The sequence below is a fragment of the Panicum virgatum genome, chromosome 5K (assembly GCF_016808335.1).
Source record: "Panicum virgatum strain AP13 chromosome 5K, P.virgatum_v5, whole genome shotgun sequence".
Taxonomy (NCBI): domain Eukaryota; kingdom Viridiplantae; phylum Streptophyta; class Magnoliopsida; order Poales; family Poaceae; genus Panicum; species Panicum virgatum.
The window spans coordinates 1,853,331-1,992,232 of NC_053140.1; the positions used below are offsets into that span (position 1 = coordinate 1,853,331).

The 138,902-nt window shown below is 49.2% G+C and overlaps 12 protein-coding genes and 3 pseudogenes across 13 annotated transcripts; 7 read left to right on the forward strand and 8 right to left on the reverse strand.

Annotated features, from left to right (window-relative positions):
• Window positions 1–650: 650 nt before the first annotated feature.
• LOC120705586 (inactive TPR repeat-containing thioredoxin TTL3-like) lies at window positions 651–5,583 on the reverse strand. Its single transcript, XM_039990016.1, has 7 exons — window positions 4,523–5,583; window positions 3,653–3,848; window positions 3,379–3,563; window positions 2,713–3,046; window positions 2,408–2,612; window positions 1,298–1,404; window positions 651–1,215 (listed from the first exon to the last, which is right to left on the reverse strand). The coding sequence occupies exons 1-7, from the start codon at window positions 5,359–5,361 to the stop codon at window positions 1,063–1,065; spliced, it is 2,019 nt and encodes a 672-aa protein (XP_039845950.1). The 5' UTR covers window positions 5,362–5,583; the 3' UTR covers window positions 651–1,062.
• Window positions 5,584–32,520: 26,937 nt separating this feature from the next.
• Window positions 32,521–35,103, reverse strand: LOC120705588 (transcription factor bHLH30-like). Its single transcript, XM_039990017.1, has 2 exons — window positions 33,494–35,103; window positions 32,521–33,257 (listed from the first exon to the last, which is right to left on the reverse strand). Exons 1-2 carry the CDS (start codon window positions 33,821–33,823, stop codon window positions 32,769–32,771), a joined length of 819 nt encoding a protein of 272 aa, XP_039845951.1. The 5' UTR covers window positions 33,824–35,103; the 3' UTR covers window positions 32,521–32,768.
• An 8,642-nt stretch (window positions 35,104–43,745) lies between these two features.
• On the reverse strand, window positions 43,746–46,975 carry LOC120705589 (protein DJ-1 homolog A-like). Its single transcript, XM_039990018.1, has 7 exons — window positions 46,511–46,975; window positions 46,227–46,376; window positions 45,957–46,139; window positions 45,528–45,608; window positions 44,828–45,031; window positions 44,602–44,742; window positions 43,746–44,234 (listed from the first exon to the last, which is right to left on the reverse strand). Exons 1-7 carry the CDS (start codon window positions 46,811–46,813, stop codon window positions 44,034–44,036), a joined length of 1,263 nt encoding a protein of 420 aa, XP_039845952.1. The 5' UTR covers window positions 46,814–46,975; the 3' UTR covers window positions 43,746–44,033.
• A 3,278-nt stretch (window positions 46,976–50,253) lies between these two features.
• LOC120705590 (transcription factor MUTE-like) lies at window positions 50,254–51,544 on the forward strand. Its single transcript, XM_039990019.1, has 2 exons — window positions 50,254–50,875; window positions 51,000–51,544. Exons 1-2 carry the CDS (start codon window positions 50,324–50,326, stop codon window positions 51,195–51,197), a joined length of 750 nt encoding a protein of 249 aa, XP_039845953.1. The 5' UTR covers window positions 50,254–50,323; the 3' UTR covers window positions 51,198–51,544.
• A 4,073-nt stretch (window positions 51,545–55,617) lies between these two features.
• On the forward strand, window positions 55,618–65,917 carry LOC120705591 (cleavage stimulation factor subunit 77-like). Its single transcript, XM_039990021.1, has 23 exons — window positions 55,618–55,900; window positions 56,024–56,122; window positions 56,202–56,264; window positions 56,342–56,451; window positions 56,577–56,677; window positions 56,765–56,826; window positions 56,941–57,081; window positions 57,289–57,417; window positions 58,294–58,340; window positions 58,785–58,848; window positions 59,401–59,521; window positions 60,939–60,997; window positions 61,082–61,150; window positions 61,236–61,376; window positions 62,187–62,251; window positions 62,471–62,567; window positions 62,868–62,927; window positions 63,487–63,639; window positions 64,247–64,310; window positions 64,388–64,498; window positions 64,758–64,868; window positions 65,014–65,190; window positions 65,503–65,917. Exons 1-23 carry the CDS (start codon window positions 55,889–55,891, stop codon window positions 65,709–65,711), a joined length of 2,265 nt encoding a protein of 754 aa, XP_039845955.1. The 5' UTR covers window positions 55,618–55,888; the 3' UTR covers window positions 65,712–65,917.
• Window positions 65,918–66,557: 640 nt separating this feature from the next.
• LOC120705592 (protein DJ-1 homolog B-like) lies at window positions 66,558–69,320 on the reverse strand. Its single transcript, XM_039990022.1, has 8 exons — window positions 69,173–69,320; window positions 68,874–69,071; window positions 68,647–68,796; window positions 68,366–68,548; window positions 67,582–67,656; window positions 67,289–67,489; window positions 67,066–67,206; window positions 66,558–66,974 (listed from the first exon to the last, which is right to left on the reverse strand). The coding sequence occupies exons 1-8, from the start codon at window positions 69,197–69,199 to the stop codon at window positions 66,774–66,776; spliced, it is 1,176 nt and encodes a 391-aa protein (XP_039845956.1). The 5' UTR covers window positions 69,200–69,320; the 3' UTR covers window positions 66,558–66,773.
• A 4,466-nt stretch (window positions 69,321–73,786) lies between these two features.
• On the forward strand, window positions 73,787–76,034 carry LOC120705594 (protein transport protein SEC13 homolog B-like). 2 transcript variants are annotated; one of them, XM_039990024.1, is made up of 2 exons: window positions 73,787–73,907; window positions 74,783–76,034. In XM_039990024.1, exon 2 carries the CDS (start codon window positions 74,840–74,842, stop codon window positions 75,755–75,757), a length of 918 nt encoding a protein of 305 aa, XP_039845958.1. In that variant the 5' UTR covers window positions 73,787–73,907; window positions 74,783–74,839; the 3' UTR covers window positions 75,758–76,034. The 2 variants fall into 2 exon arrangements, with proteins under 2 accessions (XP_039845958.1, XP_039845959.1); XM_039990025.1 differs by lacking the exon at window positions 73,787–73,907 and adding an exon at window positions 73,938–74,484 and having other exon boundaries at window positions 74,783–75,903.
• Window positions 76,035–76,265: 231 nt separating this feature from the next.
• Window positions 76,266–77,775, reverse strand: LOC120705593. The gene is made up of 3 exons (XM_039990023.1): window positions 77,374–77,775; window positions 77,053–77,270; window positions 76,266–76,932 (listed from the first exon to the last, which is right to left on the reverse strand). The coding sequence occupies exons 1-3, from the start codon at window positions 77,738–77,740 to the stop codon at window positions 76,312–76,314; spliced, it is 1,206 nt and encodes a 401-aa protein (XP_039845957.1). The 5' UTR covers window positions 77,741–77,775; the 3' UTR covers window positions 76,266–76,311.
• Window positions 77,776–78,813: 1,038 nt separating this feature from the next.
• LOC120710408 lies at window positions 78,814–80,587 on the forward strand. The gene is made up of 4 exons (XM_039996099.1): window positions 78,814–78,941; window positions 79,083–79,495; window positions 79,602–79,661; window positions 79,833–80,587. The coding sequence occupies exons 2-4, from the start codon at window positions 79,111–79,113 to the stop codon at window positions 79,964–79,966; spliced, it is 579 nt and encodes a 192-aa protein (XP_039852033.1). The 5' UTR covers window positions 78,814–78,941; window positions 79,083–79,110; the 3' UTR covers window positions 79,967–80,587.
• A 117-nt stretch (window positions 80,588–80,704) lies between these two features.
• Window positions 80,705–82,001, forward strand: LOC120710409. The gene is made up of 3 exons (XM_039996100.1): window positions 80,705–80,821; window positions 81,198–81,376; window positions 81,607–82,001. The coding sequence occupies exons 1-3, from the start codon at window positions 80,776–80,778 to the stop codon at window positions 81,763–81,765; spliced, it is 384 nt and encodes a 127-aa protein (XP_039852034.1). The 5' UTR covers window positions 80,705–80,775; the 3' UTR covers window positions 81,766–82,001.
• Window positions 82,002–82,303: 302 nt separating this feature from the next.
• LOC120710410 lies at window positions 82,304–84,009 on the reverse strand (annotated as a pseudogene).
• A 2,183-nt stretch (window positions 84,010–86,192) lies between these two features.
• LOC120709410 lies at window positions 86,193–87,092 on the forward strand (annotated as a pseudogene).
• Window positions 87,093–95,770: 8,678 nt separating this feature from the next.
• Window positions 95,771–99,229, forward strand: LOC120705595 (protein trichome birefringence-like 38). The gene is made up of 3 exons (XM_039990026.1): window positions 95,771–96,119; window positions 96,603–97,113; window positions 98,357–99,229. Exons 1-3 carry the CDS (start codon window positions 96,004–96,006, stop codon window positions 98,999–99,001), a joined length of 1,272 nt encoding a protein of 423 aa, XP_039845960.1. The 5' UTR covers window positions 95,771–96,003; the 3' UTR covers window positions 99,002–99,229.
• A 5,060-nt stretch (window positions 99,230–104,289) lies between these two features.
• LOC120710411 lies at window positions 104,290–106,400 on the reverse strand (annotated as a pseudogene).
• Window positions 106,401–112,191: 5,791 nt separating this feature from the next.
• Window positions 112,192–114,117, reverse strand: LOC120710412 (GDSL esterase/lipase At1g28600-like). The gene is made up of 4 exons (XM_039996101.1): window positions 113,522–114,117; window positions 113,033–113,403; window positions 112,685–112,958; window positions 112,192–112,572 (listed from the first exon to the last, which is right to left on the reverse strand). The coding sequence occupies exons 1-4, from the start codon at window positions 113,790–113,792 to the stop codon at window positions 112,361–112,363; spliced, it is 1,128 nt and encodes a 375-aa protein (XP_039852035.1). The 5' UTR covers window positions 113,793–114,117; the 3' UTR covers window positions 112,192–112,360.
• Between the last annotated feature and the right edge of the window lie 24,785 nt (window positions 114,118–138,902).

A 138,902-nucleotide genomic window follows, 5' to 3' on the forward strand; every position in this document is an offset into this window, starting at 1 on the left:
TTCCCCATTGGCAGCCGACGCGAAATGTCCCTTGTGATTCTCTCCATTGTTCTTTATGAAAACTCATTCTTTCCATTATTTGCAACATGCATCATAGAACAGCTAAAAGTGCGCACTGTTCCGAGATCTACAAGAAACGACTGCCAAGTCAGCATATGGGCATGGAGATGGTGATGGGACAGAAATTCATGCCCATCTCGACGAGAGGCAAATGCCAAAGCAACCAGCCCTCAACACGCCAGGGCTCGATATTGACATGTCGGCCTCGTGGACTCCGGGCCCACGTGTCCATGGCAAAAGTACAGAGAACAACTAACTAAACGGTCAACAATTGCAGAAGGAATGATTTTAACGAGAACGCAATTGCAGGAACGGCATCAAAAAAGAAGATGCAAAAACTTGAGGATGACTTGTTGGATAGGGCGTGGAGAAAGCCTTTTTTTTTGGAGAATGTCTAGGCGTGGAGAAAGCTTCCATCGGATGACTACGTTTGGAGCACAGAATTTCTTGAGAGTAGCAACTTAATCTGACAGTTCATTTGTCCAGTAATAGTCATAGAGGTGTAACGCGTAGACAATTCCGTACTAGTAATATGTGAATTGCGGTCATTTCAATACGTCGGCGCTTCCACACGGCACAGATACGAACTGTGAAAGACAATGGGGCCCCTATACTTCCATATTACAAGACTGAATTTATAGTGAGTACAAAAATGCAATCTATACCTTTCTTTCCTTGGTTGTCTGGTAAACATGGAAGTAAAAATTTACAGTCGTTCTTCACATGAATCAGGAGATGATGTTTTTGTTCTAAGGAATCTTGCAACAATGATGTACGGACGAGACAGATTAAATGAATAAATTGGGTAATGAACAAATGGAGAAATGGGTGGAAATGTAAGGGGCGCGGGATGGAAAATGTCGGGGAAAGTCGCTCTTTGCTTTTCATGCTTGCGCTCATCAAGATGAACTTCAGTACTCACTGGTTCTGCTCCAGCTAAGCCTGCGCTTGCTCCAGAGAAGCTGGAGGAGGAAGGAAACATCAAATCATCGGCTTCATGGCCTAAATCCCATAATGCCTCACTGAGTATTCCAGCAGCTGTTGGCTGGGGCAGATCATCTCTTTCACTCTCATACCATTTTTGTAGATTTTGAATGTGGGAATGGTCCTCACATTTTCGGCACGTGCAACAGCAGGGCTCTCATTCACATCTACCTGGAGGGAAGAGCAAAATGGCATGTTAATGTAGTCCAGATATGGCACAATGAGGTGGATGGCCATGTATGGTGCTAGTTACCTTGAGGAAATTAACAGATGGGTATCTGGCACACAGCGTGTTCACAAATGGCGAAATCTTGCAACATTGCTGATTTGAAGGCGTCATAAAATGGACGACTGAAACACCTGTAAATTTCAAACAGACCAATAAAATACATCAAATAAAGAAAGGCTAAGAATTACTTCTACAGCTAAAAGCCAGAGCACAAGACTGATAGAGAGCAGGTGACCAGATAGTTAAAGACAAAAAGAGTGACCTTAACTATGTACTTCCAACCAGCATTACAACAATGGTAGGAAAACAAATGCCATGTGAAGATTGCTTGCACGTCAGAAAACAGTAACAAGTACTGCCAACCTGTGGTGCAACCTCACGCCTATTAGAAAAGGTCAAGATTGTCGTACTACTGTTCTTTTCAATAATTACTCATGTGCAAGTCAACATCAGCGGCTGCATGTGCAAGGAATGAGCAGAAGGCGAAGCAGAACATTTTGAAATTCATGTTAACAGAAATAGTTTAATGGGACTGCCTATTCTTAACCCTTGAGTAGCATTACAAACTAGTAATATGACTGTTATCTGTGTCAAGGTAAATCTAATAAAAACAGAAGATAAAATAGAGGAGAGTGCTTGTGCGGTTCAGTTGCCCCGCACCTACATCAACACTATCGCTCAATTTAAACTGAACAAGAATGATAATGAGTTAAGGACCCTGAGCCCACTATTATGTATCAGCCCTTTTGCATCTGCCAAAGATTAGCCAAAGCTCACTGGCTTTTGGTTGGGATCAGCTCGATTAGATTCTGGTAATATCAGGTTGGTGAGCAGTTGATAAGTTGAGCTATCAAATGTAAGGCTAAGCTCTCAATCAGATACTGCTCTCTCTATGGAAGGTTATTACTTGATAGGTTGACGTTCTTATTTGCTATCAGAATTAAAGGGATGAATACATGTTTTAGCGAATTGTAGCTATGCATGGAGCCATGGATACATGAAAAATGATCTTTTAACATTTTGTTTTATTATAGGTAATATAAGATTTCTAAGAAGCTTGTTCGCAGTATCAACAAAAAATAAGACATGAATCAACATTATGAAATAATGAATTCAGCTGATCATAAGACTAACCTGGCAAAGATGTAGCCATCTGGAATTGTTCCATTCCTTTAATTGCTTCAACCTCACCTCCAAACTTCATGTTGGATACCTCCTCACCACGAGATGACTTGAGAGCAACCTGGGTGTGGAAATAGGCCTCAGCAACCTCCGTGTCACTCGGAAGTTCCTTTCTGAGAACCTCATAATCCTTCACAGATTCTGCCCATCGCTCCATCTAACCACCAAAAGAGCAATAAATGAAGTTGCATTTGAGTCCCAAGCTATAAATCAGGAAAAGAGGAAAACCAGAAACTCTTAAGAAGAAAATGCGTTACCTTGCCGTATGATGCTGCCCGCCTGAGCAAAGCCTTGGTATAATTGGGATGAATCTTGAGAGCTTCATTGCAGTCCTCAATTGACTTTTCCCACTGCCCAAGCTTAAATCTACAAGCTGCCCTATTACAGTACAGGACTTTATTCACAGGGTGTTGTTTGAGCCCTTCACCGTAAGCAAGGCAAGCTTCTGAAAATTTTCCAGAATTGAAGAGCTCGTTCCCTAGAGATCGTGCTCTAGCCACAGATTTCACTTTGTTATGCATAGTTACCACTTCGCTATTTCCTGGATCTATTATCCTTGCCTTATCTATGGAGGAGACAGCATGGTCAAACCTGCAAAATGTTCACAAGAGTCAAATTCATATGATATCAAGCTATAGTAGATAACCTGCAGATTGCAGCTAAGTTAAAATACTTTTGAGTACAGTTTTTGAGCTTCCCTGTCCTCTCTCATAGCTAAGCCAAAGGCAACCGAGTGATATTTGACTACAGTTTGTTACAACAGGAAAATTGTATATATAAAAGAAGGAAGAATGAGTTCCGTAGACATGATAACTTGCTACACATCTTTCGCACGCTCAGTCAAGTCGGAAGAATAGGTGCATATTAACCAGTCAACTTATTTGTGTGTATGTAGTGGGAAGCAGGTAAAGTTGAAGAATTACCTTCCCAATGCCATGTCAACTTGGGCATGTACATAGAAGAGGTAAGCGTTGCCGAGGAAGCCGCAGAATTTAGTGTCTGAGGAGCATGAAGAAGAAGAATCCAATTTGGAGGCAGTAGAGATAGCCAGATCAGCCTCATCGAGTAGGTTGAGCCGCAGAAGGGCTTCTGCTCTAGCAGCCAAGAGCTGAAAATGTGAATTAGATAAGCGTTACACCCCACCCTTTAACCAAGAGATGGCTACCATATCGAGTTAGAGGAGGGGTAGAATCTAACCAGAATAGAGGAGTCAGCTCCAGCTGCAATAGCAGCTTCACTTTCTCTTAGCGCACTCTTCCAGTCCCCCGCCTTTCGTGCATCCAGGCATCTCCCCAAGTGCTTCTCCACTGTTTGCAATTTGTGCAACTCTAGGAGGTCAGGCTGTGGGGCTGCAAGGGATAGGTGTTTCAGAGCATCCTCAATGTGTCCTAGCCTGAAGTTCAGTAAGATCCGATAAAAAAAACAGTGGCATGAGTGAATAATTCAAGAATTACTTTAAAAAATTAGTGATCCATGATGGATGCATGAAAGAAACGGCCATGAACAGTATACCAAACAAGGAAAACAGGTTTAAAAAAAACTAGCAACTAGGACTGCATTGACCGTCTATAGGCTTACTATTTGTGGTTTTGTACCAAAGAAGCTTTTTCAAGTTCTCTGGAAACCAGAAAAGCAACTAATTTCGATCTACGAAGGGAATGGAGAGCGACATACAAGGCAGTGTTCAATAATCATTTGAGCCCAGTTCCACATGGATGCCCAGTACTCACAAATGCATTGAGCCTATTGTGGAAATAGTCCCCCATGAGCAACCAATCCTGAACCAACATGCCCCAGGACCGTTTTGTTAGCTCTACTAAAAATAGCAAAGTTTAGATTCGAACTGGAGGTACATTATCGAGGCAAATCACTCATTCACTCTAGTGTGTGATTTTCTTTAGCTGGGCGCGCCAGAGGCTGACTGAGATCGTCGGAGCAAAGAACGGTCCATGCTGTAAAAGAAGCTCCTCCTAGCTGCATTTACCAACACTGCCGAAAGGGAAAGGAAAATGGCACGAAACCACAGATCCGAGAAGCGATCCCCAAGCAATGTAGGAGTTGATTCACCTTATATGCAGGGACGCGAGGCGGTGGTGCGCGCGGGCGTAGGAGGGATCAATCCGGAGCGCCTCCTCGCAGTCCTTGACGGCCTCCCCGAGGCGTCGTAGGCCGATGAGCGCGGCGGCGCGGTTGGCCCGGCAGGCGGCATTGTCGGGGCAGAGGGCGAGCGCGCGGTCGTAGAGCCTGAGGGCCTCCTCGAAGCAGCCCTTCCTGTACTGGTCGTTCCCCGCCCTCTTGACCTCCTCGGGGTCGGCGGCCGCCATGGCGCGCCTGAGCGTGGCGTCGTCGTCGGAGGGGGCGCTGCGCGAGCGCACGATGCTCCCGTGGCCGTAGTTGGCGGTGCCGGAGCCGAGGACGTCGTGGCGGGCGGGGCGCGGCGGGGGCGGGGGCGGCGGCGTGGCGGCGGAGCAGGAGGAGGAGGGCAGCGGCTTGGCGAGGCGGCCGGAGGGGCAGATGTTGCCGGCCGGGAGCGCGTTGGTGAGCGGGGAGGTGGCGGAGCTGGAGCAGGCGCTGGCGGCGGAGGTGAAGATGAGGGGCCCGGAGCTGCCGGTGCGGCGGTGTCCCGGGCGCGGGCCGCGCGGGGGCGCGTCGGAGGGGAGCGGGATCTCGCCGGAGTGGCTGCGGCGCGAGGCGAGCGCGGGCGGGGCGCGGGAGAGGGAGCCGGAGGAGCCCGAGGAGGAGCTCGGGGTGGGGTGGTGCTTGGAGGAGTGGGGGAGCGGGGAGACGGGCGAGAGCCTGCCCGGCGGGAGCGCGTCGGGCTTGTCGGTGGAGGAGAGGAGGACGGCGGCGGCGAAGGCGTCGGAGAGGGTGTCGGGCGGCATTGGCGCCGGCGGGCGGTCGGACATTGCGGATCTCGCGGCGGCTGGCGGGGTGGCCGGAGACGGGGGTGGGTGGCTCGCCCGCTACCGCTAGTGCGGCGGAATGGGGGAGGAGGAGGAACGGGATGGGGATCTCGTGAAGGGGAGGGGAGGGGAGGGAGGGAGCAAGGAATGATGAAGGCTAGCCGCGGAGTTGGGGGTAGATTTGCTTCCTCTCCCTCGCTCCCGAGGCTGGGCGGCGGCGGCGGTAACACGCACGCACGCACGCACGCCGTAACAAGGCAAGGGCGCGGAGGCGACTGGCTGGCTGGGACGACCCAAGCGAAGCGAAGCGATCGATTCCCTTCCACCGGCGCGCGCGCTCGTATCGCATCGTATCGTAATCCCCCCGAAACAAAGGGGGCTTTGCCCTTTCCATTCCGTTCCTTGGCGCCCCAACCCCAACGGAACGCCGCGTGCCTGCCTGGCCTCCTGCTCCTTCCTTCCTGGATGCGCACCAGGATTTTGCTAGGGGCGCCCAATTCCGAGTTCTATACAAGGTAACATGCCTTGTGATTGAAGCTGAAAATGAGAATGATTGAAGCTGTCTCCTAATAACCCAATTTGCATCCTATCTCCTTATTTGTCCTTTCCCCCCCTTCAAACTTAAACTTTGGGTTCTGGTATTGCAATGTTCCTATAATTTCCCCTGATCCCTATTTCCGAACAATGTACAGTTACCTTTTTCGCGAGGAATATTTCCAAATGTGCAAGCCAAAATTTAAAACATCTATCTTCTGTTCGTGGGCTAGTGGGACCATTGGATTAGTTTGCTAATTCCATAGTATTTTGCTCGATCATCCCATCTGGACTCCTTATCCATTCACACTGGACGGTCATCGTAAGGATTTACTCAAACTGCACGGGGCTTTTTATGCAGATTCTTACTTGCGCACCACTCTTGTACTAGCTACTATCTGGCCTCTCAGAGTGGAGGGCCCCACAAGCAGGCAGGCTACACCGATGTGATTCATCTCCTAGCTAGTATCTTTTAAGACTTGTATTTCCATCGGAGACAAATTGAGTGCTCTCTTTCAGAGGTAGTAGCTTGCTGCAATCGAAAGGAATTTCAAAACAAAAAAAAAACATCGGCGGAGGACAAAAACAAAACAAAAAATGCATGCACGACGGCACCTTCCAGCAATCAGACACCATGTGAATCGTTGCTAGCTAGAGGTAGGCCATTTTAGGTGCACACTGCTGTTTATTTATATTGTAGGCGATGGAATTTGTTCCGAGCTTGCAATGTTAAACAAGCACAAGTTGAGCACTGATGAACCCACCGAACCATCATCGTTCAGCTCTGACTCGCGCCTGCTAGTTTATTGGTGCGGCCTAGGATTCACATGCGGGCCTGCCTGCTGCCTGCCCCTTTATCCGGGCTACCAAATAAATAAGCCAAATATATACAAAAAAAAGCAGAATACTCACTCCTACGTGCTTTAGCTAGGTCGATCCAAACAGCAAAACGGTGGCGGGGACTGGATTAGACCGACCGACGACCGTTTAGCTATATGTAGCTGTGAATTTCAGTATTCCAATGCAAGAACGAACCCTAATTTCAGAGCCGTAGCTGGTGTGTGTGTGTGTGTGTGTGTGTGTGTGTGTGATGGAAAAGAGCAATCGATCGATAGGTGTGTGTGAATGGAGGGAGGAGCATGTGAACTAGCTAATTCAAGATGTGTCATGTGTGGTGCGTGTAGGTACGGTCCCTTGCGCAGGAATTAAGACTTTATTCGGATCATGTCAGCAGCAGCAGCAGCAGCATGCGTGCGTGGGCGACGGCGATCCATCCTGAAAAGACTCAAACGAAACATACAGTTGAGTATGCTGTCAATCTTGTATTGTTGCTGGATGGCGTCACCAGTCGATCGCCAGCATTATTAGTCTTTGCTAATGCTGCAAAAGGTTATGGTCCTGGCCTGGATCCAATCAATGGAATAGGGCCGATCGATGATCCAACCTACTGTCAAAATGGATCATCCAGCATTCAGCTCCAGCTGAACTGGGAACTGGGAAGTGAGAGAGCTCGTCTTTCAGATCTCATCAGCTGGGCGTGGGCTGCTGCTGGGTGGTGGTTCCAGCGTGGCGGTGCCAGATGGGGTGGGGATTGCTGGTTTGGGCAGGAAAAGCCGGGAGCGCCTAGTCTCTTTCTGGAAACAAAAAAAAAAAGAAACATGATGCTGTCCTGCGGGGGAATATTTGATGGCGTCAGGCGACGTCACGCACGACTGCCCCACTCACCAGCTGTAGGCCTGTAGCTGCGTGAGGACTAGGGGGGGAGTGTGCCAAATTAATCATGACCCTAGTGTATCATTCCGTAATTCTTGCGGAACCTTATAAACTCCAAACAAATGCGAGTTTTCAAAAACAGTTTTCAAAAACTTTTTGTATGATCGTGATAATAGCTAGAAATAATATAAGGTTGATCTCTTTTCTCAACTCAAATCCTAGTAAATTATAAATCGAGACAAATATAAGGATAAATTGATAGTGTTCTTTATTTGGAGTTATTTGATTTTTATTGGATCTACCTTGTTTATTTGATTTTGATTTGAATTTGTTTCTCTTGTTTGAGAATTATGTGGATTACAAATTTGAATTGAGCCATTCAAATTTGAAATCAAATGCTAACCCCTAACTTTACTAACTAAGCCACTAACTTGCCTTGGGCCAAAACCACCAAACCCGGCCTGCTCACCCCGCAAGACCAGCCTCGCGCGGCCCAAACCCAGCCTCCCGCTCGGCCCAAGCTGACCCCGCGCCGCTTCCCTTTCTGCCTGAGCCGCTGGCACCTTGGGCCCGCTTGTCAGCCGGACCCCTGTTCCCCTTTCCCCTTCACGCGGATGCCGCCGCCGACGCCCACCTGCTCTGCTCCGCCTCACCCACACCTCGCGCGCCCTCTTCCCCGCTCCGCGACAAGGCGCCCAACCGCCCGGTCTCCGCGCCGCGCCGACCGCTGAAAAGCGCCTGCCCCGTCTGTTCCGCTGCCCTCTGCTCTCCTTGTCGGCCACGGCGCCCACGCCGTGCGCGCCAAGTCCCAGCCATGGAGGCCTCCACGCGTCCCGGCCCGGACGCCGAGATTCCCCGGCGCCCACGCGAGCCCTAGACCCGGTGCCTCTATAAAACCCCGTGCCACAGCCTGCGGAACCCTAGAGCTCTCGGGGCTCTTTTCCCCTTTCCGCCGCCTCTACCAAGAAGCAGAGCAAGGGAGGGAGCCAGGAGCAGAGGAAGATAAAGAGGAGAAGGAGGGGGAGAGAAGAAGAAGAAGAAGAAGAAGAAGAAGAAGAAGAAGAAGAAGAAGAAGAAGAAGAAGAAGAAGAGCAGAAGAGGGAGCCGAGGAGGAGGAAATCGGCGCCGCCGCTGTGCCAAGGGAGAAATCGAGAAGGGGAGCTGTACAACGCCACGCCGTCGCCGCGGACCTCGACACCGCGCCGGCGCCCCGTACCACGACATCGACGAACCTGCTCGGCACGGCACAGCCTCGCGTCTCCCCTGCTTCAGCTCGCCACCGCGTCAAGCCTCTTCCTCCTCGAGCCCGCCAGGTGAGCGTCGCCTCACGACCTCGCCGCCTCTCCTGCTGCCGGCCGTTGCCGATGAGCCATCTGTAGAAAGCATAGGCCACCCTTTCCCCCTTGTTGTGTCATTTCTGCAGGAGCCCGACGCCGCCTCCGGCTTCCTATCACCGCCGTGCCGCAGCCCCGGCTTCCCGGGTGTCCGCTCGCACGCGCACGAACCCACAGCCAGCCACGGCCCTCTTCCCTCGCCGCCGCCGCGATCTCGGCTTCCCGAGCACCCGCGCTCGCGCTCACGCCACCCCGTCCTAGGGAAGCTTAGGCGCTGCCTCTTTGGCACGCTGTGGCAAATCCTGTTGCCTCGAACCACGCCGCGAGCGCCCGGACACGCTATGGCCTCGCCGTGCGCGTGCCGTGTGCGTGCACGCCGTTGGATCCCGAGAACGTGCCTTGCCCCTCCCCGCGCGCGCACACGAGCACGCTGCGCACACACGGTCGCGGCCACACCCAGACCCTTGGAACGAACCCTGCCTTGGCCCCGGCACTGTGTCCTTTGGCCGTCGCCCTTGCCCTGTCCTCGCAGCGCCGTCGCGCCTCGACCTCACCTCTACCTGTGCCCAGACGTGTTGTCACTGTCGCGTTCTGCCTTGCCCTTGTCGTGCCCTTTGGCACACGCACGCATGGCCGCCCATGCCTGGCAACGCCCTCTTCCGAGCCAAGCCGTCGTCGCGGTCCAGGAGCACATGGCCTCGCGCGTGGGCGTGAACGCAAGCCGGCCTCGCTGTGGCCCCGCTGTGTGCGAACACGACCACGCTGACCACCGCCTCATGTCTGACCCCGCCGTCGCGGCCCAGGATCCCTGGACTCCGCGAGCACACGATCCCGAGTTCGCCCTGACCTAGTTTCGCCTCGTCGCCGTCGGACCGCTCAGCCGTCGGACCGTGCCGCACGCCGTTGCCTGGCGCACGCACCCCACAGCACACCCACTGCCTTCACCTCCGCGCACGTGTTCCCAAGCTCGCTGGACCAGCCTCGCCATTCTAGACCCCGCCTCCACCTCGCCTGAGTCCCGCCGCCGGCCGCCATGGCCATGCCATAGGGATTTGCTGGCGAGCTCACGCAAACGCCGGCCCAGGGTCGAACCTTTAACCCGTCGCCTGCCAGACCCTCCGTTTTGCTGCCTCCATCCTGACCTGAGCCGCCGTTGCTCGAGCCTGCCATGCGGCCTTGCTCTGCTCTGCCTTGGTTCGGCCTAGCCGTGCCACTGGCCGTCGCCTCGCCCTGACTCCCGCCATGGTAGCCCAGCCCCGCCTTGGCCTTGCTTTACCCAAGACGACGAAGAGCCAAGCCTGCGCCGACCGCCGTCTGCCGCCGCCGAGCCCTCGCCATCGCGCCAAGGAGGAGAAGCTGAGGAGAGAAAGGAGACCGACGAGCGGCGCCCGCTTGTCAGCAGGAGCAGAACGCGCCAACGCGTGGGCCGAACCTGTCAGCGAGAGGAAGAGAGAAGGAGGAGAAAAGGAAAAGTAAAAGAAGAAGATGAAGATGGGCCGCCATCTTCCGCCGGCCCAATCCCGCGAGCTAACCTGGGCCAAGCCGCTTTCACCTGAGCCGGCCTGCCAGTCAAGCTGAGGATCCGAGCCGGCCTGCCGATCCACGAGCCGCACAAGCCTGCCAAGCCCGCCGAGCCGTTCCCTTGAGCCGTTTTCTTAGCCAGCCTGCCAAGCCGAACTTGTTGGGCTGATGAGCCGGCCCGAGTTCCCTTTCAACCCGTTCACCCCCTTGAACCCTTTTCTTTTTCTTTTACCAGACCTGGCACGCGGGGCCCACATGTCATTCTCTCATGTGAGGCTGACTGGGGGACCCCGCTGACCTGGCCGTGGACCTGTTGACCGTTGACTTAGTCAATGTTGACCAAGTCAACGTTGACGTCATGATGACGTCAATGGAGCCTGACCTCGTGCTGACGTCATGCTGACATCAACATGACACGTGGCATGCCCAGAGGCTGCCACGTGGCTGACTGAATGTTTTCTTTTTCCGAAAACTTTTATTTAATTCTAGAATTTGTTTTAAGCTTCAGAAAATCATAATAAATCAACCGGAGCTCCGAAAATTATAAAACCAATTTCATAATTCTTCTAAAATCATGATCTACACGTTAGAGTAGGTTTTGTTATGAGTTGGATCTTATTTGGGTAGTTTTGTGAATTTTGGCACTTTGGCCCCTGTAGTAATTCATAATTACGAATAGATCCTACTGCTGAAGAGAAGATCGACGCCCCGGACGCCCAGAAGACCCAGGAGGACGTCCCGGACTACGAGAAGACCCCGAGGACCCCGGGAGACTATGAAGAGTTGCCAGGTTCACGCCCATCTACGACTTGAATTCCTATTAGGCATTGCTTGCTAGAATTGCTATTGCTTTACTTGTGTGTGTGAGATAAGCCTGCATGGCCTATTTATACTGTATTCCTTGCATCCCTATACCTTGATTGATTCTTGGATGCTTTGGCTACTATGAGAGTGATTGGGTATGGGATTCCATGATATGATAGTCTTGGCATGCATGAGATCCACTTTGTGAGGAGCCAGAGACAGGGCTTTTAGCAGGGGCAAGCGACTTGCCGGGGATGTGTGGTGGGCATATCCTGCGGAGCACTTGTGGTGGGTGCGGGATGAGGAGGGGTGTACCTGTGTGGTTGCCCAAGGAGAGGTGATACCTGTTATGGATGCCTTTGGCGGACCTTTACGGATGACTGCGCGCTTGCCCCGGCAATATAGTTCGAGATCGTGCCCCTGGTGACGGAACTATGTCAAACGTGCACACCACTTACCCTTGTATGGGCGGGGGTTCCAGCCATTTCTAGCTATGCGGTACCAGACTGTGGCTATGTTTAAGGAGAGGGTAGGCCGAGCACGCCCATGGGAATTCGGGGTGCGTCGGGCCCGGTCGGGTGTTCCGACCCTAGTCTCCAGGAGAGGGTAGACCGTGCACGCCCAATTCGGGGTGCGTGGGCCAGGTTGGGTTCTCTGACCCCAGTCTCCGAGATTCTCGAAGCTATGGCCAGGCTAGAGATCCACAGCCCCGGAACATTCGTTGTGGCGAATGTATCCCACCCCGGGAATGCAGGATGATACCGTCATGGTTAGGCAGTCATGGTTGTGGGCCATGTCTCAAGATGGCGACGGCCGTCTTTGCAGCCCGAGTGGGTACAGGTGTACAACCCCTGCAGGGTGAAAACTATATGTATAGCCGCGTACTCGGTCAGGTACAACTCTTGATTCGGCTGCACTTTCATAGAGTAGTGAACCTCAGCATTTCTACCTCCCACTAGTCCACTTCCCCCTGTGGAGTCAGATGAGGTGCAGGGAGAGGGAGTTTCCTGCACCGACCTGGGATGGATGAGAGACATGTATATGGATTTATATGTATATGCTTGCATAGGAAACCCTAACCTATCCTTTGGCTACTTTTTATACCTTTGCATCCACTTAAAGCTTGCATACGGATGGTGACGTGAACCTATCCCGTCCTTGGGGATAGTTTGGCAAGATACAGGATCCGAGCAGGAGTTCGACGCCAACAATGACGGATGGTATGATTGAAGCTTAGAAGCCCGTGCTACGCTTAAGTGTTGCATGTGGAGATGAAGTTCGCGTTGAAGGATGGCCTGAAGACCAGCTACCGCTACTGTTTTCTGTTTGTTCCAGTTTAGCCCAATTGGCTTGTAATAAAAGTTTCGTACTGCAGATCCTCTGGATATTGTAATGATTAAACCCATGGTTGAATCTTTTAAGTGAGTATGAACTGATTTACTGCCTGAAATGAGTTCTGTATGTGATAGCTACTGATCCAGGGACTATCACGACGATACAGGGATTCGGGTTGTCCGTCCGGAAACCCGGGTCGTTTCACCCAGCACGCTTATTGGCCTATTACTTTAGAATTCATAAATAATACCGAATCATCCTCTGAAGAAAAGGGTAACTAGCTAGAGTCAGAGACAACCTTCGTTCGTGTCGCCTCACCATTCGCCCCGAGTCTGTCGTCGCCTCCGCCTTGATCGTCATCTCCTCCGTGCTGACGCAACGGATGGCACACGACCTCAACCGTCGCGCCTGCACCGTATCATTCGCATTCCCATGGCCATTATATTGCAACAATTCAACTATATACGGTAATGACGCCGCAACCAACTACGCCGCCGGCGAGGAGGCTGTTGGTTCCATCTTCGATGACAAGTCGAGCAAGCGCAAAGACGATGCGCCCGCGGAGGGCAGCAACGTCAAGCCCAATGCCCCCGCCAAGAAACAGAAGCGGGGGAGGAAGGGAAAGAAGCCGGTCCCACCGAACCAGCGCTGGTCGGGGCAGGCAGAGGACTCTGAGGAGGCCTTCACTGCCGCCCTGGACCGTCAAGGACCTCGAGGCCCCCCTCGAGGCGGTGGTGGCCAGTTCGACGATATGCTTAAGAAGCTGTGCCCTTTCCACAAGGGCCCGGTCAATCATACTCTCGAGCAGTGCGAAATGCTCAAGAAATACTACAACCGCGTCGCGCGTCGCGACGAAGACAAGATGAAGGATGCTGGCGACAAAGGTGGAGATGACGAGTTCCCCCCAGTGGAGAATGCCTTCTTCATCTTTGGAGGAGCAACGACGAACATGACTTCTCGGCAACGCAAGCGTGAGCGCCGGAAAGTCTTCTCCGTCACCAGGGCCATGCCATCCTACCTCGATTGGTCGAAGGATACCATCTCCTTTGGCCGCGAGGACCACCCCGACTACGTCCCGCATCCGGGATGGTATCCGCTCGTTGTCGATCCCATCATCGGCAACACCCGCTTCTCCAAGGTGCTCATGGACGGAGGCAGCAGCCTCAACATCATGTACGCCCACACCTTGGAGCTCATGGGGATCGGACTGGACAAGCTTCGCCCCAGCAAGTCGCCATTCCACAGCGTCGCGCCGGGGAAGCGAGTCCAACCCCTCGGCCAGATCGATCTGCCTGTCTACTTCGGCACGGCAGCTAACTTCCGCAAGGAGGTACTCACTTTCGAGGTGGTGGGGTTTCGAGGATCCTATCATGCCATCCTTGGTCGTCCATGATACGCCAAGTTCATGGCCGTCCCCAACTACACCTACCTCTAGCTGAAGATGCCGGGTCCAAAGGGCATCATCACCATCGGCTCTTCGTTCAAGCACGCCTACGAGTGCGACGTTGAGTGCGTTGAGAGCGCGGAGGCTCAAGCGGAGGACGAGGCCCTCGCAGCCACCCTCGACAAAATGGCAAGCAAGGCCTTGGACTCCACACACCGACACGCCGGGAGCTTCGAACCCGCCGAGGGTATCAAGAAGGTGCCCCTTGACCTGAGCTACCCCGACGACAAGGCGTTAAAGATCAGTGCCACCCTCGACGGCAAATAGGAAGTGGTGCTCGTTGATTTTCTCCGCGCCAACGCTGACATCTTCGCGTGGAGCCCCTCGGATATGCCTAGCATACCGAGGGAGGTCGCCGAGCACTCCCTTGATGTCCGACCCAACTCCAAGCCGGTGAAGCAGTGCATGCGACGCTTCGACGAGCTCAAGCGCCGGGCGATCGGCGAGGAGTTGCAGAAACTTCTGGCGGCCGGATTCATCAAGGAGGTATTCCATCCCGAATGGCTAGCTAATCCCGTATTAGTGAAGAAAAAGAATGGAAACTGGAGGATGTGCGTAGATTATACTAGTTTAAATAAGACATGTCCGAAGGTTCCCTTTCCTTTGCCACGAATTGATAAGATTGTAGATTCTACTGCGGGATGCGAACTTCTATCCTTTCTTGATGCTTACTCCGGTTACCACCAAATCAAGATGAAAGAGTCCGACCAGCTCGCGACTTCTTTTATCACACCTTTCGGCATGTACTGCTACGTTACGATGCCCTTTGGCCTCAGAAACGCCGGAGCCACATACCAGTGGTGTATGCTCCACGTTTTCGGAGACCATCTCGGGCGCAGCGTAGAGGCATATGTCGACGATATCGTTGTAAAATCCAGGAAGGCGGATGACCTGGTTACCGATCTTCGGATCGCATTCGATTGCCTACGGGCCAAAGGGGTAAAACTCAACCCCGAGAAGTGCGTGTTCGGGGTGCCTCGAGGCATGCTCTTGGGTTTCATTGTCTCCCAGTGGAGCATCGAGCCCAACCCTGAAAAAGTCTCGGCCATCACTCGGATGGGACCGATCCGAGACCTAAAGGGGGTACAGAGGGTCATGGGATGCCTAGCATCCCTCAGCCGGTTCATCTCGCGTCTCGGCGAGAAAGGCTTACCCCTTTATCAACTCTTGAGGAAAACCGAGCGCTTCACGTGGACCCCCGAAGCCCAAGAAGCCCTCGAAAGGCTGAAGGTGTCGCTCACTCGCGCCCCCATTCTCACACCACCCACGGACGGCGAGCCCCTCTATCTGTACGTAGCTGCGACGACCCAAGTGGTCAGCGCGGTGATCGTGGTCGAAAGACAAGAGGAGGGCCATGCTCTGCCCGTCCAACGGCCGGTGTACTACATCAACGAGGTGTTGTCCGAAACTAACACACGCTATCCGCAGATTCAGAAGCTGCTCTACGCAGTGGTTTTGGCTCGGCGCAAGCTGCGCCACTACTTCGAGGCCCATCCCATCACTGTGGTCTCGTCTTTCCCTTTGGGAAAGATAGTCCGCAACCGGGAAGCCGAGGGTAGGATTGCCAAATGGTCCGTGGAGCTGATGGGAGAAACTCTTACCTACGCCCCCTGCAAAGCGATCAAGTCCCAAATCTTTGCCGACTTCGTGGCTGAATGGACGGACATTCAGCTGCCCCCACCACAAATCCAGGGCGAATGCTGGACTATGTACTTCGACGGGTCGGTGATGAAAACCGGCGCCGGTGCCGGCCTCCTCTTCATCTCACCCCTCGGAGAACACATGTGGTACGTGATACGTTTGCATTTCCCTGCGTCTAACAATATTGTGGAGTACGAGGCCATCGAGCTCGGCGTCAAACGCCTCGACGCACGCGGTGACTCTCAACTCGTCGTCGACCAAGTAATGAAGGAGTCTAGCTGTCACAACCCAAAGATGGAGGCGTACTGCAATGCAGTGTGCCGCCTCGAAGACAAGTTCGACGGCCTAGAGCTCAATCATATCCCGCGCAAGTACAACGAGGATGCCGACGAATTAGCCAAGATCGCGTTGGGGCGGACCACCGTCCCCCCGAACATCTTCGCTCGCGACATCACCAAGCCCTCTGCCGAATTCAAGGAGCCAGCAGAGCCGGGGCCCTCATCCACCGAGTCCCCCGGCGGGAACCCCCCGGCAGACGGGGTCGAGCCCATGAACATTGACTTCGAGACCACCTCTGCGGACGAGGCCGAGGCAATGGAAGTTGACGAGGCCCCCACTTCGCAAGATGGGCGCGTCTTGTACCTCGACTGGATGATTCGAGGGATCCTACCCTCAAACCGCGCCCAGGCGCGGCGCCTCGCTAGGCGGGCCAAGTCCTTCGTTCTAATCGACAACGTGCTATACAAGCGCAGTCCCTCGGGCGTCATGCAGCGATGCATTCCCGTCCCCGAGGGCAAGGAGCTGATCCGCGACATCCACGCCGGCATCTGCGGCCATCACGCTGCGCCGCGCACCCTCGTGGGTAACGCGTTCCGGCAAGGTTTCTATTGGCCCACCGCGGTCGCTGACGCCACTGACGTCGTGCGGACCTGCGAGGGTTGCCAGTTCTACGCTCGAAAGATACACCTCCCGGCCCATGCTCTGCAGACCATCCCCATCACGTGGTTGTTTGCCGTGTGGGGACTGGACCTCGTCGATCCGCTGCAGAAGGCGCCCGGGGGCTTCACCCACTTGCTGGTGGCGGTCGACAAATTCTCCAAGTGGATTGAGGCTCGACCCATCGGCAAGATCAAATCCGAGCAAGCAGTTCTATTCTTCACCGACATCATCTTCAGGTTCGGGGTTCCGAACTCGATCATCACCGACAACGGCACCCAGTTCACAGGCAAGAGGTTCTTGGCGTTCTGCGACAGCTTCCACATACGTGTGGACTGGTCGGCTGTGGCACACCCACAGACGAACGGGCAAGTGGAGCGTGCCAATGGCATGATCCTCCAAGGACTGAAGCCGAGAATCTTCAACAAGCTGAACAAGTTCGGCCGAAGATGGCTCACGGAGCTACCCTCGGTCATCTGGAGCCTGAGGACGACCCCAAGCAGAGCCACGGGCTTTATCCCGTTCTTCCTCGTCTATGGCGCCGAGGCCATACTCCCCACTGATTTGGAGTACGGATCGCCAAGGCTCAAGGCATACCAAGAGCAGTAGAACCAGCGAGCTCGCGAAGACTCGCTGGATCAAGTGGACGAGGCTCGAGATGTGGCACTCCTACACTCTGTACGCTACCAGCAGTCCTTACGAAGGTATCAAGCGCAGAGGGTCCGGCGCCGAGACCTCAACGAAGGGGACTTGGTGCTGAGGCTTCGACAGGACAGCAGGGGCCACTACAAGCTCTCACCACCATGGGAAGGACCGTACATAATCGCCGAGGTGCTCAAACCCGGCACGTACAAGCTGGCGAACGACAAAGGCGAAGTCCTCACCAACGCTTGGAACATACAACAGCTACGTCGCTTCTATCCTTAGAATTTCGAGCTATTTGTATATCGCTTGTACTCAGATTTTCAATTTCCTGAAACAATAAAGAAGTATGCTTTACTTGTTTATTTTTGGGAACCTTCCGGACCCTTGAGGGCTCGGACGCGCATGAACACTGAGGTACACCTGGCTTTCCCCTCGGCAAAGCCACGCCTCCCTCGGGGGCTACTACGGGGGGAACCCCCGAATGTCCCCAAAAAATTGCCAATGTTTTTTCAAAATATTTCCGTCTTGACCCTAAGCTTCTCGTATCCTTGGAAAAAATGGACGCGAGGCGTAAGCAACTACGGTACGGGGCCGGCCGAGTCGCGGGGCCGCCTACGCCTCCAGGATACTGCACCCCCCCTCACCACCCCACGCCTACGTTGCTTATGAATGCGAAATTCCTCGCAGACGTTCATCTAAGTCGCATACGAGAACACAGAAATAAAGTAAAGAAAACATAGGCTCGAACGCACAAGGCCTCGACGGGCCACACAGTCGATTTAACGAAAATAAACCTCTTAATTTCATAAGGTACGATTACAAAGTGTGATTATGATAAATACTAATCTATTTACATGGGCTTCGAGGCCCAGATTTCCTACAGGCTACCATCCCCCCTTGCGGGTCTTCAGTGGCGTCGAATTCAGCAATGGGAGGGATGTCGGCTTCGAGCTTCTCAGCAAGGATGGTGGCGAACTCCTCTGCGGCTGCGTCAGCTTCATCCATAATGGCCGACGCGGCATCCGCATCAGCGTCATCGGGAACGACGTACCCCGACGACACCCTCTGGAGATCCATGAGGTAATGCGTCGAGGCCACGGCGAGAGCCCGCAGGACACCAAGGCGGAAGGTGCTCTTGGCGTGTTCGGCAATCCGACCGCCTAGCGCGCGCAGGCGGCTGATCACCGAACTGCCCGAGACGCCACCCTCTCCCTTGAGCCCTTGACACACGCTCACGGTGGTTTGCTCCAGCTCAGCAAATTCCGCCTGTGCCGCCGTGAGCGCGGTGTGAACTGCTTCCTTCGCCGCGGTCTTGTCCGCCACCTTCTGCCTCAGCTCTGAGCAAAGGAAATCAACGTCAGCTACGAAAAGAAACAAACCAACGAAAACTCGAAGGTACTTACCCGTGATACTTTTCTGCGCCTCCTCCCTCTGGGCTCGGGCGGCTTCTGCGAGCGAGGACAAGGAGTCTTCCTTCTCTTTGAGGGCGGTCCCCACGTTCTGGAGGGCCACCTCCTTCTCCTCGAGGGCCTTGCCCATTTCCCGGAGGGTCCCGGTGAGCGCGACCATGGCCACCTCCTTGTGGAGGAGCTCGATCTTTTGCTGCTCGAGCGATGTCCCGAGGTGCTGTAGCTTCGCGCTCTGCGCCTCAGCTTCCTGAGCCTTCTCCTCGAGCGCCGTCCAGAGGCGCTGCAGCTCGGCAGCTTGCGCCTCGGCCTCCCGAGCCTTCTGCTCTGTCGCGGCCCTCTAGACATCCCGCTCACCGGTAACCCGCGCCAGATCATCCTCCAGTGCTTGCTGACGCGCTCCCAGATCCGCCATTCTCGTGTTGGCTTCGATGTTCTTGAGCACCAGCTCGGCGTTGTGCTGCCTGAGCTGGCTCATCTGGGAGTACATCCGGGTCATCTCGGCGCTCTTTTCGTGCGAGATTTCCCTCAGCTGCTACAAATGGGAGGGCGTGGGTGAAGACACGTTAAAACCATACCAAATCTGAGCAATTTTCATGGGAAAGTGTTTACCTGGCCGACCTGGTAATCCATCCTCTGATGGAGCTGGAAGGCACGGTCGAGGGCTTCTAGGATCTCGCGGCCGACGTTAAGCTGCGCGTTCCAGGCCTCCTACTCCTCTTGCTCTTTGCGAAGAAACTCTGAGGGGAGCCCAGATGGGACGATTGCCCCGTGATGAGGCCCCTCGGACATCCCCGCCTCGATCACATCTGCGCCGGCCGATGCGAACTCGGCGACGTGCGCGGCGGCGCTTGCCGCAGCAGTGGGGTCGATGTCCATAGAATCCCCGTATTCCTCGCTGCTGTCCAGCAGCTCCACGACCACCACCATACTCCCTTGCGTCGTTGGCACCGGCACCACCATGACGATACCCTCGTCCCGGGCCTCAGTGGGCTTCGAGACGGGGGGCTCCTTCCACCCCCGCCGCCCCTAGCGCCGTTTCCTCCTCTGCGACGCCCTCGACCTCAGCCCTCGGGGGCTCGAGGATGAGGATCTCCTCCTTCACGTGGTCGGCAGGGCGCTCCTGCGTGCCCCCGCAAGTTTCTCCTCCTGCATCCGGTCGGGCGGCGCTGGTCGCGTCGCCCTGACCGGCCTCAACTTCGACGTCCGGTTGGGCGGCGCCATCTGCACCGCCCCGGGCGGTCTCCTCGGCTTCGTCAGCCAGAGCGGCTGCTTCGGCGCCACTTCGGCTGACATCGCCCTCCTCTTCGTGCGCTCGGGCTTGCTGGGCCGCCTGAGCCCCTCGAGTCATGGCCTCCCGCAGCTTCGCCGCCTCCGCCACGAGGTCCACGGCAGGCAGTGGCTGCGGCGCCGTGTGCGGCGTGCTGCGTGCCCCGGTCTTGAGGGCCTTAGCCGGGGCAAGCTGCACCGCATCCTTGGCGACGGCCCCAGGGCTAAAAATCGAGGAACACAAGTTGAGGACAATAGGATCGAGAAATCGACCAAACCCGCAACAAAAATGAAATCCAAGTCTACTTACCCGGATCGAGCACTCATGCTCCGCTTCCTCGTGGCGCTTCTTCGGGCCCGAGGCACCGTGCCGCCCCTCGAAGACTGCCCCGAGGGCGCCCCCCTCGTGTCGGCCTGGTGACTCGAGGCTGCCAGCACGGACGACTCCGCGCCCGCCGCAGCCTCGTCGCCATGGATCAGCACCTGGGGCACGAGCGTCTCCTCACCGACTGCCGGAGGGGACGACTCCCGCTCCGCACCCTCGAGGGACGGGCGCACCGATGACTCTGCCACGGCCCTTGTCTCTTCTGGCGCCGCCGGCGCCCCCTCGTCATCCTCCCACTGGTAGGTCGGCGGGAGGATCGCACCCGCTGCCGTCCCGTCGCCCCCCAGAGCGTGGTCCTCGGCATCCGAGGCCTCCTCCTCCTCCTCGTCCGTGGACTCAGGCGTGGCAGGCCGCGGCTTCCCCTCCGAGCATGCAATCTTGCATGCCTTATCATGCCTCGCCTTCCTCTTCCTCTTCCTCTCGACCTTTGCCTCCGCCGCGTCCTTCCGCCTTTTCATCTTCTCCGCGTGGAGGCGGTTGATTTGACGTTCTTCCGGGACCGGGGGCTAAGAGGTGCCGCACCTCAACCCCTGCAAAGGATGCCCGAGTTGGAGTCAGGAAAAGGGGTTACACAAGACACAGCGGATTCGGAATCAAAACTTACCAGAGAAATGTACCCTGCCTCGGGGCACATCTTGATTCTCCAAAGATCCTCGGGATCGTGGGGGAACTCCACCACCGCATACTTTGCCCTCCGGGGCGGCGGTGGTGTGGGAAAGCAGCTTGTACGACGTCCTCAAGCCTTCAACCTGGCTACCGAGGGTGAGCTGGAAGATCGGCAGGGCCCTTTCCACGAGAGGGATCACCCTCTGCCGGTGGAAGTTTGCGATGACGGCCTCTGCCGTCAACCCCTTCCTCACCAGATGCGCCAGCACGTCGGTGAGGACTTCGAGCTTGGCTTGTTGCGCCTGGGGCGACACCCCCCAGTCCCACTTCTGCGGTCGCTCCCGGAGAACTCTGTTGGTGAACGCCGGGAGCGCGCCACGGTAGTTCCGAAGGTAGAACCACCCTCGGCTCCACCCGGCGTTGTTCGTCGTCATCCTGCTCGGAATGTAGAAGTTCTTCCGGGAGTGACACACGTGGAACGTCAGGCCACCAGCGCGCGCGAACCGCCTCGGTTGGCCCCGCACGCTCTCGATGAAGAGTTCGCTGCGGAACAGGTGGATCCAGAGATCCCAGTGCACCTCTATCCCAAGGTACCCCTCGCAGACGGCGACGAAGACCGCCGCCTGCGAGATGGAGTTGGGGCTGAAGTTGTGCAGCTCCGCTCCGTAATAATCGCACAACGCCCGCATAAACCTGCAGACGTGGACGCCGAAGCCTCGCTGGTGAAGGTGAACGAAGCTCACAATGTAGCCCTGCGGGGGCTTCGGCTCAGTCTCCTCTGGCCGCGGGGAAATCCACGCCGGCGCCCCCCGCGGCAGCAGCCGGTCGGCGACCAACTGCTCCAGAACCGCCATGGTGGCGGAGGATTTCCCCCACGGCAATGGCTCCTGGATGTCCGACATCTCTACAAGTCGAGGGGGGATGCGGGAGTGAAGGCTCCGAAATGGCTAAGGTGCTCTTTCTCTCTCTCTTTTTCTTTCTCTCTCCTTCCTCTTCCTCCTTTCACTCTTGGCTGCGGGCTCAGGATGCAGGGGAGGCAAAGAAGGCAAAGCGAGACGAAGGCAAACAGCCAGGTGAGCCCAAACACTCCATTTCTCTTCGTTTTTATTCACCGTGATGGGTGGAGCTGCAGCCACAGCCCGAATCTACCGCATTGAATGCGGTAGATTTCGCTGTCGCTGACGGTTGGGCCCCATGACCGCAGAGTCTCCCACGCGCGCACGCAGCAATAACTGCGGCATGGTAACCGGCGGGCGCGGCGCGACTGTTGCGCTATCCCATCCGTCTGCCACCGCCCACGCCGCTTCGTCTGCCCGAGGCTGCCGCCTGAAAAGGCGCGCCCGCACCGCACCGCAAGAATCAGGCCACGTCGCCCACCACTAGCGGAAGACCCGCGCGCACGACTCGCGACTCTGCGTCGTTTTCGAATCAAGACGGAATATTCCTTTGGGGGTCCCTTTACCCTCGAAGGAATCGCATTTCGAGGCCTTACTGATTAGGGGTTCGAAGCCTGGTCCTTCGGAGGTTCGATAGGCGCCCCAGATCACCAGAGTCAGGGACTGCAGGGATGTGCCGTACAAGCCACCCTCAAACACGGAGTTCGAGACATCCTACGCAGTGTTCAAGGCCAGTTGAGGGTGCCTAGAAGGGGGAGCATCGAGCCCTCGGACCCTAAAGAACGGGTCCGAGCCCCGCCTAGCGAACCTTCGTAAGCGCTTTATGTGATGTGTCCATGGACCACGAGCCGACCCTTATCGAATGGGGCACGGACGTCCGCTTGAACAACCCGCTAACAGCTCACCGAAGCAGCCATAGCTCGCGGGGGTAGCGTGGTGCACTTCACCCCTCCTCCCTGCGGAAGGGCGACGAGGGCCGTAATCAAAGTCGAGGGTTCCCCTGAACGCCTTCCCACGGGCCTGGGCTCGGGGGCTCCTCGCACACCATGGTTCCGATCGCACCCTCGAATAAGTCGATGACCGTCAACTACGAAGCTCCACGTGTGTAACCAAATCCTCCACTATTTACGTGCGCTCTCCTGATGGTTAAGCTGAACGCCGGGTCGTTGTACCAGCACGGAGAATGCCGAGGGCGGCTGAAAGAGTGTCGTTGCCGGCTGAAAAAGACGCTGGACGACCATCCCGGTGAAGCAACCCAGTGGGGCAACGTTTATAGCCCTTGGACGGGCACAAATTCTCCTCCAAGGCCTCGGGGGCTACACCCATGGGTGCGCTGACGCGCCCCCGCGAAGGAGACTTCACACACGTTCGAGGACTGTAACCCTCTGTACGCCCCTATACCCTCGATCATACTTCCCGTAAAAAAGAAAGGGGATTTTATTGCTCAATGCAAATAAAGATTACAAAGGGTTACCGGCGCGAAGCCGTCGAAAGATACAAACACGTTGCCACCTACGTGGCAATTTTCCCTGTCTTGGGGAGAAGCGAGCGACGAAGAAAGGCACCGAGCCCCTGGCTGACGCAACGGCCAGGCTGCTAGGGATGCGAGGAACAGCCCCAAGGCCGCACGAGTCCAGCAGGATGCTTTTCTCGCAAGCTTTCTTCTAGCATCTCCTCCACCGAAGACTACGCGGGGGGTCGAGCTGGCGGACAGCACCCTCCGCACCGTCTCCCCGAGAGCAACCTTGTTGCCGCGGGAGATGATGCAAAGAACAGCCACCAGACCTGGCACTAGTGCCATGGTCAGGCGTCTCCATCCCCCTTCAGGCTAGGGGACATCGTAGGAGCTGGACCCTACGGGCCCAATGCTCTTCTGCTGATCCCACTTAAGCTGAGGGATGGTGCGCACGCCCACTCCAGTCTTCCCCCACCGCTCGCAAGCATTCTTCTAGCACCAAAGCCTGAAAAGCCAGGCCACCCCATCTGGGGGCCGGTCACGAAAGGCAAAGGAAAACATTACGAGGCTTAGGCAGTGTTGGAAGAAAGAGCAGGGAGGTTGGAGAAGAAAGGGAACCCTACGACCCCTATTTATAGCTGCGTCGGGCACCAAGCTTCGGCCCTGCCGAAGGGCGGAGGCTTGGACCGCCCGTGATGGCGCGGCACTCCACGAGCAAAGGATGCCCTCGGTCACCGCGCCGAGATGCGACAGAACAAAATAAAGCGAAGCTGAGCCCCTGGACGCTAGGCGGCACAGCATCGGCCCAGGCCGACCGCCCTCGAACGGCGCATCACAAGGCAACCAGGGAAGGCGGGGCCAATACCCTGAGTGCGGGACAGCACGACGAAAGCACCAGCTGCCAAGCAGTGGGAGACATCGTCGCCCTGGCCCCCCTCAGCGCGCAGACACATCTTGTCCTTGAAACAAACAAACAAACAAAGAGGCGCGCACCTCGAAGTACTCCCCCCGCGGGCGCACTACCCCGACCGGCATGTTGTCACATCCGCCGGGCTGGCGCTCAGGCACGTCTGGCGGGTGCGCGGCATTTGACTGATCACGTCAAGGGGGGAATCGCCGAATCACCCTTTGGCCGAATCCTTTGACTCGACCAAAGCCTCGGGGGCTACTGTCGGGTACCACGATTAGGAACACCCTAATTGGGGTACTAAGATCGCTTTACAACGCAAAACACACGTTAAGGCAACCGGGCCCATGAAGGCCCGCGGCCTCCTTCCAACATGGAAGAAAGCAAAGGACTCAAAGAAGCCCAGCTTACGGCCCATTCGCACCCCTCTAGGGCCCACGGGACGATCTCCGCCTCGTTCGAGGGCTCCCGTCGAGACCCCTCGACTGCGCCCCGCATCTCCACCTCGCTCGAGGGTAGCGAAACTACCCTCGAGCCAGCAACGCATCTCCGCCTCGCTCGAGGGTAGAGAACCTACCCTCGAGCATGCGACTCACCTCCGCCTCGCTCGAGGCCACCCCTCGGCATAAAGGACAAACAGCCCCGCCGCTCAACCGCTTGCCGTACGGGGGAATTAAAGGCCAACCACTCCTCCACGGCGCCCAGGACAGACGATGTCAGACCGCCATTCCTCATGATGGCTGCGACCGGAGTCCCATCCGCCGACTTCGGATACTACTCTGCCATCCCGGACGCTGTGGCGGCACTGTGGAACCTGCGATGCAGGACAAGACGCGCTCAGCACAGTCCCCGTTACTATTCTGCCAACTCCGGTTGACCGGACTCCACCTCATCATACGCATGGCCCCGGATCCACCTCCTGCTTGGGAAAGGACCCGGCGATGCCACGTACCCCTCCTCGAGGGATGCTCAGCACACGCAGCTAAAGTCTCGGACCTCCCCCCTCGAGGGGTCCGGGACCTCCACGCATCCCCAGACCTCCTTAGTGCGCACACCGGTACTTTGTCCATAGGGGTCCGGGACCGCCGTGTACCTCGCCACCGCTGGGGCACGCAGGACCCTGACTTGCGGGGCCCAGGGAATGCCACATCTGGAGGCCCGTACACCCTACAGTGACGACCACGCCGCCTGCAGGGACTGGCGGGACGCCGGCGCGATCTCCGCAAGACCGAGGACGATATCCAGGACGACCGCCACGCCTGACGTCATGCCCCACAGTGCACTTCCTACAGTATTCGGCCTCTGTACCCCGCGATTCGGGGGAAAACGACGACTTCCACGCCCCCACTCATGTGCACCGCCCCTCCTTGTGACTATAAAAGGAGGAGGCGGGCTTCCTTTAGACTCTCTCGTTTTCTCTGGCTCTCTCTCTCTGAGGACGCTCAGACGCTTCTGGGCCTCAGCTACTGCGGTCACCTACGTTCACGATCATCGCCATACCCGACTCCTCTTCTAGCAGAGACCTGGGAGCTTCCCTCCCTCTCTCGCCTCGCTTGTACCCCCTACTACAAGCACATCGGGTGCAAGATAATACAGTGCACTCGCACACCCCCTTTGCTGAACGTACGGCCCCGCGGCCGGAACTAGGATAAACCGTGCGTTACTATGTTGTCTCTTGCATCATCATCTGGGACGAGGAAACACGCGACATTTACTAGTTGGGATCCGGGCCCCCGGGTCGGGACACCGACACAAACCTATGTAATGATTTTCTAGGAATAATGTAATGTAGCTCTATGTTTTATGTTTTATTCTTGTTTCTTATTTATGATGCTTGATAGAAATTGTGGGGACCCTATGGCTGAAGCGGAGATCTGTCTTGTAGACAGTGGCACCACTAATAATATACTAAGGGAAACTAGATATTTCCAGACTTTAACAAAGAAAAATGGAAATATTATGACCATTGCCGGAAGCAATGCTCATATCGTGGGCATCGGAAGTGCCACATTGGTTCTTCCCACGGGTCCGCAGATTTTGTGAAGGATGCGTTATTGTATCCTGACTCAAAGCGCACCCTTTTGAGTTTCAAAGATATCCGTTTGAATGGTTTCCATATAGAAATCGAGATTGAGCAAGGTACTGAGTATCTGCTCATCATTAAATTCGACGGATAACGAAAGCAAATAGTGGAAAGACTCCTTTCATCGCCATCGGGTTTGTACTATACGTACATAAAACCCACTGAAGGATATGTTGCGATGAAAACCATATTCTAAAATGCTGAATCATTTCGAATATGGCATGACCGATTGGGTCATCCTGGGTTGAGTATGATGAGAAGAATCATCAATAGTTCTGCTGGCCATGATGTTAATGGTTTTTCTAATCCTGAAGATTTTATTTTCACTGCATGTGCAAAGGGAACTAATCACTAGACCATCCCTCTCGAAGATTAGGGATGAGTTGCCTGTGTTCCTGCAAAGGATACAAGGCGACATTTGTGGACCTATTCAGCCCCTGTCAGGCCTGTTTAGGTATTTCATGGTACTGATTGATGCACCTACCAGATGGTGCTATGTGGACCTTGTTGACGGTCTCTATCGACCCATTTTGACCGTCAACTATCGTGCAAAAGTTGAGCATCAGAAGGAATAAATGTTAGCATAGGATGATTATTTGACGAATTCCACATATACTGGTCTGAAAATGTGTGCAGATGAATTTGGGCCAAAACTGCATGTGACAAGCATATTATCCAAGGCATAAATTCCTGGGCCAAGCACAAGCAAGCCCAAAGGCCAAAAGGGCCCCACTTGGCAGCTGCACATAAGAGAGAGACGCAGCCCATGTGCTGTGACACGTCAGTGATCCGAGGCAATTTCTTCTCGACCAATCAGACACAAGCGCGTGGATCCATGGACCCAAATCCAGTAGCTAAACCGACTTATCATAAACAATACCATGTGCTAAAGACCAAGGACTCCACGTGTCAACCCCTGGACGAAAGCTGGAGACGGTTGGTAGCTGGGCCTGGTCGGCCGACGGCCCAGTGGGCCCCGCCGCCTCAAGCTTCAACGTGGCGCTTCCTCATTGGTGGAGAATGTCGGTTTGGGGAGGATTAGTTGCAGCACAGTGACGCAAGGCCCCTGGCTCCCTCCTATATATATGAGGGGAGGGGATAAGGAATGGAACACAACACAACACACCACACCACACATCACTCACCATCAAGTGTAGAGCCTCTCTAGCTTGTGTCTAGTAGGGGAGAGGGGTAGAGGTACTCAGGAGGGGCACCGGTAATGGCGTTCTTCTCCAATTTGTACCTCTACAAGAGAGTGAGAAGGAGTCGGGAGAAGTGCCGGGCTTGTCGGCGCTCTTCTCTGCTTGTACATCGACGGGTGCTTATTCGGTTGTAAGTGTTCGAGACCTTCTTAATTAGAATTAGAGTTTAGTTATCATCTCTGCCTTATATTACATGAGTGTATGCTTAGAGAGTAGCATTTGACTCTAGAGTTGGGCTCCGGATAGAAAAGGATAACCCTGTACGCCTCTAGAGTTAGTAGGGAAAAGCGTAGACGTGGTGTCTAGGCTGGACTATATCACTCTGTTATCTGATAGTCCCACGGTTCGTAGAGGTAGCCGGCAGGTGGTGACAGCTCTGTTCGAGCCCCAGTAACCCTCCACGTCTAGATATTGGATAGAGCACGTATTATTCGAGCTATTGGCTTGTATAAGCCGGTCGAAACCAGTAGCTCGAAGTATAACGGCGACGTGATCTCTTCTTCGAAACATAGATTCTAAATATTAAGTCCTCTCTTCCCTATCCTCCTACACCAGTGTGTGTGTCCTTGGATAGCCTGAACCCATAGATAGTGTACTCACATTTCCTAGTGGATACGATACTCTGGAATACTCTTGGGTGAAAGCTACAATAGTATCCGTGCGCTTGCGGATTTTATTCATAATGTTACAAAGTACCAACAGACCTATTGTCCACTAGAAACCATGCTTTCTCAAAGCTTATTGCCCAAATAATCAGGCTAAGGGCAGGTTTTCTTGATAACCGCATTCAATCCATTCGGATGGATAATACTGGTGAGTTCAGGTCAAATGCCTTTGATGATTATTGTTTAGCCATGGGCATCAAGGTAGAGCATTCAGTACCACATGTCCACACACAAAATGGTCTAGCGGAATCCTTGATCAAGAGGATCAAGTGGATTGCACGGCCGTTGTTGCAGAATTATAAGCTGCCAACCAGTTGTTGGAGCCATGCAGTGTTGCATGCTGCAGCACAAATTCAACTCAGGCCAACTACATACCATGAAACATCCCCCTTACAGTTGGTCCATGGGAAAGAACCAAGTATTTCCCATCTGCGTATATTTGGCAGCGCGGTGTACGTGCCAATACCACCACCTCAGCGTACATCAATGGGAACCCATGGGAAGCTGGGGATCTATGTTGGTTATGAGACTCCATCCATAACCAAATATCTAGAGCCTATGACTGGGGATCTTCATATGGCTCGGTACGCTGATTGTGTCTTCGATGAAGACCATTTCCCAGCTTTATGGGGAGAAAGGCATCCAGAAGAATCCAGGGAAATTGAATGGAATGCAACGGGGTTGTAATCCTTAGATCCATGCACCAGTGAGTCTGAATTGGAAGTTCAGAGGATCATACATTTACAAAATCTTGCAAATGAGCTGCCAGATGCCTTCACTGATCACAAAAAGGTGACAAGGTCGCATATACCTGCAGTAAATGCGTTGGAGAGAGTTCAGGTACCCCTAAAGGACACCAACTCCACAGTCACTGCCCCTAATCCTAGGAAGAGGGGGATACCTCCGGGCGCTCAGGACAAGGTCCCGCGGAGACGTCCGCAAAGACGAGTACCTGAGCCACTTGCATCACTTAAGGAATCAGTTGAAGAAGCTCAACCTGAAGTTGAGAACGCCCCTGAAGCGGTGGCTCGACCTGGAGTTGAGTTGGTCCCCGAAGGACCCCATCCTGAAGATGGAAATCACTATACGTCACGCGCTCAATATCGCATTGGTGGATCGTAACGCCCCAGCTCAATCGTTATGGGAAATCACGATGAGCGGGAGGATGATCATGATGAGATCGCCACTAATTATGTGGAATCAGAAGAGTCATTTAATAGAAAGACCACTGTTGTCGACATAAATTTCACATCAAAAATTGCTGACTCAATGGATCCAGATCCAGAACCAAAGTCCATAATAGAGTGCCGGAAGCACTCTGATTGGGACAAATGGAAAACAACAATTGAGGCAGAATTGCGCTTGCTTTGTCAAAGTGAGGTTTTTGGACCTGCAGTTCCAACACCTCCAAAAATCATTCCTGTAGGATGCAAATGGGTCTTCCTCCGGAAGAGAAATGAACATGGTCAGGTTGTAAGATACAAAGCGAGGCTGGTGGCACAAGGGTTCACGCAGAAACCCGGCATCGATTATGATGAGACTTACTCTCCTGTTATGAGTGGCATAACATTCCGATATCTCATATCTATGGCAGCCAACTTGAATTTAAAAATGCAGTTGGTGGATGTGGTGACCGCATATTTATATGGGTCACTTGATTCGGAAATTTATATGAGAGTCCTTGAAGGACTAAAGATCCCTGGACCGAATCAAAACCGCAAAATGTATAGCGTCCGCCTGCAGCGGTCGTTGTATGGGTTGAAACAATCCGGAAGGATGTGGTTCAACCGTTTGAGTAACTTTCTCCTGAAGAGAGGTTACACAAACAATGATGATTGTCCTTGTGTGTTCATAAAGAAATCTGCTAATGGATTTTGCATCATCTTAGTTTATGTCGATGATTTGAATATCATCAGAACCACAAGGGACATTGAGGAAGCGTCGGCTTACCTAAAGACGGAGTTTGAGATGAAAGATTTGGGTAAAACCAAATTTTGTTTGGGCCTGCAGCTCGAAGACCTCCCCGAAGGAGTGTTTGTACACCAATCCACCTATACAAAGAGGGTACTTGAAAAGTTTAATATGGACAAGTGCCACCCTCTGAAAACCCCTATGGTCGTTCGATCCTTAGAAGCGGATAAAGATCCATTCCGAACCAAGAAAGAGGATAAGGAGGTTTTGGGACCCGAAGTCTCATACCTAACTATCATCGGTGCACTAATGTACCTTGCAAATTGCACAAGGCCAGACATTGCATTCGTAGTGAACTTGTTGGCAAGGTACAGTGCCGCCCCCACCAGAAGACATTGGGTTGGCGTGAAAACCATCCTCAGGTACCTACAAGGTACTCAAGACCTTGGATTATGGTATTCGAGAAAGGGGGTTTCCACTATGGTGGGTTATGTTGATGCTGGCTATATGTCTGACCCGCATAATGCCACATCACAGACTGGTTTTGTGTTTCTCTGTGGTGGTGCAGCCATCTCCTGGCAGTCTACAAAGCAGACCCTGATTGCCACATCAACCAACCACTCAGAGATAATTTCCCTCTATGAGGCCGCACGTGAGTGTGTTTGGCTCCGTCGAATGATTGAGTACATCCAGAAGTCATGTGGTATGAATGCTGTTGATACCCCCACTGTTATCTACGAAGATAATGCGGCTTGTGTTGCACAGATGTACATGGGCTATGTTAAGAGCAATCTCACGAAGCATATTGCTCCTAAATTTTTCGGGCCCCATGAGCTCCAGAAGAGCGGGGAGATAAAGGTCCTGCAAGCTAAGTCATGTGACAATCTGTCAGACTTGTTCACAAAGTCTCTGCCTGCTTCTAGTTTTCGTAAGTGTGTCCGTGGAATTGGTATGAGACGACTTAGAGAGTTGCAGGGTTCAGGGGGAGACCAGCCCTGAAATTACAGCCCATAATCGTGGTCCCGAAGATCACGGGTCGGTGCCGAAGAACCGACGCAACATCAACTGTTGTACTCTTTTTCCCTTGATGAGTTTTTCCCACTGGGTTTTTAACGAGGCAACAGGTGCAATATAAGCGGAACATGTGATGTACTCTTTTCTCCTACCCTTTTTTTTCCTACTGGGTTTTTGGGGGAGTTTTTAGCGAGGCATACACATGACATTCAATTGGCCAAGGGGGAGTGTTATGAATCAAAGTCTAAGTTACAGTATATGAACAAAGAGACTTTGATGGTGGCCAATTAAATGAAGAGGGGGAGGAGAATTCAACTAGTTCACACACTGTAAAACATTTGTATCCATATGTACCTCTTCCTATAAATAGGAGGTCATTGTCATGAGCTGGAACACTTTGGAAATCAAGCAGTGAATACAGAAACTCTTCCTCTCCACTCTGTGTCATCTTGCGTCTCTCTGTGTGCTTGTGAGATTGTGCAAGAGCTGATTTCTAACAATGCTACTGTGTTAGGTGTAGCGCTTATTCTACACCCAATAATCAGGTTACTGACCGAACTGACTAGAAATTACTAAACTGTGTTAGTGAATTAATGAACCACTTTCAATAAAATGGTGCACACACAGACGGCACGCACGCCCCGGCTCAAGGTGCAGCTGCGCGTGTGTACGCATGGCACTGCCAAGCTGGATTATACCACTAGCAGCTAGCTAGTAGCAGCGGCTGCCTGCAGCAGGAGGGAGCCTTCCCTTGCTTTAAATAATAAATACCAACGCCAGAGACCTGCAGGTGCAGCCCAGCTGATCGAGCTGCCTGCTTGGCTGGCGGCTGGCCTCTACGAGTGTCTCCTCGACGACGCGCGTGCGCATCGCGTCCACCACAGGACAGGACGCACGCGCGGCCGTGCCCATATATCTATCAATCGAGAGCGAGATGCTCCCATCCCGTCCTGTGCTGGACGGACTGCGGCCACTGATCACCTAGCTGGTACTCTTGTCCATCGATCTATCGACTCGTTGAATGAGCTAAAATTTAATTAAAATTTAAAAAAATTAGTTAAGTTACGAGTGCTAGTTGATGCTAAAATTTAACACTCAACGATCTTTAATATCTCCAAACATACCCTTACTCCATGTATGATTATTGCCACTATTTTATGGTTACAAATAATAATTAATGTGATGTACGTGTATATGCATAGCAGGATCATGCATGTGTTGTGTATACACACGCCCAGGCAACACACACATATAGCCATATAGAGCTACTGTTGCAGAAGCAAAACGTACTGGCTAGCAGCTAATGCAGCATGTTAGTGCAACAGTGTCTCAGAACTCAGATGCGCGTGTATAGTACATGCATGTAGAGACTGCAGGTAGTCCTCGTTTAATTTGCAAGATTCGAATTTGAAAATAATCAACGTCGTCGTTAGTCCTAATATAATACTCCTACCATACCAACAATTATGAAGCAGTCTCTTGCATTGTGATGTTCTTACAAAGTACTCTAAATTAAATTACAGCGTGCCGGTCGGGAGTGATCGATGCTAGCTCTTACAAAGTAGAGTAATTAAGCTCGCAGAGATCGATCGAAACAATGCTCGTGTAAATAATTAAGGTAGCAAATAAAAAGGTGAATTACTAACACAAGCACTGCAGCTGCAAACCCAACCAAAACGTAACTTGAGTACTAGCTAGCTAGCTCAAGAAGAGGAGCTTGATGACTCGAACGTGGAGACCCTCCGGCGCTTGTTGAGGAGCGACGCCCTCGGCGCGAACTCGAGCGCGGAGCTGGCCTTGTCCAGCACGGACTGGAGCGCCTGGCGCACGGACTCGGCGAGCCCGCCCACGTCGCCGGCCGGCGGCGGCGACATGAGGAAGGTCAGTAGGACGCGGCCGCCCAGCGTGGTGACCTCGGACCCGACGACCCTCAGCCTCAGCGGCCGCAGCGCGCTCTTGACGTCGGCGAACACGTCGGCGCCTTCGGCGCAGCTGAGCGTGGCCTTTACGAGGAGGCCGCCGCCGTGGGACGGTGGCGGGGACGCCACCGCCGCGTCCGGGGCCGGCACCAGCTCGACGGCGACGTCGTCCGCGTCGGCCGGGACGGCGCAGTGGCTCCTGATGCGCGCCGCGCTGGTCTTGAGCTTCTTGACGTGCGTTATGACCTCGGCGAGCAGCGCGGCCTTGTCCATCTGCAGCAAAGCATTTGGCCCAGGTAGAAGAATATAATTAGGCCTTGTTCCGTGGTCCGTTCACCCTGGGCCGAGGGCCGGATACCACCAATAGGCGGGCCTTTCCTGGACTGGGGTGTCACCCCCTCGCCGGCCGGCCGGAAACCGCGGCAGCCGGAGCGCCGGTGCAACGACGCACCCGCGCCTAGTACAGACTAGCTACACGAAGGGTGCCGGGAGGAGGAAGAAGAACTGACCTTGTCGGTGCAGGGAACCATGGTCCGGAGCGTGGCGAGGTGCGCGTTGATCCTCTCCCGCCGCCGCCGCTCCGCCTCGCTGTGGCTCTTGAGCGCCATCGCCGCCTTCTCGGACCGGTGGTCTCCCTTCCGCTTCGGCGCCTCCAGCAGCAGCTCCGTGGAGGCGGCGGCAGCGCCGTCCACCTCCTCCGCTCCGCCGCCGTCCAATGGGACATGCGACGTCGACGCGCCCACCAGCTGGCCAAGTCCATACTCATCGTATCCATGGCCGCTGAAACCGCCGTAGAACCCGTCGAAGAGCTCCGTGTCACCAAAGGGTACAGAGTCCATGCCGTCGTCAACACCTTCCAGCAGAGCGACGGCACAAGAACATAACAGTTCAGCTGCAACGCTGGACCAACTTTTGCCGGCGAAGAAAAATGCAGCAGTGTGCCAGGAACTTGACGAACTCAGAAGTCAGAGCAGTTTGCACACAGGCTTCTTGAGCTGACACGCCGCAGGACAGGAGAAGGCGATCAGGATATAAAGAAGAAGCCCCCTGTTTCCTCGATCGCAATCCCAACAACGCACTGCAAGAGCGGTTGCTGCTTGTTCCAACTCCCAAGGGATCGATCAGCACGGACAAGACAGCTCCCGCACCCAAGAACTTGCGGTCCGGTCACAAGAGGAGCCAAGAACACGCGACAGGATCGGAGGGAGCCAAGCCCAAGCACCCACCCCTGTTCCCCAAGGCCTCGCAAGCTCCGGCAAGGAACGGCGGCGAGACAGACAGGGAGGCAAGGCAAGGCAAGCGGCGGCGAGACCAACGCCCTGGTTCCCGATCGAGGACACGGCCCGGACACGAGCCCTCCTCTTCTCCCGAGGCCGCCGCCCCGGCAAGGCAGGGACCGTGGGTGGGAATCAGGCAGGCTCACGACGAGATCACACGAAAAGCAGAGCCATGTCGTCGTGGCGGCTACTAGACCGAGGAGCTTGTTGGAGAAGTGGACGAAGAGCACCGAGGAAAGAGGAAGGAGAGGGAGACACGAGGCAGGCGCTCAGGTGCCTGGAGGCCGGTTCGGGGGGCAGGACCAGAAGGGGAGCCTCACGCGCCGCAGCTTCCTCTGCTCCGACTCCGCCTTGCCGCCGGCGGTGCCGGCCCGCCGCGCCCAGCCGCCGCGTTGCAGATCCATTGGTGCCTTGGGTGAGCTCCCGCTGCAGAGCATCATCTAGTGGAGGGAGCGTTTCATCTTTATGAAAGGGATCATCTTCTTCTCCACGCCGTTGCGGGTGATGTGCTCAGGCCTTCACGGCTGTCGACCTCTGAGCTTCCTCCCCTCGGTTTGATTCCTGGTGGTTGGTGTTGCGGCTTTCAAGAGCTTCTTCTACTCTGCGAGGAGAGGACAAGGCAAACTTGAGCTCTCCGAATGCTCTACACCTGGGCTGGAGGAGGAAGACGACTGGCTCTAGCAACCTGGGCTGTGAGTGGAAGGGTTTGAGAGCGAGGGAGAATATATGTAACTTGTGCGTGTTGTAACTTGTGCGTGTTCTTGTCTGATTTGAGATGGTTTTTCCCTGCGATTGACGTAGAGGATAAGGATTTGCTGCATACTCAGTTTTCTATGTTGCTTGCTGGGCTTGCTTTTGGTTTGTGCTTGCTTGGCTCCTTGCACTTCGTTTGGATTTCCTTTTTCTGTCCTGATAGTGCCACAAGAATTTCTTCATGTACAGCTGCCTTGACGGTTACTGCACCATTTCTTTAATTTTCTCTAGACAACAAGTATCCAAACTGCTGCTGATCGATCATTAGGTCCTCGTAATCTGATGTCAGAGCTGTTGAGCTAACGCAACTGGTGCAAGGACTCACTCAAGGACAGCACAACAGCATGGATGATCGATGTAACGTCTGGAACCAATGACAAGATGAGGTAGTTTGTATCCGGAATTTCTACGCTTTAGAGCATCTCTAGCAATTCCCCGATAAACACTCCCCAATAAGATGTTATTGGGATATACCAGTACCATTTTCATGGATTATTGGGAGGGATACTTTTACAATCTCCCAATAATCTTGTCACAATACAACTAATATATTGAGCGAGAATGAGCTTTCCCTTTATTTGAGGGGAGTTGGGGTGAAATATTGGGACAACCTAATAGTTATTGGTGATTGGTGAAAATGAGATATATTAGGACCTGAAGCACACCCTTTTCTCAATAATAGGAGTTTATTGAGGAATGGGGACTGCTGGAGTCTAAAGCTTCTACCCAATATCGTCAAAGTTTTGAGTTCCAACGGTCCAGTTTTACAGAGAAGTTCACCATAACATTCACAAGTTTACACGGTGACATGATCTGATTCATGATGGATACCTTACTTGGGTAAGCCATTATATTCTTACATCGAAGTAGGAAAAAAAAGGAACATAAGTTCAGCCAGGTCCCTGTATTGATCTACAATACTTTGGGAGTTTCATGTAACTGCCGGATTTTTTGAATGCCCTACACGTATTAATTAATTAATTAATTTGTTTATTGTGATGCCAAGTTGCCAACATATCTCGGGGCACCTTGATGTTGCCATTTCAACCATCCTCTTTGGCTCTATATAAGCTATGGCATGAAGTGTCCTACATACGATTCTGCTTCTCAAGTCGTCTACATATAAGCTTATAAATAATTCATGGCATGACGTTTGGGTTGGATGACTTCAATCTTTTATATTGGCCAATAAGTTCATGGATGCCAACACCTGTCCTTGAATTTAAAATTAAATAAACAGAAATGCTATCAACCTATTCTTTTTGTTTGACTTGTAACCCCCCAACAAGCCTGATTATATAAGTATTGCAGCATGGTTGACAACTCCTTTTAAGTTAATATGCATGAACCTTACCAGACAAGAACTACCGAAACAAATCACAGAGCAAAACACTGCCAAATGATTTGATGCTGGGACACATCACACATCAGAAATATTCAGAATTGGATGTCAATATTTATTAAATTTAAAAGGCGGCAAATCAGTCGCCATCTTTGAAGAGTTCAATATTGAAGGCTCTGATGAGGTGACCCTCTAGATTAGGTACTTTAGTGACAAAAGCATTTAGATGTTGCCTGATTGTTATCTTTAATAGATACCTGTTCCCTCTATCCGAAGGAAGCAAGAGACCAAGAGTGGTTTGCTAGACAACTCAAAGGTGAGAGCAACAAGACTTAGCTAATTACTTCAGGGGGGCCAATGAGGAACTAGGGACAATCTTGAACACCTGGAGCTTAGAGAGCCTTGCGTTTTTTAATTAGATAATTCGAACATCTCTGTATTGAATTAAATTTTGCACTTTGATTAACTACAAGTAGTCAAGTTTTTTCCTATTAAACTAAGGGGGCGTAGTACTTAGTCTCTTTGTAGCGAGATTTGTTTCAGTAAGAAATCTTGCTTTTCTGATGACCAAGCGATTGTTCACTATGTCTTGCAATGAACGTTTTGAGAGGGAGGGGGGGGGCTATCTTACAATGAGAACTTTGAGAAAAAAAAAACTAAATACGCTCTGACGTCTTGCACATGCTAGCGTGATATGTTAGAAATTCTAGGAACATCTAGGAGTAGATCGAGTGGGTGTTAACTTTACAGAGGGAAAAACCTTGCCGATTTCCATGACTTGTGGAAGTCGAAATCCGTCGGGGTAGTGGAAGCAGTGACGGCGACGAGCTGCGACGATCGGTATGGTGGTCGCTGCGAGTTGCCGGCGTCGTACAGGATGACGGCGGCGGAGCCGTGGACCAGCCGGAGAGGTTCAAGGTCGAGGGCGTTGGCGACGTGGCGCAGGGGCGGGGGCGGCGTTGCGGTGGTGACGGCTCTCCGGCGATGGTGTGGTGGTGCTTCCTGCCGCTGTCAGCCCTCCCTCTCGATCAGTCTAGGGTTTGAAGTGGGGAACGGTGGCGGCGGCGACGAACCTCGTACCACGAGCTGCCAGTCCCCACCTCCTCTTTATAGGGCTACGTGACGGGGGGCCCACCAGCCTCTTCTAGGGCTGGGCGCCCCTGATCAGGGCGCGAGTAAAGGGCCCAGACATGGCCGTTGAGCCAAGTCTGGTGGAGATCAACCTAACATTCTCCCCCTTGATCTCCTCTTATACTTTCAACTTTATATCTTTTACTTCTTTTCATATTTCATCACAGATTAATGCATAGAGCAGTTTCATCGTCACGGTCGGTTGCCGATAGATTCAACAGCTACAATACATGTCTCTGTTCTGAAATAGATACTTTAACTTTTGGGGCCCTTTATTGTCCGGAAAATATAGGCTATACCATAAATCCATGTCGACTGTGTGTTCTCTGTTCACACTGGGCGGCAAGCCTTTAATAAATGGATCCACAAACACATGTCTGTCATTCTTTTACTCAATGCATTTCAACATAGTTTCGGATTTTCTTCTTTACAACGTATAACTTTGTGTCAATGTGTTTGGCACCACACTTGACTCATTGTCATAGGAGCAAACTATTTAAATGGTTATCGTTGTTGTCAACCATTATCAAACTCCGGGTACAGGTTCCTTTAACCATTTTGCCTGTCCCTCGGCCTCGTATCATGCTATACCATGTCTTTGCATCACATTGATGTTAATTGTTTTATTTTGGAGATTTTCCACACAAAAACTCCAAGTGTGAAAATTAGCGACAATTGTGGATTTCGCTACATATTTCACAAACTCTACTTTTGTACTCATAACCCTTTGAGAGCACTAGTTATTTCTTTCTTAGCATGATGCCGATATTCTCAATTTCATTCCAGTGATCTATATCTGGATTGAACTTTTGCCAAAATGACCCGGATACAAGAAATATGTCAGGGTAAATTCTTTACTTGCGCGCTCATAAAGCTTCCAACAGCTGAAGCATATGGAACTATTTCCATCTCACATTGGCTCCTGAAACACTAAAGTTCCCAAAACTATTACCCTTGACAATAGGAACATGCGTAGGTTTACTCATATGCATACTTCATCTCTTTAAAATCTTTTCTAAGTATGCCTTTGTTGTAACCATAATACCCCTTTCCTTTTATCTCGATGAGTTTCAATTCTTAGAACGAAAACCAAACACCGAGATCAAAAACTTGAGGACAAGAATTCTTTATCTGAAATAGCATATTAACACCACCACTAGTGGGTAGGGTGTTATCTTTAAGTTGTGGAAATAAAATTTCTCATTCTTTAACTTTCTTTAAAACTATTGTCCTCCTCAATCTTTTTAAACCCAAATTTTCTTACTATTTTTATGAACTTTAGACACCACTACCTCAAGGCTTTAAATGGGTTTCTTCTTGTGGTATCTCATATATTTTTTCTTTCCATAACAAAACGTCAAAACATTTCTTCTTTTTGTGTGAAACTTTTGTCACAAGCCTTGCGTTATATCTTTCACCATTCCCTCTAGAGTCACATTTATCTTTGTAGGTCCATTACAACCTACTGTGATGACTCTTTTAGGAATCGTTTTCCTTTTCCATGGACTTAGCCCATAGAATTCTCGTGACTTCTTCAAATGAGGTGGAATCAACATCCATTTCTTTTCTTGGCACATTGTTTTCTATATGTGGCTGTTGTTGCTCTTTGCCAAAAGGCAATGGACTCTATAGGCTCTTGCATAACAAGACCCTTATTTACATTATTCATCTTCTTTAAAAAGCTAACAATAGGTGTTGTATACAACATCAACAAGTATGAGAAACTTATTGCTCCTGAATCATCGAAGTGGACACGCATTCCTACTTCTCTTCAAGGCTTAGGTCTCTACATACCATGCTCCACCAGATTATTCCATCTTATGTAAAGATGACATATCAGTAAATCTCTTATTTGGGTTCTATCTATTAAAGACTTTATATATGCTCTGAAGCACCGTCTTACTATCTTTGAGGGTTGTCCAGTATGAATACTGGCTAACTCGCTATCTTCCTTTTGGAACTGTAAAAAGTGTCCTGGAATTTAGCTATTTCTTTACATAGGGGTATCAATATAGTGACCGTTGTACTCCCCCTGGCGGTCACATATGAATATAATGACCGTTGTACTCCCCCTGGTGGTCACATTTATCTTTGATAGATCAACTTTTGCTTTCAATGCATAGTACGCATCATAAAGTGCAGGGAAGTATCTTTCTTAACTGCTTCATATTTCTCCCCCTCGAAATGTGGCATAAATTTTTCTGCCACAATTTCAAAATCTATTCATAACTCTTGTGAATGAGGGAACTTTTATTACTTCATCCACATGATTACGTCATGCAGGACAAAGTAATTTCTCAATTCGTATGGAAGTACTTTTTCCACATTTCACTTCGAAAACTCAACAGAGTCCTTTATGACCAGTAATTTAGCGAGTCATGCTCGCGTATCATCCTTATCTTGAGGTTCGCATGTAACTTTCCATTCTTCTTATACTCATTAAGTGCTTAATCACTGTGACACAATAGAAGTGCCCGATCAATTTTAGAATAGCATAAGAGCTACTCCAAAAGTTCTCTCCCAGTATGGGATGCACCAAAAGCACATGAGTTATCACAACTTTCCCCACCATGTTGGACAAAAACTATGCCAATTTTAACCGCAATGCGGGTATTATCCCATACTTTTCCTGGGCATAAATGCCAAGATTAAATCGTGTTCAATCATTAATTCAGAAATTAATCCGAATATTCCATAACACACATGCTTAGTCTGACGTTGGTCAAATTAACCGTGCATGCCTTATTACATCTCTGACTGAACTCAAAATAAATTCTTTTTGATAGAAAGTACATAAGAGACATTTCTCAAATTGAACTCTTATTACTCTATCTTCTTTTCTTGGATCAATATCCATGAGTACTTTTTCTTTTAAGCCATTCTTTTACAGAGAATACATTTTCTGATGCAATGACTTTCTTTCTTTCTTTCTGAGTCACAAGTACCCAGTTCATTTTCTTTTATCCCTTCAAGAAGGACTACATGCAAAACTTTGTCTGAAAAGACTATAATCACAACTTTAAGTTCTATTCTATATCACCGTTGGGCAGAAACAGAATCAATGTATGGAAAACACAATTAACTTTGAAACCATATATCTATTCCTCAAAATTAAATTCTTCCGATGGTTCAAATTTAATTAGAGGATGATTAACTTTATTGCAGCGGAAACAAGAAAATACATTTCTTTACTTTAACCGCAGTTCTTTATGTATTCTCTCAAAAAGGTCACTTTGATGCAATATTTACAAAAGACTTTAAACTTTAAGCTATGACTCATAAAATTATAATATTGTTATCATCAACGTTGGTCAGAAAATAACAATACTATAATTAACTTTAAAAATCTCTTCTTTGAGAGCTTTCTTTATGGCTCCCGTTGTTAAGACAAACCAATGCTCAACTTTGATATTTTAAATGGCGAAATGATGCCAAAACTTAACTTTAACTTAAGACACCATAAGCTTTTCTGAGGCTTTAAACTTCAAATGTGTCTTTAACCCACAGGGAAAAAACTCATTTAATAGTTTTATACTATTCTTTTAATTAAATCTTCTCGTTGGTTCTGACTTAATTGAAACATAACATCATTGTAGCAGCGGAAAGCATTTTCTTTATAAACACAATACTTTGTGCTTAGTTTATCTCTAAACAATTTATCTCGTTGGTTCAAAATTGAATGGAGGTAAAACTTACTCAAAGTAGGCTCTTTAATCATGCTCTTAAAATTTAATTGTCCCGTTGGTTCGAATTAAATTGAAGGAGCAACCATTTAAACTTTGCAGCGGAAACATGTAGGAATTTCTATTTTCAGAAACAATACTGTGAACGTTTATCTCTAAACAATATACACGTTGGTGCAAAATTGAATAGAGATCAAACTATAAACAAATGCATTAAAAAAACTATTGAAAATGCTTCTGAAAAAATAGAAAAACAATAAAAAAAGAAAATTGTGCATGCGGCCCAGCGCCGAAATTGGCCCGGCCCATGCCGGCGTGCGGGGCGCCCCCGCGCCCCAGGCCGCAGCGTGGGCCTGGGCCGGGAAAGCGGCGCCCGCTCAGCCCCCTCTTGGGTCGAATTCGGCCCGACCGGTGCCGGCCGCTCCTGGCCGTCGGATCTTGATCCGACGGCTGTCCGTGTTCCCCGCGAGAACAAAACCGGCGGCCGGCCCTCCCCTTGAAACCCTAGCGCCATTTCCTTCTCCTCCTTTCTCTCTCATGCGTGCGGTGGCGGCCTCAGAAGGTGACGGCCATGGCGACCGCGGGAAGGAGATGAGGCGGCGCCGCCGCAGCTTGCTCGCCGGCTCGCGCGCTCGCTGTTGGGTGAGCGCGCCACCGTCGAGCTCGCCGTTGACAGCACCTCGCTTTGGAGCCCGCGCGCGTGCGCCCCGGCGGCGAGCGGCGGCCTGTTCTTGACCGCACCCTGGCGAGCGGCGGCGCAAGACTTTCTCGCGCGACGGTAGCCGGTGGTAAGAGGCGCGCTGAGACCCAGGTGAGTCCGGCCGCCTATCTTTACTCTAGGGTTAGGGTTCAATTGTTTGCTTTTCTTTTTCGATTCGAAGATCGATTTAGTTTTCATTTCCTCTTTTCTTTCGATTCGCATTCGAATCCACACTCCCCATCTCGATCTATGCACTAGATCGGCTCTGGTACCAATGTTAGAAATTCTAGGAACATCTAGGAGTAGATCGAGTGGGTGTTAACTTTACATAGGGAAAAAACTTGCCGATTTCCATGACTTCGTGGAAGTCGAAATTCGTCGGGGCAGTGGAAGCAGTGGCGGCGACGAGCTGCGACGGTCGGTATGGTGGTCGCCGCGAGTTGCCGGCGTCGTACAGGATGACGGCGGCGGAGTCGTGGACGAGCCGGAGAGATTCAAGGTCGAGGGCGTTGGCGACGTGGCGCAGGGGCGGCGGCGTCGCGGTGGTGACGGCTCTCCGGCGATGGTGTGGTGGCGCTTACCGCCGCTGTCTGCCCTCCCTCTCGATCAGTCTAGGGTTTGAAGTGGGGAACGGTGGCGGCGGCGGCGAACCTCGTACCACGAGCTGTCAATCCCCACCTCCTCTTTATAGGGCTGCGCGATGATGGCCCACCAGCCTCTTCTAGGGCTGGGCGCCCCTGATCCGGGCGCGAGTCAAGGGCCCAGACATGGCCGTTGGGCCAAGTCTGGTGGAGATCAACCTGACATGATATTGATACACAAAAACTAATGATATGCAAAAGACACGGTGAAATAAAGCACCAATGCACTTCAACAAAAGGGGAATTCGGGTAAGAGCATAAAGCTAATACCATCACAATACTCGAGCAGTATAGATATAATATAAAACTATTCACTGGTTAGTCGTTGTGGACAACACTACATGCAACAAAACACAAGTGCTGGTTAAACATATCCAATAACTATCCATAAGGATGTTTCCATGAAGCTTCCAAAAGTTACTTGAACGATTCCTGCCTTTTTCATAACCTACTCTCTCCACAGATGGCGCTAAAAAACACTTTAAAAACTAGGCTGTTCCATAAAAGGTACCTTTAAAAACTAGGCTGTTCCATAAAAGGTACCTGTTTCCAAACCATACTTATGCCGATCAGAACTGAGAGGGATGCTAAACCACATATATGTGGAAGTGATATGCAGCTACAATCAACAAGAGAGTTATCATATTGTGTGATAGAGAAGCTCCAACCACTTCAAGATGAATGGGACAGGCATCTATTGCAGGGATCAAGACATAGATTGGTTTAGAGCATGGCATCTTCTTATAGTTGCCAAAAGTAAAAGTGATCAACGTCCACTTATGGCTCTCGATTCATGGACGACGAGAAAGATGCTTTTTTTTTTTGTTGCTTTATGCTTATGTTATTTCCATCCACAAATTGGTATTCCTGATGCGAAAGTGACAATCATAACCCACCTAAGCTTTTCTCAACAATTCTGGAGGATGCAACAGATTCCAAAACCAGAAATACGCTACACAGAATGCTTTATTTGATTTTATAAACATATTCATTCCCTAGTCTTTTCTATCTGAATCCGAGGTCTCAAGCATTCATTTAAACAAAAGAACTGAAATAGCTTTTTTATATATAATTTACTATGACATGAAGACCAGATTGCTGGCACCGTAGAGCACTTTCTATCGATCAATCAAACAGCTTCCCAGTATTTGGGAGTCCAAACCCATAGCAGACACTGGATCAGGCTGCTATCCACGCAGTCATCCATGATGACCAGAGCAGGTGAAAGGTGGGATGGCATGCAACTTCACATCAAGTTTTTTGATCTGACAGAATCACAGAAGTAATTACAAGTTGTTCTGCAACTCCACATTAAGTAAAAGAACTGCACAATAAACTTTCGAATATTTTCCCAAGATGTATATTCCTGGCTTGCAGTTTACAGTGTGATGTAACAGTACTACTGAACTGGAGTGCTCAGGCAGCTCCTGCCTGTCTGCGCATATAGATAGAAGTATCACTAACAGATCCTGACATGTTTATCCACATGATTGTACAGTCCACGCTTGCCAGATCTGTAAAATCACATAAAGATCAACTCCTTTGCTATGCTGATGGCTTTATCTCGACCAAGCAGCTTCTCAACAATGGCTAGGGAAAATTCTGTTGCAGTTCCTGGGGCTTGACTAGTGATAAGGTTACCGTCGACGACAACTCTATGATCACATGCACTCTGATCTGTGAGCAGGTGTGACATGGGTGGAAATGCTGTTGCCTTCTTGCCCTACATACAACAGCAGAGAGAATTCAGAGTTGGTACACCTTACAACCAGGGACAAAGCCAGGAAATTTTCACGTAGGATGTCAAATAGCAACAACTAATTATTCAGAGGTGCCAATAGAAATCTTTTACTATTTTTCATAAGGAATTTAGTGCAAAGTAGAAGAAAACATCAAGGATAAGGGTCCAGGGCTTCTCCTAGCCCCCAATCTCCATCCCTGCTTACAACTTTCTGTACATTGTACAATATCACCATTTCAATGAAACAATAGGTCTTCTGCACAGTTTTATGTATCAATGTGCATGGTACAGAACCAAGGATATATGACTAATTTGGAAAGTGCATGAATTCTGAGGCAGAGAAAAGTACCTTCAGTAAACCGTGGGGCTCAAGGACATGGGCAGGAGAGGCACATATTGCACCATATGGTTTATTTGATTCTGATTGTTTTTTGAGTAAGTCAACAAGTTTCTTTGTACTAGCAAACTTCTGAGCACCTTGCAGACCACCCTGTATACATATAAATCTCTAGTGTCAGTACAAGGCCCTTAAGAACTTTACCTGGGTAATAGAAAGTAACTCAACAGCTAAGTACCGGCATGACTATCAAATCAAATTGTATTTCAGAAGCTTCATCCAGCATCATATCAGCTATTAGATTAAACTTGTGACGACGGGTCACAATTTGTAACTTTTCCTCCACTGATGCAACAGTAACATTTACTCCTGCTCTACACAGCACATCTATCAAATTGATAGCTTCCATTTCCTCTGAGCCATTAGCAACTGGCACAAGAACCTGGAGGAGACATAATAAAGGAAAAAATCAGCAAATGTCAAACTAATTCAGGCTAATAAACAATATTGGAAAGCATGGGTATTCTATCAAAATATTAGCACGGGCGGCAGCCGGCAGCAGCCTAGGTGCTGCTGTTTGAAATATGACTATATTATCCTTTTAATGAATGGAAGAGCTCCTGCACATCTTTTTTAAAGAATCATATCAACAGTCTACCAAAGACTCAATTATCACCCATAACTGATAATGAACAACATTTGCAGGGCAGTAGATTTGCTACATTGTTAATGAGAAATATGTAGTCATAATTGAACGGAAACAAGGTTGCAGAGAACATGTGCACCATGTTTCGAGGGAGGCAGCAATAAGTTACTCCTATCACTATCAGAACCAGTGGAATAAAATTCCAACATAAGGAAGAATACCAGAAAGTAACCTAAATGAATGAGGTTAGCTTTTGTTTTGTTAAAAAATGGAGTTCATTTTCATTTCATACCTGAGGTGTATCACTGCACTTCCACTCAACTGAATTAAGCTCTTCTATGGTATATTCAACTCCATGGTGAGGACGCACATACTGAAAACAAGCCATTTAGATTAATGAAATATGCCAAAGAAAGAAAAATGGAAAACAACTGAATGAACCGCAATCGAATGTGCAGCAAAACCATCCCTACATAGTACATATATCACAAATCCTAATATATATTTATAGATAGTTGTTTCAGGGGAGTGGGAAAAAGGGTGTCACTAAGCCACAGCTGACAGCACTAACACAACTGCTTGATACCAATTTATCATAGGTGTAAATTAACAAAATTCAGCTTCCTTGTGAACAGTAATCATTAAGGCACGCAATCAGTGGAACCCTCATGTTCTTAACACAGCAAAGAGAAACAGAGGAGTTTCATGGCTTATAGCTTACCAAAGGCCCAGCAATCTCCTCCATCTTGTCTTTGCCATATAGACGCTCCACCAAAGCGAGAGCAAACTCAATTGTTGTTCCTGGACCCTGGCTGGTCGCAGCATTCCGGTCCACCACCACCCTTGAGTTCACAGGGATCACCTCTGCAGTGAACTTGTCCATGAATGATGGATAACAGCTTGCCTGCAAAACAAATTAAGCCACCAATTTCTCAGCATTGCACATATTTCCGAGCAAAACCAATGCACAGAATGTTGAACCATGTCGCACCTTTAAGCCTTTCAGCATTCCCCAATAAGCCAGCGTCACCGCGGGCGCAGCGCAGATGGCACCGTAGAGGCCCCCGCCCTCGGCATGGTTCTTGACCATCTTCTCGAGTGCTTTGCAATCTCTAAGGTTAACTGACCCCGGCATTCCTCCCTGCACCAAACTAACCATCAACACCAGAAGAGCAGGCCATAGTTGTTTCGTGCAAGAAAGGCGGTTAATTTGGAGTGTGTGTGTGTGTGTGTGGGTGGGGGGGGGGGGGGGGGCGGTGAGGAACGTCAACGCACCGGCAGGGCGATGAGGTCAAAGGCCTCGCCTTCGAGGTCGGCGACGAGCTTGACCCCGTAGGCGGCCTCCACGACGAGGCCATCGTCCCCCGGCGGGTCGGCGGTGGCGACGGTGACCCGCGCGCCGGCGCGGTTGAGGACGTCGGCGGTGGCCGCCGCCTCGATCGGCTCGGTGCCGGCGGCAACCGGCACCAGCACCCGCTTGGCCGTGTCGCCGCCCGAGGCGAAGGCGCGGGCGTGGAGCAGGCGGCGGGAAGCGGCGGCGGCGGCACGCCTCACCAACGAAGACGCGGCGGCGGCCATCCGGAACGGCGGGATTCTTGCCTTGCTCGCCGGGAAGATGGCTTAAGACTGGGAGGTGGGCTTGAGGGTCCGCCGCTTTGGCTTTCCTTCCCGAGAGATCAGGGCATCAGGCACAGGCAGGCTACTGGATTACGACTGGTTTGGTTCTTGGCTTGTTGCCGCTGCAGCCAGGGCCGTACCGGCAAATTCGAGGGCCCTGTGCGAAACAATGGACTTGGTCCTAGTGACCTAGTGTAGGATCACGAATACCAAGCGATAGCAGCCGGCAAGTGTGATAAGCGCGATGTGCTGTGTGAAAGCATAAATGTTAGAAGTCACACGTGTGACTGGCAATTAAATCATCACAAAAGGTCTAATAACTATTTTTTTGTTCCGGAATAATTTCTTTTATTGCTGGAACAATTGTTATTGTTTGAGCAACAAAATTTTTTTTCCAAAAAAATTTGTTTTAGCAACAAAGCATTGAGGGGCCTGGTTTATTAGGCCGATTTTAGGTTCAAAATATGGAATCCTGGAGAGGTTGTGGTGCTGTGATAGGTCCACTCGAGATCACACATCTGACCCGAGTAGCACCATGTAAAAGGAAGTGATAAGTGATACGCCTACAATGATTTATCTTTTAGGAGCAATTTGGGCCATATTTTGCTACAAATTGGATTAATAATTAACTAAATTAAAGTATTTACATGACTATATCTAATGTATATCTAATATTTTGGGGGCCCTTCAAATTCGGGGGCCCTGTGCGGTCGCACGGCCCGCACGTGCTTAGATACGGGCCTGGCTGCAGCGCCCGTAGCAGTGGCCAGTGGGACAAGGCCGCTGCGGATTTGCTTGGGCGCCGAGCAGCCGAGCTGAGTCAGGGGCGTCAGCTGTCAACAAGTCGTCGCCGTCGCCTCTCGTTGTTTGCTGGCGTAAACTATGCCCGAGTGGGGTTTGCGCCCCTCACTCACTTCATCAGCAGCCATTTCGCTTTCAGTAGTCTAGGAGTACGCGCCCTCTCTACTGTGGATGATGACAGACAGGGATGGCTGGTTGATAACTCTCTCTTTTTTTCGACGAACCATAACTGATTTTTTTTTTCGACGAACGAGACCTGAAAGTGTTGGAGATTTCTTTCAGAAGTTTATACGTTTATTTAAAGTACTGATTCCGAATGATTTTTTTGTCTGATCCAGGATTCCTCCGCTGTTCAGCAACAAATTAAACATGTTTGTTGGGCTAGTCCGATCCGATCCACTAAAGAGCTCAATGTCAGTTTCCCCCCTTTCTTTTTGATGAATTCAAGGGCGGCGTTTTGCTTTTGTTTTTGTTATTTTGCCATGTAATGACATGTTCATGGAAAAATTTGGTTTTCTTAGATGAGGCTCACAAGACAAGCCACGCATCAGTCGTGGCAGTTTAGAAGGATGTGTAAAGCTGGTAACTTTTTGCTCTCTCAACGTGCCCCGATCGACGCAAAACACAAATCATACACCTATCAGAAATTCAGAATCGGTGTAATATAAACCGCTCAAGATCCAAGACGATCCCATGACGCCGATCTAGCTAGCTAGCTCGCTGACGATCGATCGAGGAGCAGCGAGCACGAGATAAAGTTGATCTTGGTTTTCTTTTTGGATTTGTTCTTTTTTGTTTGGGTGGCGCGTGTGTGGCCGTGTGCGTGTGCGTTCAATGCAGATGCATGCAGGCGCAGGCTACGTGCACGCAGTGAATAGGCACGTAACGCGGCCGGTCGCGAGTAAATGCGGCGCACGCCGGCGCGGGCTGCTGTTTCATTGCTAGAGCCCAGCCAGCTGTGTGGTTGGTTTCTTGCTGTCCCCCCTCCCGTTCCCGGCAACCTGTATTCATTTTTATAAAGCCATTGTTTGGATTCATGTAATTAAAACCCTTCGCAAGTACAGTATATTTTAACCTTTTTTATTTCTTTTATGATGTTTTTTTGACCTTTAGTTCTATACAGTACTATGTACTACTGACACCGGCGCACGTTAATCTAAGTTGCATCTATCGTTTCCTATGAGTCGGCTCATGCGTGCAGATTATATATTGCAGTCAATAATGCAACAGTAATGCTAGAGATAGGACGTCCGAGGCACACGCCCCCGACTGCGCCAGCCCGCCCGAACCACGCCTACGGCTCCCCGGCGACCACCATGTTGTGGGTGCTCCACCGGGAGCCGCCCCTAGGCCGGTTCCGCGCATTTCCGACGCTCAAGCGGCTCGACCTCTTGGTCGGCGCCTCGCTCGATGACGCGATCATCGCCGGCGCAAGAGGAGGCCTCGCGGGGCACCATCAAATCCGTCACCTGCGGTGAGCCACTTTTCAATACATCGTCTTGTCCTCTCCTTGACCGATTTGAGCCTTCACCCTTCCGTTTCGCCGCCTTGTAGGCCCTCCCCACGATGAGCTCCGCCCGCTGGTGTTGCCATCCATGGAAAGTCTACTTGACCGATTTGTTTCTGCATATATATTTCCATTTCGAGTGGATGTTGCATGAGACATGATGTACATGAATTTTATATCTCAGAATCAGATGTTATATATAGTCAGGCCTTGTTTAGTTGGGTTTTTTTTTGAGTTTTGAAACTGTAGCACTTTCATTGTTATTTGGCAATTAATATCCAATCATAGACTAATTAGATATAAAGATTCGTTTCGTTGTTTACAGTTAAACTGTGTAATTAGTTATTTTTTCCAACTGCATTTAATACTCTATGTATATGTCCGAAGATTCGATATGATGGGTACTGTAGGAAAATTTTTGGAAACTAAACATGGCCTCAATTTTACGTATAATTGCGTATGTTGCAAGAAGTGATATCCAATGTTATATTAGTGAATTTTCAATGTTGCGACGAAATGTCCGATGGTAAATTTTCCGTCGGACGTCCGCTAGCGCCGATAATGCAAGCATGGACGGCCGGCGTGGTGCAGTACAGTACGTGTTGGTTGCACCCAGCTTGCACACGTACTCCATTATTTATCCGTGCGTGTGCGTGCATGCAAATGCACGGATGATCCAACTTCAGCTGGATTGGGTGGCAACGTACTAACTCCGGCACGCGCACGGTCACGACGGCGACATGCGTGCATTGCATTGCATCGACGGATCGCATGCACGCTGTGGACGAAGCGCACACACACAAGCCAGGGCCAGCCAGCCAGCCAGCCAAAGAGATGGAGACGGAATTAAATATTCAGTAATAAGCCGATCACAGATACGACACCGCTGCATGCAGCAGGCAGGTACGTTCCGTGCATGCGTGGTCCCCACCCCGCGCATCGTACGCCGCCGCATGCAGAGAGACACAGCAGGCGTCGAACCTTCTCTTCTTCCAGCAGCAGCAGCAGATAGCTAGCAGGGACCGTACCGACGACCATGGATGCTACCTATATATAGCTGGGTAGGGTCGTTGTTGCATTGTGTTTGCAGCTAGCTAGCTTAGCTACGACATCGATCACATCGACCATCTCGATCGATCGATCAGAAGCAGCAGCAGCGTGCGATGTCGCACATCGCGGTGGAGCGCAACCGGCGGCGGCAGATGAACGAGCACCTCAAGGTGCTCCGGTCCCTGACGCCGGCGCTCTACATCAAGCGCGGCGACCAGGCCTCCATCATCGGCGGCGCCATCGACTTCATCCGGGAGCTGCAGCAGGTGCTCGAGTCCCTCGAGGCCCGCAAGAGGCGCCGCAGCAGCACCACCAGCGGCTTCAGCCCCAGCCCCACGCCCAGCCCGCGCTCCCACCTCGTCGCCTTCTCCTCCTCCTCCGGCTGCAGCGCCGCCACCACCAGCAGCACCCCGTCCCCGCCGGTACTGCTGCCCGGCAAGGCCCTGCTGCCGGCGGTCAAGGAGCTCGCCGCCTGCTGCAACTCCCCCGCGGCCGACGTGGAGGCCAGGATCTCCGGCGCCAACGTCCTGCTGCGCACGCTCTCCCGCCGCGCGCCCGGCCAGGCCGCCGGGATGGTCGCCCTGCTCGAGGCGCTCCACCTCGAGGTGCTCCACCTCAACATCAGCACCATGGAAGACACCGTCCTCCACTCCTTCGTCCTCAAGGCACGCACTTGCATGCATTACAATGGGCCGGCCTGTTCAAATCCCTTGCCCTACGAACATTGTTGTGGGAAAGACTAGCTGATGATTATATGTATTATTACCTATCCTTGCATGTGATGTGCAGATCGGGCTCGAGTGCCAGGTCAGCGTCGAGGATCTTGCCTACGAGGTGCAGCAGACCTTCGTCTACTTCCGGGAGCAGCAAGAGCAGCAGCAGGATCATCAGGCGGAGCAGCCGGGCCACCAGCTGCAGCTAGCAGGAGAATCTCATGTACTCATGAGCCATGGCCATATGATCGATGACGAACTGATGATGGCATGATGCAGCAGCTAGCAGCTAGCTAGCTATATATTAGACTTTGAGCGTCGATCACCTTGCTTCCTTGCTCTATATATAGCTGGCTTGATTTAGTTTGTCCAGCCGGCACACTTACATACATGATACATGTGTGTGCTCTCTACCTGTGATCTGTAATTCTGTATCGAAAAAAATATGTTTACTCGTGAATTTTATTAGTGGTAAGTAACCTAGCTTGTACTGCCTTTCATGCTTTTGTAAGCCGAAGCACTGGAAAGGCAACCTTTGTTTGTAAATGCTCGCAAGCTGTACGACATCATTTTTTTTCTAGATTTAACAATTAGTATTTTTTGCGAGGTTTTTAACAATTAGTAGAAATGTGTAAGTGCTGGTTTCGATTTCAGCCTGTCGTTCAGGCCTGGAAAAACAGGACACGATTAGGATTCTCGCTCGCTTCTGATTTTTTTAGTCACTCTCAGACTTAGCTTCTTGCGTGCGCACAGTATGGTAACACCTCCGATCGTACAATGGCGACGCAAGGGAATTTCAGCTCCTGATCCTAGCGCTCATGCATGCAAATTAAACTCGCACTAGTGTCTGAACCATATTTCCTACAATCTCGTTCCGCTTATAAGCAGCTTATAGGTGAAAAAACAAGTTATCAAGGCGGAAGACAGTGGCTTATCCAAAAAAATTTCTAGTTTTCAAATACAGAGTTTTATTCTTTCTCCTGTTGCAGCCAGCTCCCGCCGTAAAACCTGACGCTAGGCGCTCCTTCTCCGGCGATCGCCGGCTCTTTTCCTCGGCGCCAGCCCTCTTCGCTGCTTCCCCTCCCGGCCGGTGAGGCGATCTCCGGAGATCGCCGGCGCCCCCTTCCATGGGTGATGCCGACGGTCGCCGCAGCCCCATCGATCAAGCAAGCTTTTCGAAGAATTACTGCTAAAGATACTCCTCGGCGTCAAGATCCAGATGTGGTGCAACGTCGATTCAATTTGGGGGATTTTCATCTCTTCTCCTCGGCAAAGCCACGATCAATGGCCGGCAAGTTTTGGGACTCCGACTCTGAGTCCGATTACGAGGATCTAGGCGATGCCGATTCGCTCGCCATGAACCTCGTTGCGCAACAATCCTCTCAAGACCCGGCCAAGGCGCTTGCCCCGATACCACCTCCTCACCAGCCTCGGCCTGCTGCCATATGTCGATCGGCGGCGGGTGGGACTGCCAAGCAGCCGGGGAGGAGCAAGGTGGATGCGGCGCGTCCAGTGAGACCTCCTTGGAAGCAGCTATGGAAAGGGCCGCTACCACCGCCGAGGGTTACGCCGCCGGTGACGCTCGGCGAGTTTCTCCCGGAGATGAAGAAGACGGGGAAACGTCGGGCTGATCCGATAATCGCGCCAGTTCGAATTCCGAACTTAACGGGTCCGACAATTGCAAATGCGAAGCAATCATCCAACCCGTCAGTGCCGAACCTGGGTCCACCTCGGGGCTTTCCCAAGTTGGGGTTGGGCACGGTCCTGGTCTCTTCGACCACCGCGACGTCTGCAACGGCCATAGGAAATACGACCGCTGCGACGTCTGCATCGGCCAAAGGAAACCCTAGACGGCGGCTCATCTCTCCCACAGTGCCACCACACCTTCTCCCTCCGAAACCAACCTACCGCGAGGTTCTCATGGCCGGTCGAGGTCGGTGGTTTCGCCTCCGGACCATCCCAGGTCGCGGCACGGCGGACCGGCAGGTGGCAGCTGATCGGCAAGTGGCGGCTGACCGGCAAGTGGCGGCTGACCTCGCTGCACCTGGTCAATGGAGGACAGCCAGATCGTGGGCGTGGCAATCAAGCCAGGCGTGGCCGGGCGGATCAGGTGGAGCGGGGGCGCGACCTCCAGGCCGATCGGGGCCGAGGTGAATGTCCCGACCGCGGTGCTCCAGCCGACTGCGGCCGTGGCCGTGGCGCTCACCAGGCCGCAGGGGGCACCGGAGGCCCTAACGCCCCTATTGGCAGGGGTATGGCTGGGGGTAGGGGCGGCGCACCCCTCCCTCCTCAAGCACCAGCAGCAGGGGATCAACCTTCAAGTGGCTCGGGCTCAGGAGCGGGCAACCAACGCCATGATCCGGATCAGGGCCGCGAGGCCATGGAACCCGCTGCTAATGGTGTTAAAAACGGTCAACCGGTTGCTGAAGAGCGTGGCAAGTCCAAGCGGAAGCGCTCAGGGAACCTGGAATGCACGATCTGTCTAGAGGATCACTACACTAACCAATGCCCTTTGTTGCGAGGCCCAAAACCTTCGGTCACTTATTGTGGGGCAGCGGAGGATGGCATGGGGTTTTTCCAAATTCAAGCGGCCAACCTCAATGACATTGTTGCTTCGGACCTGAACTCTGCGGCGGCACAAATTACTGTGGAATCGGGTGAAGTCTCTTCGCGTTTGCTGGTGACAGAGCTTTCAAGACTCATTCCTATTCGCTGGAAGTGGGAGGTACAGGAGTTGGGTCACCAGGTTTTCGTGGATCCTTTTCCCAGTAAGGAGGAATTGGATCGCTTGGTAGCTGTTGGGACGGTTACGACCAAGAACAAGGAAGGTACTATCTTGTTTGAAGAATTTGTTGATGATGTGCAACCCATCAAAGTCCTGGATAAGGTTTGGGTGACGGTCACCAAGGTACCTCGTCTGCTTCGCTCCTTCCTACCACTTTGGGCGGTTGGAACTATGATCGGTGAGACCCAAAAGGTTGATATCTATCACCTTCGTCAGACGGGAGAGGTCCGCATTTTGGTGGCTGTTTTCGATGTTCAGAAAATTCCAAAATATGCTGATGTCTGTGTCAAAGGGAGTATGTACCGGCTTTATTTTAAGCCAGATGAAGTGGCTCCTGAAATTTTCAATCTTGAAGATGATGACCTTCTGGGAGATGATGACAAAGACCTTGATGGTGATGGTGACAGGGAGATGGAAGAGGCAGATGATGCTCCAAAACCACAGGACTTTGAGAAGGGCAAATCTTCTTCTGCTTCCGATTGCACTTTACCTTCTCATTCTCAAAGTGGGGCTTATCATAAACAGGCGGCTTTAATTCAAGAAGCTATGGACTTGGCTTGTAAGCAGCTTTTTGAAGAAATAAGTATTAAAGTCATGGTTGAGAAGGAGGGTGGAGAAGAATGGAAACGATACTCACCCTTGACAGAGGAAGAGCTAGCAACATATAATGCTATGCTAGCACCTCCCATCAAACCTCATCCTTTCATGTTTGCAGATGAAGTTGCCGAAGTGGGAGGGGAATTGAACCCCTCTCTTGGGTTTGACGGGGGGCTGCCTTTGCTCACTTACCCCGCGTCGCCAGTTGCAGGTGTTGAAGAAGAAGTCACACTACACCCTCCAACACCGCCATCCAGCGCCACGCTCGGCGTGGGTCAGCCGTCCGGTACTGGACCGATGCCCACGCTGTTGCAGGAGATTCCGACTAGCGCCTCGCTAGTGGCGCATCGCGACGTGACCACCAAGATGTTGGTGGGACAGCACTATCGCCTCTTCGCCACGTCCTATGGTGGCGGAGGAGAAGGGGCTCGAGGGCGTTGTGCCCCTTGCCGAAGCACCGCTGGTGGGGGATGTTGCAACCCTACCGCCGAAGAACCCTTCCTCAACGTCCTCTCCACGCTCGCTGCATTCTACATCAACGGAGGGCGTCTTCGTGCCCCCCAAGGACCCGTCGCCAATGTTCCCGGCAACTTCCACGGCTCCAACCTTGATCGACATCAACTTATCGCCTTCAGTGGTGGAGGCAATGGCATTAGACGCACCACTACCTCCACCGCCAGCAGCCGAGGATGAGGTGGCAGCCATGGGGAAGGCCACTTCTCCTGCTGTTGCCAAACTCCGCCGAAGCAGCAGGAATGCGGGAAAGGCGGATGAGCACACCCTACACAAGGTAGAACGAATGGTGTTGAAAAAGAACCTTGAATCTTCAGGTTATTTTCAGGGGAGCTTATTGGCTACGCTTCTGGGCCCAGTTGCAGCGTGATGAGCAGGCCAAGGACACCCTCGTTGTGATGAGCAAGAAATTAGAGATGATTGCTTTAGAAATTACCAATAGAGGGTGGAAGCATTTTTTACGTTTGCTTTAGATCCCTTGTCTATGTTAAAGACTATCGGCTTGCTGTTTATTTTTTCAAACTCTGTATTAATTGGCTGTGTACATCCTCGGATGTAGAGGCCGGATTTTATTGTCCATTATCTAAAAAAAAGAAACACGGAACCAAACTTCACCAAAAATCAACCGGCAAGGTGGTTCAGAAATTAAAAATGACCAAGTGAGATGAGGCCTAGGGGCATTGAACAAAACGTTCACCATGTGCGGCCTGCGGGGACAATGTGGGCTCGATAACCGCAGGCCCAATCTTCACGTGGGCCCAATCTTCAATGAATATGGTCTCTTCGTCCTCCTCCGTCCGTCCGTCTGTTGTCTTCGAGCTCCGGCCTCCTCCCTCGCTCTCCTCCGAGGCTGAGGCTCCGACCGCGCCTACTACTACTAGTCTTGTGTCCTGCTACTGCTAGGGGAGGGCCGGAGGTGGGAGACGACCGAGGAGGGCCGCCAGACCGGCGGTTCAGCTTTAGAAGCCCTATTCCCTCCCCTCCGCTCCCTCAAGCAGTCAAGTTCAATCCCCACCGGCGCGGCGCAACTGAACCGTGGTCGCTCGGCTCGACGGCCACCCGATTGCTAGATGCCTGAAGAGGCAAGTGCCTCGGCTTATTCCTCCCGCCTCCTTCCCTCCCTCCTCCTCACAGTTAGGGCCTGGCCTTTGTTGGGGGCCTCGGTAAATCAATCGCTTTACTGAATCACTTGTGGTTGGGTGCAGAAATCAGGAGGAGGAGGCGGCGGCGGCGGCGGCGGCCATGGTGTTGGAGGCGACATCTACAATGTCCAGGCCGCCGAGATCCTCGCCAAGGAGGCCCTCGTCAGTCCTCTACTCTCAACTCTGCTCTAGTCCCCTCAACTGAATTTCACCCAACCCAATCCAATCCTATCGATTTCAGCTGCTCCCCATCAACGAGGCTGCCCCCATCTACGAGAGGCTTCTCGCCACCTTCCCCACGGCTGTCAGTATACTCTCGTTGATCCCTTTCGCTTCCTCATTCGGTCTGCCAAAGTGCTGACACATAATGTGAATGCGCAGGCCAAGTACTGGAAGCAGTATGTCGAAGCCTACATGGCCACCAACAATGACGAAGCCACCAAGCAGATTTTCAGCAGATGCCTGCTCAACTGCCTCCACATTAGCCTTTGGTCCGTGCTCAACTCACCTCCCTTGCGCACAAAAGCTCTATCTATCTGAGTTGACATGCACGGATATCCGCTCTCATGCAAGCACATTGGATCATTGATTCTCTCTGGTCGGACCTAACTTGCAGGCGCTGTTACATCAACTTCATCAGGAGAATTAATGATAAAAGGGGCTCTGAGGGTCTCGATGAGACAAAAAAGGCCTTTGACTTCATGCTGAACTATGTTGGTAAGCAGAAGATTCTCACTCCAAGCATTTTTTTGGTGATGAAGCCACTTTTGGATTAGAATGAACAAATTAGCCTTAAATATCCAGGGAATGATGCTGCTTCTGGTCCTGTTTGGATGGAGTATATTACATTCTTGAAGTCAATGCCGGTCAGTCGTGCTACTTCTTATTTCCTGTTCGATTCCCCATCTTAACAAGTTAACATTATGGCCTTATATTTGTGTTTTGTGTTCTGGGTCATTGTTGGCTTGCAAACTCTTTAGGCTGTGACTCCCCAGGAAGAGTCGCATCGCATGACTACTGTACGTAAAGTGTACCAGAAAGCAATTTTAGTTCCAACTAATCGTGTAGAACAGCTATGGAAGGAATATGAGAACTTCGAGAATTCCGTCAGCCGCACCTTGGTAATTGGAATTTCTGTCTGGATTTTAATATTTCTGCAATGCAGCATGGAAATAAGTCTACAATTTATGTTGGGAAAAAAAACTTGGTTCTTATATGCTTTCTTGCTGTTTTGATTTTATTAACCTTTTGGCAATGTAAACCTGACTTGCCTTTATTTCATAATTTTTACAGCCGTACTTGAGCTGATGATTACTTGTGTTTTCCAGGCAAAAGGTTTGTTATCTGAATATCAGCCAAAATTTAACAGTGCTAAAGCTGTATATAGAGAGCGAAAAAAATACATTGATGATATTGATTGGAACGTGCTGGCCATCCCCCCTACAGGCTCTTACAAGGTAAGCCATTTCTCAGGTCCTAATGCTGATTCATACTAGGCGATTAGGTATGGAACATATGGTGCAAATCCATAGATTTTGACTTAATATTTTTATGTACAATTGTTTGTAGCTTAAGCCTACTTACTTGGGGATAAGAGCTTTGTTGTTGTTGTATGGATGATTGTTTACCATGTTTTAGTCAGAAATATGTTTTAGTGCAAATACCTTTAACTTTATGTCCCCATTGTTGGTGGTTCTTATTTGCATATCATCTCTAGCCTACCCCAACCTACTTCAAACTAAAAGGCTTAGTTGCGTTGTGGTGCTGTTGCTGTTGCTGTTGACTTAGTTTGAAGTCCCCCCCCCTCCCCCCTGCACACGCAGAGAAAGGTAGCTTAAATTGTATGGCATGGAAGTTTCTCTCTCCCCTTGTTGCATCTCAATTGCTTCTGCAGTACTGCAAAAATTAGAAATTGAACGTGCTAAGAAATTGCAACCCGTATAGCTAGATAACTGAAGTCCATTCAGTAGCCTTCCAGTATTCCACAGAAGTTTATTATGTATCTAAAAAATTAGAATGCATCTGCTTAATGTGAAAGCAAATTTTCATCTTGTCAGGTTCATATGCGTCAAATGGAACTTCATATTGAGTTTGGGCTATTTTGTTTCGCTTCAAGTTTAGGCTGTTACTGTCATATTAAACTTAATACAGATATAAATACCCTTCCCTATAAAGCGTAATTTTCTTGTTTCATTTACTGATCTTTCTTTGATTTATTGAAGCTTTTCCTGACAATTTTTTCGATACTGGAAAATTTTGTTCATTTTCTTTTCAGTCTGCAAGGTCCAAATGACTAGTATGACTGACAGGTAACTTCTTAACTTATTTCACAGGAAGAGCAACAGTCTATGGCATGGAAAAGACTTTTGACATTTGAAAAGTGAGTAAACATCCGTGTCACAAATGCTATGTTGCCATGAGTGAAAAATCAACAATGTTTTTTTATCCACTTAATTTAATTTTATAGAGGGCCGCTTAACAGCTAATTCTGTTCTTCATATTCTTCTCCTCTTACCTCCACCTTAATCAAATGATTATATAGTTTGTATTTTATTTTATCTGGAATTTAGAGAGTCCGATGAACATGTGCAGTTGATCATTCCTTCTGAACTTAATGTAGCATTTTTGTTTTCTGTGGTTAAGTGTAATAATTGGTAACTTGTCTTTATGTTCTGTACCTTTTCTATTCTTTATGGTCATTCTGTGGGGGCAAGTTATGCATTAAGCATTAATTCTAACTTGTCCAGTTTCTCACTTTCTGTCACTTACATATATGATCAGTCCCTGCATCTCGGCTGACTGCAAAAATTCTGTTTCACTCTAGGGGGAATCCTCAAAGGATAGATGTTACAACAGCTAATAGGCGTGTTACGTTTACTTATGAGCAAGTAAGCTTATTTATATCTGTATACTTAGATGCTAGATGCCTATGAATGAGATGATGATGAGAGTATCATTTTTTTTTGTTTAAATCTAGTCATGCAGCCTTATACATTATGATCATATTTTAACATGTGTAAGTCTCTTGTTTAGGACATTTGTAAACATATCTGTCCATACACTATGGCTAAATAGCCTATAGGCTGGAGTTTGTAACTTCATATTTTCATCCTAACCCGTCTCTTTCTTTCCTTTCTTGTACTCAGTACGACTCTGTTCTATTTATACACTCGCAGTTCATGGGCAAAAAGAAAGAAAAGAAAAAAACATCTTCTATGTGCTATTACTTTATGGAAGCAAATCAAAGTTTTCAGAATTGTTTCTCTTCTTTAATGTAGTGATACACAGCTTTCCTGCATATTCGAGTTTTTTTTTCTTCCAGATTTGCTATGCAGTTCTTTCTTTTTATTGCTGTAGTTTGTCTAAGACAATTGAAAGTCACTGAAAGATTTGATCAATTTTCCGATTGCAATTGATTTAACTATTACAATTTTTGCCAGTGCCTGATGTATCTATATCATCATCCTGATATATGGTATGATTATGCTATGTGGCATGCGAAGAACGGTTCTATGGATTCAGCAGCCAAAATATTTCAGCGTGCTCTAAAAGCGATCCCTGGTAACATAATTTAGAATTCGTTTGGTCAATTCATTTATGGATACTCCACTAGTCAATTAGTTATTTTTGGAAGTATGCATCTTGTACTCTGTCTGGTCTACTGAAATAACTCAGAAACATGCTCTGTGATGTGGAAGAGTTGTTGGGGGGGAAACAACAACAATTTCAAATCTGCTGTCAAGAGTCTTACGGCCTTTACCTGGTAGAATTAAATGACTGGTTTACTTGAATGAATTTATTAGATGAATTGGAATATTCCCCGAGATATGTCTCCAGGGGGATATGCAGTACCATTTACCATCGGGAGATGACTCTTTGAGGAGGTTATTCAAGGTGCTGCATACTTGCTAGGAGAATTCCTCCACTAGTCTGTGTATCCACATGTTAGCCATGTCCTGTTCAGTTTGTGTTCCAAGAGCAAGCTATCAGTTCAATCCATCAACCCAAAGGAGCAGTGAACCAGTGACTGGGTCCTGCAGGTCAAACATTGTTGAGAGGTCTGCATGTAAGAACTTGGTCATAGTTCAAGTTACATTCTTGATGAAGATGATAGAGCCACATTATTTTACATTCAACCATATAGTTGAAATTAAAAGGCTATCAAAAAGTTGGTGCAGTAGAGATGGCTATTTGACCTGTGTACCCTCATTTTTTAGGCAAAGACTTTTACAGTTTTAATTTCACAGGATTTTGGGTTCCCTACAAATCCTCATGATAATCCTGCAGTCTGAGAGGTTTACCTTTCCCTAGCCTTTCTGCATTCAACGAAGAACACTGGCACATGAGTTTATGCATGAGTGCAATGATGAATTCCGCTCCAAGTCAATGTATCCAAAGATATATATTTATATTTGGATAGGAGTGTGAGGAAATTGGCAATCCACATGCACTGGATTATGAACTAGGATATTTGACCTTATTATAATATTACTATTGCTAATTCTGTTTTACTTTCTTTGCATGCTTTCTTTTGTTTTCGTCTCTAGCTACCCCAACTTGTTTGGAACATAAGGTGTTGTTGCGTTATTTTTGTAGCAAATATATTGTTAAAAGAGAGGTTTGTTAGTATTGTTAAGAGTTTGAGCAAGAATTTGCTTATTATGAATTGCTAATTGTTACCTATTTATCGCTTGATACCAACATCTTGAAGTAGATTTCTTGCTTACACTAAAATTGTACAGCTGGTGGCCTCATGATTTCTTTATTGTGATATATGTATTATATACTTAAATAACTTAAGAACTGTCCTGCTTAAATCATGTTGAGTACTACAGATATCAGAAAATGACATGTAGTTCTTGACTCTAATTATGTTGCATGCAGACCTGGGACATTTCTTTTATTCATTTCGAGTTACATTGTTACATCAGGAGCAGCATTTCTGGCCTATTTTGACCCCTGAAATTCTCTTTTTTAGATTCTGAAGTACTTAAGTATGCTTTTGCTGAAATGGAAGAGTCCAGAGGGGCAATACAGGTCCATTACCTGCCCTTCACCACTAACAAGCCACAATCCCTCTTAGGATAATTTTTATTTTCTCATATGCGCTTTTCCGTGCAGACTGCGAAGACAATATACGAGTCTCTTCTAGGTGAAAATGCTAGCATCACCTCACTTGCACACATTCAGGCAAGCTGGCATTATCTTTTGATGTACTTATTTTCTATTGTTGAGCGCTTTGTGATAAATTTTGGGCTGTGGTTTCCTATTATAGTTTATTCGGTTTCTAAGGAGAACTGAAGGCATTGAAGCAGCTCGTAAGTACTTTTTGGATGCTCGGAAGTCACCAAGCTGCACTTATCATGTGTATGTTGCTTATGCTACAATGGCATTCTGCCTCGACAAGGACGCAAAGGTTGTGAAAGTGATGCCATCCTATATATTTTTCTTTCTTTCTTTCTTTCTTTTTCCATAGGTTCAATATCTGTTTTTACAGTAGTGGAGAAGACAATTGGAAATAGATGTGTAAGTTTCATAGGGTCTAATATGCAGCTCACGTTTCAAAAATCATTACAAAATCAGATCTTCAATACCATTATAGATTCACCCTGTAGCATCTTTCACTTTAGCATTCATCCTTTTTGAACCTTGTATCTGGTAATCTGCCATGCAGCAACAAAACACTCATGTACTTTCTGGGCTGTTACATAAAATCTGACCATCCTAATGAGTAATTTGGTCGTGCAGAGAGGACAATAATGCATCCCATGATAGTTCTTTGGGTCGTACAGTTGTATGCCATCTATTTTAAGCTGCACAAGATTGGCAAATAAAGTCTAGGAATTGAATCCTCCTTAGAGTGGTGAAGTTTGCTTTTAATAAGCCAATGATGGCGCACTGACGTTTTTTCACTGGCCATCTTGTTTCTGTCATAGGCCAGAGTATATGTTTTTCATAAAGTTATGCTGGTGTTGAACAGAAAATTGATCCATAAAAGTTGCATTTAGATATGATAAAGAAGTTGATATTGTGAACTATTAATAGTAGTTTAGTTAGAATTCTACACTGAACTCAATTCTAGTTAGTTCTGAAGACAGAACATTTGATACTATATACATACTGATTCTTGATTTCATTTCTTCCTTCAGTTTGCTATAGTTAATTCATTATTTTTTTTGAACCGGTAGTTAATTCATTATAACATATGGGAAGTATTCTCTTATAGGTGGCACAAAGTGTGTTTGAAGCAGGTTTAAAGAGATTTATGCAAGAGCCAGGATACATCCTTGAGTAAGTGTTTTTGACCTTTTCTTTGACTCAATTGGCAATTCTTCATAGAACGTTTGGTGTTTTATGGTCTATCATGCTCCCATTCACAGTCATACCGAAAAGCTCTTGCTCCACTGATTAATGTATGACAAATGTTACATTCGTATAATGGGGATTGAGAAGGGTTCACAGTCTCTGTCATACGATAGTAAGATTACTGAAACTGAAGCTATTTTTCAGATATGCGGACTTCCTGTGTCGTTTAAATGATGATAGAAATGTGCGTGCTTTGTTTGAGAGAGCACTGAGCTTACTTCCTCCTGAGAAATCCACAGAGGTAAGTCTTTTGTTTTATTGAGATGTCCTTTCAGCATCACTTTGCATTTTCTTAAGCAAGATCGAAACTTTGACAATACCAATAAGCATTAGCTCATAATTTGTCTATTTCCACCTTTTAGTGAAATTCTTAGTTGCTTTGGGAACTAATGTAGTCATCTTGTTTGATATTTGTTATAGAGGAGTAAAATGCATATCGATAGGTATGTACAATGTAGTTTACGCCTGTCTGTGATTAGCGCAAATACATTCATCAACCTGTTTGTTATCCGAACTAATATATGTTGCTATTCTCTTGCAGGTATGGAAGCGGTTTGTTCAATTTGAGCACACTTATGGGGACTTGTCAAGCATGCTTAAGGTATGAGCTCTGTTTATTGGTTTTGTAAGTCTGGGCAAAGTTCGTGTCAACATGACTGGTCTGTTCATGCTTAAGGTTGTCACTGGTCACTGTGCAATGAAATATGGCCTTCTTTTGGAAGTGCGTACTTGTGGTCCGTATTTGTGGTTTGAATGTGCCACCCCTGTTGCACCTTACAGCATAATTTTTGTAAGCTTCCCCGTAATGGATTACATTAGAAGTTTAAAACCGTACTGCCCATTCATAGTTTATGAAACAGTGTTGGCAGGTAGGATAGCTAACATTAAATCACGGTGTATGGTAGCTTTATGCTCTTTCCTTTACTTTGTCCAACCCATTATACGGTCAATTGCATGTTTGTTGCTAAGTAGCATGTGTGCCATACTGCTTTCTCAATATCATTTGCACTTCCTTCTCTCCATCTTTCAGTGTTCCCTTCTGAGTCCCAATCTTCTCTTTTAGCCTTTTCATGTTCCCCAGTCCTATAAGTATTTTCATATTTGCTCTGGAGATCTACATTTTTTGCCTGTGTTATAACTAAAAAATTGTGTTTTCTCAGGTTGAACAAAGAAGGAAGGAGGCTCTATCTAGGACATCAGAAGATGTCCTATCTGCATCAGAAAACACACTTCATGACGTAGTTTCTCGATACAGTTTTATGGATCTTTGGCCATGTTCATCAAAAGAATTGGATTATCTAGTGAGACAAGAGGTTTGCACTATCCAACTTATGCTTAAGCTTTTGTGCGATCTATACATAAGCGATTGTGTTTGCATTCTTGTACTGTCTGTGATGTTAATGTGCTAAATGACCAAATTAAATTATCTGCTTGTGAGTCTGAACTTGGTGATATTTGGAATCCACTCCCAAGCTAAACTATTATTTGAGTAAAAGAAAATTAACATTCACTGATCTTAGTGTAATCTTCAGTACTAAAAATTTTGAGCACCAATCGACATCTGCAACTGTTTGGACTAAGTTCTTGATAGAAGTTGAATTAACAAGTTTGCCTAAAGTATATATATTTGTATGTGTGGCATCAGCAGTGATTCTGCAAGCTTCTTGGAACAATCGGAAGGTACAGACAAGTGATTCCAGGTGCTAGAGTGTGTGTGCTCCCATAAATTTAAAATATTTGAGTATATTTGATGTACCAATAATATGATGCAACTTGGATGCAGCCCTTGAATTCTCTGTTAATTTGGGCTAGAAATGAATTGTTTTGCTGGTTGATATTTCTGATGCAGTCTTTTCACAGAGTTGCTGATTAGTTTCCATGGAGAAGCTCACTTATGCTTTCTTAATTTTACTATTGCAGTGGCTTGCAAAAAACACTGTTAAGGTTGACAGATCAGCTACGCTGAATACCAGCAGTATGCTAGGTGAGTTGCTTTCTTTTAGAGGACGTCTTAGCTTTATATGGCAAAGTTACTGAATGTGTATGCTGTTTCTGGTGCAGATAAAGGTACTGTGGGAATTAGTGCAAGGGCGAGGTCGCTACCACAATCTGGAAAAGTTGTTCGTCCTGTGACTTCCCAAATGGTTATTTATGATCCAAGGCAGATGAAAGGTATTTGCACGGAAGAACTTTACATTATTCCAAGTTTTTGTGTGTGAGCTCATTTTCCTTGTGACAAAGATAAGCAGGACTCCATTCCTTTCTGTGTTTTAGATGTCCTACCTGTTTTTATCAGCCTGGGAAGGGGAATGATTTTATAGAAGAGTTTGTGGTTGGATTGGCCATTTAACATTGCTTTTTAGACTACTCCAACCCCTTGGTTGGCAAGAGTGGAAAATCATTGTTGAGGACATCATTGTTGATTTGTCAGGCCCAGAGATTTCGCCGGCTACCAGTGGCTACACGAAGGAGGTTGAAGACATGCTCAAAATGCTATCTCCGTCGACTACGTCTTTCATCAAGAATTTGCCTGCTATTGAAGGTCGTCACACCTCACTCCTCTCAGTTAGACTATTGCGTTCGGTGTGGGCTCTTGAGTGCTGAGGGCTTCGTATTTGGCTTTTGCATACACGCATAGCTGGATGATCTGTTTTGAGTACACGCTGAATATATGAACATCTTGGCAGGACCATCGCCGGATATTGATGTGGTGCTCAGTGTGCTGCTGCAGAGCACATTGCCAGCTGCACAGAATGCTCGGAAAGCAGGTGTCGCGAGCGAGCTCTCGGGCGTCGGCAAATCTGGACTAAACCAGAACGGATCTGTTCATAGACCTCCAAGAGAGAGGAGGAAGGATGCCGGAAGTAAGTAATCCATCTCTATCTATCTGTGTGATGAAATGGAATCTTTTGTGATCTAAGGGTGTGTTTAGTTGGTGAAAAGTTTGGATTTTGGTACTGTAGCACATTTCGTTGTTACTTGACAAATAATATCCAATCATGAACTAATTAGACTTAAAAGATTCATCTCGTGCTAATCAGTTAGACTGTGTAATTAGTTATTTTTTCAACTGCATTTAATGCTCCATGCATGTGTCCAAAGATTCGATGTGATGGGTACTGTAGGAAATTTTTTGGGAACTAAACACGGCCTAAGCTTGATGGACTGGAATGCAGGGCACACTGTGCAGGAGGAAGAGGATGCGACGACGGTACAGAGCCAAGCCGCAGTTCCAAGGGACATATTCAGGCTTCGGCAGATCCAGAGGAGCCGTGGGTTGGGCGTGGGTGGTGCCACCGCTGCCTCACAATCTGGATCCTCGGCATTCTCCTTCTCCGGCGGTGGAAGCGCCTTCTCCGGGGACCACTCTGCGAGCACAGACTAGTAGTTACTAATATATGTTTTTTTAACAAATCACAGTACATCCGTAGATATTGTGTTTTAGTGGAATGTATCTAGTGGCTGACTTGCTGTATTTCATAATTTGCATTGCTGTAGAGTAGTGTAAGAACCAAACCAAACTGTTGGTGCTAACTTGCTAAGCTTTGAGTTAGGCTAATCCCAATGGGGTGTTTCATTTTGTTGTTTCTATTAGTGCTTTGAGTTGATTAATGAAACGACCCCACCAATTCAGTGTCAAAGCTGGGAACTTTTGAAATTGTTGTTCTCCTCCAAATCGATGAAAATATTAATTCTGTAAAATGAAACGACGTCCGTGGTGTATTTCAAAAATTTCTTGGATTTGAGGAATTTCGTGTCAGATGAAAATGTATTAAAAAAACTTAAGAAGTTCAACATCATTCCATCACTGTTTCGTTTTCAGAGACTAGCTGGTGCGATCGTTCCCTCTGTTCTCTGGACAGTGACAAGGACTTGCACTGTAGACGTTTAAAGGTTTTCAGACTTTCAGTGTATGGGACGAGCAAGAGCAACCACTAAAGTCTTCGAAATCGGCTCATTCAATTGCTTGTTTCCGTTTGAAAAAAATGTGGCCATTAAATTCTCCTCGCAGGTTTCTGCTTGAAAATGATGTTGAAAGTCTTTGTTTGAACCATCACTTTCGCCATAAGCAATGTGTTTTACTACTACATTCAAGTGCCCAACGGCAGTTTTTTCTTTTTTCTTTTTTGTTCGTCGAGGAATTCAATGGCAGTTTCGACGTGTAGCATGCTCGCTGCAAAATTCATTTTATGGATGGATTCGGTGTAGTTCGTCCGCAGCCGTGTCAGGCTGTACTTGTAACGGTGAGTGTGCGTGCATTATGCGAGAATCTGCGTACATACCGTTTGGTAAAAAAAAAATAGATAGCAATCAACTTTATTACTCGCCGGCGTGCCAACGCAACCTCTTCTCCCCCAACCCCAAGAGCCAACACGATCACTCACTCACACGACACGGGCACAGGCCCGGAGCTTTCAGCCTGTCTGTCAGTGTCAGGGCACACGACTCAGACGAAGAGCAAGCCTTCCGCCACCTCCCGCGCCGCCTCGCTCCCCATCAGCTTCTCCACGACGGCCACCGCGAACTCCATGGCCGTCCCGGGGCCCCTGCTCGTGATCAGGTTCCCGTCGACGAGCACCCTGTTCTCGCACTCGCCGGCGTCCGCCAGCAGGCACGCCATGGACGTGCCCGTCGTCGCCTTCTTGCCCTGCGATCGCGCAGCAATTCAGGACACGCCGTGCAGGTCAGACAAACCGAGATTATTGATCTTAATTTCTCCGGCGTGCACTGAGGTGTACCTTGAGGAGGCCGTGCGGCTGGAGCACCTGAGCCGTCGCGGCGCCGATGGCGGCGTACGGTCTGTTCGCCTCCGCCTGCTTCTTCAGCAACGCGACGAGCTTCTCCTTGCCGGCGAGCGTCTTCGCGCCGGGCATGCCGCCCTGATCAAGCGAGGAACGAGAGGAGGTTTTCATCAGTGACAGACCGATAGACATCCAGCAGTAGCAGAAGGTTGGGACTTGCCGGCACGATGATCAGGTCGAACTGCTGGTCGGCGGCGGCGTCGAGCAGCACGTCGGCGACGATCCTCGTGTTGTGGCGCGCGACGATCTCGACGCCGTCCTCGGCCGACGCCACCACGACGGCCGCGTTGGCCCGGCGCAGCGCGTCGATGATCGTTATCACCTCCATCTCCTCGTTCGCGTTGGCGAGAGGGATCAGAACCTGAAACAAATCAGACCGAGGAGGTTTCAGGAACTTCTGATGGATACAGCAGCGGGTTTCAGATCAGGCCAGGCACTTGGAAATGCGAGTACCTTGGGCGTGCCGTTGCATTGCCATTGGATCGGGTTGAGCTCCTTGAAGGTATACCCAGGTTCATATCTGACAAGCTGATGAGCAAGAACACATACGGTGAAGGATCAGTAGCTAGCTCATGTGTTCTGCAATTCACTAGCAGATTCAAGAAAATTCAAAACTTGTAGCATTAAAATTTGTTCATTTTGCTGTAGTGCGATATATAAAAAATACATACTAAGCATTAGTGTAAACTTGGGGTTTGCAGATAAGCATCATCTCCGAGAGTAATGAGTTTGTGGACAAACTTCACTTGATGAAAGCATGGGCAATCAACAATCACACCAACTCCCAACAGCTGCGAGGACCCATAAGGACTCATGCCGACCAATGATTGTGTCTTGGGCTTTCCACACGCTCTATCCTTAGCACTAGGCAAAAGTTTTCACTGAAAATGGTGCTCGTGATCTCACAAAATGACACAATCATCGTGCACCCTTTTTTCAAGGAACCCCACAAATTATACCTTCCCGTCCTCTTCAATCTTTTTTCTTTGGACGAATCGTTCATATGCTCCACATCTTTTTTCATGACCAAACTTGGAACATAGAAAGTTTTCCGTTTCTGGTAAAGTTGAACGTTCCCGTATGAAATTGTACTCAAACGCTTGTTAATAAATCTGTATAGTCGAAGCAAAGCGAGCTTACACATAGCTCGGTTAGATTTGTTGTGATCTAATAATATGTCCATTCTGTTTCAAATTAATCTTCGACTTATCAGTTTCTCCGGTTTAGGCAGACGTACCATTGGTTTGGCAATCTGGTCAACTTTGTCCTTCCCGTAGAGCTGTTCCACCAAGGCGAGAGCGAACTCCATCGCCATCGCCGGCCCACGGGCTGTGACGACCTTGCCGTCGACCACCACGTTGGCGTCCACGGCGGCCACCTCGGCCGGGAACTCGTCGACGAACGCCGGATGAGCAGTTGCCTGCTGCACAAAAGCAAATTAAAAGCCAGCGCAGTTGGGTGTAAACTAATAAAAGTTGATCCAACACTGGATGAGACAGACGTGGCATGGATTACCACCTTGAGGCCGTTGAGCAGGCCCCAGCGCGCCAAGGCCAGCGGCGGCGCGGCGCAGATGGCGGCGTAGAGCCGGCCCTTGAGCGCGTGCCTCCTCACGATGCTCTCCAGCGCGGCGCAGTCGCCGAGGTTGGCCGCGCCGGGGATCCCTCCCTGCACAACCTCCGAGCTAGTGTGTCAGAGAAATGCTAAACGGGAGCGGCCGGCGTGGCCTTATTGCTTGGTCTTACGGGGAGGGCGACGAGGTCATAGGACGCGTCGGCGCAGTCGGCGACGGTGGCGTCCGCGCCGATCTTGACGCCGTACATGGCGTGGACGAGCAGGCCGCCCGTGGCCGCGATGGTGACGTGGGCGCCCGCGCGGCGGAGGACGTCGATAGGGACGGTCGCCTCCACGGGCTCGGAGCCGGCGGCGATCGGCACCAGCACCTGCGCAGCGCGGCAGCGGCAACGGGACATGACATACATGCATGACGGCAAGAAGCGCGGCAACGGGACATCAAATAAGCAGGCCGGAGAAGAAGAGTTACCTTCTTGACGGGAGCAGGAGACGCCATTGACGGATCGGGACGCTCGCCTCGCTCTTGCTTGCTCGACTGCGGAGTACTGGGGAGCGGGAGTGGTGGGCGGCCTTAAATACGGGGCATGGGGGAGCAGAGCTTGGGAGGGATCGATCGAGGTGGCGCGCGAGGGCGACAGGGCGGCGTGCGGTGCATTTGACTTGACGATGCAGCACAGTGCTCAGGGTGGTACTGGTGCTGGTACGGGCCCGCCGCGATCATTGACCCCATGCTCCCTCTAGCTCCAAGGCGTGCCCTGCTCCACGCATCAAATTTCATGGAGTCACTTCACTTCACTTCACTCCCTCCGATGATGCCATGCCACCACCCGGCTGCCGTTGCCTGCCCTGGGGTGGTGGTTGGAGCTTGGAAACATGGCCACCAAGATGGTCCTGCGCCCTCGCCGCCAACCCTCGTCGTCGACGTCGTACCGTGCCACATCGTCAGAGGTTGACTGAATAATTGGAGTGTTAGTACCCTCCTCGTGAAATGTCCTCTCTTTATTAAACTTAATTAATAATCTCTGCCAACTGAACCTGCGGCTCTCCGTACCCCGAATCGCCCATCATCATCTTGGGCGCCTTTTTTATTTTTATATTTTTCGAAAATATTTTTTACAGAAATATATTTTCAATATCACAATTTACAGTTTTGTACCCCTACCGCCCGGCAGGGGGGCGGCAGGGGGCCTGCCGCCCAGCAGCGGGGCGGTAGGGACTTATATGTAAATTTTAAAAAAAATTATTTGCGCGGAAGCCCTTGGCGGGAGCCTGCCGCCCCCTGGCGGGCGGCAGGCCCCCTGCCGCCAATCCACTGGGCGGCAGGGGGCCTGCCGCCCGCCAGGGGGGCGGCAGGCTCCCAGCTGTGGACAGCTTCCTGTGGCCATTAGATGTGTTTTAGATATGGATACAAATAAAAACCATTAGTAAAGAACATGAATATGAAACGTATAAGCTAGCAATTCACACACAAACGCAAATGAGAACGAAATAGGTGATGTATGAGAACGAAATAAGTATAACATGATGACATGTCCATAACAAAAATACAGAAACAACTAGAAGCACATCCTAACCACCCCGGCCACCCCGGCCATGTCGACCTCTTTTACGCTGAGCGTGGACGTGGTCTGTAGAGTAGGTGTGTCGCTCTGGAGGCCCTACGTCTCTATCTGGACGTCCGGTTGGCACAGGTGTCTGGAAGGTAATATCGGCCTGCGGGTTAGGTGTAGAAAATAACCGACTCCAATCTTCGAAGTTCGCCTCAAAGGTATTCTGTGTGGGCCCTATACAGTAGCAATTAAGATATCTTAATATCGTCTTATAAGTCATATATTTTGGTATATATTCATCATACGTACCTGGTGGTGGTGGATACGAGGAATGACCCATATCAGGAAGCTGGTGGTGCGATCCTGTAAACCGTTCAAATTATTTAAAATATTCATAGAGATAAGAAGCACATGATAAATTCGGGCTACAGATTAGGTATTTACCTTGCGTTCCTTCTGCTGTCGCCGTAGGGTAATACGAAGAAGGTCCAGCATCATACCCCTGTTGTGATCCTATATGTAAATACAAAAGGAATTAGACTTCATACCACAATTAATTGAAATTAAGATATTGACTATATGTTTACCGAAAGGTCGTGGTGGTGCCTGTGTTGGTTGAAATGACATCCCTGCAGCTGGTGCCATGGTACTAAACTGAGTCCCTCCGTGAGGTTGGTAAGGTGGGTGTGCATCACCTGTATGGACTGAGAATTAATTGTTGGCTTCAAAGTAGGAAGTTAGTAAGTATCCTCACGTACCTGGATAATGCTGCTGAGACCAATAAGGTGATTGGGAAGACTGCTGTTGTGTGGGACCACAAGGAAACGACGTCGAGGCTTGAGACGAACCGTACGAGTCATCGTACGATGTCCGGCTACCAAAGGCTTCAAGCATGGAATGAGATCTTTGTGAAACTCGGGTCCAGGCCGACTCTTGCTCATTCCTATCCATCATAGATCCCCCTCGAATCCTCATCAAATTCGCCCTGGCATCTAAGTCCATCAACCTGCACATTTCAAACTGCAAGCAAGAAAAAAAGGCCTAAACAATTTAGTCAAATATGATTAGTTAACTATACAATGCATAGTCACTGAAATAGTATATGAATTGTTACCTATGGTCATGGCGTTCGACCCGATCCAATGCTGACGGCACAGGATACAACTGCCTTTGACCGAACTGTCTCCTGACTCTGTCCGGGCAGTGAGCCTCAATGTAAACGTCGTACACCAACGCTGTAGTAGTCATCCATAAGGCCTGGTCCTGAAAGCAAACCGAAGATATCCCGATCGGTGCACGAGTGTTTATAGCCAACTCGGAGTAGGGCTCCCACACGACGTCTTCAGGTGTCAACCGATCAAACTCAGCCACAAAATCAGGATAGGCCCGACGAGACTGTACGTGGGCCCACCTCTTCTGCACAAAATTAATAATAATATGTACAAATAAGAAATACAAAGAGAGTAAAACAAAGCAACAGATTTGCCAACAGAATAGTACGAGTAGCAGTTATTTCCGTACCTGACGAGCGTACCAGAGAGTCCCCATGGTGGGCCTATCGTCCTCGGTGTCACCGTACATATCCAGCTCATACGGTGAGTGGTCGACAAGCGGGCGACCAATTGCTATCCTCTCGTACGACCAAAGCTGTAGCAGAATTGGACATCCTGTAAGAATTGCATTGTGCTTATTTTGCACCGATGCCTTGCAGAGGCCACGGTACGTGGCTGCAAGTACCGCTGCACCCCAACTATATTGAGGCATTTCCTCCACAGCTGCCTCTGCGATCTCCAGTGCGTAAGGCACAAGCACCCTATCCACATAGACCATGTGTGAGTTGTTGAACATTATGTATCCAAACAACCACAACAGGTATGCCTCAAGGGATCGAGTGACGCTATCATCATCAGCATCATGTGCCAAATTGTTGGGCTGCATAGAAATGATGAACATTTATGAGTACGAGATCAATTATAAAATAAAACAATAACTGCACTAGTAAAAAGCATAACTCTAACATTAATCGTTCCATAACAAGGTATGTACCTGGAACTGGAGGATCCATGCCTTGGCAGGGCCTGTTGCTTTTGGGTGCTCTTCTACATCAATCGTGATGTCAATATTTACAAAACGCTCTTCTAGATCGTCCAACCACGTAGGCGGGACGACACAAGGCCCTACGGCATCCCCACTGATAGGAAGACCCAGCAGCATCGCAACGTCCTGTAGGGTCGGTGTCATCTCCCCACAAGGGAGGTGGAAGGTGTTTGTCTCAGGCCTCCATCTATCAACTAGAGCCGTAAGTAGAGATCTGTCCAGCTGTACTAAACCACTCTCAGCAAGACGACCTATAGTAAGAAGACCAGCCTCACTCAACTTGAAAAATAGAACGATCAAATGTAAGTACATTATGTACGAAACATATACGAAACAAACGTATTTTTAAAAACATAATCCGATGACATATCACCTGGGCACCCATCGTGGCTCAACAGGAATAAACTCCGCTGGTGGACGTGGACGCAGCACGTTAAGTTTCACGCGCTGAACCACAGCAAGAAAGGACAGGTGCGACGAGTCTATGACTCCGTCAAGTAGAGCTGGCGTATCTCCGGCCATACCTAACACAAAAAAAATATAAGTTTTCTGCATTTTCTATAATTTTTCTGCATTTTTCTACAATTTATCTTAAATTTTCATAAACTTTTCTAACATTTTCGTGCATTTCCTACAATTTTTTACAATATATTTTTATAAATATATTTTTCTAACATTTTCTAAATTTTTCTGCATTTTCTACAATTTATCTGAATGTTTCATATACTTTTCTAATATTTTCTACAATTTCTGACTATTTCTCGAAATTTTTTCTCGTATTAAACAACTAATCAATATCACAAAAGTTGTTGGTAAACCTAATTGGTTTTTCTAAAAACTAATCTTAATTCTACCTAAATTATATTAAAAACATTACCTAAATCGCTAAAATATCATTACTGCTGCATACACTAATTATAGAATTAAACATACAATAAATTTAGATTGAGAAAGTTGAGAAATATTTATTACCTGCGGTTAGGATCCAAAATCCGACAGGGCTTCGCCGTTACAACTCTCTCCCTCCCGCTCTCTGGATGTCGTGGAAAGCAAATGAGGGGGGAGGGGGAGGGAAACCCTTTTATACAGGACTGGGGAGCCTGCCGCCCGCAGGGGCGGCAGGCTCCCGCCAAGGGCTCCCGCGCAAATAATTTTTTTAAAATTTACATATAAGTCACTACCGCCCCGCTGCTGGGCGGCAGGCCCCCTGCCGGGCGGTAGGGGTACAAAACTGTAAATTGTGATATTGAAAATATATTTCTGTAAAAAATGTTTTCGAAAAATATAAAAAAAAAGGCGCATCATCTTGGACTAGGAGTAGATTGGGCCAGCCCGTCAGCATTCGGTGTTAGGCCTGTTGGGCCTACAGCTGCTTGATGGGCTTGGGCCCAGCCCGAGGAGGCGACGACAAAGCTGTTGCCTGTTGGGAGGAGGGTGCTCGCCGTCGTCGCCAGTTTCTTTCCGCCGCGGCAGCCGCAAGCGGCGATCTCCACCTCCTCCTCGCCACCCCCCCCCCCCCCCCCCCCCCGCCTCGCTCCTCGTCCCCTCCGTCCGCTGGTAAGCAGGACCTGACTCTCCGCCCCCTCCAGATAGTCGCCTGTGGTTTGCTACCGATGGTATGCGCCGGAATGGATCCGAGGAGCGGCGATTGGGGTCTCGATTTCATCCCCTTGGTTTGCGCGTCCGGCCGGGCTAGCCTAGGTCATGCCGCCGCGATGCTGGCGTTAGGGAGGGATTTAGGGATGGCGCGTTTGGTTTCATATCTTGGGGTTCCCTTCTTGTTACACCCATTCCTTTGCTCCGTCAAGTTTGTTTACGCTCTTGAGGATCTCTCCTCTCTTTTTCTATCTAGTATTATATAGTTCAGAGCTTAACTACGAACATACATGGTCTCGAGCGGGTTGCAAAATACTAATTACCTGAAGAAAAATGAAAACGATGCTATTGTACCAAATGTGCTGCATTACACTTTATATGTATCTGCCGGACTATATGGCTTTTTAATTTGAATCCAAAATTATTCCCAGTCACCAGTCGTGCTACATGATGAATTGCTTTTATTTTCCTGATGCTGCAATAGATATGGAATCCCGCCCGCTGTATTCCAAGATCTTTAAGCTGATTTGTATCAAAGGTATTGGTCAGAGATGTATCCTTAACCAACCTATTTCCTTAGTTAATCTGATGAATCATGAATTTTGCCTTTTTGTGGAAAAGGAACCGCAATAACAAACTAGCTCTTGTATTGGACCATCAGTGTTATAATGCTGTTGTAACTGCAATAGTTTTTTCTTGAGGGCTGTTGTGATTGTAACCTTAATATTGCATAATAATGAACTCCATGTGATTTATAACTTGGCCTTATTTTTCAGTTAATTGTAACGCATTATATTACTGTTGATTGATGCCATCACATTTGTTTTGTCAAATAGGAGTCTAACGTTGCCAACACCGAAGAGTTGGTTGTCGTGTCTTCAAGCTGATGAACAATGCCGCCCCATAAGATTGAGACTGGGCATCAAGATGTGGTGCATGATATCGCCATGGATTACTATGGGAAGCGTCTTGCTACAGCCTCCTCTGACAACACGATAAAGATCATTGGCGTAAGTGGCACGTCGCATCAGCAGCTAGCAACTTTGAGTGGACACCAGGGCCCAGTTTGGCAAGTTGCATGGGCACATCCTAAGTTTGGTTCCATGCTTGCATCCTGCAGCTATGATGGCCGGGTTATCATCTGGAAAGAAGGGAGCAAGCCCGACGAATGGGCACAGCTACACACCTTTGTTGAGCACAAGTCGTCAGTGAATTCCATTGCATGGGCGCCTCATGAGCTGGGTCTCAGCTTGGCATGTGGTTCATCTGATGGGAACATTTCAGTCTTCACTGCTCGTTCTGATGGAGGTTGGGACACGACACGCATTGATCAGGGGCATCCAGTAGGAGTGACCTCAGTCTCTTGGGCTCCGGCGATGGCACCCGGTGCTCTAATCAGTGCAGGACCTTCTGGCCAATATGAATATGTTCAGAAACTCACGTCTGGTGGCTGCGACAACACGGTCAAGGTGTGGAAGCTCACCAACGGAAGCTGGAGGATGGATTGTTTCCCTGCACTGCAAATGCACAAGGACTGGGTGAGAGATTTTGCGTGGGCGCCAAATCTTGGCCTCCCAAAGTCCACCATCGCCAGCGCCTCTCAGGATGGAACGGTGGTTATCTGGACATCAGCGAAAGAAGGTGAGCAGTGGGAAGGTCGGGTCCTGTATGATTTCAGAACCCCTGTGTGGAGGCTGTCGTGGTCGCTGACAGGGAATATACTGGCTGTGTCTGATGGCAACAACAATGTGACCCTGTGGAAGGAAGCTGTGGATGGTGAATGGCAGCAAGTTACTACTGTTGAGCCATAGATTTCTGGAGCTCTTCTCTCATATATTATTGCAATAATGTAGTTTTCCTGTAATCTGAGTCTATGGCACAGTAGCAGTTAGCAAGGCACAGACGTGGTGTGGGAGATGGTTTTGGCTCGGACCAAAGTGATAAATTGAGTTCTTATCTGGATCATTCCGTGTCTTTATTCCAAGTTTTCTCGTACTATGTCTGTTATTCTATACAGGATATTGGTACCTGCTAACAACCAATTTGGTTTGTCATTATTTCACCTATCAATAGAAAAATACAAAGCCAGATTGTTTTCTCCAAAAGTTTGGCAGAATGAATGCTTCCCGCACTGCGTTGGTGATGCTATGTTCTGGTTCTTTGCTGCTGTACAAGAGCATCTCCAAGACTAGAGTACCCAAAAAACAGAGGCTAAAAATTCTGGTTCTCGGACCTTGCCAAAAATTTATTAGGAGAGAAAAAAATCCACCCAGAAGTTCCCAAAAAAATGGTTGTAAAAAACCTGGAAGTTCTGCGCAATAGCCTGCTGACATCACTTTATTAAATTTGTTCTACAAAATAGCATTCACCATAACACTTTAGTGTCACCAATAACCTTTGACTCAATGCCATGTTGTCTAAAGACACCCTTCCAAATGATCTTCACGTGCAGCCTGTAAGTGCCTAGGTTGCAAGTACGTTCATCCACATCATTCCCTATAACAAACTTAAGGCGTCTAAACTTATCGTAACTATCACGAACAGAAAAATATAGCAGCAGGTATTCACCCCTTCTGACAGATAATATACGACGACTTAATGAAACAGACCCATCACTTCCAAATTCTGTCTTGGTGCCATCTACTTGACTGTCATACAGAACCATTTTACTTGTATCACTTTCAGAAGTAGAAGCAAATATTTTGCCAGTGAAAGTAGATTTTCCATTCAAAAAGTTGACTCCAATAGAAGCTTCCAAGGCATTAGAGACAGGCACACACACCATATCCACAGTACTCAGGTAACTTTTGAGTGAAAATGTGTAGGGTATACCGGACTTATTCATAAAGGCATTGAGCACTAATAAACCTTTGCTGAAATCTTCGTCAGCTGCCCCCTCACCCTTAATCTTCAGATCAAACTCAACATGCAAATCAGTTGTGCCACCAAGTGCTCGATATGGACCTGTCAAAGCTAGCATACGGTTCTGCACAGGGATTTAGGGGAGGAAACATGTAAGAATTACACAAAAAGAAGGAAATAAGCTGAGAAAGGCAAATGTAAATTCAGACCATAACAAATGTTATGTCATGATAAATTAAATGACCTTCCTAGTGATGACCTGAGGTTCATCCCTTCCACGCTTGAATAAGTAGACGCATCTGTAGTCGTTCCTGTCCCTCGCCAATACAGTACCATATATACTGATGGGGTAACGAATGTCAGACTCAGCAACCTTGATTGAGACTAAATTGAAAGATGTATCCAACCGCTCATAATGGAAGGGAGGGATGTCGCGAAACAGTGGTCCATGCACAACCTTAGCTGAAAAGAAAAATTCCCGGAGACCAAAGCAAACTAAGAATATTAAACAGATTACATGTATGTATAGAACTATATATATATTGCTTGTATATATAGTACTCACACTCTTTGTCGAAATCAAACAAGGCTATGTTGAATAAAGAAAAGCGGCAGGGTTGGCAAATGCCTGTCTTGGGATTGCGTTGAGTGAATTCTCGACAGCGTACCACATGAAGAATCCGCACCACCTTCTCCTCCCATGTGTGGGTCTGAATTAGAAGATGTCTATACCGACAGTCTTGAAACATCTGCTCAAGAACCCGGCTCTCGTTTAGATCCAGAATCTGCTTCGTCAAGTCCTCCACGACTTGATTCATGTCCTCATCCAATTCCACAATCTTGCCGCTGCTCCTTTGCTCTGCGATGTCGCAATCTGTTTCTGTCGAGCAATAGGATGATTCTGGTTTATCCTTTCGAGTATGATGATCCATATCGATCGACCCGTTCGTTGCCGTTTCGATTGGTCGTCGGCGTACGTGTTCTAGTCCAAGTGGCCCTTGAAGCTCTCTCTTTCCTTCCAGCGCAACACGTTGGAGGGCCCTTGACGAGTCCGGTTGCCGTACGACGCGGCAGGTGTATGCGCCAAGGAAGGACACGTGCCTCTCTCTACTCTGAAGTTGCCCGGCCCCTACATACGCGAGCCCCGCAGCCCTGCTGACGCCGCCGTCGCCTCATCCGACAGCGACAGGCTCCAGCCGCCGCCGTCTGTCAACTGCGGCGTGTGGATCCGCCGTTTCTCGAAACTGCCGGAGAAGACTGCTGCCGCCTGCCAAGGCCGTCGTCTTTCGTTTTTCGCCGCCGGTGAGCACGTCTGCGCTTTTGAGACTAGACTTGTTTCGATAAACCCTGCTGCAACTAACACTTGAACAAGTCATATCAAACATGGAGTGCGTTTGGTGTTCAGTTCTGGCGTTAAAATCATCCTAGTCCCATTATGTGTAAACTTGGATTTATACAACTCAGTGTCAATAAATAATTTCATGCAAATCTAGTAAACATACAATTCACGAGCCGCCCTGAATTGGATCAGATGTCTCCATCTTATTTCGAGAATCTTGGTAGAAATTGTGTATGCCACTGAAAATACTATATTGCAACATTAGTGTTTTCTGGTACTTGACTTTGAACTTCCGCTGTGCAACTCTGAAACAGGGTATTTCCATCCTTCTGTTGACAGCAGCCCGTTTAGTTCACAAAAATCTTCACACGCTACAGTAACTTGCAACATTTAATCACTAATTTAGAGTATTAAATATGGATAACTGATAAAACCCATTTCATAACCCCCGGGTGAAATCGTGAGACGAATCTAATGAACCTAATTATGCAATGATTAGACAATATTATTCTACATTAACTAACCACTAATGATAGATTAATTAGTCTTAATAGATTCGCCTCGCGATTTCCCGTCCATTCATGTAATTAGTTTTATAATTAATATATATTTAATACCCCTAATTAGTGGTCAAACGGTCCCAAAAATTTTTGGGAACTAAACGGCCCCAAAGAAAAAAAAAACTAATGGCGAGAAGCATTGATTCGGATTATATTGACTTCTCACATATGGGTGGATTCGACATGGGCATCAATTTTGATGGATTCAAGGAAAATGTGAGAAAGTTCATGGAGGTAGTATTAGTGCCTTCTCCTAAATTTGATGTTAAACATGATTTTTTTTAATCTTGTTTTGGTCATAAATTTAGATATCTAAGATAAGATAGGATTTTCTTGACAGTGCTTTGCATCTGTTTCTCGCATTTCTTTTGACAGCTCCCGATCAAGTATCTAGATTCAGCTCATGATAAGGCTGTTGAGTTCATTGAAGATGTCCAAGGCAATAATTTTTGCCCCCTTTACTGATGATGAGGTGTCAAATGAGGAGGAGGAGCAATCTAGTAGCAATGTCATCACTGGATCTTTGGAAGCATCTGTTGAGACGGTGCTAGTTGGACCAAATACTGAAGCCTCTACTCCTGCATCTCTCATAACGGTGGAAAACAGATCTACTGGCTGTGTGGATACTGATGCTCATGGAACTGAATCATTTTCAAGTAAAAGTACAGGTTTGTCCTTGAGGAATCATATGTACCCAGAAAATACTTCTTCTGAAGGAGGTCACACTGAAGCAAATGTTCAGCGTCTTCTGCCAAAGGCAGAGGACACCTCACCAAGTGGAATATGTGGTACTGATTTTTTTTTCTAATAGACACTCTATTTCTCTTTATCGACATCTTATCACCTAACTAGTTTTTTTTGTACCGTTTTCCCACCTTTTCCCCCCACTTTCAGACAGCTCTGAGGAAGTCATTCTATGGAATCCAGAGACTTCTGTAAAACCACGACCACGTGGTTCGTATTTTCTCATGAGATCATTGCCACCTTTTATTAAATAGTGTAAATTTATATTATTATTTTGCAAAATTGCACTTGAATTTCATAGCCAGATCATGGACTATTGCATCCATTAATTTTGATCTGTCTTTACATTTGTTTAATGGAATTTTTTAATTAACCTGACAGGACTTACCGCCATACCCCAAGATGATCATGCAACTCATGCTCTGGAAACAGATCAAGTGGCAGAGCAAGCCGGACACTGTTCTGGACATCCAGGCAAACTCCTTACCTCGGCTTATCCTTATCCATTAGAGTGATAAAGGCGCATCCTTAATTTATGTTACATATTACTCTGCTTTTCATATTCTTGGCAGATTCTTCTGTTTTTAATAGAGAACATGCTGAATATTTGATTTAAAAGATAAAAAGTGTGCCCTACAATGATTTTGATTGCTCCTGGGAAAGAGAACAAGTCATTGAGCTCGCTTATTGAACCCATTGTCCACCAGCCATCAATATATGTTTATCTATTTTTACATTTATTTTCATTGAAAATTGATGTACATGTCCTGACAGATTCCACTACCGTTACCCAAGATGATTATGTACCACACATATTGCACAAGGATCAACAAGCTGGGCTTGATTGTTCTGTACATTCTAATTATAACCTCACCTTATTTTCTCCATAAGAATGATAAAGGCACATATAATTCATTTTTTATGTTACTTACTGTACCTTCATATACTGAATTTCACAGATATTCTGGTAGATTCTGCTGTTTTTTTTCAAGCACTGCTGCAAGAAGATTCTAGTGCAAATTATGAAGATGAAAGGGTATCATACAGTGCAAACGGCCCTGTGGAAGCAACCCAAGATAATTATGTACCTCAAGCATTGAACAAGGAGGAACAAACCGGACTTCACTGTTCTGGACATTCAGGCAAGCTGCTTATAGCCTCAGATACATTTATTGATATAAGAATGATAAAGACACATATAATTTACTTTTATGTTACTTACTGTGCCTTCATATACTGAATTTTCACAGATATTCTGGTAGATTCTGCTGTTTTTTATGAAGCACTGCTGCTAGAAGATTCTACTGCTAATTCTGAAGAGCAAATGGTATCACACTGCGCAAACGGCCCCGTGGAAGCAACCACGCATGGTTTGTATCTCTACACTTTTGAAATATGACATGCAGTTCTGTTCTTTCCTGCTGTCTTTTAAGTTCTGAATCTTCCCAACTTCATAGTGTTTGGTCATAAAGTTTGCCTGACTTGTGCACCCAAATAGTAAAATAATAATTTTATGTAATACAAACTTCTATAGTTCAGTAAACTAGATGACGATCTTACTTGGGATAGTGTTTAATAATTAATATATTTTATGGCCCATTAAAGGCATTATTTTGATTGTTCATAATAAAATTACTTAGCTAGCGCCTTTAATCAATTCTTGTATTTATGAATGGTTTAAACATTTCTGGGATATATTTTTCCTCATGACTGCAAATTATTATGCTTCCTACGTGATCTTTGCAGGAACTAGCATTTCACATGAATCCAGCTCAGATGTGCCTAGCTGTGCTGATGTTCCAAATTTGACAACTGGCACCATGGTTAAGTCTGTTGATATAGAGGACCTAAGGGATGGCCAGGACCACATGGAAAACGACGAAATTGTGCCCCCGGTCCCTCAGCGAAACAATGCATCATTTCAGGTAATATTATTCGAAACATGGTGGTGCTGTTGTTGTAATGGAGAACGAATTATGTTGGTGGATTACACCATAATGTCCGCTTCATGTAATCTAGCTAGTGAGAGCAAGTTTCAGCTCATGATTACACCACTTCAAAGAGGTGCTTGGGGAAATTTAAAAGGGAATAATGTCATACCACCAAATTTTGTCTCTGAAGAAATATGGCAACTGATGTTTCTTGCTGCTTGCAGAAAATGTTTATGAGGAGCTTGTCGAGTAAACTCCGGTGGTCAAAGAAGCAGATGAGTTCACATCAGGCCATGCCTGCTGGATCAGAGGATGCAGAAAACACTGGATATCAACTTGTTTCTTCATCAGTCGATCTGGAGCATGACTGGGAGGTCTTGTAAAACTGCAAGAAGCTGCTCCATGTCTCTGGTTCCAGGGGAAAGCATATGTAAATTACAAATCTCCTTACTGAGGCTGTGTCTAGCTGCTGCATATAATATTATAGAAGGATGAGAACGTGAGGTGTTTGCATCTCTACGTCTCTACACATCCACCGGCATAACTGTAAATTCTACTTGAGGCTGTCTGTTCAAATTTTCTCTTACTGACCTGAAGTGCATGCAGCACACTTGATTTTAAACCGTTCGAAAAATCTCGGTCTTCTTCGTGGCAGTGCTTACTGGTAATAGTGGTATTGTTAACTGGATATGCTGAGCGTGACGTTGTCATTACTCAATCCGATGCCGGCAAACGAAACTGATGGATGGTCTTATTTGCATTGTTAAGCCATCCAATATTACAATCGTACAATTCTCAAGCAGGAATCAACTATTTCTCAAAGAAAAAACATCCAAACAAAATGCTACATCATGCATATGCATCACAATATTATACTCACATTCCAAGCCAATCGATTATTAATTCTAAGACCTCAGCTTCTTAACTAGCGTTCGATGTTGCATCCAATGCTTCACCCTTGCCTTCCATATACATCATCGCTAAGGTCTGTCCTTTAGCTTTTAAAAGTTGGTCATAGAATAGCAATACTGGACTTCTGGACTTCTGGTGCAATGTTTCTACAAATTAGCTAGTGTAGGAGCACCCTTCTTCAAGGCAAGGCAATGCTAGAGAAATTGTTTACTGAGATTAAGTTAAGAAATTCAACAGGATAAAGCAATTAAACAGCATCTGCTGATTCAGAAATAATGTCAACTGAAATACTCTCTGCCTTGTGCCTTCACCTGGCACAGGAGAAAGCATGTATGAATTCACAGTCTATGCCAGTATGGCAGTCGCACAGGTAAGACACAGCAGAAAACTTAGTCTCAAACTCAGAGAAGAGCAGAAATAATAAAAGGAATCTTATTTCTCAAACTTTGCCAGATGCTTCAAACCTTCAACTAGCTTGGTTGGGTAGGTCAGAGGCAAACCTTGCACCGAACATCAACACGCACAACAGGGGAGACACAGCTTCCTTGCTCTGATTGGGCATGCATCAACCTCCTCATGATTGAATGTAATATTCTTCGTGATGAACTGATCGAGACCATAACCATAGCAACAGTGTTACTGTTACCACAAGGAACATCCCCAACTGACTCTTGTTTCTTTCCCATCCAGATAACAGTACGCTGGACACTCAACATACAGATCCTTCTGACCAGGGAGGGACGTGTTCAGGTAGTTGGGACCCATGGTCCTGACCTTCAAACCAGCAGCAACCTTCCCTGAGAAGACATGAACAAAGGCAAAGAACCTGTCTTCATTGGATGCTGGAATCATCTCTGAAACATAGAGCAAAAGAGGTGGAATATCACCACCTCAAGCAGTGCAGTACCAGCTGGAAGCAAGTCAGCATAACACTCTTCATTGAAGTCTTGCCACCAAGCCAATTCACTCTCATGTCTTCATGGTAACATTAAGATTTTGAAGCATTGGACCACAACTTATCCTTCTGGTTATTCATGCAGGTGTTTGATAATTCGCTTGATTGGCTCATAGGCTCATAGCAGAACTGAAAAAATCCTCTCTTGCAGGTAGCAGAGCCTGTGTTCATGGTGGTCCACTTCTTTGTGGCTGGGTCAAAGTAGTTCCCACCCCAGAGCCTCTCCATCATCTTAGCTTCATCAACTCCAAACTTGGATTCATTCATCTTGGCAAAGGCCCAGCCGTGCAGACCAGCAGGAAAAGCACAGTTCCCTTTTCCTAACTTGGACGTCATCAAAGAGCTTATCTTCGTATGTTGCCACAATGAAATTGCCACTTTCATTGACACGGGAGAAAGTCTGGTAGGCTTCCTCACCCTCAGCCTGAAGCTCAAGGAAGCACCTGTGCATCTTGTTCACAGTAAGGACTGACATAATCTCTTACCAAGAGCCTGGCAGAGCACAGTTTCACTTTGCACACAGACACCTTCAATACAGTCAACCACCACTAGAGAACCATTGGTGAAGAGCAGCTGTGACTTCTGAAGAAAAATCAATATGCCCAGGTGAGCCAATAAGGTTGATCAAGTACTCGTTACCATCTCCCACCTTTGTAATTCTTTTTTTTTTTGGCGAACGTGCCTGAGCACGTATTTCAGTAAGAGGAGAGCACATTTGTAATTCTTAAGTGACTCATCAGTCATCTCATAGAAAGGAGAGAAAGGAGAGATACCAGTGGATTTGATTGTAACACCATGCTCTGCTTCATCTGCGTATCAGTCATGCAAACATCACCAGTGACTTCCTGGGCAATAATCCCATCAGCTTCCACAAGGGAATCTGCAAGGGTAGACTAGCCTGCAACAATTAAAAACGTAAGAAGTGCGGAGAACTTCAGCGTCAAACTGAACATGCATCATAGACTAGTAAAACATTATGGTTTATGGATAGACAACCTATCATAGGATAATCATCACAAAAATACATTACAACCTAAACACATAGTTAAAAGATACATATAGACCACAATACCTAGAGAAAACAAATACGTTAAGTACAAGATAATACAGCATGAATCGTGTTAACTGTGAATCACAATACATAGCTTAAATATTGGAAATAAAATAAGTGTTAAAATCGAAAAAGGCTTGAAAATGTTATGGAACACATTTGTGTGCCAGCTAATGAAACACTGTTCTTAACATACCGTGATCCATGAGCAGTAACAGACATTACAAATGTTGTTTTTATCCATGATGTCATGGAGTTCTTCCGCCATGAACTTCACAATCTTGGCTTCTTATGAAGATCACACTACAAATATGTACAGTTCTCCTGCCACTGAAAGGTAGAAAATACTAGTAAGAATCCCAGCAAAAATATAAGTAACTTCAATGGAAACTTTGGTACCAAACTAATAACCACTATAATTGTCAAGATCAAAAGAGATGCAGAAATTGTTTAAATGTCGTTGGTGTCAACTGTCAAACATAATCTCAATGAATGCAGAAAGTTATTAAAAATGTTTTGACTTATCTTTATCAGGGTAAACTGTTCTAATGTTTGCACTACACCTAATGGGCCTGTAAGCACATAAAAGTTAAGAAAAGATAAATTGAAAATTATCTTAATTGAACACAGGGTGCATCCTCATTAAACTAAAATACCCAGGACACCACATCTTAAAAAATCATCTAAGTTATTAAACTAATCAATTCAATAATCATATAATAGGGATTCTAGCATGGCCTCAGGTTCAACATGAATACATGATTACACATCGTACACATATAAGAAAGCATCTGCGGTGAACAACTAGAAGTGAAACTAATCCAACTTTAATGCAAAATACAAAAAAAGGAGAAACAATATTAGACATGCTTAAGATATTCAGCTAGTACACTGCCCGTTGGTGCCTTTGGAATCATGGGCCTTGGCCCTGCAACTATGTCAGTTGTATGGCGGCTGCCAGTCCGTCGTTTCTCGTACTGCCTCATGCCATTTGCAAATCGCAAGCCAAGCCATCTTTTCTTCGGAGCTAGAGCAGAGGTACAACTCAACAGGGGGAATTCAAACCATGTCGATTCTCAAGAGCCTAGCACAACACATGTCACTCTACTATTATGTACCGCTAATCGGGTTGTCGCTTAACGGTAGGCGTCTGGCGGTGCCGGCAACAAGTCTGGAGATGAAGCTGACCGGCTTTGGTGGCACCATCGTGGACTCAGGTTCAACAATAATGTTGCTTGTGGAGCCAGCATTCAAGGCACTGAAGAAGGCGGTGTTGGGGACGGTGAAGCTGCCGGTGGCTAACCGAACAGTGGAGGATTACAAGCTCCGCTTCGCTTCAATACGAATTTAATGAGCGTAGGGGCACATGCCCCCCCCCCCCCCTCATCTGACTCAGGCAGCCTAATGTCGAACGCGCCGCATGATCAAATACTTTATCCAAAGGAAATGAATATGCTTGAGCTGAAAACAATGAGAAGCACAATCAGTACAAAGTAAAAAATGTGGCCAATGTTCCATTGTGACATTGGGTAGCAATGTCACCCAATCTGAATCCCCAATGCCCTCCTCTTTGCACCTTTGCCTCCTCTTCCCCAACGGCAACCCGTGACCCCCTTTCTCCTCTTTGCTCCTCCACCCCACCCCGCGGTCAGTTAACCACCAACAAGGCAAGACATTGCATGCTGCGCCACGCCCATCGTCAACTACTGATCCTCCCACCACAAAGCCATGAGCATGGCGCGCCGAATCGACCTCCTCCTCGAGCTTCTCTGCCTCGTTGTCGCTGTCACGGTGGCCTGCGGCTCTACCGGCTTCCGCGCCAGCTCAACCACTCGTACACCGGTAGCTCGTGCTCTACGCACGAGATCATTTGCCGATCTGCCCGTGCGAGCATGGCTCGATTGGAGAGGCTCGACGCCAGCCTCGCGCTACTCCTCTGCAATGTCTTCGCAGCCGATGTGCTCGTCGCTCCACTGAACGACCATGCACACAGGATAACCGTTGGAATCGGCACGCAGCCACAGCCACAGACTCTCATCGTTGACACGTGCAGCGACCTCACGGTGGACGCAGTGCAAGCTATTCCGCGGCATGGTGAGGCAGCGCGAGCCGCTCTACGAGCCCAATAAATCCTTCTTCTTCTTCGCCTTCTTCCTTTGCAGCAGCAGGCTGTGCAAGGAAGGGCCTCTTGGCACCAAAAAGTGCTCCATCAACAACAGATGCCTGTTCAATTATGGGTATGACAGCGCGGTGACAGATGGGCTCCTCGCGTCGGAGACCTTCATTTTCTACGCGCGCCGCAAGGTGGCTGTTGCAGTGACATTTGGCTGTGGCGAACTCACCGTCGGGAGCCTCATTGGCGCCTCTGGAATCATGTGCCTCGGCCCTACAACTATGTCATTTGTTTGGCAGCTGCCAGTCCGTTGTTTCTCATACTTTCTCACGCCATTTGCAAATCGCAAGCCAAGCCATCTTTTCTTTGGACAGAGCTGCATAGGTATAACTCAACAGGGGAAATTCAAACCACATCGATTCTCATGACCCAGCACAACACCCGCCACTCTGGTCGGATTGTCGCTTGATGATAAGCATCTGGTGCTGCCGGAGACAAGTCTAGAGATGAAGTTGAACGGCTTTAGTGGTGCCATTGTGGACTCAGGTTCAACAATAATGTTGCTTTGCAGCCAGCGTTCAAGGCGTTGAAGAAGGCGGTGTTGGGGACAGTGAAGCTGCCGATGGCTAACCGAATTGTGGAGGATTACAATTTCTGCTTCGCTTCAATACGGATTTAATGAGCGTAGGGGCACATGCCCCCCCCCCCCCCCATCTGGCTCAGGTAGCCTGATGCCACACACGTCGCATGATCAAATATTTTATCAAGAGTAAATTCATATGCTTGAGCTGAAAACAATGAGAAGCGCAATCAGTCCAACGTAAAAAAAAATGTAAAAATATTTGTTGTATATTGAGTTAATGCACAAAGATGTTCTGTAGTGTAAGTGTATTTTTGTGATATATTTTTGTTTTTATTTTTTCTTTGGACTGATTGTGTTTCTCATTGTTTTCAACTCAAGCATATTCATTTATTTTGATAAAAAAAATTATCATGCGTGGCGGGCAGAATCAGGCTGCCTGAGCCAGATGAGGAGGGGCATGTACCCCTATGCTCATTAAATCCCGATTGTGGTTCGCGCTGCCAAGCAGCGTGGTTATGGGCGCGGGGCAGGCTCTGGCATACGTGCAGCAGCAAAACTTTGATATGCTCTTTGATGTGCACAACAAGAAGTTGTCCTTCGCGTCGACGCACTGTGACCGGATGTAAGGATTGGGTTGATCAAGGAAGAAGTAGCACTGCGAAGGGCAGCGTGTGGCACGCCTTCGTTGGGAAATGAATAGCATATTTGTATGTTATTGCTTTCGAGTGAGTTGTTAGTTTCATGTAATAGACATCCTTTGGTAATCCAGATTTCCTTTCCCCTTAAATGAATCAGTCCTGCGAGTTTGGGGTGCAACATTTTCTCGGTCTAGAGAACAAAGCTACAATTTGATAGGTAATTGGTTGAATTCAGAAGAACCTTTGAAAACTAACATGCAAATATCACCGAAGAACCTGCATCTTTAGCAATGACATGAATTCAACAAAGTCCCCGGGAATTTCAGATAACACTAAAATCACCAAACCATTGCCCTGCAAAAGGTTTTCAACCTTTTTTACACTCCCTTTTTACTTGAATTCATGAATGGATTGAAAAGGATAGACACACTGCAGCAACAATCAGTCAAAAAGATGTTCTAGAATCTAGATTGCTCCCAGAAAAACAAACAAAACAACAGTTTTTAAAAACTTAAGAATTTTATGCCTCGGATTAGTTGTCACAAAATTCTGCAAAATATTGTAAAATCATTATTTTGAGTATAGTATCTGAATAAATTTTTTGGGGGCACAGTTGCATAGCAAAAATTAAACTTCCTTCATAAGCAAGCAGTCAAACATGGTACAGAAAATAAACAAGCTTATGCAAACATATGCACATAATTTTTCATTATGCTTTAATGATGCTCATGATGACATTCTTTGAGTTTTAATCATGTCCAAATTTTTTGGGGGCGTGCACAGCACGAACACGCTGGTCATGACGCCGCCGTCGCACATCATGATATTGGCTCTATATATATGCAACTGAACTTGATGTTGTATCGGTATACATACAGTCACAACCAGACAAGAAGTGAGCAAATCTGCAATGGAGAGGGAGGGAGGGCTTGACTGCTTGAGCAGCAATGAGGCGGATCGGAATTCCTCGCCGTCCGGCGGCCGTCCCTTATACGAGTACTCTTACAAATTAAATGACTGGCATGCATGGCAGGCCGCCGCTGATTGATGATCGTTTAATTTGACAGCTGCTAGAGTTCCCTTGTTTGAATTCTTTACATTTTTCCGATCCGTTGCACAGTGCTACAATTTAGGAATTCAAGGAAGGGATCGACCGGAAATCCAAAGTTTAGAACCGGGGTGGATTTACGAATTAACTTAGCATTTACTTTAGATTATTCTACAAATCCAAATTTTATTAAAAAATCATGGAAATGCAGTCGAATGACCAGGTGACGACTGTACGGTGGTGATCGCTGGAGACCAGCATGCCGTGCAGCTAGCGTACGGTGGTGATCGAATGCAGATGCGAGGCGCCCGCCATACCAGAACACTGACTACTGGCCATGAGTGACGGCATCAACATCATCTCTGATTGAATGATTGACCCTCTCAGCACGCCATCAACTCCAGACCGGTCACGGGATGTATAGTCACATAGCGCACGCAGTGCGGCGTGGGCTCCGCTGATGGCTAAGGATGGATTCGGATCGGATACGGATGAAATCGGATCCGGATGTCACCTTTTACCACATTTTAATCCGGATACGAATACGAATGCGGATCTCATCGGATACGAATACAAAACGGATAGTTCGAATCCGGATACGAATCCGGATACCTTCTCGATTTGAAACATAGAGCTATCATAAGTATATTTATTTTTTCAATAATTTTATAGCAGATCAAAATCATTATACAAGTAGGGAGTAAAGGATTAGGAGATAGCTAATAAAAAAAGAATATAATTATCTATGCATAGCTTTTATATTAAATATATAATACTAATTATAAATGTAAAATAAATAAATATTTAAATACTTAATAATTACGATATATAAAAAAAGATTTTATCATTAAATAAATAATTAATTTGACTCGTATTAAATAATTTTAATCATGAAATAAATATATTAAATAGTTAAAGTTAATTTTTATATCATTATTAATTTTAATAAATATATTATTAGTTATCTAGCTTTCTAAATAATTTAAATAGTGTACATCATTAAGTAATAGGTATAAAGATAAGTTTAAGATTGTCTCACTAGTCATTTTTTCTTTGCGGATACGGATGGATACGGATGTGATCGGATATTCTTCGAATACGAATACGGAATCGGATAGAGAAAAGTTCTTAAAATCGAATTCGGATGCATCCATATGACATCCATATTAAATTCGAATACGGATACGGATATTCATATTTACGTTTTAAGCGGATACGAATACGGATAATTCGGATGTTCAGACATCCGAATCCATCCTTACTGATGGCTAGCTGCCCATCTGTGCTGTGCTGTGCTGTGCTGCGCGCGACGACGACGTCCACATCGCCGACGAAGCTAATGCGTGGAATTGGAAGACTACTCTGGTCTGGTCACTTCACGTCTTCAGGAGGAGACCATTGAAACCAGCAGATTCATTTTTGTCTCTGTTCGAACTGGCGCCGCCACTTCCAAAGGATGGTCGCAGATTAGTTATAGTTCCTTCCCTTAATCAAGACAAGAATTGCATAATGAAGTGCCATGATTAATCAGTAGGTTAGGTACTACTCTGTATGTGCGGAGGTGGTTCAAGCATAAGCCAACCCAAGGCCTTGGCTGGTTGGTTAGTACAAGTATTTCGTGATGGTTGGTGCTACTGCGCTGCGTGTAGGAGGATCGCAAGACCGGTCCCAGCAACGCGACTCTTCTGGTTCAAGTTTGCGGTTGCGGCGTAGCAGCTTCTGCAACTTGGGAGCTTGGCTGGGAGCCTGGGACCATGCATACCCAGGCTTGGCCTGCTGCGGCCTGTATGTGCAGACGAGCAGACTGGCCTCTGCGATCTCTTCTTTTGCCCACCTCACTTCACGGGTCTTCAGCTGCGTGCCAATAGTGGAGTTTTCTACAGTATTTGCTGAGCTTGACCATTGGTGTTCTGACGCTTGGATACTGTCCCGGTGATCGGCTCCAGCATGTGGTCGTCTGAGCTGATGGTAATTGCGCTTCAGCCCTTGGCCGCCAGAGACGAGCAAGGACGAACAGACGACGAGACGACCTACATGTGACAGGCCATTCCACCTGCATGTTTCTCTCACACCAGATCTCCTCGGTCTGTCTGTACTCTGTACTGCACTCTCTCAATCCATACTGGGTCTGTTTAGTTCTCACTCCGTAAACGCAAAAAAACCGTAAACGCATTAAAGTGAAAAGTAATCTTGCTAAATTGAAGTACTAAATGAAGTATATTTACAAAACTTTTTGTATGGTTGGGTTGTAAATCGCGAGACGAATCTAATGAGCCTACTTAATCTATGATTTGCAACAATGATGATATAGTAACCAACAGCTAATTATTAATTAATCATAGATTAATTAGCATCATTAGATTCGTCTCGCGATTTACAACACATCCATGTAAAAAGTTTTGTAAATAGACTTCATTTACTACTTCAAATTGGGAAGATTCTGACGTGTCGCGGTGTTGCAAACCACGGCCGGGTGGCGGAAGGCACCCGCCCTAGCCCAGAGGGTGTGTACTCGGGGGTTAGCTAGTCTTAGATCGATCTCCCTCCAGAACACAAGAAACACAGCAGGATTTAGAGTGGTTCGGGCCGCCGGAGCGTAATACCCTACGTCCACTGTGTGTTGTATTGCCTTCCCACGAGAGTGAGAAGTTCGCTAGAGCTTGAGTCTGGATTGTGGAGATCATGTGTGAACCTCCTGTGTTCTAGCGGGCGTGCTCTCCCTTTTATATGTCCAAGGGGAGCACGTACACTGAGCGGGGCCCCGACATGTGGACCCGGCGATGTATTATAAACTACACTTTGGCCTTCAATGGCTCAGATCCGGAGATCTTGTCGTCGGCTTCTGTGCGTAGCTTCTGACCAGGGATGGTCTTGAGTTGTCCTGTCAGAGTAGAGTCTAGCCTTTGCAGTCGCGCGTCGAGGTCACGATGAAGCGCCGAACTACTGACTCAGTCTACTGTAGCAGCGTGCACTGTTGCTTCAGTCAGTAGCTGGTCATCATGACTCGTCGCTCATGCGCGCAGCGCTGAGTCTTTAATGCTTGTCTCGGTATCTGGCGATCCACAGTGTGGACTGACAAAAGCTGCCCCGTGCCCAGAGGCAGCAGATCCCGCCTCAACCACTCGCACTTAATGCGGGTGGGTGAGGGAGCTTCCAGCGGAAGGCTGGCGCCCGCGCCCGCGTCTGCGTGACACGTGGCGGCTCCGGACCCCACCCGAGCAGCTTGCTGAGCCGAGAGCTCACGGGGGTCCGGGTAGGCACGTGGAGGTCCCGGACCTGCCTGCGGGAGTCCGGATGGCACGTGGAGGTCCCGGACCCGCCTGCGGGGGTCCGGGTCCGCGGCCACAGGTGCTGAGCATTTCCACCTCTGGGACACGTGGTGACACCGGACCCGTCCCCAAACGGGAAGCGGGTCCGGCACCGTTGGTCCGGTGAGATGGAGTCGGAACCCAGGAGTCCGGCTGCTCAGCTCCTTAGGGCGTAGTTACGGATAACTACGCGAGTCTTGGCACAGTAGGAGTGGGTACCCCAGCTGTAGGGTACCGACAGTGGCCCCCGGGCCCGCCTCGGGAGAGGCAACGAACCCGCAGGTGGGGCCACTACTGTGAGCGACTTGGCTGCTTCTGGCACCCAGCGGTGCGCGCCGCAAGGGTCTTGCCCTGCATCGTCCATCCCTTGGGTCACCTGCTGCATCATCACGTTTGGACCTGCACATGACTCAAGGTAGATGCTTAGTAGCGTGCCCACGGGTCCCAAATCCTGTTGGCTGTAATCCTTTGAGATGGATAGCTAGGTTCAGTGAACGAAGCTCAAGGGGCCGGCCTTTAGGTTAAGAGAAAGTCCGGACCTCCAGGTTCCCAGTCCTAGGTACTACGGCACTCATTCACAGGAGGTGGTGCGTGCAGGCTTAGGGTACGGAACCAGGCTAAGCGGCTACACGGCTCCGGACCTCCCCGGAGAATGAGTGCGCTTCCCTGAACCTGCAGGTTCCCAGGGGTCCGAACCCCTCTCTTCCATGAGGGGTCTCGAGCTAAGTCACTAACTAGCCAACTCAATTCGGACCACAATCACCGCACAAGAGTAAGAAGCCACGTGGGGGTTAGCGCAAACAGAATGCGTAGATCGAAATTGGAATGTAACATCCTTAGAGGCGAACTGAGAATAAACTTTTCCTTTATAACTAGATGTACATGAGATGTGCGATGTAAGCCAGAACACGGGTTTATGAGGCCGGAGCTGTCCGGACCTCCGGGCCCCCAGTCTTAGGTACTACGGTACTCACCCTAGGGAGGTAGAGCATGCAGGCTTAGGGTACGGAACCAGGCTAAGCGGCTACACGGCTCCGGACCTCCCCGGAGGGTGAATACGCTTCCCTGAACCTGGTTCGCAGAGGTCCGGACCCCTCCACGGGGGAGGCTCACCGGACTGGACCACACGGAAGTACTACATAGTTACAAAGGAAAAGATTTTATTCCCTGCTGGGCCTCTAAGAGTAGGACTTACAGAGATGTAGAGTCGGGGGTACGACCGGAGTCGGCTTTCCGCCGGAGAGAGCCACTAGAGCCGGCTTTCCGCCGGAGCGGGCTTGGTGCGACCGGAGTCGGCTTTCCGCCGGAGCGGCTTGGTGCGACCGGAGTCGGCTTTCCGCCGGAGCGGGCTTGGTGCGACCGGAGTCGGCAGTCCGCCGGAGCGGGCTTGGTGCGACCGGAGTCGGCTTTCCGCCGGAGCGGGCTTGGTGCGACCGGAGTCGGCAGTCCGCCGGAGCGGGCTTGGTGCGACCGGAGTCGGCTTTCCGCCGGAGCGGGCTTCCTCTCATGAGTGAGGTATGCTGTGAGCTGGGATTTGTCGCTCCGCCGCTCGCAGCTTGTGAGGGGGCCCTTGACGGGTGCCCTGACTCTTGCCGGCGGGCGGCGCGCGCCGCCGCCAACGGTGGCTGCTCCACAGGCACAGTTGCCCCTGGAGCAGGAACGCGAGAGGCATGTGGCGTGGAGGACGCCACCCCCCTCCGTCATCTCCACGTCGTCCACGCGAACCATGGGGACGAAGAAGATGATGAAATGCGACCAGCTAGCGCCCCTACCTGGCGCGCCAAATGTCGCGGTGTTGCAAACCACGGCCGGGTGGCGGAAGGCACCCGCCCTAGCCCAGAGGGTGTGTACTCGGGGGTTAGCTAGTCTTAGATCGATCTCCCTCCAGAACACAAGAAACACAGCAGGATTTAGAGTGGTTCGGGCCGCCGGAGCGTAATACCCTACGTCCACTGTGTGTTGTATTGCCTTCCCACGAGAGTGAGAAGTTCGCTAGAGCTTGAGTCTGGATTGTGGAGATCATGTGTGAACCTCCTGTGTTCTAGCGGGCGTGCTCTCCCTTTTATATGTCCAAGGGGAGCACGTACACTGAGCGGGGCCCCGACATGTGGACCCGGCGATGTATTATAAACTACACTTTGGCCTTCAATGGCTCAGATCCGGAGATCTTGTCGTCGGCTTCTGTGCGTAGCTTCTGACCAGGGATGGTCTTGAGTTGTCCTGTCAGAGTAGAGTCTAGCCTTTGCAGTCGCGCGTCGAGGTCACGATGAAGCGCCGAACTACTGACTCAGTCTACTGTAGCAGCGTGCACTGTTGCTTCAGTCAGTAGCTGGTCATCATGACTCGTCGCTCATGCGCGCAGCGCTGAGTCTTTAATGCTTGTCTCGGTATCTGGCGATCCACAGTGTGGACTGACAAAAGCTGCCCCGTGCCCAGAGGCAGCAGATCCCGCCTCAACCACTCGCACTTAATGCGGGTGGGTGAGGGAGCTTCCAGCGGAAGGCTGGCGCCCGCGCCCGCGTCTGCGTGACACGTGGCGGCTCCGGACCCCACCCGAGCAGCTTGCTGAGCCGAGAGCTCACGGGGGTCCGGGTAGGCACGTGGAGGTCCCGGACCTGCCTGCGGGAGTCCGGATGGCACGTGGAGGTCCCGGACCCGCCTGCGGGGGTCCGGGTCCGCGGCCACAGGTGCTGAGCATTTCCACCTCTGGGACACGTGGTGACACCGGACCCGTCCCCAAACGGGAAGCGGGTCCGGCACCGTTGGTCCGGTGAGATGGAGTCGGAACCCAGGAGTCCGGCTGCTCAGCTCCTTAGGGCGTAGTTACGGATAACTACGCGAGTCTTGGCACAGTAGGAGTGGGTACCCCAGCTGTAGGGTACCGACATGACGCAATTTTTTTTTGCCTTTACAGGCCTCACGAACTAAACACGGCCTGGGTGTGTTTAGTTCCACCAAAAATCCCAACAAAAACATCACTTTCCATCAATCTCCATCACATCGAAACATTAAATGTAGCAAATGACCCATGCATGGAGTACTAAATGTAGGTAAATAAAAAAAACTAATTGCATAGTTTTGATGTACGTTGCGAGACGAATCTTTTGAGCCTAGTTAGGTCATGGTAGGACAATATCTATCACAAACAAACGAAACGTGCTACAGTGTGCTACAGTGCTTTTCGCCCCCGCTACAGTGTATTTCGTGGGAACTAAACACAGCCACTATAAAGCCGATTCTCTTGCCCACCTGTCATCCGCCTAGTACCTTTTTTCCCTGCTCGAGATGGATGCTGTTCAAGGAGTTTTTTTTTCTCTTCCTTTTAGAATCCTTTCCATCAGCTGACGATTGCATGCTCAAGTAGTAGCAGGAACGTGGAAAAGGGGCGGGAACAGTGAGAGACAGAAAGCCGAGCTCTTTCCAATGATAAAGCAGAGGGATCTCTTCATTCCTTCTTTGCCTCCGACCCCTGAAAGAAAGAAAGAAAGAATCTCCACACATCCTTTTGCCGGCCAGGAAAGGCAAGGAATGAACAGCTAGTAGTGCCCAGCTGCCGAATAACTTGTACAAGGGTAGAAGACTACAAACATTCTGCCCCGCCCTGCACGCCCGGTTATACCATTCCATTTCTACACCTTTTTCCTTGTCTCCCTTTCCCTTTTGGACGTCGACAGGTCCCGGAGGCAAAGAATAATCCGGAGAGGATTGATTGCCGCATCAAATCAGTGCACAGATCTTCTTCTCCTGCGAGGCCCTAACTAAGATAGACCAGGACCAGGAGCACAAGATACTACACGAGCGAGCGAGCTCGCAAATAGGGGAGTGCATCGTCGTGCCAAGCCGCCTTATCCCTTGCTCGCACAAGCGTCCGGACTCCAGATCAGCTCCGTCGCCGGAATCGCGTGCGGCCGCACGAAACGGACCCCTAATCAATCGCGCCGCTACCGCTAGCTCGAAACGTCGCCTCCGTTCTTCATCAGGCGGTTGCCGCCGCCGCCGCCGCCGTACTCGTCATGAAGAACCAGCCGGCGCCACCGCCAGATGCTCCACGAGACGACGCCGGCGGCGGGCGCGGGGCAGGAGGAGCGCATGAGCCGCCGGGCGCCAAACCCGCCGCGCCTCTGCCAAGGTTCGTTTCGTTCGGTTCTGGTCGCTCGCTCCATAGTCGGTACGGTTGGGTCACCCATGGCCCATCAGCCCATGCACGGATGCTGCTGCTGCACCGAAAGGAAAGCAATCAAATCAATCCATGAATGGTCAGTGAATCCGATCCCAAGTTGGTAGTACCATCCAACTGTACGTCCTGCTATGTGCTAGTATCTCCTGGGGCTACGCGTGTTGGCAGGCAGGCCGGATCCAACCAGGCATCCATGGCGCAGGGGCAGTAGCCGCCCACCATTTAAAAGAAGCAGCAGCAGCAGCAGAGAGAGAAACCGCATGACGACGCTACATATATACACCCTCGCGGCCTCGCCCTCACACCTCTCGCTCCTTCCTCCCCCCGGCCCGTCACGCACATAGCAATTAGCAACCCATCATCCATCCATTCTTTCTCCTACCGGCCGGCGGCGGCGGCGGTGCTCACCCAGGTCCGTGTGGTCTGTTTTGCAAGGCCGGAGAGGATGATGAGGCGGCGGCCGGGCGCGCTGTGGGCGGGCGCCCTGGTGGCGGTGCTGGCGCTGCTGGCGGCGTGCACGGCGGCGGCGGCGGTGACCATCACGCGGCGGCAGCACCAGCGCGGCGCGTCGGCGGCGGCGGCGCGGTCGTCGTGCGACGCGTTCGTGGCGGGGCGGTGGGTGGAGGACGCGTCGTACCCGCTGTACGACTCGGCGCGGTGCCCCTTCATCCGCGACGAGTTCGCGTGCGCCCGCTTCGGGCGCCCCGACACGGCGTACCTCCGGTACCGGTGGCAGCCGGAGCCGCCGTGCGCGCAGCCCCGGTTCGACGGGCTGGCGCTGCTCCGGATGTGGGGCGGCCGGACGGTGATGTTCGTGGGCGACTCGCTGGCGCTGAACCAGTACGAGTCGCTGCTGTGCATGCTCCACGCCGCCGCGCCGGGCGCCCGGACCACCGCCTCGCCGGCGTCGGGGAAGATCGACCCCTCCTACACCGTCCGCTTCGAGGTACGTACGTACACTGCTAGTCTGGTGCACAGCACATGGCCATGGCGGCCGTGCGATCCGATTCCCTCTGCCCGTGCCCCGTGTCTTGTTGTTTAAATTATTCCGCGAGGCGCGGGGCAAAGCTTGTTGGTTGGATCCTGGTCCGGTGAAAAGCAAAGCAAAAGCTGGCGGTTGGGTTGGTGGGAGCTCTGCGTGCGGCCTGGGCTGGGCATCATGAGGCGATCGATCACTGGGGCGTGACGCCAAGGGAAGGGATGGTGTCCGGTGGCGGCGTCGGCGAAAAGGGCTGGCGGTGCCCGCCCCTGCGACGGGACCTACGTCGGGTGGCCATGAATTTCCCTTGGTGCGCGGGCGCCGGGCGGGGCCTAGCCGCCGGGGGGCGTTGGTGCCACCAGCCAGCGGCGTGGCGTGTCATCTCGGGCTCTCGGCTGATCTGGACGGAACCCGCGCTGGCCACACGCACAGCACAAGTCAACAGAAAGCTAAACATGCAAGGGTAGGTCGTCTTGCCTTCGGACCCCGGTCTCGTGCCATCAGCCGCCCGCCGCCACCGTTAGCAGCCTTAGCGGCGCGGTGATCTTGGGCGATGGCACGGTACGGTAGTTTAGTTCGTACACGATAACTGCCTGTGCACTTTTTTTTTTAGCATCATAACTGCCTGTGCACTTTAGTACCGGTATAAGTACTGATACCGGTATAAGAAACTCCGAAGCGTGGGTGGATCAGTGGACGATGAGCAGAGCAAGAGGCCAAACCGAGCTCAGCTGGGCTGGAATGGCCGGATCCGGGACCGGGATCCCCCTCCCGCCGCAGATGAGATGACAGATCCGCCGCGACATGTTGGCACCGCACCGGTCCAGGCCTTGTCCACTTCGGGCTCGGTTCATCGGAAAATTACCTGCCCTCGTTACTAGCCGTGTTTTTTTTTTGTGTGTGTCAGCCCGTCAGGTGGTCAGAGCCACGAAAATTGGTCTGACACTGACACCGAGTGGGCGCCGCTTGGCCATTTGCTGGCGGCCAGCTCGGCGTGGCAGTGGCAGCAGCAATGCTCTGGTAGTACTAGTACGCCCGCGGCGTGTTCCCTGGCGCGCCATCGAGCGCCGACACGCCCGCCGCGCGCACGTTTCTTTTCAGTGTCTGCCACCGACTAGACTGTCAGTTCATGTTCATTTCTTCATATAAAAAAAAGAGAGAAAAGATGGTTGTCAACAGTGCCGGCGGTTTGGTTTGCATTGCATCGCAGGACTACAACGTGACGCTGGTGTACTACCTGACGCACTACCTGGTGGACCTGGTGCCCGAGAAGGCCGGGCGCGTCCTCAAGCTCGACGCCATCGACCAGGGCCGCAACTGGCTCGCCGCCGACGTGCTCGTCTTCGACTCGTGGCACTGGTGGCCGCGCACGGGGCCCACGCAGCCCTGGGACTTGATCCAGGAGGGGGGCACGGTGGTGCGGGACATGGACCGCACCAGGGCCTTCACCAGGGCCCTCCACACCTGGGCCGCCTGGGTCGACGCCAACCTCCTCCACACCGACACCAAGGTCTTCTTCCAGGGGATCTCGCCGTCGCACTACAGGGGCCAGGACTGGGGCGCGTCGCCGAAGAAGACGTGCATGGGGGAGACGCGGCCGCTGAACGTGAGCGGCACGGGGCCCTACCCCGGCGGGCCGATCCCGCAGCAGGCCATCCTGCGGAGCGTGCTGGCCGGGATGGCCAAGCCCGTCTACCTGCTCGACTTCACCTACCTCTCGCAGCTCAGGAAGGACGCGCACCCCACCAAGTACGACGGCGGCATCTTCGCCGGGGACTGCACGCACTGGTGCGTCGCCGGACTGCCCGACACCTGGAACGTCCTCTTCTACGCCGCGCTCACCGGACAGATCTGAATCATCATCACACGCCAGCAGCTTCATTCACTGGTATTGGTATTGGTTAATTAAAAGCTTGGCTGTACGTAGCTCAATAATTAATTGACTAAAGGGAGAAAGAAAGATAGCAGAGATTGCTTGATTTATTATTATTATTATAGGGGGCAAAATGATTTTCCACCCAAATTAAAAGGAATATAATAGAAAGAACGTCAAATGAAAAAAATCAGTGCGTGATTATTATTCTTTTTCTTGAATTTAATTAGTTGCAAAAATGTTTTGATTGCCGACATGATCGCAAGTGATGATGATTTACACAAAGGAGAGTTCATCAGTTAGCTGGGCACCATTTCCAGTGAAGTTTGCACGATTTACATGTGGCAAGCGGCCTTTTTCAGAAGATGCTCCATAGTAGCTTTGATTTCCCGGACGATATGGCCGTACTGCCCAATTGCCTCTTCCTGAATACTACTTCTTACTGCGTTTGAACAGTCACTTGCCAATCTGGCCTTTTGGGTAAGAAGATCACTCGCCAGCGCTAGGCCTTCCAGTGTCTCCGGTTCGGACGTGCCGGAGACAGTCATCGGGTGTGTTTGATGCACAGCACCCAGAAAAGCACCAGAACTGTCCCTCGCGACTGCAGCACGGATGAACATGCTAGCTAGCCCATGCTTGGCTCTTGGGCCCGCACAGTCCAAAATGAAGTCGGTCCACCATCTTCTGTGAAAGAAAGAAATCCGCTGGCACATGTAGTCTCACGTTGCGATCGGTTGCACTGCTTGGGCAGGCCGGGCCGATTCTCCGGATGCCATGAGATAATTTATTGTCTCAAGAGACATGCCTGCCGACCCATAACCTCCTCCTCCTCCTCCTCTAATCAACAAGTTTTAGGCCTCGTTTAGTTTTTTCAGCTTAAGTCATGAGTCCAGTCACATCGCATGTTTATTATAAAACTAATTTCATAACTCGTGACTTAATCACGTGAAGAATCTATTGAGCCTAATTAATTTATAATTTGATCACTAATTGCTACAGCAATAATCCACTAATCATGCATTAATTATATTTAATAGATTCCACTATAGCACTAATTGTGTCGGTACCCAGGACTGGGGTACCCTCTCTTACTGTGCCTAGACAAGAGTCTCGTAGTTATCCGTAACTATGCCTTGGTGGCTGAGCGGCCGAACCCCTGTAGTCCGGAGCCCTACTCTCCCGGCAAACGGCCCTGGACCCGCTCTCCGCTTGGGGAGGGTCCGGTGATGCCACGTATCCCGGAGAAGGGAGCGTTAAGCTAGGGGGCGGACCTCCCACCAGGTCCCGGACCCCCAAATACTATCCGGACCCCCTAGCGGGGGGAGAACAGACACCCTGCCTGGCGGGGTCCGGAGCCGCCACGTGTCCGCAGTTGCGGACACGCGCGGGAACGCGGCGCTTCCCCGGAAAGACACGCCCACCTACCGCATTCATTACGGTAGACGTAATAACACTCTGCCACATCAGAGCCCGAGACGACTTTTGCCAAGCTGTATACTATTGACCGCACGTTACCAAGGCGCGTGGTGCAGCCTCAGGCACAGCCATGCCACACGCATCAGTTAGACACGACAGCTCGGCGACGGAGAATCATAACACCTGTGCGGTATACCCAACAGTCTACGCCGCAACGTACACCACCTCAACGGGCGCCTCACCGATGGGACAGGAAAAGACCCCCCCCTCGGTCAGAGAGTCTACGGGACGATGAAGTGTATCCGGCAAGAGATTCTCCATCACTATAGCACCATTAGTATAATATACACCCTTGTTGGGCCCACCTGTCGGGGTCCAACGCCTGTGTACGCGTCCTCCTTGCGCTATAAAAGGGGGACGCTCGCTAGAGAAAGAGGAAGGTCCAAGAAGGGGACTGAGAGGCAGAGGATAGACTCATCCACAGATCCAGAACAATACAACTCTCAGTGGACGTAGGGTATTACGCTCCGCCGGTCCGAACCACTCTAAATCCCCGTGTGTTCTTGTGTTCTGGCTCCGGGGGTAGATCTGAAGAATAGCCTGCACCTCCCGGGTATCCACCCTCTGGCCCTCCTTCCAGAGCTACGACATCTGGCGCCGTCCGTGGGGAGCGCGCAAGCGTTGGTCAGATCTCCGCTCACTTCCTCGTCTCTGAGGTTGAGCTCATCCTCTGCAACAACGACAAGAAGATGAAGAAGGGCACGGCGCCATCTGCGCCGCATGCCCCGACACCGAAGCGGCAGTGTCCTCGGTGCGGTGGCGCATGGCAGCGGCGCCTACTGTGCGTCGCCACTACGACACCTCAGAGCCGGCACAGTGGTGCGCAGGGGCGAGGCCAGCTGCGCGTCGCCCTGCGCCATTCCAATGTCGTCTCAAAGTTTTCTCTCAAGCAACCACTCGGGGTCTCCCGCGGCGGCACGGCGTCGGCTCGAGGTTTCCTCTCAAGATGGAGCCTGGAGCCGGAAGGATGTCTGTCGCCTTCTCCCTCGTCTGGCTCAAGCCACCCTTGGAGCTGCGGCAGACAGGCGTCAGCCTGGGCTTTGCTAGTTAGAGCGCGCGCCAGCAGCCGAACCAACAAACGATTTCAGACAGAGCTTAACTTTCCATTTTTGATTTCCGTGCTATTCTCTTTCCTTTTTTGGCTTCCGCAGCCGACAAGCACCTAAATGCTGCCGCGGTCCACGAGCCCACCGAGCACCTAGTTTCGCAGTAATCAGTAAATTATTGCTCCCTACTTCTACACGCAAAATCAAATCATTCTCTTTCCGCACACATAATAGTTTATTTTCTTTACTGAACTCATTCGGGATCGTTGGGATACAGGGATCAGTAATATTTGGTGCGGGTGTGAAATTAAAACCAAAATTGCGGCGCCAACAGGCTTTTTTCCTTCCTTTTTTCATTTCGTTTTTCATTCAATATTTTTTTTTGTGTTATATCATTTTTGTATGTGTGTACATTGTGGACAAGTTATACATAAATTCTCCAAACAACATTCATAAAAGATAAAAATTATAACCTATAAGTTGTTCATACCATGAAAGTGGTGGCACAAAATTATCGAATAAAGAAATTATCAGAAAGAGAAGTATAAGTTGTGTATATAAGTTACAACTTTTTCAAAAATGAAAAAGTTTTGGAAAGTTTTCTCATCCCGCATTTTTCTACTTTTGGAAATTTATAATTTGTAAATATAAGTTTTTAGTATAACTTTTGCGCGTCTTCAGTGGAGAATAAACTATCATCATAACTTTTTATGATAGACATAACTTTTACATATAACTTTTTTTCTAGCAACTTGAGGAATAATTTCTTAGTATAACTTTCACGATACATATAAATTTTTAGCATAACTTTTACGATCTATACAATTTTAATCCATAGATTTTTTTCAAATACTTATGGAGCATAATTTTTAGCATAACTTGTAGAATGTTGTCTTTATCAGGGAGATTCCTCTTACAAAAATTCTTTTACACAAGTTCTTCAATTTTTTACGTACGAAATTCATCATACAACTTTTGAGTACAACTCTTAGTATACTCTTTTAGATAACTTTTCACACAATTTTGATGCATAAGTTCGTCATACAGCTTGTGAAAATATAATTTGTCGAGATAACTTTTCAACACAACTTCTATAAAATATGTAATTAGGAAAACTTATCGGATAACTTTTTATGTACAAGTCGAGATAACTTTTCAACACAACTTCTATAAAGATGTAATTAGGAAAACTTATCGGATAACTTTTTTATGTACAAGTTCATCATACAAATTCTAAGCACAAATGCTTGACATAATTTTTAGTAGATTTTTTCTAAAGTCTTTGTCAAGAGAATTTCTCTAGAGAAATACATAGTAGAAAGTAAAAACTTTTGTACGCACAAATTTATCATGCAACTTCTAAGCACAAGTCTTGGTATAATTTTTTAGTACGATTTTCATATAAAAGTTGTCAAGAAAACTTCAGACATATAGAAGTTAAAAAGGAAAAACTGGAAAAGAAAAAAAACAACACTTATGGAACGTAAAAGGAAAAACAAAAAAATGAAAAGAAAAAAATAAATACCTGTAACGTCAATCATATGGAGGTGGGTGAAAAAAAAATCACGACTCACTCACGTGGGTGCGTGGAGTCTCACGTCACGTAGAGACCGGACTGCGGAGAGCGCGGACAGCTCGTCGCGCGCCACGAAGCGTCCTGACGCGCGATCGCCATAATGGAATCGCGCGTCAGCCTCCATCACCAGGCGCGGGCTCCGGTTCATACAGAGGTGTGAGGAATTTGTATTTTCAAACGGCTGATATCCACCGCCTCACCGACAAGGTTCATAATGGTCTCACATGAGCAGTTCGTATGCAGGAAACCGAGGCCCACAGTTTCTAAAAAAAATTCTACAGTACCTGTCACGTAAAATGTTTGGACACATACATAGAGCATTAAATACAGTTGGAAAAAATAACTAATTACACAGTCTAATTGATTAGTACGAGATAAATCTTTTAAACCTAATTAGTTCATAATTAAACATTATTTATAAAGTAACAACAAAATGTGTTACATTACCAAAACCAACAACTTTCATTGGTCCGACATGCTGGCGGATGTCGGCCCAAAAACAAGCTTTTCGCATAGAGCATCTCGTCCGTCCAGAGACAATAATCCAACGAGTCGGGGCGTCGATTGACGGATAGGCATGATTTCAATCAGCTGATGTCTAGCAAATCTCTTGTTTTATTCTTCGAAGGAAAGTTTCGAATGAGTAGAACAAACTGAAAGATGAGAAACATATGCATGCATATCCGATCTGGTCAGGGTCATGCAAATTAAAGGCGCGCGCAGCACAATGCAAGCTTTGCTTGCATGACCCATCCATATTGGCCTTGTTTAGCCGTGCTAGAAAACTAGCATGCACGCATCCCGAAAAAAGAATCTCGCATGTATGAAGTACTAAATGAAGTCTATTTGTAAAATCTTTTTAGGGATGGGTGTAACTTTACGCGACGAATCTAATGACGGTAATTAATCGATGATTTGCTACAGTGATGCTGCAGTAACCCTCCTTTAATCGCGCGGTCAAAGGCCTCGTTAGATTCTTTATGGTCACTAGCGCAGGGGTTCTGAAGTTGATTTTGTAAACTGATTTTATTTGACACCGTAATTAGCGTTCAAAATTTTTACTATTCATCGTGTGCTAGAATTCTAGCACCAACCAAACAAGACCATTATTCCATGCATGCATGTCGATCGAAGTAGTAGTTGAGATGAAGCGCGCCATCGATATGGATAGATCAATGCGCCAGACTCCGTATGGGTGGCTCCGCGAACGGGCCGCGCAGCCATGTCCCGGCGATGCTCCTGTACGCCGCCTCCGTGAGGTGGATGCCGTCCCAGTTCACCGCCCTCGACGGGTCCGCGCACGCCGTCGCGCCGGGGAAGCCGCAGGCGGCGATGGGGTTGTAGTTGTACTCGCCGCCGGCCCCGCAGCATGCCACCAGCGTCGAGCTGCCGTCGAAGCCTGCGTCGTCGTCGTAGGTCAATTTTCAGTTGGATCATCGTCAGTTTTCATTCATCGGATCGGATCGGTGATGCCAATGCCAACGCCAAAGCAGCAAAGGAAGCAAAAAACTATGAATCGATCTCACCGAAATTGGCCGGCCTGCTCAGGAAGCTGAGGACGGGGCTGTAGTAGTCAGCGAATGCGATCTTTGCGTACGGGTGGTCCTTCTGGAGCGCCTCGACTTGCCTGCGGAGGAGGTCGTTGTGGTAGCGCGTCAGGCCGTTGTACTTCGACCTGTACATGATCCCGTTACAATCCAAATAACCCGTGCAACTAGCCCGGACGAAACCGTGTCAGCAGCACATGGACGGGTTGGTTTGGCTCCGGTCCCTGTCAGCTAACCCATTCACCAAGCCCGATCCATTGCTTCTCCGCGCATGTGGCATCCTACGCATGGCAAGCAAGCTAGCGCCTAGACGCCCCGGCCCTATGTGCTGCTTCTCCGTGCCATCATCTGACTCCAGCCTCGGCGAGTGTGATGCGCCCCACGTGACTCCCTAGTTGTGAGGAGACTGTCCGCTCAAGGGCGACCCCTCCGGCGACATGCTGTCTAGCTTAGCGCGACTCCGAGCACGCCCAACTGCCATCGCCGTACCTAGCGAATCGTTAACCCATGGAAACCGTGCAACCCGCTGGTTTCTAAACCGCCCAGCTAACTCCCGCACGGATTGGATTGGGTTTTAAGTAACCAACAACCTGTGAAACCGGACCATGATCAGGGCTAGTTGTACTTGGTGAGGCAGCCGTAGCGGTCGTAGTCTGCTTTGTTGGGGCTCGCGTAGAGCGTCAGCATGATAAGGATGCAGCCCGTCGGCAGGATCCCCGGCACCACGATGCGCCTGGCTGGCGCCGAGCTGGATCAGCCTCTGCGTCGTTCGATTGCATGTCATTGGTCAACATCATATACAGACTACGAGTTAGTGGCCAGGTCGATCAGAAGCCAAGCAACAAGCACCACGACACCGATGGCAATGGCGTTGACAACGGTTGAATTGCATTGTCTAGTCCTAGAATTGCATTTATTTTAGGACGGAGGGAGTAGCCTTTGGTTTCGTCCACGGTCTTGTTGGCGGCCAGGAGGAAGACGTAGTCGTTCCCGCCGAACACTCCCATGAAGAAGAGGGGCCCAGGTAATGCTCGCATCCTGCTGTACATTTAATTTCGCAAATTTCAGAACAACACATGCAACCTTTGATTTGATTTTTTTTCAGCAATTATATATCAGAGATCTCTGCCGCGCGCTTGCCTTTCGTGGTGGTACAGAGTGAAGGCCTGAGCTGCTCGAACCACCCCAGCTGGACACTGAGAGAGGAGTTGAACGGAGGCACTGAGGTGATGTTCTGCTGCTGGAAGTAGGCCAGGTCCAGGGCCGTCGCCCCCACCACGGCAAAGTTTGCGCCGTTGCTAAAGTCCTGCCCTTGCGCCAAGAACGGCGGCACCAAGGGCAAACCGAAAGCATCGGCTGCGCGCGTACGTTCCATTCAGATTTCATTTCAGAGTTTGCGGCAGATCAGATATTCAGATCCACCAGCTGCATGCTAACCAATGAAGTCTAGGATGATGCGGCCGTCGCTCGCCCTGCCGGTGGGGTGGCCGAAGAACGTCTCGCCGTAGGGGAGGTTGTTGAAAGGGATCAACGGGAGGAACGGCGCGGCCAGGTTGACGAAGTTGCCGGTGTCGGCGTAAGAATCTCCAAAGCTGAATATGGAGGTGAAGGACTTGTGTGGGTGGCCGGCGTATGCGCCGGGGAGAATGCACGGGACGAGGAGGAAGAGCACGGCGACGGGGAGGATCTTCATGGCTGCTGCAAAAATGTGAAACAATTAATTGCAGGCTGCAGCCAGAGGCCGTGCTGCTTCAGACCTCCATCGACCTGCTGCTTATGTAGAAAGAAAATCTGTTCGCGAAAACTAGTGGACGTTTGGCGCCCAACATATTTGCATAATTGAACCGCAGCTAGTCTAGCCAAAATAGTGTTTGGGACCACATAATAATTTTACAGCTATGAAGAAAAACATAAATCTAAAGCTACAGCAAAAAATATACTAAAGCATATCATATTATATGTTCACTGTGTAGATCTACTCATTTGGAGTCTAACACAACTGGATTTTCCATTTTATGATTTTTCTGTGATTTACTATGATTTTTCAAAACTGCTTTAAGGGGTAATTTGACCGGTATTGAAAAGTTCAGAGGGTGATATAGACTGTTTCATAGATTGGGGGATTATATAGTCCACCCCCCATAGGTGGAGGGTGATATAGATTTTTTTCCTTCATTTTATCGTCCATGTTTATGTTTGGGATTATATATTAACTACTCATTGACAATTACTCTACACACTTTTTAATCCATATCCATATTTTTTTTCACTTTCCACTCATATGGAATATGTAGGTATCCTTAATTTGAGCTAGATCTAAGCATAAAAGTCATCCCAGGCCTATGGGCTAAGCCCGGCCTGATGGCCTAAAATAATTAAAATGTTTATTTTGTCTCTGAAAATGGATTGGAGCTGAGCTTGACCTGACTAAGGCGCGATTTTATCACCCCAATAGAGTTAATGGGCAGGCTTGGATGTGGATTTTAGGCCCGAAAGAAAACATGCAGATTCAGTCTCATTTAAGCTCAGATAGTTTGAGCTATGTATTTAACATGAAAATAGGTATCATTGTCATCATTTCATACATACATATCATGCATGTAAGTCTTAAGTTGGTGTTTTTTGTATTAACAATGACGACAGAGCCTAGAAGTAGCTTCAGAATCACATATTAGTATGCACTGGGATATTTTTTTATAACAACATATTCGTGTAATTTAGATGCCGATTTAAATTTTGTTTTAGGTTATTTTTAATAATTGAAGAGGTGGTACTTTAGATTCAAATTTAGAGATAGATATATGTGTAATGTTTCTAGAAAAATATATCCAAAGTAGTTATTATATATTATCAATGATGATTAGAAGCCATATTGGTGGTATGATGTTTATGTTTTTTTTAAAAGAATTGTCTTCTTTTCTTGTGTATTGCGAGTATCAATGAGTAATAGTAAGAACTTCTCCAGTGGTGATTCGATTCCTGCCGAAAAAAGAGAACACGTGTAGTCGGAATGATTCTTCGACCTCCAGTGATACCTAACCTTGCAGTGGGGTCACCTTGAATAAAAAAATCACTTCATCCTTCCCACCTCATCGCTCGTGCGAGGAGCTGGAAGTTTCCATTCCCCTTTCTCCCTCATCCCGTTCTTCCTCAACTCGATCCCCTTCTTCCTCAACCTAATCCCGTATTCTTCCCTAAAAATTTGATTTACAAGTCTGCAGATCGATGTTGCTACAAGCGATTTGGCGGCGCTCGAAGGTCTTCGGCAATGGATCCGTTGCAAAAGGAAGAGATCGACTTCTCAATACTGCATTTAATGAATATACTCTACCCCCATTTAGGCTGGTCCTTCACTACTCTCCACCAATACTCAAATAGGAATGACTTCTCTGAATTTTCACTTCTAAATACTGCATGAGCTCTCTCCATTATCTGATCATTTGATTCACCACTACTGGAGCATACCTATTCCAATGGTTTTTCAGTTGAATCACTGACCTACGCCCGTCTTTGGGAGTATGATTGTTGTATTCTTTGGCAACTTCCTTCCAAAAGTGGTCATACTTCTTATCAACACCTTCTATTGGATCATTAGAGTTGTTCAACCATGCACTTACTAGTCGTAAATTCTCTGCTTCACTCCAATATCTACGTCCAGATTTATTATTTCCTTCCTCAGGACTGCTATCACTTTCTTCAATAATGACAGGGACTCAGTGTATGGGTTGAGGCATAGAGATTGGAGAAGCTGATTCATCACCACGTGAACCACTAGCGCCCATACCTTCATAGTAGCCAGCAGATTCAACCGGAGATGATGGATCACCACCCATACCAACTCCGAAAGATCCTTGCTGGTATTGCCCCACGCCATAAGGGAAGCCATGATAGCTTGATGGTGGAGCACGCAATTGTTGATAACCTTGATAGCCTGGTTGAACTCCGAATGAATTGAAATGTTGTGGAAAATGCGGCTCCTAACTAGGTCCATATGGTGGTGTTCTGAAATTTGTAGGAAAATGAGGTGGAGGGAAACTCTGGTATTGCTGGAAGTCTGGACTTGCTGTTGATGCGGAGTTCACCAAGCTTGTGAAGCTGGCGGATGAACATGACTCCATGCTTCTACTTTTTTTGTCAAATGGAGACGAGAGCTGAGCAGTTTTGCTCTTTGTTTGTTGATGTGTAGACTGTGTAGGCTTGTAAATTTTGAAGTGTGAATGGATTGTTAAATAGAGTTCGAGAGCAACGAATATATGGGCAACGATCGGCAGTTGAGACGTTGGAAGTGACATTTATAGTTTTTAATTGCTCTTGCATCGACTCCTCTTTGGAGTTCGAATCGTGGCACTGTATAAAGATTCGGAGTACTTCTGCGGTGATGGTTCGAATCTCGGCGTGCCAGCACAGCTCAAAGTTCGCTTTTCAAAGGCCACTGGAGAAGCTCTAAGATAGGTGGCAAAGATTTCAAAGTTGCGTACCAATCAGTAATAGTGTGATGCCAGTCTGCAGTATGTCGAAAGTGATACCGCTCCCACCTCAGGGTGTGTTTAGTTGGTGAAAAAATTTGGATTTTGATACTATAGCACATTTCGTTGTTACTTGACAAATAATGTCCAATTATGAACTAATTGGGCTTAAAAGATTCATCTCGTGCTAATCAGTTAGACTGTGTAATCAGTTATTTTTTAACTGCATTTAATGCTCTATGCATGTGTCCGAAGATTTGATGTGACATATACTATAAGAATTTTTTTAAAACTAAACAGGGCCTCACTGGGATTCCACTTTAGGGTAATAAAGGCATATGAAATGCATTCTGCAAAAAAATGTGCCACTGTTTCTTTGCAGCATGCATAGCAGATTTGGCGGCAGATATTTCCACTCAGGGCGTCCGTAATGATTAGCTATTTAGCTAGCTAGATTTGATGTGACAATAAAAAAACAAAAGAGAGAGTAGTCACTAGCGACGAGCAAATAGCTGATTTATTTCACGTAGTCTAAGAATATGTGAGAGAAATATATGGACCCAACAGTATAAAATAATTTTTTTTATCTCTCACCTCCACATCACGCCAAAAATAGCAGCAATTCTGCAAACGCATAGTGACCTACTCGCTGCATCGACGCTGCTAGCTAGCCTCATGAATGCACGCATAGCTATTTCCTACAAATATGCAGCTAGCTTCCAATTTGAACAAGCATAGTACAATTGCAAACTACCAAAAAAAAATATTAGTAGGTTGGTTTCTACCTAAGACCTACTAGTATAAGTTAAGAAAAAACAATATTGAATACTTAGGTGTGATCAAAATACGGTAATATATATACCTGCTTTTGCCTTCCCAAAAGAAGTACCCTTCTTCAGCACGGAAACAAACTCTTCAACCTTCAACATAAATGGTATAACCTAAGGCTAGTTCTAGTGGAGGTTTTATGAGAGTTTCATACATATTAAATAGAATGTCATGTCACCATTTTAGATGATGTGGCACTATTAATTTAATGAGAAGAGAGATGAAATGAGTTTCGTCTATATGAAACCATGTATGCACAATTACCAACACTTGATGAGTCTTAGAATTAAATAGGATGAGAGCATATGAAATAACAAATATGAAACAATGCATTGTGGAAGTGAGTTTCATCCATAATTTCATTTGTATGGAAACAATAAAATCAAACCACCCAGCATTCTAGAATATAGGAAGTTAGCACTAACTTTAATACCATCGACAAAATTGTTGGTACTTATTAGTGGGACACAACATTATTAGATGGGTGGAAAAATTGAGCCTTCGGTTGGTTGATAGTTGATACTGGTACAGCTCGGCCTCATAATGACTGTAGGGCACAGCTTGTTGGGCATCTTATCTCTTCCCTAAACTCGATTTCTAGATCCAAACCGGATAATATCGTATGGCCACGTCTCTGCAATTCTCGTCCTTCAATGCTTGCTAGGCGGCATTGCATGTTGAAAATTTAATCTAATTATGGGGGTCACATGCTCGAGGAGAGCAACATGAAGAGTTTAGCTTCAATTTTTCTGCATTGACATTTTGGTGGTGCCAATTTTGAACTCTTATTTTTTTTGAAAGGAAAATGACTTTCCATCAACTTATAGGCTCAGCGAGACCATCCCATTATTAGGCACACTAGATCGGAAATATAACCAACCAATGCTTGTTTACCCCGCAAAAAAAACAAAAAAACAAATTCTTGTTTACAGGACGATGTCGACGGAGATGGACCTGGACTGGTTTCTACGAAGGGCGCGGCAAAAGCCACGGCTGGGCTTCTAGAATATTTGGAACAAGCGTTTTTTTATGAAGGAGAATCAAACAAAGCCTTCTCTCTCGCGCAAGAATACGGGCTGAAAGCACCTTGAAGGGATAAGAAAGATGGGCTACATACTCTTGGTACTGGGCCACAAGGCCTAGGTCGTCATCCAGGCTCTATTTTTTTTTACTTATCTAGGCTTAGTTACGAATTATGATGACCTTTGCCCTTTCTATATATATAAAAAAGGGCACAAGCACCGACTACAATTTTAGGCCCTGTTTAGTTCTCTTTACATGTTTTTGCAAAAAAAATTTGCGAAGGAATCTTGACAATTTGAAGTACTAAATGAAGTCTATTTACAAAACTTTTTTGCACAGATGAGTTGTAAATCGCGAGACGAATCTAATGATGCTAATTAATCCATGATTAAGCAATAATTAGCGGATGGTTACTGTAGCATCACTGTTGCAAATCATGGGTTAAGTAGGTTCATTAGATTCGTCTCGTGATTTACAGCCCATCCATGCAAAAAGTTTTATAAATAGACTTCATTTAGTACTTCAAATTAGTAAGATTCCTTCGCAAAATTTTGCGTTTTTACGTTTACAGGGTGGGAACTAAACAGGGCCTTAATCGTCGGCCACACACCGCATTACTGTATCTACTCTCCTCATCAACCGTTCCTCTTCCCTCTCTCCATCCTAATCCCGAGTGATGCATATTGTTACTACATAGATTTTTGGATGTTGCAAGTGCTATAAATGCATGCAATGTTACGAATATGTGCATCCTATGTGATGTTGTGTGATTGATTTTTAAGATGTTTTGCTGCGACCGCTAGCTTTTGATGTAGCATATGTCAATTTTTCATATTGTATTGTCTGTCTTTAGTGTTCCAACTGTACGAGCTCAAAATCACCAACTATATGTTGATTTGCTTGGAAATGTTGCATGAAACAAGTTCTGATGTCGAGGTGAGAATTTTAATCCTAGATAGGGTGTTTATATTGAGATTTTTTTTTACAGATTTTTGATGTTGCAAACATTTTATCTGGATGTTATGGTGAAGCGGTTGAAGAAATCTTCCCATTGGACTTCCGGATGCTAGCAGCGCCGAAAAAAAAGTTATGGTGCCAAGCATGCCATCTTGGTTTGGAATTTGGATTGGTACTCGTTGGTCCGTTGGTATAACTGTACACGCAAAGGCTGCTGAAACAAGCCGCTCCTAAGATATCAATTCAGTCCAAGTCTTGAAGAGGCCACGTTTTATTCTTTAACGAGAGTTGAAATGGATTAATGAACAAAAAAGAAATACACAGGTCAAATCAAAACGAACAAAAAACACTCTGCAATCTGGTGCACGCAACGCATACAACCGGCTCTGAACAACCAAAGGCTCGGTCCAAACCAAAATGTTTCAACGCGCGAGACCCGCAAGCGGGCCCCGCAGCCATCCCCCGGCGATGCTCCCGTACGCCGCCTCCGTGAGGTGGATGCCGTCCCAGTTCACCGCCCTCGACGGGTCCGCGCACGCCGTCGCGCCGGGGAGCCCGCACGCCGCCGTGGCGTTGTAGTTGTACCGGCCGCCGCCGCCGCAGCACACCACCAGCGCCCTGCTGCCGTCGAAACCTGCGTTCCGATCCGACGCCTTTATTAGTTTCATTCCCAAGTTCTTTTTTTATTTTAACCATCAACGGCTTGCAATGCAAGCAAATGTGACGATCGGTCGATCTCATCTCACCGAAGTTGGCCGGGTTCTCGAGGAATCCGACGACGGGCCGGAAGTAGTCGGCGTAGGCGATCTTGGTGCCCGGGTGCTTGGCCCGGAGTGCCCGGACCTCGCACCGGAGGAGGTTGTTGTGGTAGCGCGCCAGGCCGTTGAACTTGTGGAGACACCCGGACCTGTCATAGTCTGCCTTGTTGGGGCTCGCGTACAGCGTCAGGATGATGGGGATGCAGCCCGTCGGCAGGTTCCCCGGCACCACGATGTGCTTGGCGCCCAGCTTGATCAGCCTCTGCACGCACCGCGTTGGTTGCCAGGTCATCAGAGGATGAAGATCAGGGCCCGTGAGTACTCATTGTTCAGTACCTCGACGCCGGCGGTGATGGCCTTGACGACGGCGGGAACGTAGGTCCTGGTCTGCTCCAGGGTCTTGTTGGCGGCCAGGAGGAAGACGTAGTCGTTCCCTCCGAACTCGCCCATGACGAAGAGAGACTTGCCCAGGTAGTCTTTGCATTCCTTGGCGGCGGCGGTGTTGCAGAGCGACGGCTTGAGCTTCTCGAACCACCCGACCTGGACGCCGAAGGAGGTGTTGAACGGGGGCACGGAGGTGATGTTGCGCTCCATGAAGTAGGACAGGTCCAGGGCAGTCGCCCCCACCACCGCGAAGTTGGCGCCCTTGCTGAAGTTCTGCGTCTTGTCCAGGGACGGCGGCACGAACGGCAGACCAAAAGCTTCGGCTGATGTGCGCACACGCGCGCGCGTTGGTCGTCGATGTCAGAGAAGGAAATAAAGAACGTTTGTTCAGAATAGATCGCCGGCGGCAACATCGCCGGTGGCGTGGGATCGGAGCGGTACCGATGAAGTCGAGGATGATGCGGCCGTTGCTCGCCCGGCCGGTGGGCTTGTGGAAGGAGGTCTCGCCGTAGGGGAGGTTGTTGAAAGGAATGATGGGGATGATGGGCGCGGCCAGCCTGACGAAGTTGCCGGTGTCGGCGTACGAGTTGCCGAAGCTGAAAATGGCGGTGAAGAAGGGCTTGGTCCCGTTGCCGGCGTCCGCGCCGTCGAGCTGGATCGAGACGAGGACGAGCAGCACGGCGGCGATGACGATGGAACTCCTCATGGTCATGGCTGTAGATAAAATCGGTGGATGACGGTAGCGAAACAATTACCGAATTCCACTTGAGACCTTGCTGGCCAATGGCCGGCATTTTCCAGGTTATAGAGCCGATCATGTTGGACCTTTTCAGAGTTAGCGCTACTGGGATGTGCAGATTCAGATTTTTTCGACTGCCCACGTCATCTGGCACACCCCACAACTGCAGAAAAGCACCGCGATCTTTTGGAACATTTGGAAGGCACACAACTCCTTTTGTCAACGCGAGCACTTCGTGCTATGCAGGTCCTTCGTGCTATTATTGCTGATCTACAACTATGGTGTCTACAGCCAGCTTCGCATCAATAAAAGTGTTCAGGCCGGCTTCTTGCTTGCTGTAGTTCCTTTTCAAAAAAAAAAAATAATAATAATAGCGCCCACTGGCTGACCTGATACTAAATAAATTGTGGAAAAGAATAATGTTGAGGCCATTGAGCAAGTAAGATGGATTGGATTGGTCTTTCTTTCCTGAGCTGCAAGGGGAAATGAATGTGTCGGTACCCCAGGACTGGGGTACCCCCTCTTGCTGTGTCTAGGCAAGGGCCTTGTAGTTATCCTTGACTACGTCCAAACAGCCGGACCCCTGTGGTCCGGAGTTCTGTTCTCTCGGCAACGGTCCCGGACCTGCCTCACGACTGGGAAAGATCCTGGAACGACGCGTGTCCCGGAGGAGGCGGGCAGCCCGAACAGCCGGGGCTCCGGACCTCCCGAAGGGTCCGGACCCCCGCGGAAGTCCCGGACCCCTCATAGGGTCCCGGACCTCTTGTATGGTAACCGGACCCCTCGCTAAGAGAAGAAGTCGACGCCCTACCTCTGGGTGGTCCGGCGCGGACACGTATACAAGGGCGCTTGGTCTCCATACAAAGCCTCACCCACCACTGCATTTATTGCGGTAGGTGGACGCCCCGCATTGATACAGTGGAAGCCGAGGCGATTCTTTGACCAGGAGGCACTATTGATCGCGTATTACCAAGGTAGTGGAGCCGCTTGCGCCGCCCACGCCGCGCCTGCCAGTCTGCCATAGCAGATGGATACGACGGCTCGGTTTCGCCCATTATGACGCCTACATAATAGCCTCAGCAGGCTACGCCGCAAGCTACGCTACTCCAACGGGCGCCTCGCTGATGGGACAAGAGAAGACCCCCCCTGAGTCAGAGTAGCAGCAGTACGCATATCGGAGGAAAGATTCGCTACCACTGTAGCCACAGTCACGTTGGGCCCACATGTCGGGGCATCAACGTTCTATGTATCCGCTCCCCCTTGATCTATAAAAGGAGGGGGCGCCGCTAGAAAACCTCAGGCTGGGCAAGAGCCAAGGCCAGCAGAGGATAGGTTCATACACACCACCAAGAACAATACATCTCCCAGTGGACGTAGGGTATTACGCTCCGGCGGCCCGAACCACTCTAAATCGTGTGTTCTTGAGTCCTTGTCTCAGCGTAGATCCAGCCCCATCGCCTAGTACTTCCCCGAGTACTCCCTCACTGGGAATAGGCGGGTGCGTTCCGCCACCCGGCTGTGGGTACCCCTAGAACCCCACAACATTTTGGCACCGTCCGTGGGGAAGTCAGGCGCAGGTTGGATCTTCAGGCCTCTGGGCTGTGTTCTTCCTCTGCAACGACGAACAAGAAGATGAAGGAAGGCAGGGCCACACTCTCTCCACCTGTCTTGGCACCGGCGCAGCAACGCCCTCGGTGCGGCGGCGCACGACAGCGACGCCTGCTGTGCGTCGCCACTGCGACACCTCGGAGCCGGCGTAGCGGCGCACAACGGAGGCGCCGCTGGACGCTACTGCCCCTGCGTCGACTCAAGGTTTTCTCTCAAGCAACGGCCACACCTCCTCTGCGGTGGCATGGTGTCGGCTCAAGGCTTCCTCTCAACATGGAGCCTGGAGCCGACGGCCATCCCGGAGGAAGTGGACCGTGTCGTCCTGCCGTCTCCAGCACCGGAGATCCACCTCAGCCTTGCTCGGTGCTGCTGCAGACAGGACCCCGCCGCCTCGCGCGGGGGCCCCTGGCGCTAGCACCAAGGACAAGCCGGCGAACGACCGCACTTCTCCACGCGTCGCACCGGTCCATCTGCTGCGCAAGCGCTCTGGTTTCCATCGGCAACGGCGACGGCAGGGGGAGGGGGCCTCTTCCATTCAAAGCCAAAGAATTTGTCTCATGCCATGTAAGCATGTGACAGCTCTTAGGCAAGGAGGGGTCCCCCGAGCTCCCGAGGTGATGCTGGATGATGCGGTTCAGGCACATCCAGGGCGCCTTCATGCGCTGTATAGCATGCAGCCGTAGGTTACTCCTAAGAAAAGAATGAGAGATTTTCTCCTTTGTAATAGCGTGGCGTCTACGTGTGTGTCCAGAGCGGTCAAGGTCCGACCTTGTAAACCCGACCTCTGGCCCTATCACACAAACAGGCAAAAGCGGTCCGGAGCGGTGGAGGTCCGACCTCGTAATCCCGACCTCCGATGTATACCGTGACAACCACAATAATAAAGGAGATTTTCTTTCTCAGTTTTACCTAGGCTCCACCCTGATTACATTTATTCGCCTTGGTTTAACTATTCTTCCCTCTTGACCGGAGTTTCCCTTATTGCTAACAATCCAAGTTAAGTTGCTGGCTTGTGGTCAGGTGAAGACACCCCTTCTAGCTGGAAGGCAGTCCGGACCCCTAAGGACCTGCTCTGGAGAAGTGGTATTTGTATCCTGGGGTAGAGAAGCTCCGCGTGGCTTAGCCTGGTAATGTACCCTAAGTTTACGTACTTCACTACCCTGTTACAAGTACTCTAGTATCCAGGACTACTGTCTTTAGAGGTCCCGGGCTCTCTTCTAGTATAAGGCTTGGTTTCTTTGCACCTTACTATGAGGTCCGGTAACATGCTTCATCGGATTGTCAGCAACGGTCGCTCCAAGTCCACTCCGGTGGCCCGCTCCGGCGGAGACCGCTCGCCACGGTCGCTCCAAGTCCACTCCGGTGGCCCGCTCCGGCGGAGACCGCTCGCCACGGTCGCTCCAAGTCCACTCCGGTGGCCCGCTCCGGCGGAGACCGCTCGCCACGGTCGCTCCAAGTCCACTCCGGTGGCCCGCTCCGGCGGAGACCGCTCGCCACGGTCGCTCCAAGTGCCGGGTCCGGGAAGTGGTGCTTGCTCCCTGAGCGACCCGAGGTCTGTGTAGCCGCTTAGTTTGGTTCCGTACCCTAAGCCTACACCCTCGTCGCCCTGAGGAGAGCGCTCTAGTACCTGAGCCTGGCGACAAGTGTACCGGCCTCAGGGGTCCGGGGCACCCGCTCTGTGCATGAGCACACCAACGCAACCGAGCTTGCGTAGAAACACATCACGATAGTGGCCCACCCGCGGGTTCGTACCTCTCCCGAGGTGGGCCCGGGGGCCACTGTCGGTACCCCAGGACTGGGGTACCCCCTCTTGCTGTGTCTAGGCAAGGGCCTTGTAGTTATCCTTGACTACGTCCAAACAGTCGGACCCCTGTGGTCCGGAGTTCTGTTCTCTTGGCAACGGTCCCGGACCTGCCTCACGACTGGGAAAGATCCTGGAACGACGCGTGTCCCGGAGGAGGCGGGCAGCTCGAACAGCCGGGGCTCCGGACCTCCCGAAGGGTCCGGACCCCCGCGGAAGTCCCGGACCCCTCATAGGGTCCCGGACCTCTTGTATGGTAACTGGACCCCTCGCTAAGGGAAGAAGTCGACGCCCTACCTCTGGGTGGTCCGGCGCGGACACGTATACAAGGGCGCTTGGTCTCCATACAAAGCCTCACCCACCACTGCATTTATTGCGGTAGGTGGACGCCCCGCATTGATACAGTGGAAGCCGAGGCGATTCTTTGACCAGGAGGCACTATTGATCGCGTATTACCAAGGTAGTGGAGCCGCTTGCGCCGCCCACGCCGCGCCTGCCAGTCTGCCATAGCAGATGGATACGACGGCTCGGTTTCGCCCATTATGACGCCTACATAATAGCCTCAGCAGGCTACGCCGCAAGCTACGCTACTCCAACGGGCGCCTCGCTGATGGGACAAGAGAAGACCCCCCCTGAGTCAGAGTAGCAGCAGTACGCATATCGGAGGAAAGATTCGCTACCACTGTAGCCACAGTCACGTTGGGCCCACCTGTCGGGGCATCAACGTTCTATGTATCCGCTCCCCCTTGATCTATAAAAGGAGGGGGCGCCGCTAGAAAACCTCAGGCTGGGCAAGAGCCAAGGCCAGCAGAGGATAGGTTCATACACACCACCAAGAACAATACATCTCCCAGTGGACGTAGGGTATTACGCTCCGGCGGCCCGAACCACTCTAAATCGTGTGTTCTTGAGTCCTTGTCTCAGCGTAGATCCAGCCCCATCGCCTAGTACTTCCCCGAGTACTCCCTCACTGGGAATAGGCGGGTGCGTTCCGCCACCCGGCTGTGGGTACCCCTAGAACCCCACAACACCATTCTACCACCGCGTAGCGTTTAGCCAATCGGACTATGCGCTCAGCGGACACATCGTCATCAGGGAGGATACCCCAGGACTGGGGTACCCCCTCTTGCTGTGTCTAGGCAAGGGCCTTGTAGTTATCCTTGACTACGTCCAAACAGCCGGACCCCTGTGGTCCGGAGTTCTGTTCTCTCGGCAACGGTCCCGGACCTGCCTCACGACTGGGAAAGATCCTGGAACGACGCGTGTCCCGGAGGAGGCGGGCAGCCCGAACAGCCGGGGCTCCGGACCTCCCGAAGGGTCCGGACCCCCGCGGAAGTCCCGGACCCCTCATAGGGTCCCGGACCTCTTGTATGGTAACCGGACCCCTCGCTAAGGGAAGAAGTCGACGCCCTACCTCTAGGTGGTCCGGCGCGGACACGTATACAAGGGCGCTTGGTCTCCATACAAAGCCTCACCCACCACTGCATTTATTGCGGTAGGTGGACGCCCCGCATTGATACAGTGGAAGCCGAGGCGATTCTTTGACCAGGAGGCACTATTGATCGCGTATTACCAAGGTAGTGGAGCCGCTTGCGCCGCCCACGCCGCGCCTGCCAGTCTGCCATAGCAGATGGATACGACGGCTCGGTTTCGCCCATTATGACGCCTACATAATAGCCTCAGCAGGCTACGCCGCAAGCTACGCTACTCCAACGGGCGCCTCGCTGATGGGACAAGAGAAGACCCCCCCTGAGTCAGAGTAGCAGCAGTACGCATATCGGAGGAAAGATTCGCTACCACTGTAGCCACAGTCACGTTGGGCCCACCTGTCGGGGCATCAACGTTCTATGTATCCGCTCCCCCTTGATCTATAAAAGGAGGGGGCGCCGCTAGAAAACCTTAGGCTGGGCAAGAGCCAAGGCCAGCAGAGGATAGGTTCATACACACCACCAAGAACAATACATCTCCCAGTGGACGTAGGGTATTACGCTCCGGCGGCCTGAACCACTCTAAATCGTGTGTTTTTGAGTCCTTGTCTCAGCGTAGATCCAGCCCCATCGCCTAGTACTTCCCCGAGTACTCCCTCACTGGGAATAGGCGGGTGCGTTCCGCCACCCGGCTGTGGGTACCCCTAGAACCCCACAACACCCTTCTACCACCGCGTAGCGTTTAGCCAATCGGACTATGCGCTCAGCGGACACATCGTCATCAGGGAGGATACCCCAGGACTGGGGTACCCCCTCTTGCTGTGTCTAGGCAAGGGCCTTGTAGTTATCCTTGACTACGTCCAAACAGCCGGACCCCTGTGGTCCGGAGTTCTGTTCTCTCGGTGTAACACACCAGGTGTTAATTACCTGTAGTTAAGGTTAATTATGTGTTTGTTATCGTCATTAACACTAACCGTGCATGCATAAAATATTTTTTTGATTAAATTTTGCTAGTACTTTAACACATGAAATGATGTCTAGGTTTAAACCCAATAAAACATGCTTTAAAAAAAACTTTGAAATTCTTGTTCAAATCAACTTTTGGCTAAAACCAAAGTTGTAGAGTTTGGAGTGGTGAAAAAAAAAACTTTCGTGTTATGATTTTTTCAAGTTTCAGCACAAACTTTGAAGAAAACTTTTGATTTCGCTTTGGAAAAGGACATTAATGAGTTGGTTTCAAAATCTCAAATTTTAAACTATGATTTAATTTTCAAATGAAGTTTTTCCTGAAACAAAAGTTGGAGGAAATTAAATTTTGAACAACTTTCATTCTTGGAATTTTTTGAGTTTCTATATGAAATTTTGAGTTTTGGACAGTCAAAATCAAACTGGGTTTCGTTGAATTATTTTCTCCAGTGTTTATCTGCTCTCGGCGCTCATGCCGCCCACGCGTCGCCGCCCGGCGATCCTCGCCCTCCACGCCACGCGTCGGCCGTCGCGGCAGATGTCGTCGCGTCTCGAAGCTTCGCCGCTCTCCTCGACGTTCGTAGCCTTTTTCCATTCGTTCTCCTCCTTTCCTCGAGCTCAGACGGAGCCGAGGTCGTGCAGCTCATCGCCGAGCCCTGCGCCGGCCACCCCTCACCGTCCTGCCGCCGATTTGTTGCGCCCTAGGCCGCCTCGCTTCGCCCCGCACCTGCTCCACTCCTCCTAGAGCCGGGCCGAGCCCCTGCTCGTGCGCCAGAGGCGCCGCCACACGCCATCAGCGCCGTCGTGCCCCTGCTTCCGTGGAGACCCCCTCTCCGGCCGCCCCAACCTCGTCCGAACCCACCAATGGGTAGCTCTCGACCTCCTCATGCTCATCCACCCCTCCATCGCCGCCGGTGAGCACCCCACGGCCGGAATAGGCTCAGTCACCACCCGCCACCATTGGAGCCGCCCGGAGCTCCTGCTCCCCGTCGACCCTCCCCTCCAGACCACCTCCGCTCGAGCCGAGCCCCGGGACGGGTCCCTCTCGGCCCACTGAAGGTCCCCAACCCGTCCTTACTCGCCCAGCCTCGCCGGACCGCCGCCCCACGCCGCCACCGCCGCCGCCAAGCTCCTGCTCCCGCCGAGGGCCCTCCTCCGGCCACCCCGGCGTCAACCGAGACCACCCGCAGGTAGCTCTCGCGTCCCTCGTACTCCCCCACCCTTTCCTCGTCGCCGGGAAGCCCTCCCCTCGCCTGAATCGCTGCTCTCCATACTCCTCTGCTCAAAAATCGCGACCAGGGACCCCACGCAGCAATAGGGACAAATCCAGGGGGTTTTCTGCACAAGTATAGACTCAAAGGAATAGTGCTGCGAAGGGCTCTTTTGTAATAAATTGGCTGAAACTTTGAAAAATTGTAGTAAATCATAGAAAAATCAGAAAAATGCAAACTAAAATTTGTTGGATTCTTTGTTCTAAGATCTACAACTTTCCTTACAGGTTAATCTTCAGTTTCTAAATAGTTTTTGCTCTAGTTTAAATGTTAGTTTAAGTGGTTGCAAGCTTTGAAAATGCTTAGTAAATAGTAGAAAAATGGTAAAAAGGTAAAACTGGTTGGGTTAGTGTTGGTTTGACATGTATAACTTAGGAAAAATATTTAAGCTGCTGGTTGTTTAATGTTTCTCTGATATTTTGATTTAATCATGATTAATGCTTGTTTTAGCTTGTTTATTTAATATCTGCAGTTTTGGAAGTCGAAAAATTATGAAATTTATGCGATAGCTTAATCCTTGCATGTTTAGTTCACTGTAAAAATTTCATGTCCAAAAGCTATGCACATGTGTGTAAATCTATTTTTGTTCAGTTTGTCTTGTTTAGGCTAAAATAAATGCTTTATGTTAGCAATAAATGTTGGTAAATTGTTTTTACACTCTTTATCATTATCTGGTCATGCTAATTAAGTTGTGCTAACAGGTTCTTGCTGCATGACAAGTTTTAACATTTATATGGTTCCTAGATATAGTTTTTCTTTTGTTATTGCTAAGAAATGTTTTCCTGCATAGATAATTGCGGCAACTTGTTTTGTTCATGTGCTAACCTTGTGAAATCATTTAGAGCTAGTATGTTGGTGGTTTTTATAAAACTTGTTTATGTTGGCTTGTTAGCTAAATAAAGTCTTTAGTTGCTCTCTCGTGCTTTGCATACCATACTTGATGTTCCTTGCTATCTTTCTATGGAAGATTTGAGTAGTATCTAATTAAACACCTTTTGGTGCTTAAATCGGTGTGGTGTGACTCGGTTTATCTTGTATGCCTTTTAAATGCCTCGTGTGTTGTTTTCCTTACGTTCATGCATTTGCATCGTTGCATATCATATAGGTACGCTAGATGCACGACGCGTGGAGCTAAAGGATAAAGTCAGAGCCGAACCCGAAGATAATGTTTGGTTGACATATCCAGAAGATGGATGGATGGATCCCGATGTGCACGACCGAAGGCAGGTGCTCGTCAAGCGAGTATCATCTAACCAACACTAACTAATTCAGTGTTAATCCCAGGCAAGCCCCGGTGCATAACCCTTAATTTTAGTATTCAATAATTGTTATATAATTATTGTGCATTTAAGTTCTAGGAGTTGATTGGAACTTTAGATGCATGATCCCTAGGTTTCCTCAGTCGCTCTACTAGTATACAGGTCGTTAGTACTGCAATGCTTAATTAGGATTCGGTAGAAGACGAGTGATTCCTGTCATTCACGAGATATAGGTTTTGTTGCTTATGAAAAAGTTATTGGAGAACGAATCTTTGAGAAAAAGAAAGGAAAAATGAAGACGGGGCGGAGAGGGATTGATTATGGATATGGAAGTTATGGAAAGTGAGCCTCCGCCTGTGTCGATTGAGGACCGTACCGTTGTTGGCACTATTGATCGAGGATTGAACAGTACTAACCGCATGCCGGGAGTAGGAGGTAGTCGAAACCGGTAAGCTCAGTACCATATGTGCACCGGTAGGCGGACTTGATACTGTCTTCACCAGTGGAGCTAGTATACAAACTCATGGCTGACCCTTCGTTGGTATCGGTGGGGCTAGCAGTCCCGGGTCGCAGGGCAGTTCGCCTATTCAGTGTGCATATGTGAAGGGTTGGTGTGTATAGCCCGACGGGGCATATACGTGCCGTGTTGGTTAGGTCCACCTTGCAAGGTTAAATCGAATCGATTCGCCGTGACTCGCGGATATGAGAACCTTGATCTCTCTGTCACATCGTAGTAAATAATGGAATTGGGAATGAAAAGTTGAGAATATGAGTTATGGTTGTGGTGCTCTGAAAAGATAATGTGATCAACCATGTATGCTCTAGAGTACTAGGCAAACCTAAGTTATAGCGGTCAACTCAATTGGCACTAAAATATTGAAAGTAAGGATTCAGTGCTAGCTGCTTTTCAGCAAAATAACTCCAGAACCAAAAAGCCTTTCATGTCTAGTTAATGGGCTAAGTATACCCATGGACGGGTAAGTCTTGCTGAGTATTAGAATACTCAAGCTTGTTGTTGCCATATATTTTTAGCAGGTTACGTTCCGGAGGACTCCGAAGAGATCTACGCCTCGTGGATCGGTCAACCACTTCCTCCGGGTTGGTCGGTTGAGTGGGTCCCGTCTTCTTCGTGAAGTTCGGGCAGGTGAGCCTCACATCAGTGGGCAAGGTGTGAAGCTCGTCTTTGTCTGCGACGTTGGTTATCGTATTGTTTTGAAGCTTGTTTTAAACTCTAAATTACTTTCCGCTGCGTTTGAACTCTGAGGTTTGATTTGTAAAACTGACTTGTAACCACTTGTTGTAGTTTAAGTTGGTGTTTCTGTTAAACTCGGGTTGAATGACTTTAAACGCTTTTGTTGCTGGTAATCATTTGTGCTCGTCTTTTGGCGAGAGTTCCTGTGCAATCGATCCTGGTTACAGCAGGCGGTCTAAGTGTACGGGTTGAGTGCAATAATTCTGGTTTGAGTTTAAGTGTTAATTATTGCACTTGATTGGTATTATTTGGACCGTTCTGTGACAGCTGGCATCAGAGCTAATTGCACTGGGGGTGATTACTTGAGTGCTTGACTGCAAAATTTTTGGGTTTTTCGAAAAGTTGACGCTAGATGCGCTAAGGAATAGGATAGATAGTTCGTATGCCCTAATTATGTGTTACAAGTTAGGTGGCATCTAAGTATCTATTCATTCCAGCACTTCCAGCATTTACTTCTCGTTAAACCTTACTTTTGTGCACAACTTCTATTGTGTAACGACGCAACTACGCTGAGGTAAGCAAGGTAAGCATTCTGGTAGTCCTAAGAATAGCCCACGTGTTTCATACGTGCGCGGGTCCCGTATGATGAGCATACGAGGAGGTGATAAGGCTCAATTCAAACGAGCCTGTCGCTATCTGCCGCCTGATATGGAGTGCGGATTTCCTACCATGTGATTGTGATCACGGTCATTTCGTAAGGCAATGTTACGAGATGTAAACCTGTCATGCGGTTGGCCATGACCGTGACCCTTGGGACATGTCTACCCTTGGATGTCCCGTAAGGCGAGTGTACGGGAAGTGAATATGTTGTTATGACGTATGCAGCGCTGCCCATTCAGCGTCGAACGTTTGGGTGCCATCTCTATAGTGGATGGTAATGTATGTGTGAATATGTGGGAAACTGCATATGCGTTACCCGTGTGGCGTAGGACACATGGGGGCCGTTCGTGTGTGCTGGCATGAAGGGTCCAGAAATGGATATTTATATCTCTTGTTGTCTTGGTTGTTTGCAGGAACACTAACTACGTAAGCACGTTATGAATCCTTAATTGTAGGAACGACTAGTATATATAGGGAGAGTACGTAATTGTGCCACTAGTCGTCTTCGTATACCGTATTTGGTACTTGCTTGGGTGAGAAACGATAGAACGTGCATGCATCTTGGCATAATCTTGAGTTTGATTGATTGTCATGCTTGCCGCGTCGTTTACTAAAATGTGATGCTTTTACCTAAAGGTTCACCTAGATTTTGTGTTGTTAGTAGTGAGACCTACACAACCTGCTAGTCTGACCCTGGTTGAGAAGATCTTTCTCAGCGACTTTGGAGTTTTGTGAGAACCTTACCAGTAGTCTAGCTTGTCATTCAAATCCAAACTCTTGATCTATACCTCGAACCTATTCCAGCAAAAGTGTTGTTGCTTTCTCTTTTGGCTGTCTAAACCTTGATGTCGGTCAACAAAACCTTTCGATCCATGGTCCAATGAATCTTCTAGTACCTCTCAATGTTGGGCATTTTGATTCCAACATTTGTGTCGGTACCCTACAACTGGGGTACCCACTCCTACTGTGCCAAGACTCGCGTAGTTATCCGTAACTACGCCCTAAGGAGCTGAGCAGCCGGACTCCTGGGTTCCGACTCCATCTCACCGGACCAACGGTGCCGGACCCGCTTCCCGTTTGGGGACGGGTCCGGTGTCACCACGTGTCCCAGAGGTGGAAATGCTCAGCACCTGTGGCCGCGGACCCGGACCCCCGCAGGCGGGTCCGGGACCTCCACGTGCCATCCGGACTCCCGCAGGCAGGTCCGGGACCTCCACGTGCCTACCCGGACCCCCGTGAGCTCTCGGCTCAGCAAGCTGCTCGGGTGGGGTCCGGAGCCGCCACGTGTCACGCAGACGCGGGCGCGGGCGCCAGCCTTCCGCTGGAAGCTCCCTCACCCACCCGCATTAAGTGCGAGTGGTTGAGGCGGGATCTGCTGCCTCTGGGCACGGGGCAGCTTTTGTCAGTCCACACTGTGGATCGCCAGATACCGAGACAAGCATTAAAGACTCAGCGCTGCGCGCATGAGCGACGAGTCATGATGACCAGCTACTGACTGAAGCAACAGTGCACGCTGCTACAGTAGACTGAGTCAGTAGTTCGGCGCTTCATCGTGACCTCGACGCGCGACTGCAAAGGCTAGACTCTACTCTGACAGGACAACTCAAGACCATCCCTGGTCAGAAGCTACGCACAGAAGCCGACGACAAGATCTCCGGATCTGAGCCATTGAAGGCCAAAGTGTAGTTTATAATACATCGCCGGGTCCACATGTCGGGGCCCCGCTCAGTGTACGTGCTCCCCTTGGACATATAAAAGGGAGAGCACGCCCGCTAGAACACGGGAGGTTCAGACATCATCTCCACAATACAGACTCAAGCTCTCGCACCTCCTCACGCTTGTGGGAAGGCAATACAACACACAGTGGATGTAGGGTATTACGCTCCGGCGGCCCGAACCACTCTAAATCCTGCTGTGTTTCTTGTGTTCTGAAGGGAGATCGATCTAAGACTAGCTACCCCCTGAGTACACACCCTCTGGGCTAGGGCGGGTGCCTTCCGCCACCCGGCCGTGGTTTGCAACACCACGACATTTGGCGCGCCAGGTAGGGGGTGCGACCCTCCCTTTAGCGCCACGCCATTTGGCGCGCCAGGTAGGGGCGCTAGCTGGTCGCATTTCATCATCTTCTTCGTCCCCATGGTTCGCGTGGACGACGTGGAGATGACGGAGGGGGTGGCGTCCTCCACGCCACATGCCTCTCGCGTTCCTGCTCCAGGGGCAACTGTGCCTGTGGAGCAGCCACCGTTGGCGGCGGCGCGCGCCGCCCGCCGGCAAGAGTCAGGGCACCCGTCAAGGGCCCCCTCACAAGCTGCGAGCGGCGGAGCGACAAATCCCAGCTCACAGCATACCTCACTCATGAGAGGAAGCCCGCTCCGGCGGAAAGCCGACTCCAGTCGCACCAAGCCCGCTCCGGCGGACTGCCGACTCCGGTCGCACCAAGCCCGCTCCGGCGGAAAGCCGACTCCGGTCGCACCAAGCCGCTCCGGCGGAAAGCCGACTCCGGTCGCACCAAGCCCGCTCCGGCGGAAAGCCGGCTCTAGTGGCTCTCTCCGGCGGAAAGCCGACTCCGGTCGTACCCCCGACTCTACATCTCTGTAAGTCCTACTCTTAGAGGCCCAGCAGGGAATAAAATCTTTTCCTTTGTAACTATGTAGTACTTCCGTGTGGTCCAGTCCGGTGAGCCTCCCCCGTGGAGGGGTCCGGACCTCTGCGAACCAGGTTCAGGGAAGCGTATTCACCCTCCGGGGAGGTCCGGAGCCGTGTAGCCGCTTAGCCTGGTTCCGTACCCTAAGCCTGCATGCTCTACCTCCCTAGGGTGAGTACCGTAGTACCTAAGACTGGGGGCCCGGAGGTCCGGACAGCTCCGGCCTCATAAACCCGTGTTCTGGCTTACATCGCACATCTCATGTACATCTAGTTATAAAGGAAAAGTTTATTCTCAGTTCGCCTCTAAGGATGTTACATTCCAATTTCGATCTACGCATTCTGTTTGCGCTAACCCCCACGTGGCTTCTTACTCTTGTGCGGTGATTGTGGTCCGAATTGAGTTGGCTAGTTAGTGACTTAGCTCGAGACCCCTCATGGAAGAGAGGGGTTCGGACCCCTGGGAACCTGCAGGTTCAGGGAAGCGCACTCATTCTCCGGGGAGGTCCGGAGCCGTGTAGCCGCTTAGCCTGGTTCCGTACCCTAAGCCTGCACGCACCACCTCCTGTGAATGAGTGCCGTAGTACCTAGGACTGGGAACCTGGAGGTCCGGACTTTCTCTTAACCTAAAGGCCGGCCCCTTGAGCTTCGTTCACTGAACCTAGCTATCCATCTCAAAGGATTACAGCCAACAGGATTTGGGACCCGTGGGCACGCTACTAAGCATCTACCTTGAGTCATGTGCAGGTCCAAACGTGATGATGCAGCAGGTGACCCAAGGGATGGACGATACAGGGCAAGACCCTTGCGGCGCGCACCGCTGGGTGCCAGAAGCAGCCAAGTTGCTCACAGTAGTGGCCCCACCTGCGGGTTCGTTGCCTCTCCCGAGGCGGGCCCGGGGGCCACTGTCGGTACCCTACAACTGGGGTACCCACTCCTACTGTGCCAAGACTCGCGTAGTTATCCGTAACTACGCCCTAAGGAGCTGAGCAGCCGGACTCCTGGGTTCCGACTCCATCTCACCGGACCAACGGTGCCGGACCCGCTTCCCGTTTGGGGACGGGTCCGGTGTCACCACGTGTCCCAGAGGTGGAAATGCTCAGCACCTGTGGCCGCGGACCCGGACCCCCGCAGGCGGGTCCGGGACCTCCACGTGCCATCCGGACTCCCGCAGGCAGGTCCGGGACCTCCACGTGCCTACCCGGACCCCCGTGAGCTCTCGGCTCAGCAAGCTGCTCGGGTGGGGTCCGGAGCCGCCACGTGTCACGCAGACGCGGGCGCGGGCGCCAGCCTTCCGCTGGAAGCTCCCTCACCCACCCGCATTAAGTGCGAGTGGTTGAGGCGGGATCTGCTGCCTCTGGGCACGGGGCAGCTTTTGTCAGTCCACACTGTGGATCGCCAGATACCGAGACAAGCATTAAAGACTCAGCGCTGCGCGCATGAGCGACGAGTCATGATGACCAGCTACTGACTGAAGCAACAGTGCACGCTGCTACAGTAGACTGAGTCAGTAGTTCGGCGCTTCATCGTGACCTCGACGCGCGACTGCAAAGGCTAGACTCTACTCTGACAGGACAACTCAAGACCATCCCTGGTCAGAAGCTACGCACAGAAGCCGACGACAAGATCTCCGGATCTGAGCCATTGAAGGCCAAAGTGTAGTTTATAATACATCGCCGGGTCCACATGTCGGGGCCCCGCTCAGTGTACGTGCTCCCCTTGGACATATAAAAGGGAGAGCACGCCCGCTAGAACACGGGAGGTTCAGACATCATCTCCACAATACAGACTCAAGCTCTCGCACCTCCTCACGCTTGTGGGAAGGCAATACAACACACAGTGGATGTAGGGTATTACGCTCCGGCGGCCCGAACCACTCTAAATCCTGCTGTGTTTCTTGTGTTCTGAAGGGAGATCGATCTAAGACTAGCTACCCCCTGAGTACACACCCTCTGGGCTAGGGCGGGTGCCTTCCGCCACCCGGCCGTGGTTTGCAGCACCACGACAATTTGAAATCGTGTACCTTCGTCTTGCTCAGTTAATTTTTGGAGAAATTAAAAAGATTTATGATAATGATAACTTTTGAGTAGAGTCGTTGTAACATCCTGCATCACCTCATTGGTCAGTGCATTGTGTTGCATCATGATCGGGAATGCGTAGGCTGACTAACGGGTATGCGTCCGAGTACACTTCGGGTGTCTTCGGTTTCTTTAATTTATCTTGCTGTTGGCACTGTTGGGTTGCCACTATCGATTTCTCTTGCAGTTGTGTTTCGTTACATAACCCTGATGCCACGACGGAACCTAGGGTCTCATGTGTGCTGCAGCCACATGATTGAGCCACTAGGAGCGCGCTGGTGTCTAGGTATTTGTGACGTAACTCACTGCAATCCCCTTCTATGCAACCTTACTAGTGTCTTAACTTCTAATCCTTACTCAAGGGTATAGGGTTAACGCGAGGTTAGTCGCGAGGGAATGGTCATAAGACGCGTGTTGCATTGTGTGCATCGCAAACTCACGTGTGTATGCATCATATTTTATGCATCTCATACATGCATACATCAAGAGCATCATCATTTTTGCATCATGGTGTATGCATCATTGGGCCAGCATCATGGCAAATGCATCGTGTCATATGCACCATTTCATCCATCATTTTATTGCACTGGCATTGCAATCATCCATCTCTAGGGTGCATCATTATCATGGCTATCGAGCATTTGCACTCTTAGTTGGAATATATTTTGTCATTATTCCTTGGTTGCATCGGCATAAATGGGCATGTTTTGCAACTAGCATCATACAAATCAATCAGATAATAAATTCTGAGTAAGGATGTTCCAGAAGATACTTTCCAACCATTCTTCCGTGTTATCCTCACTTGTTCTCCCAAGCCTTGTGCTGAATCTCACCGATATCCGTTTTCTTCGTGTTGTGATTTCAACTCGATGAGAACATGATCGCTTCGTCTCATCACCATATCCTTGATTTGTTAACCTTTTCCCTGCTGGATCAAGAAGCTTTACGAGACTTCACCAACCGTTCTAGTTGAAGAGCCGTGTACGAATCGAGTTTGGTGTTTTATTAAAAGCATTGTCGTTAGCAAGAGCCGTCCCTGGCTGCATGCAAAGAGGAACTTCCTATCGCCTTAGTGGTGAAATCCTAAATCTGAAATGCATGTCTAATCTTTTGAGTTCCATAAATGACCCTGATCAAGGTTTGGAGCTAGAAATCTTAAACGTAGTGCTAGTTACGGTTGTTTGTGTTGCAAAAATCCAGGATCTATGCATCCTGTAGACATTTTCGTTGACCCGCTTACCCTAGCCAAGTTTCACCAAGTGCTTGTCTATGTCTGTGGTCTGCTCATGTGCCTGATGGTCAAAAGCCATACCTACAATCATGGTGGAACCTCTCTGTCGCTTATTCTAAAGATGAGCTAGTGCAATGCTAATCTCTTTTTCTACCTTGGCGTCAGAATCGTTGCCTTGCGAATCATACCATTGCTTTATCCACCAAATCTGTGGATGGTATCTCTATTTCCTTATATGTGTCATGCTTGTTTCATCTTTACTTTCCTCAGGCATCTGAATGGTTATTGGGCTTGATCTCGTGTTGCTGTCCAACCGGACCAAATGGCATGTTGATCGTTTATCAGATAATTTCGTCGATGGACGCAAGTTGTATGTGGATCTTAAGCCAGAGTTTTATTTCCTGCAGTCTGCGGCAGCAAATCCCTATTGCTCTCATTTTATGCCTCTGTTTTTGGATCATCTCCTTGCTATCCCTCCGTCTTGTAATGCTTATCCGTGCATGATCTATCTGTGCTACAAGGGATTTCTCGTTGGAAGTATGCTTGACGGTGTCGCAAGGGAACCAAGAGCCTACGCTGAGCAATCGACACATGCTTATACTACTCGACACACACTAGGATTGAGGTTGCTAATCATGATCCCTTGTACAACTATGTCGGTGTGATATCTCCTCATGGGCATTCCCCACATCTATCTTTCGCTGTTCGGCCTAGAAATCTCTATACCGGACCTAAATCTAGTGAGTCTTTCTTCCGAAGTTACCAAAGGGATGATCTTGAAAGAACTACTAATGGACGAAAATGTTAGAAGACTGCAAGAGGTGGTAGACCAGGGACCCTGGTTGATCTGGCGAGATGATCATGCAACCTGTGCCATCACTGTGGGGACAAGAGGGCATAGAAAATGTAAAGTTGGACAAGTTACCAGTCCGACAAAATTTCGGAAGATATCGTGTTTCTTACACTTTGCTTCTTGAACTTTCTCTAAGTTCTCAATCCTTATCTGCAACGGCTCCTACCATCAACATCGAGCTTATCTGGTGTGATTGTTTCCTGCCGCTTTTGATGGTTGGTCTGCTCCTCTTCCCTTAAGAGTCTTACGTTCTGAATCTCGGGACGAGATTCTTTTAAGGGGGTAGGGTTGTAACACACCAGGTGTTAATTACCTGTAGTTAAGGTTAATTATGTGTTTGTTATCATCATTAACACTAACCGTGCATGCATAAAATATTTTTTTGATTAAATTTTGCTAGTACTTTAACACATGAAATGATGTCTAGCTTTAAACCCAATAAAACATGCTCTAAAAACAACTTTGAAATTCTTGTTCAAATCAACTTTTGCCTAAAACCAAAGTTGTAGAGTTTGGAGTGGTGGAAAAAAAAACTTTCGTGTTATGATTTTTTCAAGTTTCAGCACAAACTTTGAAGAAAACTTTTGATTTCGCTTTGGAAAAGGACATTAATGAGTTGGTTTCAAAATTTCAAATTTTAAACTATGATTTAATTTTCAAATGAAGTTTTTCCTGAAACAAAAGTTGGAGGAAATTAAATTTTGAACAACTTTCATTCTTGGAATTTTTTGAGTTTCTATATGAAATTTTGAGTTTTGGACAGTCAAAATCAAACTGGGTTTCGTTGAATTATTTTCTCCAGTGTTTATCTGCTCTCGGCGCTCATGCCGCCCACGCGTCGCCGCCCGGCGATCCTCGCCCTCCACGCCACGCGTCGGCCGTCGCGGCAGACGTCGTCGCGTCTCGAAGCTTCGCCGCTCTCCTCGACGTTCGTAGCCTTTTTCCATTCGTTCTCCTCCTTTCCTCGAGCTCAGACGGAGCCGAGGTCGTGCAGCTCATCGCCGAGCCCTGCGCCGGCCACCCCTCACCGTCCTGCCGCCGATTTGTTGCGCCCTAGGCCGCCTCGCTTCGCCCCGCACCTGCTCCACTCCTCCTAGAGCCGGGCCGAGCCCCTGCTCGTGCGCCAGAGGCGCCGCCACACGCCATCAGCGCCGTCGTGCCCCTGCTTCCGTGGAGACCCCCTCTCCGGCCGCCCCCAACCTCGTCCGAACCCACCAATGGGTAGCTCTCGACCTCCTCATGCTCATCCACCCCTCCATCGCCGCCGGTGAGCACCCCACGGCCGGAATAGGCTCAGTCACCACCCGCCACCATTGGAGCCGCCCAGAGCTCCTGCTCCCCGTCGACCCTCCCCTCCAGACCACCTCCGCTCGAGCCGAGCCCCGGGACGGGTCCCTCTCGGCCCACTGAAGGTCCCCAACCCGTCCTTACTCGCCCAGCCTCGCCGGACCGCCGCCCCACGCCGCCACCGCCGCCGCCAAGCTCCTGCTCCCGCCGAGGGCCCTCCTCCGGCCACCCCGGCGTCAACCGAGACCACCCGCAGGTAGCTCTCGCGTCCCTCGTACTCCCCCACCCTTTCCTCGTCGCCGGGAAGCCCTCCCCTCGCCTGAATCGCTGCTCTCCATACTCCTCTGCTCAAAAATCGCGACCAGGGACCCCACGCAGCAATAGGGACAAATCCAGGGGGTTTTCTGCACAAGTATAGACTCAAAGGAATAGTGCTGCGAAGGGCTCTTTTGTAATAAATTGGCTGAAACTTTGAAAAATTGTAGTAAATCATAGAAAAATCAGAAAAATGCAAACTAAAATTTGTTGGATTCTTTGTTCTAAGATCTACAACTTTCCTTACAGGTTAATCTTCAGTTTCTAAATAGTTTTTGCTCTAGTTTAAATGTTAGTTTAAGTGGTTGCAAGCTTTGAAAATGCTTAGTAAATAGTAGAAAAATGGTAAAAAGGTAAAACTAGTTGGGTTAGCGTTGTTTTGACATGTATAACTTAGGAAAAATATTTAAGCTGCTGGTTGTTTAATGTTTCTCTGATATTTTGATTTAATCATGATTAATGCTTGTTTTAGCTTGTTTATTTAATATCTGCAGTTTTGGAAGTCGAAAAATTATGAAATTTATGCGATAGCTTACTCTTTGCATGTTTAGTTCACTGTAAAAATTTCATGTCCAAAAGCTATGCACATGTGTGTAAATCTATTTTTGTTCAGTTTGTCTTGTTTAGGCTAAAATAAATGCTTTATGTTAGCAATAAATGTTGGTAAAGTGTTTTTACACTCTTTATCATTATCTTGTCATGCTAATTAAGTTGTGCTAACAGGTTCTTGCTGCATGACAAGTTTTTACATTTATATGGTTCCTAGATATAGTTTTTCTTTTGTTATTGCTAAGAAATGTTTTCCTGCATAGATAATTGCGGCAACTTGTTTTGTTCATGTGCTAACCTTGTGAAATCATTTAGAGCTAGTATGTTGGTGTTTTTTATAAAACTTGTTTATGTTGGCTTGTTAGCTAAATAAAGTCTTTAGTTGCTCTCTCGTGCTTCGCATACCATACTTGATGTTCCTTGCTATCTTTCTATGGAAGATTTGAGTAGTATCTAATTAAACACCTTTTGGTGCTTAAATCGGTGTGGTGTGACTCGGTTTATCTTGTATGCCTTTTAAATGCCTCGTGTGTTGTTTTCCTTACGTTCATGTATTTGCATCGTTGCATATCATATAGGTACGCTAGATGCACGACGCGTGGAGCTAAAGGATAAAGTCGGAGCCGAACCCGAAGATAATGTTTGGTTGACATATCCAGAAGATGGATGGATGGATCCCGATGTGCACGACCGAAGGCAGGTGCTCGTCAAGCGAGTATCATCTAACCAACACTAACTAATTCAGTGTTAATCCCAGGCAAGCCCCGGTGCATAACCCTTAATTTCAGTATTCAATAATTGTTATATAATTATTGTGCATTTAAGTTCTAGGAGTTGATTGGAACCTTAGATGCATGATCCCTAGGTTTCCTCAGTCGCTCTACTAGTATACAGGTCGTTAGTACTGCAATGCTTAATTAGGATTCGGTAGAAGACGAGTGATTCCTGTCATTCGCGAGATATAGGTTTTGTTGCTTATGAAAAAGTTATTGGAGAACGAATCTTTGAGAAAAAGAAAGGAAAAATGAAGACGGGGCGGAGAGGGATTGATTATGGATATGGAAGTTATGGAAAGTGAGCCTCCGCCTGTGTCGATTGAGGACCGTACCGTTGTTGGCACTATTGATCGAGGATTGAACAGTACTAACCGCATGCCGGGAGTAGGAGGTAGTCGAAACCGGTAAGCTCAGTACCATATGTGCACAGGTAGGCGGACTTGATACTGTCTTCACCAGTGGAGCTAGTATACAAACTCATGGCTGACCCTTCGTTGGTATCGGTGGGGCTAGCAGTCCCGGGTCGCAGGGCAGTTCGCCTATTCGGTGTGCATATGTGAAGGGTTGGTGTGTATAGCCCGACGGGGCATATACGTGCCGTGTTGGTTAGGTCCACCTTGCAAGGTTAAATCGAATCGATTCGCCGTGACTCGCGGATATGAGAACCTTGATCTCTCTGTCACATCGTAGTAAATAATGGAATTGGGAATGAAAAGTTGAGAATATGAGTTATGGTTGTGGTGCTCTGAAAAGATAATGTAATCAACCATGTATGCTCTAGAGTACTAGGCAAACCTAAGTTATAGCGGTCAACTCAATTGGCGCTAAAATATTGAAAGTAAGGATTCAGTGCTAGCTGCTTTTCAGCAAAATAACTCCAGAACCAAAAAACCTTTCATGTCTAGTTAATGGGCTAAGTATACCCATGGACGGGTAAGTCTTGCTGAGTATTAGAATACTCAAGCTTGTTGTTGCCATATATTTTTAGCAGGTTACGTTCCGGAGGACTCCGAAGAGATCTACGCCTCGTGGATCGGTCAACCACTTCCTCTGGGTTGGTCGGTTGAGTGGGTCCCGTCTTCTTCGTGAAGTTCGGGTAGGTGAGCCTCACATCAGTGGGCAAGGTGTGAAGCTCGTCTTTGTCTGCGACGTTGGTTATCGTATTGTTTTGAAGCTTGTTTTAAACTCTAAATTACTTTCCGCTGCGTTTGAACTCTGAGGTTTGATTTGTAAAACTGACTTGTAACCACTTGTTGTAGTTTAAGTTGGTGTTTTTGTTAAACTCGGGTTGAATGACTTTAAACGCTTTTGTTGCTGGTAATCATCTGTGCTCGTCTTTTGGCGAGAGTTCCTGTGCAATCGATCCTGGTTACAGCAGGCGGTCTAAGTGTACGGGTTGAGTGCAATAATTCTGGTTTGAGTTTAAGTGTTAATTATTGCACTTGATTGGTATTATTTGGACCGTTCTGTGACAGCTGGCATCAGAGCTAATTGCACTGGGGGTGATTACTTGAGTGCTTGACTGCAAAATTTTTGGGTTTTTCGAAAAGTTGACGCTAGATGCGCTAAGGAATAGGATAGATAGTTCGTATGCCCTAATTATGTGTTACAAGTTAGGTGGCATCTAAGTATCTATTCATTCCAGCACTTCCAGCATTTACTTCTCGTTAAACCTTACTTTTGTGCACAACTTCTATTGTGTAACGACGCAACTACGCTGAGGTAAGCAAGGTAAGCATTCTGGTAGTCCTAAGAATAGCCCACGTGTTTCATACGTGCGCGGGTCCCGTATGATGAGCATACGAGGAGGTGATAAGGCTCAATTCAAACGAGCCTGTCGCTATCTGCCGCCTGATATGGAGTGCGGATTTCCTACCATGTGATTGTGATCACGGTCATTTCGTAAGGCAATGTTACGAGATGTAAACCTGTCATGCGGTTGGCCATGACCGTGACCCTTGGGACATGTCTACCCTTGGATGTCCCGTAAGGCGAGTGTACGGGAAGTGAATATGTTGTTATGACGTATGCAGCGCTGCCCATTCAGCGTCGAACGTTTGGGTGCCATCTCTATAGTGGATGGTAATGTATGTGTGAATATGTGGGAAACTGCATATGCGTTACCCGTGTGGCGTAGGACACATGGGGGCCGTTCGTGTGTGCTGGCATGAAGGGTCCAGAAATGGATATTTATATCTCTTGTTGTCTTGGTTGTTTGCAGGAACACTAACTACGTAAGCACGTTATGAATCCTTAATTGTAGGAACGACTAGTATATATAGGGAGAGTACGTAATTGTGCCACTAGTCGTCTTCGTATACCGTATTTGGTACTTGCTTGGGTGAGAAACGATAGAACGTGCATGCATCTTGGCATAATCTTGAGTTTGATTGATTGTCATGCTTGCCGCGTCGTTTACTAAAATGTGATGCTTTTACCTAAAGGTTCACCTAGATTTTGTGTTGTTAGTAGTGAGACCTACACAACCTGCTAGTCTGACCCTGGTTGAGAAGATCTTTCTCAGCGACTTTGGAGTTTTGTGAGAACCTTACCAGTAGTCTAGCTTGTCATTCAAATCCAAACTCTTGATCTATACCTCGAACCTATTCCAGCAAAAGTGTTGTTGCTTTCTCTTTTGGCTGTCTAAACCTTGATGTCGGTCAACAAAACCTTTCGATCCATGGTCCAATGAATCTTCTAGTACCTCTCAATGTTGGTCATTTTGATTCCAACATTTGAAATCGTGTACCTTCGTCTTGCTCAGTTAATTTTTGGAGAAATTAAAAAGATTTATGATAATGATAACTTTTGAGTAGAGTCGTTGTAACATCCTGCATCACCTCATTGGTCAGTGCATTGTGTTGCATCATGATCGGGAATGCGTAGGCTGACTAACGGGTATGCGTCCGAGTACACTTCGGGTGTCTTCGGTTTCTTTAATTTATCTTGCTGTTGGCACTGTTGGGTTGCTACTATCGATTTCTCTTGCAGTTGTGTTTCGTTACATCACCCTGATGCCGCGACGGAACCTAGGGTCTCATGTGTGCTGCAGCCACATGATTGAGCCACTAGGAGCGCGCTGGTGTCTAGGTATGTGTGACGTAACTCACTGCAATCCCCTTCTATGCAACCTTACTAGTGTCTTAACTTCTAATCCTTACTCAAGGGTATAGGGTTAACGCGAGGTTAGTCGCGAGGGAATGGTCATAAGACGCGTGTTGCATTGTGTGCATCGCAAACTCACGTGTGTATGCATCATATTTTATGCATCTCATACATGCATACATCAAGAGCATCATCATTTTTGCATCATGGTGTATGCATCATTGGGCCAGCATCATGGCAAATGCATCGTGTCATATGCACCATTTCATCCATCATTTTATTGCACTGGCATTGCAATCATCCATCTCTAGGGTGCATCATTATCATGGCTATCGAGCATTTGCACTCTTAGTTGGAATATATTTTGTCATTATTCCTTGGTTGCATCGGCATAAATGGGCATGTTTTGCAACTAGCATCATACAAATCAATCAGATAATAAATTCTGAGTAAGGATGTTCCAGAAGATACTTTCCAACCATTCTTCCGTGTTATCCTCACTTGTTCTCCCAAGCCTTGTGCTGAATCTCACCGATATCCGTTTTCTTCGTGTTGTGATTTCAACTCGATGAGAACATGATCGCTTCGTCTCATCACCATATCCTTGATTTGTTAACCTTTTCCCTGCTGGATCAAGAAGCTTTACGAGACTTCACCAACTGTTCTAGTTGAAGAGCCGTGTACGAATCGAGTTTGGTGTTTTATTAAAAGCATTGTCGTTAGCAAGAGCCGTCCCTGGCTGCATGCAAAGAGGAACTTCCTATCGCCTTAGTGGTGAAATCCTAAATCTGCGGAGGCGGTCAGCATGGTGCTGGTCGCCGAAAGGATGGAGCAAACTTCCCAGGGGAGCACCAAGGTCCCCTTGGCCAAGGATGGTGAGCCGGACCCCAGACACGGGGGCCCGTCAGCCTCACCCCAGCTTGAAGGTCCGGATCCTGCACAGGCAGGTCCGGAGGAGCCTCATCCCAGTGGGAACCCAGAACCGCTGGGGGCCCCAGGGACAGATGTGGTGGACAAGGGCAAGCCGGACCCGGGAGCTAGGGTCCGGACCGTCCAGAAGCCAGTCTACTACGTCAGTGAAGTCCTCCACGAGGCAAAGGCCAGGTATCTTGAGACGCATAAGCTTATCTATGCAATACTTATTGCGTCCAGGAAACTGCGCCACTACTTTCAAGCACACCGAGTTGTTGTAGTGACCTCTTACCCATTAAGAGCGATCCTACACAACTCCAACGCCACAGTCAATATCGCCAAGTGGGCAGCAGAGCTGGCAGAATTCCAACTGGATTTCCAGCCACGCCATGCGGTCAAGAGCCAGATCCTGGCTGATTTCATAGCGGAGTGGACTCCTTCCCCAAGCAACCCTGGGGGTCCGGTCATAAATGCTGGACCCCCGGAGCCGGAAATCAGGACACCAGTCTTCACCGAGCCTCACTGGACACTCTTCTTTGATGGGTCCGCCCGCGAGAAGTGGTCCGGGGCTGGTGTGGTCCTCATCGACCCAAACGGAGATCAGCTGAAGTACATGGTGCACCTTGAGTTCAAGGCCACCAACAACATGGCGGAATACGAGGCTCTGATCTTCGGCCTGACGCAAGCCCTCTCATTGGGGGTCCGGCAGCTTCTGGTGAAGGGGGACTCCCAGCTAATCATCAAGCAGGTCCGAGGGGATTGCAACTGCAACAATCCCCAGCTCGCGGCATACCTCATACACATGAGGAAGCTCGAGAAGGACTTCGATGCCTTGGAACTGCAACACGTTCCCCGCGAGCACAACTCAGCAGCAGATGATCTCTCTGCGAGAGCATCTACCTGGGCATCTGTGCCCGAGGGTGTCTTTGAAAGACGGCTGCTGAAACCTACCGCCCAACCTGCCGAGCCGGGTGAGGGGGATCAAGCTGGCACCTCGAAGCTAGCAGTCCCGGCAACATTCCACCTATGGTGCCCAACCGGGGCTGTGTGTTCTGTTGAGGAACCTGGTGTCCTCACAGAGCCACCCCCACCTGCTTTGGGAGCTCCCGATGCATGGATCTCCGAGATCCGGGATGTCGGTACCCCAGGA

Coding starts and splice junctions, on each gene's coding strand:
- LOC120705586 (XM_039990016.1), bottom strand. CDS start 5,361: ATGTCCGACCGCCCGCCGGCGCCAATGCCGCCCGACACCCTCTCCGAC. Junction 3,849..4,522: donor CTCGCGTCCCTGCATATAAG/GTGAATCAACTC, acceptor ACTGAACTTCAG/GCTAGGACACATTGAGGATG. Junction 2,613..2,712: donor GGGCAGCATCATACGGCAAG/GTAACGCATTTT, acceptor TTTGGTGGTTAG/ATGGAGCGATGGGCAGAATC.
- LOC120705588 (XM_039990017.1), bottom strand. CDS start 33,823: ATGGACTCTGTACCCTTTGGTGACACGGAGCTCTTCGACGGGTTCTAC. Junction 33,258..33,493: donor TGGTTCCCTGCACCGACAAG/GTCAGTTCTTCT, acceptor GCTTTGCTGCAG/ATGGACAAGGCCGCGCTGCT.
- LOC120705589 (XM_039990018.1), bottom strand. CDS start 46,813: ATGGCCGCCGCCGCGTCTTCGTTGGTGAGGCGTGCCGCCGCCGCCGCT. Junction 46,377..46,510: donor TTGACCTCATCGCCCTGCCG/GTGCGTTGACGT, acceptor AGTTTGGTGCAG/GGAGGAATGCCGGGGTCAGT. Junction 45,032..45,527: donor AGTGCAGTGATACACCTCAG/GTATGAAATGAA, acceptor TGTCTCCTCCAG/GTTCTTGTGCCAGTTGCTAA.
- LOC120705590 (XM_039990019.1), top strand. CDS start 50,324: ATGTCGCACATCGCGGTGGAGCGCAACCGGCGGCGGCAGATGAACGAG. Junction 50,876..50,999: donor TCCACTCCTTCGTCCTCAAG/GCACGCACTTGC, acceptor TGTGATGTGCAG/ATCGGGCTCGAGTGCCAGGT.
- LOC120705591 (XM_039990021.1), top strand. Junction 56,678..56,764: donor CTTCATGCTGAACTATGTTG/GTAAGCAGAAGA, acceptor TTAAATATCCAG/GGAATGATGCTGCTTCTGGT. Junction 64,311..64,387: donor GAATACCAGCAGTATGCTAG/GTGAGTTGCTTT, acceptor TTTCTGGTGCAG/ATAAAGGTACTGTGGGAATT.
- LOC120705592 (XM_039990022.1), bottom strand. CDS start 69,199: ATGGCGTCTCCTGCTCCCGTCAAGAAG. Junction 69,072..69,172: donor CTCCTGCTCCCGTCAAGAAG/GTAACTCTTCTT, acceptor CGCGCTGCGCAG/GTGCTGGTGCCGATCGCCGC. Junction 67,490..67,581: donor AATGCAACGGCACGCCCAAG/GTACTCGCATTT, acceptor GATTTGTTTCAG/GTTCTGATCCCTCTCGCCAA.
- LOC120705594 (XM_039990024.1), top strand. CDS start 74,840: ATGCCGCCCCATAAGATTGAGACTGGGCATCAAGATGTGGTGCATGAT.
- LOC120705593 (XM_039990023.1), bottom strand. CDS start 77,740: ATGGATCATCATACTCGAAAGGATAAACCAGAATCATCCTATTGCTCG. Junction 77,271..77,373: donor GTTTGATTTCGACAAAGAGT/GTGAGTACTATA, acceptor TTTTCTTTTCAG/CTAAGGTTGTGCATGGACCA. Junction 76,933..77,052: donor CTCAGGTCATCACTAGGAAG/GTCATTTAATTT, acceptor ATCCCTGTGCAG/AACCGTATGCTAGCTTTGAC.
- LOC120710408 (XM_039996099.1), top strand. CDS start 79,111: ATGATAAGGCTGTTGAGTTCATTGAAGATGTCCAAGGCAATAATTTTT. Junction 79,496..79,601: donor CTCACCAAGTGGAATATGTG/GTACTGATTTTT, acceptor CCCCACTTTCAG/ACAGCTCTGAGGAAGTCATT. Junction 79,662..79,832: donor TGTAAAACCACGACCACGTG/GTTCGTATTTTC, acceptor TTAACCTGACAG/GACTTACCGCCATACCCCAA.
- LOC120710409 (XM_039996100.1), top strand. CDS start 80,776: ATGGTATCACACTGCGCAAACGGCCCCGTGGAAGCAACCACGCATG. Junction 80,822..81,197: donor CGTGGAAGCAACCACGCATG/GTTTGTATCTCT, acceptor TGATCTTTGCAG/GAACTAGCATTTCACATGAA. Junction 81,377..81,606: donor GAAACAATGCATCATTTCAG/GTAATATTATTC, acceptor TGCTGCTTGCAG/AAAATGTTTATGAGGAGCTT.
- LOC120705595 (XM_039990026.1), top strand. CDS start 96,004: ATGAAGAACCAGCCGGCGCCACCGCCAGATGCTCCACGAGACGACGCC. Junction 96,120..96,602: donor CCCGCCGCGCCTCTGCCAAG/GTTCGTTTCGTT, acceptor CTGTTTTGCAAG/GCCGGAGAGGATGATGAGGC. Junction 97,114..98,356: donor CCTACACCGTCCGCTTCGAG/GTACGTACGTAC, acceptor ATTGCATCGCAG/GACTACAACGTGACGCTGGT.
- LOC120710412 (XM_039996101.1), bottom strand. CDS start 113,792: ATGACCATGAGGAGTTCCATCGTCATCGCCGCCGTGCTGCTCGTCCTC. Junction 112,959..113,032: donor CCATCACCGCCGGCGTCGAG/GTACTGAACAAT, acceptor CGGTGCGTGCAG/AGGCTGATCAAGCTGGGCGC. Junction 112,573..112,684: donor CGAGAACCCGGCCAACTTCG/GTGAGATGAGAT, acceptor ATCGGAACGCAG/GTTTCGACGGCAGCAGGGCG.